Consider the following 133,069-nt stretch of genomic DNA (forward strand, 5'->3'; position numbering starts at 1 on the left):
ATCGGAGGCACACAACCCCCAACCCATAGGTCACAGCGGCAAAACGCATGGGATACAGCCTGGTGGAATGTCATTTATACAGGTTGTGTCCTCTGAGCACAGAGACACCTTCAGACCGCATCGCGCATCATCCCGTGTCAAAACACGGAGGAGGCCCACATATTCCTTTAGTGCTCCGTTCGGAGGGAAACATATATCGACCTCGGCTTGTTCCGGTGCGAGATCTATTTCTGGTCCGACTATGACTATCGTCTGGCCAAGCACCGCGTCAATTTTCCAGAGGGTGAAATAAAACACAGAAACACGTCTATTAAGATCCAACTGCTTGTATTTGCTCTTTGGACTTTTGCTGCAATTCATCTCGGGCGTCATGTTCGTTCAAAGGCGGGGGTGGGAGAGGAGGGGGGGGGGGGGGCGTTCAGCGAGATTTGACCTGATTTGATTCCTTAAAAACACACCACGAGCGGATCGATTCCTTCGGCTCATCCGGCCCCGTTTTACTTTCTCCCATTTTATTTCATCAGATTCTCCTCCGACCCGTCTTCACGTGTGTGCGGCCACGACACGACGCTCGTGCAAACTGTGCTCATATGCTCCGCAAAGCGCAGTTTGCCACGTGCGCGCGTACATTAAAACTGTTGAAGCAGAGTCGCTCGGACAAGGCATCGTGCCCGGTTTGGCTCCCAGCAATGACACAACCTTGAGTGAATAATGCAGTCCTAATCAGCAGATGAGCTGGGGCTAAAAACCCCGAGGGGTGAATCGGAAGCCTTTTAATGTAACAATTACTTGTTTGCGCGGGGCTAATGTGTAATTGCCTATATCTAAGGAAATGTGTGATATGTACATATATATAAAACCACAAAAAGGCATTTAATAAAAACCATTTTGCAGCTTAATCTATATGCACTGCGATAAAAGCAAAGTGCAAACAGAGAGAAGCCGTTGCTATTTCATTATGTTTGGATGCAGGAATTGCCAGGAAACGGGGGAAATATGAAGAGCTAAATCTGAAAATGAAGAAGCTGTCATTCATCAAATAAAAAAAGATCTGGGGTAATGATACTTAAGTTACGAGACCTGTGCAAATAGAACATGTTTTTCACCGGTGCATTGTGACCTAAATGGAGGATTAAACTGTGTAAAGCAGAGCCTTTAACTGCCTGCGCCGGAGCTGTGACAGGTCCTTGGGAGATACACAGAGACTGCTTGCAACACATGTCATATATCATAGCTTCAATCTGTACCCCAACCACTACCTGCGAGCTACAAATGTGCACTTCTCCTGTCATTTCTGCAGAGGCAGATGAGGAGGGTAGGGTGGGAGGGGAGTTGGGAGGGGGGGCGGCGGGTGGGTTTTTTGTCTGTAGCTAGAAAACCAAATGGCTTTTGCATTGTTTTGTTTTTGTCTACCCCTCACGTCGTTTGAATCCGGGAGAAAAAGGGGAAATGCTGTGATTTGGAAACACAACCCTCCATTTATGTTCTCCTACGCCAGAATGACGCCCCCAGACAACATTTTTCCGCCGCGATCCCCCGGAAAAGTGTTACGCCAATACGGTTGTGAGGAAAATCGCGCCTTTCACGTCCCCGTGTCGAAAGGAGCGCCAGTGGGGTTTGAAATCTGGAAAGGCTGCGGGGGCTCTGACCTCTGTGCCGCGCAAATGAGTGCAAAGGTTGACCCAGGGACACGCACACGTCTCGGAGAAACGTCGCAAGTCGAGGCCACATTAATTATGTCCATGAATGATGTTAGCCTCTGCTTTCACAGGGAAGTGAATATGTTTTTGGAAAAAAAAAAGAAAAAAGCCCATATACATGAGCCGGCAGATTATCACACTTGAATATTAAATGGATTCTGGTATTTTATCATCTGCGTGTTGCAAAAAACAACAACAGGGATTTCTCATTAAGTATATATATGTAAGCATATATTTTGAAATAAAACTTAATTCATAAATATTTACATTCAATCTCTTAAAGCAACTGTTGCCAATGCTCTCTCAGACATGGAGCTTATGCATCACTTTATCTGTGTGCTGTTTGGCTCAAGGGAAACAGCATAAATTGTTTCTTTCTGATGTAATTTATTGTACTGCTGTCCTAACTATTGTGATGCATGATAAACACATCCATATGCACATCAGTGATACTACAGTTTTTATGCTACAAAAGGCTGAAACTACAAGAAAACATCAATTGTGATTATTTCCGTTCTACACTCAGATTATTAGGTACGAGGAATGAAATGCAAAGCTACTACCATGTCTGTTGAGGTCATCTGAGGTTTCTGTATTTGGAATTGTACCTGAGCTGAAAGAGCCAACACTGGAATTTGTCAAAGTTGTTAATATTGCTTTGTTTTATATTGTTTCCTACGCATTGTGTGTATATAAATAACCTTCTAAAACATCATATATTTTAACCTAAATTTTAAAAAAATTAGGGTCAAAATAATCTTTAACAGTTTCTTTGTAAACTAAAAAAACTAAGACAAAGCTATTTGCAAAACAACTGATTTAGAAACATTGCATTATTATATAAAAGGAGATGATCTTCGTAGTCCACGAACTATTTGACGACAACCTGAAAAAGCTCTGCGTGCACTTTTGAGGTTCTCTCTAACTTCCAGCTTGTCAGTTTTCTGCCAACTGTCAAATCACCAAGGTGCCACGCTTCAGTTTCAGATCCTGTGGTGAATATGACAAAGTAGTAAAAGCAGGACTGCTAGTAAATCTAGTAAGCAACCTAACAAAACAACCCAGCAGTAAATTCTACTTTCACGAAGGATATAAGGTTATTGCTTCAAATATGTGCTGTATTGTGTAATATCAGCAGGTGTATCTGATATTTTGTCCACCTCATTTATATCAATGACTACAGTAGATTATTATAAATTAGTTGTTCAAGCATTAGCTGTTCAGAGTCTGTGTCTAAGTACTTATATTTCAGATTTGTCATATTTTTAAATGACGCAAAAATAAATCTTCCTCACAATTACACAAAAAGGTCTCAGGTCAGTTTGTGTTATTGCCCGACAGTGTGATATTCACTGCTGCCGAGCAGATTGGACGCCAACTGTGCCTGCAAATTAAATCATTCACCAGCCAATCGTACCACTCGAGCTTTCGAGTGCGATATAAGTCGCGGTGAAAATCTAAATAGTTTTTGGTAGTCGCGGCGCCAGTGGATAAACAATTTTTTTCTCATTCAGTTTGCAATCACCATATACGACGCAGCGGCAAATCAAATCTTGTTTTTTTTTGCAGAGGAGCCTTGGCCAGGATGAACAGGTGTTATGGCTGAATACCAATGCGCCACGGAAGTGCAGAAAGGAAACGCGGCACGTCTAAATCCTACATTGCAATGATAATTATCTTTTGAAATAAGCATTTAAACTAAATGGGAGAAGAACAGAATCAAACAAATGTGGTATTTGTAAGAACAAGAAGCCTCTCGTTATGTCGTGTCGAATCAGTTTTTTTCTGCTCTCTTGGATTAAACAGAAATGAAGGGTCCAGGTGGTGAATTTCATGCAGGTATTTTCACTCGGCTTTAATGTTTAAATTTTCATGGCATGATTTTAAAATTATGATTCTGTCTATATAGAGTGTTGCACCTACTTAGAGCACCTTAATGAACGTTTCTTCACAGTAATTTGATGATGACTATCATGTTTTTTTGTTTTCAGTGTGGTCTCACAATCAGCCAACATCAGTTCCATTGTTATATAAAACACAGACATTAAACACATTACAGAATTCTAACAGCAAAATAAATGATGGTTATTAAACCTCATAGAAACTTTGAGCATATTTTACATTTAACATAAAATAAATACAAAGAAATTAATATAAATATATACATTATGTGTTAATGATTTAGTAAACAGGTTTAACCAGAATTTGTACAATTAAAAAATTCTGCACTTTTTTGTAGTGAATTCACATAGGAAAATCCTAAAGTTTATCAAATGCTAATACTCTATATGCAAATGACACCATTTCATTATTAGAGAGAAATGATAAATGTTTTCATCATTGTTCAAAAAGATGTTTAACTTTAAATGTACAAATGTCCGACTAATTATCATACTCATTATATAACCCAATAATAAATCAGATTTTTACTGCTGCAGTCTTGCTTGGTCTGCTCCGAACACTAGCTCATGCTGACTAATTGGCTAGTTGGCAAACTTATAGACGGTATATTATTGTGTTACGAATATTACCAAGTGCATTAAGGTTATATCCAAATTCACTTTTGCCAGTTTAACAGCACGAAAAGGACCAATGTGCTTAGTGCACGGTTCAAATGTGTTGTATTTACTCACTTTATGAATACATGCAATGACCCACTCAGAGAGCCATCTCCCCTTCTCTTTAAAAGCCAGGTGTGCTTGCTAAATGGTGGACTAGTAAAAGAGGACGCTTCTCTGCGGAGGACACAGTTTCACTTTATGCACGAGCAGGATCATCTGTGCATCCTACACCCGACTATACAAGTCTATACTTCTATGTTCATAATGCATCCCTAACAGTGAAATACCTGACTCCAGACCAGGTTTTTGTTGGTCACACGTGCATTTTCCTTCCAACTGCCTCAACATAATGCAATAACAATGCACCTGACCACACCTCTTTTTAAGACCAACATGGGTACTTAGATTGGCCTATGCTGATAGGAACTTATAAAGTTACATAGATTACTACACTGAAGGATCCACAATATAAGCCACATTTCAGGTTTTGGTGGTCTCTAAATATACCCAAAATAGTTATTCTACAGTATTTTGTAACCCTGCTTTTACTTAGATTTGGCATTTATCCATCCATCCATCCATTATCTATACCATTTCGTGGGGCACATATTTATCTCTGTGTTTCATAAAGAAACCTGCGTGGATTTGTCATGCAAGCTGCAAGATATGAAGAACTGAGATGTAAAATGTAACAACACCAAAATAGATCTGTATATGGAAGAATGTATTGTTGCCACAGCTGAAACAGCCATTTGTATCAGAAACCGATAGGTCATAATTCCGCTCGTAATCCATTGTAAAATACAAAATTTGTCAGCAAATGTATCAAGAACAACTAGACTGAGATAGCATCACACTCCTGTTGGGAAGTTTTGACATTTCTGACACAACACTCATCATTCCAGCGTTGATTGTCTACCACACGCCACACTTCAGAGGGGGGAAAAGGGCAGGTAGGTAGATAGGTTGTCGCACTAAACATCATACGGTATAACAACAATTTGCTGGCTTGAACCATCTGGCTAACTGTATTCTAGTTCTTGTACAGCTTTGTCATACTCCATCATTACCAAGTCAAAGAACACTTCAGAGAAAAGGACAGTGCCCTACAATTTGTTATTCTTTAAAAGATTTTTTACAAAAGACTTACTTTCATAAAGAGGTTGTACAAAGCCTGAAAACTCTACTTCCTGCACACAGGCAGATCATTTCAGTGTCATAGATTTTACTCAGCTCTCAGATACTTAATATCTTCAGGGGTATGATAGGTTATGTACTTTTCAGCTTTAAGATAACTGTGCTTTAGATGTCTGTAGCAAAAGGCAAAATGTCTGTATTAAAAGGCAAAACCCCTCATAGGTCCGAGACAGATGACAGCAGGCGCGCCATAGGTTATCAAGCTGCAAATACATTATAATTTGAAGGCCATTGTGAGTGGTTGAAAGTTGTCTTGAAGTTGCCCACCATGCTCCGCACTATCTAACATGCAGGAAATACAAGACCAACCTGAGTTACTCTATTTACTCGGATTAAATTCTGGTTTGATAAGAATGCCACACAACCATACCAGTCTCAGCGACGACCAAGAACAGCGAGATTGGTAACTCACCGGTTTTTCCTTTTCTTATAAGAAAAATAAATATCACACACTGTAGAATATACTATTTTTTAAAAAATTTAATTAAAGGTTTGAGTGACACCACGATCATCTCGCGCCAGAAAACTTTCATTTCGTGAATTCTAATCTGATCCCTGCCGCTGAGGAACGAGCGGGCTCATGCTGGCTCCTTAACTGCTGACACCGCCGGTCAACGAGACGATCCCCCCCCCCCCCCTCGCCACGGGTGTTTCTCAACTTGAAGTGGAGAGCATTGGCAGGATTTAAATTGGTGGCATTTTGTGGTCTTTAAAGAAAGGGGACTCATTAAAGCCAACCCAGACAAGCCTTCAAGTTTCCTCCATCATTAGCCAATGTAACGGCAGATAAGAGAAGTATAATTATAGATCTGGGTAACTTGTGTTGTCAATTTAAAAGTGATGGAGCTGCATAATCGCCGACCTTGTAATATGACCCTCCACCCTGCGGCGTCATGACTGTTTTTAATGAGTGTTAGCCTGAGCAGAGGAATGGTCACTGGTGATATAGTACACACGATACCGCTTCCGTTGTAAATCACCCACTGCTCGTCTTGTCACGTTCACGTCTCGCTACCTGCAAGTCATCTGTTTAATATGACTTACATTGTACTGTAAATGCATTTGAATGAGAAAGTATAATTGTGTATTAGTATTGTGCAAGTATGCAGGTAACCACTAAAAGCAATTTCAAAAATGTCTTACTTGTTCTCTTTTATTGCATTACGTCAAATCAAAAGAAGAACACTTTTAATAACATTGGATTTCATAAAATGAATCTTAAATCATGACGTTATTAAGGTATATTGGAATATTTCCGTGATTGACAGGTGTCTCGAATGAAACTTTGACTAGTTTCACTCAGGCTTTGTATGAGTGATATCTTCTATTTGAGTTAGATATTTGAGTTTTCTTATACAAACGTATAAGTTATGCGCATACCAGTGGCAAAACACTGGAAGTTATATTTATATTTATTAATTTGTTTTGGGGGGGGGGGTTCCATTGTCATATGTGCCCAGCATTTCATGCAATGAAATCTCCACCAGCAGCTCCTCGGAACAGTGACCACTATTCATAATAAGGAATTATAGAGTTGTGATTTAGAATAGCTACAGTTTTTCAAATTCAGTGTGGCTGTCAACATGGCTGAAAGCTGAAGCCAATATAAATATTTATTTATTTTTTACCCTACAACGCAGTCAGATCGTAACGGTTGACCGCACTTTTTTAATGTTCGGTCATATGGTAACCTGGAGAGTCATTGTTCCATTACAGAGTTGTGAAGGTGGAAACATGGAATATTTTGCTCGATTGGCGACAAAAGCTCTCGGGGTAGGCATGGGGACATTTTGAATAAAGTAAACACATTGTGTTTCATGCTTCTTCGTCACAGTTCACTTTTTAAAAATATCCAATCCGGGAACAAGAGTCTTTCCTTAAGCCTAAGTTTTGCGGTAGTTATCTTTTGCAGGTGGCCTGTATCGTCGGAGCGCCACGGACACATGACATCGCACAAGAAGCCACAAAAATACTGAAAATACCTTTTAAGCAAGTGCTCGATTCTTAGGAAGATGACGATATACTACAGATGATTAAAAATAAATAAACGTGAGAGTATATTTGTTGAGGGAAAACTGAGCTCACCGTGCACCAAATCTAAATACGCCAATAGCCAACTTTTATTTTGGCCCGTTGACCTGACCTGGCCATGGGGATTAAATATAATAGAATAATCTCTGCGCCAGAAGATCCTTTAATTACAGCCAATCTTCACATAATTTAGGAAACACCAAGCGTGATTAAACATTAGCGGATAGGGCTCAAGTAGGCATTTTACCCTAAAATTGCAGTCCCCCCCCCCCCCCCCCCCCCCCCCCCCCTGAAAACACATCAAAAAGAGAGGAGAAAGGGAGCGACACAGCAGTGCCACACATGTGGTCAAGGGTTTAAAAAATTAGCAATGCTCAACTGGAACGGAAGTAGCTTGCCGTGACTGCCACAGCAGAGTTCCCCTAATCATATGTAACATCTACCTTTGGAACGTAGCGGAGGGAGTTTACAATGAGCTTAACCCCTACTTTTATATTGCACTCAGCGGGTCCCCCCCTCCATGTTGGGCACTTTGAACACTATTTTGTTATTCTGACTTCACTTGGTTTAATAACCCGCAGTTTTTCTTCTTCTGTTTCTTCCCGGCTAAAAACTCCAGCTCAACAGGTCTTTGATGTTTCGCGGAATACACGCCGACCGCTTCAGTCGGACGCGGTTAACTGCGAAAAAACACTTCATCACAGCAACACAACACTTTGATGAGGACTTTGAGTTTCCCTCCACTGCTAACCATCGCGAAAAATATAAGTGGAAGGACATAGGTGTGGAAACTACAGGTTTTTTTTGGGGGGGGGGGGGGGTTGTAAGGTCACGGAGGGTAAATTGTTGACGGTGAGAGAGTAGGGGAACGAGGAGAGCCCCCTCCCACTGACCCATTTGATGTCGCACAACAGAGGCGGATCTGAGAATTTTGGCAGCCGCCCGCGATTGCGGGCGCATTTAGCGAAGGTCGAACTTTTTTCGAGGAGGACGGGCCCGCGGGAAGAAAAGGAACGTGGGAAGAGGGAGCTGGGAGGAAGGTGGACGTGAATTTTTTATTGAACTCTGCACATAACTCTGCGTCAATGGCCCCCCTCTGTCCCCTGCACCGAGGGCTGGGAAAGAGACAGGGTTTTGATTGCTCAATATTCATCTGCATTTTTTTCCCTCTCCCCTGGATGGGCACAATATGGCGGGCTTAATTAACTCCTCTCAAAGGTGAAGCAGTGCGCACCATCTGCCGTGAGACAATCACATTTGTATGCTCCCCCCCACCCCCCTCCCCGAATAATCCTGTTACTCTATTAAAGCAAAGCAGTACGCGAGTGAAGGCAAGTCTGGGTGGAAAATACAAAATATATCATTTTGAAAACCTAAACAGTCTTTTAATTCGCTGAATGTGTGTGGGGGGGTTTTTTTATAGTCCACACATTGCACCTTTATCCTTTTTTTTTTCTTCTCGCAAGGACAGAGAAGCTGGTCCGGACAGTAGTCCACGTCCGCCCGGGCCCTTCCAGACATATTTTCTCCGATAATACACACATGTTGTGGCGAGACAATTTAAATTCTTTAATATATCTGAAGGACCACACATCGCAATCAAGGGCCTGCTGAACTTGCCCCGAAAGCCGGGTCATTATTTGATCTTTGTGCATCTTAATCTGATTATCTCATTGTGGAGGTAAACTTCAGACCCAATCTTGTTAGCAGCTGGCCAAGATGGATTACGACGGCCAGTGAGGTGGAAAATGAACTGAGCAGCTCAGCTTTGGCCTTGCTCTCTTTCAAGATACTCACCACCACTACTTCAGCTCCTTCTGCTTTTCTTTCTGCTGGCCCTTCAAACGAGATATTATCCTCAGGAGAAGCATTGGCACCACCAGCCCCCGCCCCACACCCCCTTTCTTTATCTCTGATGCTTTAACTAAGTGAGGACAATGGCGGAAAACCCCCCCAAAACAACCTGACCTCTCTTATGCATTCAGATTTTTGCAGACACACCGCGTTATGAGAAGACGGCGAAGTGGCTCAAGAACCTCAACTCCACAAAAAGACGAATCTGGCTCCGTGAAAGGCTCGAGTTTTCGAAGGACTTTGTGTTTCAGCCGTTGTCGGGCCGTTTTGACCGAGACGCCATTAACCCGACAGGTCGAGAGAAGTATGCGTCGCCTGGATTCTCATCTTAAATGAAGAGGGTTGGTTTTTTGCCTTTTTCTTTTTTTTCTCCCCTCCTTAAATTATGCAAATGCCTTAGATGTGTGGTCCCTCTTAAGACACTCAGTTTTGCTTGTGGTCTTATTGCGGTATTGAGTGCCTTTACAGTGAATGCACACCACAGTCCGCGGCACAAAAAGTCCCCCTAAAGGCTGAAAGGAGTTCAAAGCATTCAAGAGACAAAAAGGACTAAGCTGGGATTTTTTTATGTACACTGAAAAGAAGAATAAAATATAAGTTCCCCTTTTTTGGGTGCCTGTTATGGCTGTGGCACCCATATTAAAGCATTATGTTACGACATAAAGGCTGCCTGAAATTTTTTCTTGCGCGCCATATGCAGAAAAAAAAAGAGGAAAGAGGAAAGGAGAATAACTCAGAGAGGCACGAACACGAACCGCTGAATGCTCTTTTTGACGCACTATTGAGGGGAACAAGGAATTCAAAAGGGGTTATATTCGATCAGGTTTTTCTGCCTCAATAGGTTATAATCACTCCTAAAGTATTGAGCACTACACAGAGAAGAGAGCTTCTAAGGAGGCTAATCAGCAGGTTTTCTCCCTATTATCGTTTCCCATCTGAGGGTAACAGCGCACAGAAGTACCCCCTTCTATTGATTATCTGGACTGGAATTTAAATATTAATACACTGCCTGGCCCAGCTTGGCACTCTCTCCAGAGCTGGGCTGCATGGCAAAGCACTCATTCCCCAGATTAAAAACCCCTTCGTTTTTTTTTAAAGCACAGTCCTGCTCTCTTTTCAGCTATAAGAGAAGGGGGGGGGGGGGGGAGAAACTTCAAGGGGGAAGTTGAGAGGAGAAAAGGGCCAGAGCTCTGTGTCTCTGCAGCGAATTCAAAAGACGCCACTTTTCCTTCAGGCCCGGCGTTGGGTGTGCTGAAGACGCCGGAATCGCGCGGCAGACACCCTCCCCGCCGCTGTCGCGCCGCCGGAGGAGACTGAAGTCCTCCGTTCGGCTGGCCACGTGGGGAAAAAAGCGGCGATCGGTCCAGAGCCGTTGTGCCCAATTTAGCACGTGACCCGCGTTAAAGAAAATGAGGCGAAGCGTTTTCCAAAATCGCAGATTCGGAGCAGAAGCCGGCGATGTAAACACGGTCAACCACGAGACAATGGTCGCAGGAGAAGAGAGGCCAACACACCGACACAAAGTGATGCATGTTCTGTCCATCGCATCCACGAGCCCACAGAGCGTCGTCCCCTCGACCCTGCGAATGAGCACGTTCGCCTTCGGGGGGCCTTGGGTTTTGCACAGAATGGGGACGACGCGCGTTGACACCGGTATCGGCGGGGGCAACGCGAACGCACAAGTTAGGGCCCCCACTTGACACGGGGGTTGGCGAGTCGCGACGGAGCAAAATCATGTGCGACTGAATACGAGCAGAGAGGTCGTGTCGTCAGTGAGATAAACGGATGCAAAATGTCACGTGCAAGTTTTAAAGATCTTCCTCCCGGACACAACTTTGAACATCACAAAGACGGGTAATACGCGTATTTGACTTTTAAAAAAATCCCAGTTATTTAATATCACCCCCCCCCGGATTCATTTCCCCATATGCCGCCTCAATATACGTATACCTCAGTGTTATTTTCAGCGTTCACATTATGAGTCGGAGGAATCGCCCAAATCCTGTAATCCTCCGAGAGCCTTCTAATGAAGAGCTCAGCCCCGAGCACAAGACAAACAATTTAGCATGACGTTAAGTCCCCGCCTCATACAGTGGGAGAGATGTCCATTAATACACCTACCCTGATTTGCATTCGCTCTGGCCGAGGTTCACTGAAAGAGAAAGAAAAAAATAATAATAATAAAAAAAGTTGGGCCCCCCTCGGTCAATAGATACGTAAGGCTTTGCATCACTGTGCGAGATGTATTTTATTCTTTTTTGTTAAGTATTAGATTACATGGGACTGCAGAGCCATGATGATTCTCTGTTCCCGAAGCCCACGTTGCCAAAGTAGCATTGGCGGGCGGGTTCGAGTGAGTGTGCAACAACAACGGTGAGCGCGGGTTTTGCAAAATGCATGATAACAGCAAACATGGCAACCTTGCTAAACGGACAAGTTGCCTACAGTCACAGCACCACGTCATTTACCCTACAAAGTGTTATTTGAATATATTGCTTCATGAACAATCGAGATGCAGGCAAGTTTTTCCTCCTGTTTCCGTTTCCTGCAGTCATGAGACTGCCATTGATATCAAGCATATTTCCCCAAAAAATGTAATGCATCATAGGGTATCATAGGAATAATCTGCCTTTTCTCTGCGCTCCCCGGAGCGTCGCACAAAACACCTCTGCAAGTTTTCTCATCCGACACCACCAAAGTTTCTCGTCCCGGCGCGTCCTAAACGTCAAACCGTACTCCGAGTATTAGCCGAGCCCTTTTCTGATTAAACTGTCGCCACAAGGTTAGGACCTCTTCGTACACCTCTGCCACATGATAATGTGACAGCATCTACATTTTTTCTTTTTCTTTTTTAAGGCCATTAATGCAAGAGCACAGAGGTCATTAGCATCGCTCCATGGTGTAGCACAAAGTAATCACCTCCCGAGATCTGTCTTCTGTGACTGCCCCACTGTCTGTCCTCCCCCTGTGGTTATTCCCTACACGTGTAAGGTCAGTTAATGATGGTGGACAGAGATATCTGACCAGGGGAGCCGCTCTGGCAGCTGATTATGCTCCGCTCCCCGCGCTTGTTAATCAGCCTGGAGATGACAAGGCCGACACTGTTAAGGATTTTAAACCTTCCCCGCTGCTCACCGAAGATTCCGCAATGGGCGCCGGCCGGCCATAAATTGGGATTGAGCGGGTAGGTGTGAAAAATCCGGTTCCCCTGCAACAGTTTTGCCTTCCAGAGGTCTTAATGAACGATGCCAGAACTCGAAAGCAGCACTTCCTCTTATGCAAAACTGTGGCTGTTCATTTTTATCCCAAATGATTGATCTGATACTGGTCCTATTAAATGACATAACACAGCACCGAGGCGATCGAACTGCCCGGTCTCCAGAGGAACGGCATCTGCGTGGGGCGATTCCACACCCTGACGACTTATGTCCAACATTTAAGTGCCAGTGCAGAAAAATTGTGGACCCGACATGTAGCGAGATGGCATAGCCAGTAGCACGGTACGTAGGTGCGAGCCCGATGGACATTCAGAAACAAATCTCACAGACTAAGCACAGCTTTGTATTAACCACAACCACGATGTGTGCCTCGGCTTAGAGTATTTTTGTCCAACCTTTTGACGCCCAGCTATTCTATTGAGGTGGAGAAAGACAAGTTCTGCCATTCTGCATCGGCACTGTGACATGGACACTCGTGGAGAAACCAACTTTTTCCAAACAACTCTGTTTTAATGTGATTGACGGCAGAAAACCCCTGCACTCACACAGATGTATCAATGTGATTACCCTCGCCTCCCCCCCCCCCCCCCCCCCCAAATAAATTTAAATGCCATTTCAGAATTTAAAAGGGTGAGAAAGCTGGACCCACCTCATCGTCGCACCGCCTGAGATGTGACTCGGGCTGATGCGGACGTAAGTGGCTCGTTGTGAATGGAGGAACGGGCAGCTTTGGTGTCTTGTCATTCATATTTTCTAGTGCGTGGTCTTGAGCATCAAGGGTGCGATCGGATCAAAGCGGACGAATTCGCCAGATCTGAAAACCCAAGTTTCTTTAAGCACCTTCAAGACGCCCAAGAGTGGCGTGTTAACATTCCTGTTGCTGTGAGGAGACCAAACAAAAGGAGACGGCGGTGACAGTTTAAGCGCGGATGACAAACAAAGATACAAAGGAGAACATCACACCAGAACAATATATCACTAGAGCTGATGTTTCTCCTTCACACAAATGGCATCCTAGTCATTTTTCTTTGAGACGTGTGAATGATGTTTGCCACCATCCATCATAACAGGACATAATGGAGGTTGTGGGAGTCGGCGAGACTTGGACACTCCAGGGAGCTCATTACTGGACCTATTAATCTGTTATTTGACCCCTGCGAGAGCACTCCCCAATCTAAAAAAGGACCTATGCTTCCTTAATCCACAGATAAAAAAAACAAAACCTCCACTGCGTCTCGGGGAGCAGCACTCCAATTCAGACAACAAAGCAGAGAAATAAAACACCGATGCCTTAGATTGGTTTGCTCTCGCCGTTAGATAAAAGCGGGTTGATACCGTTTTTTCCTTTCTTTCCTTCATCTGACTGAGGGCTTTGAAAATGAACTCCGAGGCAAAAGCTCAATTATTGATATTCAAGAGAAATCTCAATGTGGATGTCGATGCCGGGGCCGTGGTGCAAACAGAACGTACGGCGCGCGGGGAAGCGGACTGAAACCTGCCGTCCGGCCGAAACCTTTGTTACGACCGAGGAGCAAACCGCGGGAGAATCAGACATGTGGGCGCTGACCACTTTCCCTTTAAAGAAGAGTCCTCCTGCCATTCCCTGTAAGCATCCTCCCTTCAGGGGTGATTGTCTCCTTGTTAGTGGTCGGCTGTTGAGCTCAGCACTTTGCCAAGTCAAAAACAATGTCATGCCTTCGAGGGCTGTGTGTGTCTCTGTCTCTCTCTCTCGCTGTCCGTTTGTAAGGCTTCTGCACTACTCAATTAAATTCCCTACTTGCAGCCGACAATAGACACAGGTATTAACCTGACAATCCTTACTCTCCGTCATCATCTTCTTCTTCTTCTTTCCAGAGAGACAGTTTTACATAGACTAAGTGACGCACATTCTTAAAAAGCTTATGATGCCACTTTAATCACATTATTGTTTTCACATTGAGGTTTTCTGTTTAGCCGTTGGCGTAAGAGGGCTGGGCCACTACTACTCTTGCCACGTATACACTAGCTACACACTACTTTGGATAAAGAGGCTGACGATGGGGAAAAAGATTATTAAGTATGGACAATATGTCTACACCTATGATGTGCGCGGGTTTAGTAGTGGCTCGTTTCAGAGGTTCATACATTAGTCAACTACAACTGACCGCATGATCAAATGTTCGATGGGAATGCGTGAAGAGCTCGGTCTGGCTAAGTATTGCCAGACGATAGCGCGGATGCCGTAGGTTGTAATTAGCTTGACATTAAAAATGTAAATGAACAAAAGTAGTTGAATGACTTAATTTATTGACCTGTGCTAGCCCTGGGAACATCCAGATGAAAAATGGGAAGTGTAGGCAGAGGTCAAGCTCATCCAACGTCTGCTATGTACACTGTCCTCGTTTAACAGGCTGCGTTTGTAACGACTCTTTGGTAAATGCCGGATGATGAAGAGAGACATGTTATTTTCTGGCCTTTTCATACTCGGCATTAGCTGGGTAGAAGAAAAACAAAATATTGAATTCACTGTGCCAATCAAAGGCTACCGGCAGCTACCGACAACCTCTAAGGCGCAACGGGTTTTTTTCTTGTGTGTTGCTCAATGTTGGAGTTGCGAGTCAATCAATACACCTTGAATGAGAACTTTGACCACCTTTTTTATGTTTGAATTGGCTCTGTTGCATGACACAGTGATGATGGGATCTTCGTGAAAATGAAACAGGATTATGTCGATGCTAAATGTCATATTTGCTCAGTTTGGGGGGGGGGGGGGGGGTGGGGGTGGGTGGTGGAGATCGTATTCATGTAAAGGCCCAGAGTCGTTGAATTTATAGGTTAGAGAGATGTTATATTAATTCTAACTAAATAGTAGGTTGCTTTTAAGCAGTGAGCGTTTCCCATGGTTGAAGTGCAAGGTTGGGTGTGGCGTAGTTCGATTGGGGGGGGCGGCGGCGGCAGAGTGCGATACCTCCACTACAACCAGATACATCCCATGCTGACGTCCTTCTGACGCATGCCATCTACCTACTCTCATCCCTGCATCGTATAGCCGACGTGATGAGATTAGTGTGATGACAGTGGAAATCGCGGAGTTGATGGCGGCAACTGCCCGCTATCTGAAAGTACCTTGAGGGTCTTGTGCTCCTTGCTTGCTGCAGCGGCTCACCCCTAATTAACAATTTGATATTGGCCGACAGAATGTGAGCTGTCCGGTTCCAGTCATTCTTTTTAAAGGACTGCAACATACAGTACACTGCAATTTTACCTCTACATGTCAAGTTTCCTTCATTTGTTGATAGTTGATTATTATTATCGGTGGCCGTTGGTAATTTCTGTACAATTTAAATGTATGAATTCAATATACATACATTTTGGAATCAAAGTATATATTTATTAGGTTTGTAGCTGTTTATCAATAAACACACAGGGAACTTTTAATTGGTTGATTTAGGTTATCTAAATGACAATAAGGTAATGTAGTTGAATCATGAAGTTGCGTGTGACAGTGCTTCACATGAATATAATGTTTGCTAAAACCAGGATGTTAACACAAATGCCACAACTAGCCCTCCTGCTTTACCTGAAAATATCCACAACTACCAATCTTTTTTTTTTTAAATTATTGTTGATATTTTCCTTGTGATCAGTGATGCTGGGGCGAAGCCTGTAGTGGATGTTCATGTAGTGGAGGTCATGAAGGGATCCGTGCGAGGTAGGTAGGCAGGTTAAGAAATGATGACACTGTATGGACACTCCATTTCAAACTGGTTCTCGCTGAATCTGCTGCCTTTGATTTCCCCCCCTCAGATGGCTGGAATGAAAAGGACAGTTATACATATTTCAAGGCGCAAGGATCCACAAAGGGACTTAGGAATAAAGAGGAACGAACCTTTGAACTAAACAAAGGTCCATCACCCATATTTCATATCAGATGTTCTGTGTAGCCCTTGTAAAGACGTGGATGTGGAAGGATGGGGGAGAGGAACCAGCATGCCCTTGCAGACAGGTTGTCTGAGTGTTGTCTGCATGTCCCATGACCCCCATCCTATCTGTGCCTCTCCCGCTAACCCGCACAGCACTCGGTGGCCACAGAGGTCCGCGGAAAAAGCCTCCACAGTGTCGTCCGTGTGTGGGCTTTCTTTGAATTGGACCCGGGGCTCATGACAACAGCCAGGATCAGTTGCATTAAGTTGATTAAAGTGGTCGGTGGACACAGGCACTTGTGCTCCCCGAATGCGAGATGAAAGAGCAGCATGGCAGCGGCCCCTCTCCCGGTTGTCAGAGAATCCGCCTTTGCTCTCAGCAGAGGTCAACAAAAGACCAAATAACACAGAGAGTGAAAGCAATCGAAAGCTATTTTGCCAAATGATCTCTAATTGGCCCTTTCTTCCTTGCGGATCAGTCGTATGATTTTGGTGGTCGACCTACCCACAATTCTACCTTTAAAAGCTTCCATTGAAAGTGGACTACTTGAAAGAAGTGACTATTACCTACAAGTACAATTGTGAATAAAAAAGCCTAACCTCGAGTCACAAAATAAATGTCTCCTGGCGGAATTACATCTCTCAACTGAATTGCATTTATCAAATAAGTAAAATTATTGTATTCAAAAGGAAGCAAATAACATATAATTCAAGCTTCTGAGAATTGCGGTTGTATCTCAAAAGGGCTTGTGCATATAAAAAAACCCAAACTGAATCTGATCAAGATCTGAGAGCACTTTGGTTTCATTTATCAGTGCTCCACGGTAATTTATTCAAATAATTATAATGCCAGATGCCATCCCCTCTTTAACCATCAAAACAAACTACAAGCTTTGTCCCTCCCATGCAGCTGAAGAGGTGTCATGTGAGGCGAGGTTTTTTCCTTTTCATTACAGATATGATTTGAGGAACATGCCATATTCCACTTTTGGAAAGGAGTCAAGACAGAAACTGACAGTATTGTTCTAGTATCAGCGTGGGGAGAAGAAAAAAAAAAACTGCAGGGAAAACAAACAAAAGCTTTGCTACTAAGGAGCTGTTCCGGGGATGATAACTACAAAAAAAAAAGAAAAGAAAAGAAAAGAAGGCGAGGTGATCAGTGCCGTTCTGGATTTTGGTAACACATTGCTCATGCCGGAGACAAATGATGGAAATTCTTAAAGAGAGAGAGGCCTGCGATATGCCAAATGTGCTCCAAATTAGCCTTCAAGAGCAACTCTCGGTGTGTGCATGGAAGCCGCGAGTAAATAAAGGGCCGGCATAAATTACCTTTGGATGTCAATCGTGATAGCGCACCCTGTTTTCTTTTTGTTATCGTGTCGCCTATTCGTCTCGCTGGCGGATGACATGAAATGAAAGTATATCTCCCTCTCTCTCGCTCTCTCTCTCCACAGCACCACCATCAGCACTCGGAGTGCTTTCTCTGACACTTGAAAACGCTGCGGGTTCGTGGAAACCACAGCTGGGCCCCGGCTGATTGGCTCGCGCGCAGGCTGCCACTAAACTTTCGCTGCTTGAGGAGTTGTCTGTGCCGGGACAGGTGGTGTTTATGCAGATGAATGAACACATTACTGTGTGCTCTTCCTTTTGGTTTAAACATTAGCGTTTCAAATGTGACAAATCAGATGTTCATCTCCCGCCATACGGCGGCGTTGGTGCGCGGCTGCTCGGAGACCCCTGTATGCGAATTTCTTCCCTAGGTGTTGATGTGCACATCCAGAGAGCGTGGACAACATATATATGTGATATACATTCAGGGATATTCTCTTTGAATGTCTGCATCCAGGCGTCGAAGTAATACTTAGGGTGCTCTTAGTTCATACTTCATACACACCTGAAATCATGGTTGCCGTATATTGTAACGGTAACCAGAGGCTGGCTTTGCATTATTTGTGGGCTCAAAATGTATTTTTCATACAGCAGCCGAGCGGAGACTTAGCTGCCGGGGACTTGAAATGGGCATTGTGAACACCCTGCAATTATCTCCCCATTATCGCACATATGTTCTGTTATAATTGGGCCTCTACCCAGCGGATCACTGACAGTGAGTGGCTAACCTCTAATGATATTACATATTGTGCTGAGAAAAACCCAAAGGTCATACGATAGAACACTATTTCTGTCTGTGCAGGTTAGAGAACTCAGGACAATTACCCTCTTCGGGGCAGAAATTAATTACTATTTTCATCATCCTCATCATTTGCTGGAGAAAAAAGATCCTCGGTTAACTGACGCTGCAAACGGCTTAAGAGGCCGATCACTTTTTCGGAGTCATACGTCTTCATGTCGCTGGTTAGAAAACAAAGAAAAACTTGAAAATATTGACATTTGAGAAGCTTGACTTGGAGAGTTCTCGAAATCAATTGTCTGCAATTACTTTTTCATCAATCAATGAATCCACTGACTGATTAGCTGGCTGGTCATTTCATCTCCAATCCTGTTTGCATCCATGTACATAGATTAATACTGCTTAAAACTTAAATAACTTATTTTATTCATTTTCAATTACAATGTGCTTTTAGTCTTCAATTTGGTCAAATGAATAAAAGAAATATTATAATATGAATGAAACTATACTATACAGCCTATATTTTAAATTGTAATGCACACTACAATAAGACCTGGCGCTTTGTATAAATATGTAAAAAATAGAATAAACCGACTTGAAAATACATTGTTACTTCGGTAATGTGTATCAAAATACAACACATCAACAATCTTCTAGGGAATAATATGGTGCAATATTTTGCCAAATATAGATTTATTTCCTTCTTTTTCCCAAGCAATGTCCCAACCAAAAAAGACCCTGGATGAAAGCTCTGCTTGATGTGAAATAACAGATTAGAGGGGACATTTATAGACTGGGGGCCACGACTTTATGAAATGTTTGCTCCACTTGCAGCGGGCTGCTTTGTTTCTGCAACACTCTGGGCTGTGGGTGAGACACTAAAGTCCCCATTGTCTGAGTCAACTTGACCTGACCTAGCTGGTTAAGCTGAGGCATTGTGCACAGCAAATTGCTTCAACTAGGGGGGTAGCTGCTTTGTGCGGCTATGGGGAGAATAACCTCATAAAAAGCCCATACCCATAGTTAATGCGGAGAAAAGGCCAGTTTTGTCCTTCGGAATGAAAAAAAAGCTCTGTTTATTCCCAACCGCCACTGAAAAAACAAAAAAAAACACAACTATTGTTTCAACGAGCCAGCCCGACTCCCCTGGCGATCGGCTCCTTTCCTTGTCCATTTAGCAGCACTTTGAGCGATCCTCGCTGTTTATGCACACGCGCACGCCGAAGCTTTCTCACCGCCCGACGTGTACGAGAGGCAGACATATGTCCGCGTGTGCACGTGTCAGAAGCAGCCTCATGCGGGAGACGGCGGCTGTGAAAATATCAAGGGGAAAAAAATTGCACGCGCCAATCAACAACTTGCCAATTTGTGGCCCGGAGCCCGCCGCAGTCGAAGCAAGGGCCAGACGGCGCTTAGCGCGAGCTCCTAATCACATTTTACCACTCGGCAGGTCTGTGCTTGCACGTCGCAGGTACTTGTAGACTCCTATCAGTCCTTCTCTGTTCGCACCCGCGAGGCGCTCTTCGCCGAGTTGATCCGGAGAACGCCATCATTTGGAAAAAGGAAAGAAAGTAATTAACTGCGCCATATAACACCTCCAGCGAGGTTCTCGCTGCTTATTCTTGCGATTCAAAACAAAAGCAAACAATCCGAGGAGAGTGAGGCGAGCGTTGCCGCGTTGTTCAAATCGAATCCGGCCCGCGCCGACAACATCATGCGGCAGATCACTGCAGAGCGGTCGCTCTGCCATCTTCAGCTTCATTACATGTGAAACATGGTCGACAGATGCGTGTTGTCTTACCCCAAATAATGACAACAAACGCTTGCTTTATGAAAGACCAAATCTCAGCCAACACCACTCACAGCTGTGTCTTTGCACACAGGATGACACGCACACGCACACACACACACACACACACACACACACACACACACACACACACCCACACGACGGATCAACCGTGAAAACGATCGAAAGCAGAATTAGTGGCGGTTTGGTCCGGACCAGTCCGAACTTGTGTGATTGTCTGAACTGGGCACAGCTCGTGTTTGTGGTCTCCCACTGACTACTGAGTGGGCACAGACGGGGGGGGGGGACAGCCTCTTTCTCCCCGTAGGCCCAGCGCCACTCCATCGTTTCCTGCCGGACCTCGCCACCAGACACTTCCCTGACTCGGATTACCGTGGCAACCTCATCCCCGCGATGAACCGCGCCGCTAATTGTTCCGTCTCGTCAACAATAACGCATCTTAGGGAGGATGAAAAAATAGGAAAGAAAGAAAAACAGGGGTAGGGACCCGACTCGACATGCTAATTTCAATTAACCCTGATCTTGCCGTTCTTTCATCATCCGCCCTCCTCCCCGACAACTCGCTCGGGCAGGGCGGCGGAGCGCTCGAATTATCCACAAGCATATAGCACAGCTATCACTAATTATCCAAAGAGTTCCTCATTAGGCCATTTCACATCCAACCTTAGATCAACACTCACTCAGACCTCGGGGATTCTTCGATTCCCCGGCAGCAGTTAAACAAACAATCGGTTCAAAGAATCAGGTATTCTTCTTTCATAAGGCGGAGAAGAAGAAGAAGAAGAAGAAGAAGAAGAAGAAGAAGAACTGCTCATTGGAAGAGAAACGGCTCGGGCAGTTCGCTGGCACGGACGCCCACCGATCTATAATTAATTTTGCTCAAACACATTCGATTTTCTCCCTTAAATTGGGTCGTTGCGTTATGAAAAGGTCTAAATACGAGCGTGCTAGCCTAGCCCGGACTAAAAGCTGCAGCTCTCCGCTGCCTTGGCTCCCTGTTGTCTTGAAGCTGCTGTGATCAACACGTCATGTCAGCAGCGGATCCGATTATACTTCTTCATACATGTGAACAGGGTTGCTGGTAGCTCTACAGCATTTTATTGGGACTCTCCGCTCATTGTTTTGATTGTCGCGCCAGCTATTCTTTACCGTGTTGGTTTTTATCTTTTAGCTCTAAAAAACAAACAAACTGTACGCTAGCTGCAGCGCACCCAAAGATTAGCACTTTTCATTGCTTTTAGCAAATTGCTCTACAAATGAAATGTATTATTATTAATATTATTAAATGACCAATGAGCCAGTAGCCCGACAAAGCTAGCGGCTAGCTGGTGAAGCATTTGGCGCCTAGAGAGGGAGATAGATCCCCGTAGGAGTCGGCAGAGGCCAGAGGCAGACGGCCCCAATGTCTGCTGGGTATTTAGATACAGTGGGCGACCGTGTGCTAACTTGTTGGCCGCATCAAGGTAACAGCTCACATTATGTCAGTGTTTTGTTTGCAACTCATTTCCACTGTGTCCAAGTGGCCAAAACATCAGTTATTGCAGGTGCACACACACAGGTGTGCGGCGCACCAGGTGTTCCTAAGCTGTGGGTCACGACCCCTACAGGTGGTCGCGGGACGGGTCCATAGCGGGATGCGAGGTGATTGGCCAAATGGTAATAAAGAAAATCTGAGTTGAACTTTTCCTTGTGCCGTTTGCTTCTTTCTTGTGAAGTTTAAACATTTCAGTACCTGTGAAAAAATATTGTAATGACACGACACTATGGACGTGCAACCTATAACAAGTGTTTGCAAGCAGATATGGCTTCATATGACGGGTGTTGTGTACGTAGCTCTCCGTGATATGACGTCCCATTAGTTTTCCATATCCCACTCAGTACTTAACAGGCACAAGGGCCAGGGCACAATCCGAGAAGGGAGAACTCGACAGGATGTTTGCAAAGTGCATGTTACATTGTCCTTTGTTTCCCCCTTACACAGGTAGACCCTTACACCAGTGCCTATATGCGTATGTTCCTTAGAGAGTTACTGCTAGTCCAACCGATCACAGTCCTAATGTGCAGATATTTCAATTGCTCATCAGCCCACAACCCCCCATCCTCCCGAGCACGCCGCCTTAATGTCAGCGCCATGCTCTGTGAAACACCACCAGAATTTGAGCCTGTCACTTAAAATATAATGCCGTCAGATCTGTTACTTTAACCTTGAAGCAATTAGCCGTTGCCGAGCCATAATGAATCCTGACATCACTCCGCTGTGATGAAACCCCTAATTGCTCTGTAAAAACTGAAGCTTTTGACATCACTGCTGACAGACTCTTTTTTTTTTCTTCTTCTTCTCATCGGTTGTGCGGTCGCATGTGACGGCGCCTGGCTGAAACTTGAAAGGTAGCGGAGCTTCTCTGCCATCAGCTGTCCTGTCACTTGACAAAAATGGAGAGGGGGGCGGGTGGAACTGGCTGGATTTGCTGAAATGATGAGGCCATTTAAACTATGATATGTCGCAGCGATGCGGCATCATTCAGCGGGGACTGTTGCAGATGTCCGCGGCCTATGGTCCAGGCCCAGCCGTGAGGTGGGCGTTCATCAGACGACGAGCGGGGCGGCGTACAGCCTTCGTGTCATCAAGTCCGTGCAGTGGTTACTGGCTGCTCTCAACCACCAGGCTTTAGGGGCACTTTTTGTTTGGTTAGAGCTATAAAGCATTTTATATAATCACGAATACATGCCAGCCACTAATTCGTTAGTCTACGTCAGCACCGAGGGGGATAGAGGTGACGTGTTGCCAGGTCAAAGAGAATGACAACTCGTGCACTGAAGTGAAAAACTGCGATTGACAGTATTTGATAGTCGTTTCAACGTACATTCCCCTTTTCATTTCAAAGATGACAAAATAACTGTGGATAAACAGTTTCCTAACACACTATGGCTAGAATATGCTGATAATAGCAGTGATACCATGAATGGAAAATGATGTTAAGGCAACTTGTTAGATTGTGTAATATGGACAGATGAAGATACCTGTAAAATGAAAACTCAATTCCTCGCAATAACTGCTAAAAAGCTGCTAGGTACGTTATGTATTTCAATGGGTTCTAGCAAGTCTAGTTTTAATAAGTTGAGAAATAAAACCATATAAGCAGTTCAATATTTAATACGTGTAATATTGACGCAGTCTTAACCTAAAATGAATTTATCTTATGACCCATAACGCCTCTGGGAGCAAGCGTATGATTGCATCACACCTGTAAATGTTTTAGCATCTATAAATACCTAAATAAGGGCTAATTGATGTTAAAAGATTCTCCCAATTTAAAAGTTAATAACTTTTAGGAGGTTGTGCCTGAAGATGTCCAGGCTACTTTGTCCGACACTGAAACAATGTGTCTTGTGTTTACTGCCACCCACTATGTCTCAGATGTGTGAGGAGACTGCACCTCTATGCATCATCTTACAGCTGGAGGTTACTGTGTATTTAGGTTTGAAAAATTGAAGGTTTCTCCATGCAGAGCTGATGATTAGAAAACTACTAGTACCAACTGAGGGGGGATTAGGCTGAACATCTATCTGTACTTAGGTTGTCTTTTAGGTGTTTGGGACCGACATGAATCTGTAATAACCCCACGCATGTGTCTTTGGTGCCAAAAATCCCCCAACGTGTCCATCTGATGTATATTTCAAATGCACAATTTTGATCACAATGTGATCTTGGCGAATAGAACGCTGCCGGTCAAAACCCCTTCATTATGCAGAGCTTTAAATTCTCCTGCAGGGCTCTGTGATGGAGCGTTTCAAGACGCAGGGGCGGAACGACGAGGTGATGTATAGGAGAAGTTATAGAGCCAAGACTTTTGTTCTTTTTTTTTGTTGGTGGTGGTGGTGGTGGGGGGGGGTGTATAGTAGGTGGGGTTAAACTTGGTGTTTAGTGACTGATGCCGCAGACGCGATAATGAGAGGCCAAGGAGAGCAAGTGTTACCTCATTATTGTAATGAAAAAGATATCCCACCATTACATCAGTTGAGGAGAGAGAGAGAGGGGGGGGGGGGGGGGGGAGAAAAAGTGGCAATTAAAAGGGCCCAACAAGGTTCCTTGAGGCAAGGAGACGACGAAAACGACTCTCTAAAGCCCATCTGTTCTGGATAATGTGCGCCATGTAAAAGAGAGGCCTAATCCTCTTTATTCAAGTCTGCTGCCCTTTTTTTTTTTTTTTTACACCGGCGATTGTGTTTCCCCGAGAAACGGCTCATCTTCACCCAAAAGAAGCCTCAGCAGCGAATTAGCAGAGGGTCGGAGTCCAAACAACAACGACAACAACAACAACAACAACAACAACACTCGCAATAATACTAATACTACTGCTACTACTACTAGAGCAGCAACAGTAAGAATAATATCACATTCAATCTCCTGGGATTTTAGAGAATAGAAGACAATAAATTCTCGATTTTTGACCTCCTCAAAAATTAATTTGAAATATTGATGATAAATAATCATAATAATTGTACATTTATATGACCGAATCCACAACAAGTGTAAATCCTGCACCCACGCTCACTCGTGGCCCATGTTCAAACTGACATAGCGTCATAATGTTTGTGCCACAAAATCTAAAATAAATAAATAATACAAATAATAATGATAATAACAAAGCGACGCCCCCCCCCCAAAAAAAGAAATTAGCAGGTACACATAGCGTGAGGTGGCAGCAGCCGATTAATTCAGCGCTGCTGTATATGGCTTATAGGCTATATTATTAATGAATTGGAAAACAGCCCGCACAGCCGCCGACGACACCCCCCAGCACACACCCCCCACCCCCTCCCCACCCCACCCGCAGAGTGCAATAAATAAATAATGGCGCAGAAGTCATGCATATGAACAACACGCGCGTCGGGCACTATACACGCTGCCGTAATGGCCATGAAGCTGCAGGGTTCAATATGGCAGGCTAATATTTCCCAACATTGTGCGATATATATGCCAGGGCTGTTTATTGTGGGGGGTTTTTTTTTTGTTTTTGTTTTGCGCCATCATCTCCCGCTGCTCACCAGAAGGCCAAGAAGCGGCCGGTTTGTCCTCCCCGACCAACCGACCGAGCGCCGGCCTCCTGCGCGCGCCTCCTTCTGCGCTCCCGTTATCCACGTGTAACCCCCGAGATCTAATGAGAACGGATACTGTATTTAGTGTAATCACTCGGAGCCGTCGTTAGTGTAAGAGGGGCGCGCAATAACTCTGCCGCTGTCCAAGCGTTAAATGGCGCTTTTTTGGGGGGGGGGGGGGTCCATGAAGCAAGGTGCAGACAGTGGGAACCAGCGGGGCTGTAATGCACTAAGTGTCCATGCAGTGACTGACAAGCATGGGCGGCTTTTGGAAACACAGGCGACTCCCTCACGTGTGCTCACAGTATTAAGACGCACATGAACTTAAGCCTGCGCGTGTTTTTTTTTTTTTACTGTCTCCACTGGCACGTGACACTGTGTGTCCGCTTTGCTCAGAAGGCCCATTAAAAAAAACAAATGCATCCAGATGTAATTTCTCAAATATGACCCGGATGGAAATATCTGCAACAACCGCATCAACAACAAAACAGAGCAAAAACAATGGCGCATGGAATGTGCACCATTTTAAGCCTGTGTCTCCACACACATGGACAGGTGGAATTAAATATGCAGCGCTGCCAAAGGGTTTGCATGCATTCCTTTTCTTTTCTTTTTTTTGTTCTTTTTTTTGATACACCAGCAAAAGGTCAATTTAGCTGAAAGGAGAAAAAAAAAGAAAAGCCCAAACAAACGAGCCCCGAGGCGCTAATTCACACAGAGCGCACTCTCCCGGGTGCGCGCTTATAGGAGGCTAAATAAAAAATCAAAAGCATTTTGATAATATTTCATTTTCAGTCCGGGGCCCTATGTGTGTTTGTTCAGTTTTTTTTTTGGTTTGTTTGTTTTTTTTGCTCCTGACTTCTCCAGCAGCATCTTGCCGCAGTGCAGAGAGGAAGCGCGCATACAGGATCATCCAGATTTGACCATAAAACATATAAAGGATTTGATCTTTAGAAAGGTGCCAAATGCAAAATGGTGTGAAAAAAAAAAAAAAATAAATTAAAAAAAGTAAATGAGGAGCAGAACGTGCACTGAGGAGATTCTGAGAACTTCCTGGAACAAGTTCACTAACAGCTACTGGTTCCAGAGAATGAGCAGATTATCGCTTTTTCCTTTTCTTTTCTTTTCTTTCTTTTTTCGGTTTTGTTTTCTTGGAGGCTTCTTCTTGCTGATCCATGCGCCTCGCTCGCTCACGCTGAGAAAATTCAGGCTTATTGTCTGCTGCGCTCCCGGGGAACAGCTGCTAAGCCAAGGCCACATTCCCACTGCATACCCCGGCCCACCGACACCATTCATCCCTCGCCACCGCCACCGCCGCCACCAATCAGCTGCTGCGCATCCATATGTATATGTGCTCCACGTACAAAATATGAAGGCGTGGAGGGCTGACCTCCAAGTGCGCGACCACTACTCTTGAAACCAAAATTAAAATTGTCCCCTCCGTTTACGCACCATATGCTCCTGCGGACTAATTATTTACGTTGATCCATTTGTGTCATGAGAAATTATGTCAACCTAAGAAAAAAAGAAGAGGGACCGAGATGATTATTCTTCTACTATTATTTTTAGCCACCACTGAAAATCTTGGTGTGTTAAAAATGAAAAAAAGTTGTGGTTTAATAATGATATCACTAAATGAAAAGCCATTGAATAAATGTTAACTTTTTTTTTTTTTATAATTTGGAAATAAGATTTGATTCATACGGCTCGATTTATGTGCTAATCTGATATTTATCCAGAAGTGGCATCGATAAATTCATTTGACTGAAATATCTTCTGTAGATTTTCGAATTTTCTTCCTGTTGCATGATTGTGTTTCAGAAGCACCAATAGAATTCGTATTAGTATCATTACTTCTTTATTCATTCAGTTCTTTCTCCATCTAATAAACTTTATAAGTTTATTCGCTAACGTAAGTGTATTTGTACAAAAGACAAACAAACAAACAATCAGACGTGAGCAGTCCTCCGTGGTCCGGACGGGGGAGTCCGTGGGACTGCGTGGGTTCAGGCTATCTGGGCCTATATTAAATACCTCCTCTGTAAAATGTCTTTTTAAATGTGTCTTTCTTTCTGGGGGGGGGGGGGGATAGTCCTGCCATGTGGTTCCGATGCAGTTACTCACATCACGCGTCCAACCAGGTTTTTCTGGACATCGTCCTTTTTTTGTGTGTCTTTGTTGTTTTTAGTTTTGTTGTCTTTACCGCGGATGCGGTGTGCCGGACATGGGGTTGGACAGGGGGTTCAGCGCGGGCTGCCCCCCCGGCCCGAGGCCGTGAATGAGCACCCGCGGGACCAGAGGTCTCTGGAGGCCGGGGTGCGGCGCGGCAGGAGTCCGGTACATGCTGCTGTACATGGCCGCGGCGGCCGCGGCCGCCGTCGTGCTGTCCACGGTGCCGAGCAGACTCGGGTGGTAGAAGTACGGCGACGGGAACATTCTCTGCAGGGCCGAGTAGTTCCCCGCCTCGGCCAGCAGCTCCAGGCCGACCGCCGTTTGCCTCTTCCACTTCGTCCTGGAATCAGATCAGAATACAGCGGATGAATTATTGAATCCCTCTCTCTCTCTCTCTCTCTCTCGTTAACTCCCCGGACGACCCGTTAATTGGCGCACAGAGGCCTAATTATTGCAGGCAGGAGTTTATGACTGAGGTTTAATTGGGGGGAAAAAAAGAAAGAAAAAGAATAATACGAAGAAGAAAATATCAAGACACTATATGAGGTCACCGTGATGACATGAGATTCAGTCCGAACCTGTCAGAATCCATTTCTCACATCCACACAAGGCCGGGTGAGATTTGTGCACATAAAGCCATATTTTATTTTATTTTTGAAAAGTGGTGTTGTTAAATTTTTAAAGGTTACAGGAAAGTTAAGAATACTAGTTTTTTTTTTACTATTATACATAAAGGAAATTCCAGCAGTTATAGCAAGGAGGCAAGAGCAACAAATACCTCAACAACAACAAAAAGTGGTCCTATACTTGCAAAATTGAGATATATGTATTATATAAATATAAGGTGAGCAGCAGGCCTTGGTGTGGCTGTACACCTAAATGTACAAGCAAGAAAAAAAACTTTATTTTTTACCCCGAAATTTTATAAAATAATTTATCTTTCCCCCAGAAGAATATCCATCTTAGACATGACACAGGACTGTGGATTTGTGTTCCTATTAATTATTTTGTCAGGTGCTTCATTTATCAGCAAATAAAATAGAATGTATTATTTCATTTATAGTTAACCTTTATTTATACAGGTAATCTCATTCTCAAGAGAGACCTGTCTGTTGTTGTTGTTGTTTTTTTGTTGAGAAATCTGTGAATTGTGAAACGGCTGAAAAATTATTATTCAGCAACTCCAACGAGCTAAAACAAAAATTTCCCTGGCGAGTGTGACAGTAGTAGTAACTCCCCCACATGTCAAAAAATATTTTTGAAATCATTAAATATCCCAGTGATCCTGTCTTAATATTTTCCTCTTCTTCTGATTTTTCTCAGGAGGTTTATGTGTTGTGGCACCAACTGGACTGTGTGTGCGTGTGTTTTGGATTTGTGCCTGTGTCTGCAGATGATGATGATGATGATGCTGATGCTGATGCTGATGATGATGATGACGGTGGCGGTGGTGGCTGAGTGCTTACCGTCTGTTTTGGTACCAGGTCTTGACCTGCGTGTCGGTCAGGTTGAGGGCCGCGGCCAGGTCCATGCGGTCCTGCACGCTGAGGTATTTCTGTCGCTCGAAGCTCCTCTCCAGCTGGTTGAGCTGGTGGTCGGTGAAGGCGGTGCGCGCCTTGCGCGGCTTTTTCGTGCGCGCCGGCGGACTGTCTCTGCTACTGGAGATTTCCCGGTCTCCATCTTCTGTACAGTCCCCCGAAAGCACCGGGTAACGAAGGTGGTGGTGGTGGTGGAAGAGGAGGGGGGTGGGGGTAGATAAACATGCACAGGGTTAGGCCTGCTCGGAAAAATGATTTGCACTGTCCAAAAATATTTTTCAATTTCAGCCCCGTGCACGCGCCCGTTCATTCAAACAGCCGAATCATAACAGTGTATTAAGCTTCCAGTCAAACTTTCACCAACTTGTTCAAAGTGCTGCACACACACTCTCGCACACACACTCTCTCTCACACACACACACACACACACGTGTGTCGGAGAAGCAAAAAAGCACGAAAAAAAGGAAAAGGAAAAAAGAAAATTTGTCTGAATTTGTCACCTGAAGTTTTTTTTCCCTTTTTTTTTTTCCTTCACAAGAAATCAATATGTCAATCCGTGTCTATTTGTAGCCGGCTCTCGGTGCACCGTGATCCCCCCCCCCAACCACCCCCTCCAGGAAGAACAATAATCTCTCTAATTGACCCACTAGGGAGGGCCCCCCGCGCGAGGGGAACGTCGCGGAGCTTACATCTGTTTCCACATCTATTAGACTAATAAAGGAGGCTGGAAACTACACACAAGGAGCCAGACTGGAAAATATTATTATATATACATATATATATCATTTTAATAATATGAATTATTATTGTTGGCCCATCTGCTCTATATGTTGTGTGCGTTGGCTACATGGTGTAGCCCACACTCTCCCTCATCTCAGCTGAATTTAATTCAATTCGACGTCCGTTGTTAATTATAAAAAAAAAATAAAATAAGATAAAAATAAAAGCACCAGCACGAATGAGGACCTGTACGAATCCGATCTCCCTGCCTCTTACCGTTGCATTTCATGTCGCTCTGGATGTCGTCCCGTCGGTCCAGCTTGCCCCTGCCCTCGTCCTGCTCCAGCTTGGGCCTGAAGCCGTCCGGAGCCGAGGCACTTTCGGGTTTGGGCGTGTGGTGGGGCGAGGACACGCTGGTGCTGTAAGGTGCGCAGGCGGCCAGCGGCTTGCTGTCGCCCAGAATGTCTTTGATTAGGAACGAGGAGGTGGCGGTCCTCGGCGCGCAGCCGGCGCCGGCCCCGGCCCCGGCGAGCGGCTGCAGCTGCTGCGGCGACAGCGGCTGGTTGCTGCTGCCGTGGTGGTGCTGGTGGTGGTGGTGGTGGTGGTGGTGCTGGAGGCTGTCCGGCGCCAGGTGCGCCTCGGCGCCGTGCTCCATGGTGACCGAGACGGGGGACGAGGGGCCCGTCCCCACGGTGTCTATCTCCGAGCATGGCGAGGGGGTCGCCTGGCTCCGGAAGTCCGCCGTCCGGCCGTCGCCCAGGCGGAAGTCTCCGCTCATCAGCGCCGGGTTGCCAGAGTTCGAGGCGCCGGACAAAATAGTGTCGATCCCGAAACTCGACCCGCTGGATCCTTCCATGTTAAGAGAGCAGTGACGGCGTCTTCATAACAACGGCGAATGGGGGGGGTGGGGGGGGCGGGCGGGGGGGGGGGGGGGGATGCGTCTCCTCCGGCGCGAATCGGAAAGGAAATTAAGTAGTAAAATAATAATATTAAAAATAATAAAAAATAAGGAAAAAAAAGGATATCTTTTTTTTTTTGAAATGAAATAGTTGAGAAATAAGACCCCCCCCCAAAAAATCCACACGTTTACACCGGCGGCTCGCGCGCAGCCCGTACTGGTCCAAGGAGGTTACATTCAGTGGGAAGAGAAGCTGGAGAGAAGAGGAGGCGAAAAAAAGAAGCAGCAAAGTGCGGCTCTGGTCCGTGCACGTCCCTTTTCCCTGTTTGGATGCTGAACTTTGTGTTCAAAGTTGAGGCGTATAGAGAGATATACGCGCTGCGCGGCGGCGGACTCCACTCCACTTCAGGCTCCCCCTTTTTTTTTTCTGGGCTGCTAATCGCTCCAGTGTTGCTCTACAATGACTTCCTACGCTGACGTCACGGCCCACGGCGAGGGGGAATTAATATTTTCTCCTTTATAATAAACACACGACGCCTTTTCGCCCCCCCACCCCCCCCAAACACCACCACCATCTCCCTGCGCTGCCATTGGCCTGCGTCCTGACCGGCTCCGGCACCTCACCAATCAGGGAGTTGTTTCTTCATCGAGACACTTCAAGTCCAACCATTGAATTGAGTTTAATTCTTGTATTGCTCTTTAAAAAAAAAGAAAAACAGAAAAAACCATGCGTGCGTGCTTTAAGGCCATGCTTGTAAAACAGTGTGTGCATGTGATACTCGCATATGGCTGTGACAGAGAAGAGAATGGGAAGTGGGAAATAAAATTAAAAAAGGAGAAGGAAAAAATTAGAAATAATTTCAGGGCTCTGAAAGTATTTGATGGAGTTCTTTTTCACCACAAAGGCAAAAAAAACAAAAACAACAAACAACAACAACAGCTCCAGCACCACGGTAGGATGAATTATACACCTTTTTATTTTCTTTACACACACATCACTGGGGTTTATTAATATTTTCCTAAACTTTTCAGAAGCCTCTAAAGCTGTGAGTAATAGTTCGAATGGCTCAACTGTTGCTTTGGTTTTAACGTTGTCAAAATGTCAGACCTGAATTGAATTGGTGGAAAAAACAACAACTATATATATATATATATATATATTGGTTTTAAATCACAAATCGTCTATATCCAAAGAAAAAAGCTGGAGATCGGGCCCTGATGGAGCGGCTTGCGGTGTCACGGGTGGCGGCATCTTCCCGTTATGGCTATAATCTCTGAGAGAGGAGAGAGAGAGAGAGAGAGAGAGAGAGAGAGAGAGAGGGGGGACGGGGAGGAGTGCCGGTGACTGTCGTGACGGCGCGTCGCCCGTTAATAACCGTGTCATCCCAATTAGTAAAGTCATTATGAGGCGCTAATGAGCGTTCAGAGGTATAGTGGGGCTGCGGATTCGGTTCACTTTCCCCCCGCGACGCGCACGACTTGAAGGATATGGAGGAGAGAGGGAGGAAAGAAAAAAAAGTGCGGTGTGTGTGGGTGTGGGCGTGTGCGCGCGCGCCGGATGATGTCTGCTCATGGGAAATGCCACTTCTCATAGAAGGTGAATGTGTGCTCATGTGTCCCTTGTTTATTTTTTTATTCATCTTTTTTTTTTTTGTCGGACTTCTTTCACATGGATTTTTCGTTTTTTTTTTAATTATTTAGATTTTTGACGGAATTCGGGGGATGAAGCATCGCGCGGGTTTTCGTTTCTCGCTGTGATTTTCTTTATCTTCTTCTTCTTCTTCTCCAGCAGGTTGATGCTGAGCGCGGTGCTGATGCTGATCACTGCTGAGGGACGGATGGAGATTTTTGATCGCTGCTGCTGCTTCTTGCAGGTTTGATCTCGATTGCATTTTTATTTTAATTGCAGGAATTGTGTGTTCATTCAGTTGTATATTCTGTTAAACGCCACTCACCGTGAAATGTAATTTAGCTTTTTTTTTTTAAATCCTTCATTACAATTTTTTTCACGTCCGTATATTAACATTTTGTTCAAACTTGATTATTTTTATTTAAGTCTATAAACTCGTTCAGGGCTGCACTAGAAATGAAACCGTTTAACTTTTAATAATGAAATTTTTTTTGCTTAAATCTACAACTTAAAAATTATTCAATGAAAATGAATTTGGACTCGTCACACGTGCTCAAACATTTAATGTGCATTGTATATTACAGCAGATTGTCGAGTCAAATACTTAACACAGTAATATGAGGAATGCTTTTTTTAACCCCCCCAAAAAACATTGGCCTGGTCTGTTTTTTTTATCAGGGATTAATTTGTTATATATTAATTAAATTATTATTATTTATTTTTTGTATTTTGTTTTTGTTTTTCTGTCAATGTCTCATGTGACGGCTGCAGACTGGCTCCTCTCAGTGGATGTGATGCAGGCGCTGTCTGAGCGCCAGGCGGCGACAAAGCGAGTGTGTGTGTGTGTGTGTGTGTGTGTGTGTGTGTGTGTGTGTGTGTGTGTGTGTGTGTGAGAGAGAGAGAGAGAGCTCAGGGGCGACGCGAGGCCTCGGCTGCTCTTCTCCTCCCGTCGGAGCGACAGAGTCTGACATCACGTGAACGCGCCCGTTAAAACCCCATCAACCAGCCAGGCGCCTAATGAAGCGGCATACGAAACAAAGTGACATCCACACACACACACACACACACGGAGCAGCATCATGCCACAAAAAAGAAATACAAAAAAAGGCATCATCATCATCTTCACGGTGGAGACTGGAGAGCCTAATTGGAATATCCGGTCCACGTGCAGCCTTGTAAACCAGGCCTCCTCTGAACCGGATCAGAGCGATGCTCTAGACACGTCGGTCGACGTGCCCGCGCGTCCCGCGTGCGCGCGTCCGCGGCGAGCGGGGACAATCGATCGCCTTATTGGGTTTTAAAGGCGCCGCGGGAGGCAACATTGAACGCGACCAGTTAGGGTATCGTCTTGTCGGCCTCGGCTGATGACGGTCGATGATGGGCCAGTGTCACAGTGCATGGCCGCGTGCGTGGCCACCGGATCGATCCCGCGGGGCGGCGTCGCGTGTGAAGAGCTGTCACCGCACCGCTGACGACCTCTGGGCCGCACAGCCAACAGACAGGCAGCCAGTGGGTGCGGGTTGAAAAATTGATAAGAACTAAAATAATAGTAATAATAGTAATAATAGCAATGTAATAATAATGAGTGGTGCGTTCACTGCCTACCTCAGGTCTCGTTCTTTTTAATTAGACTGCATCGTGACCAGCCAACGTCATGAAAAGCAGCATCCAATTAGGAGAGAAGAAATTGAACTGGGCCAAAAATTGCATGAAATAAAAAGAACAAATATATAGTTATAAACAATTTGATACAATTTAATTTAGTAATTTTCACACGTCACAAGTGAAACTGTAACCCTGTATCTCAACTTGTCCATATTAGTCTTTCCTGCCCTTAAGTTATAATTATATATAATGTAGGAATAAAGTGTTATGAAAAGTGACATGTTATTAAACAAGGCAGTTTTACAGTTAGTAAAAAAAAAAAGAGGCCCCAGTCACATGGTGATTAATGAACTGACGTGACTTTTAGGAAAAAATTTAACATTTTTGGAATGATACTTATGGTCAAGTTCAGATTTATACATATATATATAAAACTTCAGATTTATATATATATATATATATATATATATATATAAATTAATTTCTTCCACAACTGAGCGACAAAATAGGTAAAGTACCAGTTGATATTGTTATAATATGCACCAGCAGCATGCAGTGAAGACTGTTACTGTGCATCTCACCCCAGCGTCATCGCTGTCCCTGACAGACGATCAGGGGGTTCCATTGATTCACGACTAACTGTACGTGGGGGTTGTTCCAGTTTAAAAAGTCACAAGATCACTGGGACCAATCAAACCTTCGTCGCCCAGATGTCACTTCTGTCGATAGATGCGATGCAGGAGGAACATGTTCATCAGAGGCTAAACATGGCTAAACGCTTCACGAGCCCCGTGCAGGAGACTGGCTGGAGCTGTCAAAACCCTCCGGCAGCCAACATTGCACACAGCCCGCTGGATTCTTCACAGAGACAACAAAACTCAAATCCTCTCAAATCCTCTGCAACCATGTTGGAGGAAATCGGCCTGTTGCAATGACGACTTACTTCTGGTGAGATAGAAAAAGAAAAGAAAAGGTTGAGCTCTTGTGAAATTTCTTCCCAGACCTCAAGACCATTTTAACTAACTGCATGCACATGAACGTCTTCTGTGTGTCTGTTAGTTGTTTGGTTAGTTGTTGTTCTTTTTTCTGCGTGTATCACATTCTCCAGAGGTCTTGATAAGCCAACAGAGAATGTGCTGTATTGTTTGGAGGAGATCAGGTAAAAAACAGAGGCGGTAACTGGGTGGCACAGGCATGTACTGCTCCAAAGTGTCAGGTGATCATTTTCTTTTAGATGTTCTGCTCAGAGAATCAGGTGCATAGTTTCAGGTCTTACCCGGAAAAAAAAAACCTTTCCTCTTTAGTCTCACATTGTAAAAGTGTTGATCCTTGGCTTCTTCTCTAGAACGTCAACCCGTGAACTAATTGAACTGTTTTGCACTTTGCACAAATGTCATTTCCATATTTTCACATTATTATTCATTCATCCAAATAAGTCCCAGGTCAAAGTGACTCTTTCTACCGTCCATGCATTTTCTAATTTTCGCTGCCCATACAGTGCTGTGAGGCGATGGGTATGGAAATGATTGGTGCAGCAGCTGAGTGAATAACTTCCCAAAAACTTGAACTTGACTCGCAAAACTGCTTAGGTTTTGTTACAACTCATGTTGCTCAACTCCGACCTCTGAAGCTCTGGTTGCAGCCGACAGTCAGGGAACAGCAACATGACTTACATCCCTTCACAACTAAAAGGGCCAGTCCACACCAACAACAATAACTATGACAACGACTTCAAAAAAAATACATTGTTTTAAACCTCGTTCTAATTGAGTCCAAACCAATATTTGAAAGGAGAATAATAAGAAACACTGACAGCCAATCAAAATACATCTGGATTTGCAGGGTGGTCACGTTCAACGTGTCATCAGATGACACTGAAGAGGCTCATCATTGGAGGTACCAAAAAACCACAACACACAACTAAAAACATATCACATTCAATATTTTTTTACACCATCGTTTTTCTTTCCAAAATGTAACTCTAATTGACTCCATCAAGGATCATATGACATTTCAATAGCACATTGTGCAAACTTTATCAATGGCTCATAATTGTTTAATGATATATTTGTTATCGGTAAGCGTTTTTACGGATGTGTCTGGAAGGAGTTTCGTCTTCTATGAAGCATCTTTTACTGCTGTACGAACAGTTAACGAATGGCTGATAACTAGGGATGTCCCGATCTGATATTCCATATTGGTATCCGATATTCCATATCGGTATCGGGGCAATAGTGGCCAAAATGACTGGATCGGATATCTGAAGAAATAAGAAGTAAAATCCGATCCGATACATTACAGTAAACATGCCAAATAAATGCCTATTTACGTCTCTACTAAGTCTTGAACGACATTCGGGCATCATATTTTAATAATAAATGTAAATTTATTATTATTTAATCATCAGCATACAGTTACATTTGTTTTTTGCTTGTTTGAATGGGGAAAAAATATTCTGCCAAAAGTTCTGTGAGAAATAAAACAGCAGTATTCCATAACTCAGTCATGTTGCCGGCTATGTATGTCTTCCTTTAGGGGAGTTGATTATTTGTTTGACAGTTGAGTATGAGGTTTTAGACGGCTAGGTTAAGAAAAGTGCATCCTGAACAATGCATTTTAAATATTTTAAATTTTACTCAAGGTTGCAGGATCGATACCGGATCAGACATGAAAAAGTGGTATCGTCCCATCCCTACTGATAACGCGGTTTAACAAACCTGTAATGATCTCTCTCACACACAAACACACACACACACACACACACACACACACACACACACACGTCTGTTGAGTGTTGAGTCTATTCTCGACTTCCAAAAAAAGAGTCCATCATAAAACATTCAATGCTGCGGGGTCGACCTTATGGATTTATTCAGAGGCTTTCGGCAGCTTCTCATGGCCTTCATCAGCAGACGGAGCTCTGTCGGCGCGAGGAGTGGAGAAGTAATTATACATATAAATATGGTAATCATAAACATATCGGATAACCGTGACATGTTCATTTATATGAAATGAGGGCATGTATGTTATCACGGTAGAGTAATATCATATTGTCACAGTCCTCACATGAGATACAGCTGTTGCGAGACACGTTAATAAACCTTTAAAATGTTCTAATATGTGATTAGAGCTGCACCAGAGTGTGTTTTTAAACACCGTCAGAGTCATTCAGACTCTCAAACAACTAAATTATGGCACATAAATAGATGTCTGACATGGATTAAAGTCAACGGTGAACTTGATTAACACCGCATCAGTCGACGTTGGACACCTGTTAATGACTTGGGGTGGGGGGGGGGACGACATTCGGGCCTATTAGCGATCAGATTCCACACAACCTGCATTTCCTCTGGCAAACAGGTAACTTTTTTTCTTTCATTTCAGCGTGATGGGGAAGAAGGGCTAAGGACGATGGTGATGGGAATCAAAATTTCAACGCAAAAAAATTACGTCCCGGGAGCTTTTGGAATTAAAGGTTGCGGCGTGAGAGCAATCTGACATTTTGGGGGACGGAGGCGCCGTAGATCATTCCAACCTCTCAAAACGTCATTTCCACTCGTGCGGCATAATGAAACATGTGACATTCAAGTTCAATTTAAAGTGCAGGTTAGAATTATTCCAATGCCATACAGTTCAAAATAGGATAAAACACCAGGGGGAGAGTCAGTAGTAGGGATCTACTTTAATTCATTTGGGTTATGCACACTGGGCATTAATATTTCTGGTCTGTTATGAGAATAAAATATCCTTAAAAAAAAATCATGCACCGCTGTGTAAGTGTTTTCTTTATTGAAGCTGCCCAATGGCGAATGTTGCAGCAGAGGATTCTGTGTTTTCCCTTCCTCCTCCTCTCTGAGGTACATGATCAGAGATGCTCAGGGAGTGGGGAGCACATTGATTCGAGAGTGTGTTTCCAAACGCAGACTGGCCGTGACAAGGTTGTTATAACAGTCGAAGGGGGTCTATACAATCGCTTAATTACCAAAGCTGTCAGTCAAAGAGGGGTCGCTGCTGGCTCCGTCCATGGCTGCGAGCGGCGTTCCACAAGCCGCCTACCCTGAGTGATTGATCCGTGCTGATGGCATCGCAGAAATAATTACGGCTCGTCCCCTGATGTGTGATTCCGAACCACATTCACGCTTCGCGAAGGTAATCGGGGGGATCAGGAGGGGTCAGTGCCATTTCCTATTACCTGAGGTCCGAGCGAAAGGGTGAAAAAACAATGCAGGCGGCGCGAGGCGAGGAGAAAAGACGGACGAGGGAGGGGAGGAGGGGGGCAGGTTGAGGAGGGGGGTAGTGCGGCGGCCCGATGGACATTACGGATAGCCGAGGACGCTCGTGTGCGCTTTGTCAAACTGTGCCGTGTCTCTCTCTCTCTCTCTTTGTCTCTTTCTTTTCTCCCCAGAGCCATAAACAGCACATTCTCCAACAGATTGACGGTGTCCAACACGTGGTCATGGAAATCCGAGACAATCGGCCGGGTCATTAAGTTGATTGGCGTCGCTATTGTGGAGCTGTTGGAGGCTAAATGGGGGGGGCGGGGCCAGGGCGGGGTGGGGTGGGGCTGTAGCTCATTCACACAAGTCCAGCTTTCATCAGACACAGCAGAAGTCAGCGGCCAAGTTTGGCTACAGTTGCGTGTAGCTGTACCGGCGTCCCCCCCTCTGCTGTGTAGGGAAAAAAAAACTGATGCCTGATAACTATCTGAACATAATCACAAGCACAAAGAGCTTTAAGTGGAACATGGAATTCTGCTCTCCTGAAGCATCTTTAAAAAAATATAAGAAAAATATAGTGTCCGCTACACTGGAGTCTAAATACAACCTAGAATCTAGGGCCGCAACTAACGATTACTTTCATTATCGAATCATCTGTCGATCATCTTTTTAAACGATTAGTTGTGTGCTCCGAAACATTTCATAAAAATGGTGAAAAATGTCGATCGTGTTTCCCCGAACCCCCAAGACGATGTTTTGTTTTGTCCACACACCAAAGATATTTTGTTTTACCGTCACAGAGGAGCAAAGACACCAGAAACATAGTCACATCCACGAAGCTGAAATGAGAGACTTCTACTTGAACCGATTAATCGATTTTGAAAATAGTTGGCGATTAATTTAATAGTCGGTTACTAATCGATTAGCTGTTGCAGCTCTACTAGAACCGTTTCCTATTCACCAGCAGAACTTCTTGACAAAATGACAACATAGGGAATATATCATTTTGGTTAGGCACCTCCTTTGCATGACTACGTGGCTCTACCTTTTCCCCCTTATAGATATTGAATTAAATATCAGTAGCTCCACAGTAAGTGGCAGGCAAATGGAGGCCCAATCACCGAGTGGAGTCAACCACACGGTTTGAGATGCACTTTGTGCATCGCGGTGAAAGCTCTGAAACGTCATTAACCGTCTCCCTGGTCTTGACACAGAACTGCAGCGAAGACATTACCCGTCTTTCGATTCCCTGACAGAGCGCTCGCTCCCCGCACTCATTCGGAAAACCACAAACAACGGTGTAAATTGCGAGTCAAAGCGAGTAAACAATGTACATATGGAATCGGCACCTGAAGGGTCCCTGTGTTATTGTGAGCAGGCAACGCGGGCGCATGATGTCACTAATGATCCCCCCCGCCCCCCGCAAAACGCGGCCGGTGAATAATGAAACGCAACACTGCATTTTGCAACAGAAAGAATTAAAGGTGAAATCACCGGCGAGCAAAGGGGGGAAAAGCGCGAAACGAAAGCAAGCAATGATTAAATGATCAAAAGCCGGCAGAGCGAGGCTCCGTGTCACTGCGAGGCACACTCATCTACCCACAAGTGAAAGTTAGGTTTCAAGCACAGTGTAATTATAGCTGGGGATGTCAGTTTGACATTAATGCAGCCAGCAGAAATTCCCTAATTGGCCTCAGAGGAGAAAGTGAACCAGAAAATATATTAACATTTTAAAAAAGCATATTTTGCCTAATCCGTTCACTTTCCAACAATATTTGAAGACCAAAATGGCCCCGGGCATGAGAATTTAAATGAGCAATTTTGTTTTTGAAGGAAACGGCCAATGAGACAGAAAATAGACTAAAGGGAAATCATTAGTGTATGAGAGATCCTGACAGGCTCGCCTTGCTGACTGGCTGGCCTGTCACTAGGAGTCTGTGTTCTTCAGCTCCACGCTATGAGCTAAGCTGATAACATGAAAAGACCCATAAACGTGCAGCCAGAAGTCAAAGCCTATTATCTAGAAATTCAAATGTGAGGGTTAGGATGGAAAGAAAAACTGGGAGGGAGGGAGGGAGGGCGGTGGGGGCTTAGCGCTCTCTGTCTCCTGTAGGGGAAAACTGGCCAGATCGAGAGATCTTGTAATAGGCCCCCGTTAGCCGACACAGACGCGGGCGGCAGCGGCGCTGCCAGGAAATATTGCAGCGAATCACAACATCACTCAAAAACGTCGGGGAAAGATGAGAGCGGAAAGACAATGGATGGCAACAAACTGCTCAAAGTTAGGGGAAGAGACGCAATGTCACAGTGTGCCCGCGCTGATGCGACGTGACCGTATCAGAGAAACACAGCTAAGTGCAGTCAGGAGACGTTAGCCCGGTCCCCCGGTGACGAAGCAGCTGAGGCAAGCGTCGCCCCCGGGCGCGGGGCTGCGGGGCAAACCGCTCGGGCTCGCCGAGCCTTGCCCTTTTGAAGCAAAACAGAGATGGGAATGGCCAGGGGAAGCGATGGGCGGCCTCGGCGAAAGGAAAAAAAAAAGGGGGCCAGGTTTATTTCCTCCAGCAATAAAGAGAGAGAGGGGGGGGGGGGGGGGGGTGATTGAGAAGACGGAGAAAGTGAGAACAACAACAGATCGCAGAGCTCGCGTCTCTTTTTGTGCGACAACAAAGGGCATATGATATTCCAGCCTCCTTTACAGCTGACTGGTCAAGGTTTCTTTTGGCACCACAACACCCCCCCCCGCTTCACTCTGCTCACAATGACACACACACACACACTGCTTGCCAAGGTATAGGGATTATTCTTTTTTTTTTATATATCTATGAGGCTGTTACCCCGAACACAGCAATTTAATCAGGCCCTTTGATAAACATTTGACACAAAGCAGTGGGCTTCTGTCTCGGCTGCCTACAGCCCAGGGCGAGAGATTTGAGACTGACAAATTTCCATCCACAATTTTCTCTATTTTAACTCCACCTGTCAAAGAGTATACGCCAGTTAGTGTGACACAAAGATGGGGTGGGGGGAATCAAAGCCTCTCTCATCTTGAAGGAGCGCCGGGGCGCGCGGAGGGCTACGAGTTCAGCGGGGATCACAACGGCGCGCAGACAACGAGCGGGCGAAAGATGCATGTGGTATTTTCTGCATGCATCTGACAATGTCGATCACCAATCGTCGGCCAGCTCGGACGGTACTCAAACGAAACACTCCTGAAAAAACGGGAAGCACAATCACCTCCTCTAAGCAAAAACGCCCAACAACACATCCCAGACCCCTCCCTGCCGGAGGTACCTATACTCTGCTATCACCCCCCGGCCCCCCTCCTCCCTCCAAACCCTCCCAGTTCTCAGCAGTCATTTGCAACAACTGTCTAACTAGAGGAAACTACAAACTACAAACCATTTGACCCTGCAGCACCGAGTATGGAGCAGCCATTCCTCACCCAATGGAAGCCGGCATAGGTCACCAGGGTCAGCACCTTCCTCGCTGAGCCTACAGCGGGGTGGAAGCCTCGGACCGGTGGAAACATCCGGGGGGGGCGGGGGGCTCAGCATGGCCTGAGAGCTTTGTGGACCCGCAATGATGCTCCCCGGAGACCGTGGGAGGGATGATGTGCGCTACAGTAACACCACACAAGCATCAAATCTAAATGCACAACCTGATTATCTCTTCATTAACTCCCTTAATGGAGGCGAGCAGCGCCGGTTACCACGCTGTCGTCGAGGCCGCTCTTGCTTTTTGCCCCCCTCTGGTACCAGCCGGCTACACGCAAACACAGAAAGCGAAACACAAGCAGGCGCAGTATTCCAGCGGCGTCGATTGCTTAGAATAAATGATATGACCTCTGGCTATAGCATGGCCTTCAAATCTAAATCCCTACCTGACCGGGGCGAGAATCATCCTTCCTTTATTGATTCCGGCCGCGTACGAAACGTACCCCGGCGCCTGAGTCGCGTTTCTCCGCGAATCTTTTGATTCCTTTCAATCAGTTTTCAAGGACCGTAAACAATGGGGCCGTGAATATGATAGGGGGGAAAGGAAATCTACCTCGACTCAATTAAGGAGCTGCCCCTCGCAGCCTCCCGCAGCCCTGAGAGATGGGAGCTATAATTAGAAGAGGGGCAGTAAACTCGCAGACATTATTGATGATCCGCTGCTGACACCCTCCCTCGCGGTAGCATTAGCATATTTCCCCGAGCCGGGGCTCATATCGGGAGAGGCCGGTCCTCTCGGAGTCGGTGGCAGCGGGGGGGCTGTAGATGAGCTACGCGGCGAGGCCACATTATGGCTGCAGAGAGGGGAAAGCTCTCCTCCAGGCCCCTCTAGGTGCTCGTCCACCTGATGGGAACACGGAGACTGGGCTGTTCTCCCCGTCATCAATACAGCAGGGCTCTTTGTCAGTAATTTGCAATAAGTGTCCGCGCCACATCTTCGGGGACCTGGAAATCATTACCGGCCGAGGCCCTGCTCCGCTACTAATTGGCTGCGTTGGGCCTTATCAACCGAGGATTTTCCGAGACCTTTGACAGATACCAATTCGAAAATCATTGTTCAGTTGTCAATTTAAGAGACCGTTAAAAGAGCTTGTTTTAATTTTAATTGGAACTTCCTCCTGCCTTCACAGTGAGCTGTGGAGGATTAAAAATGAGCTCAGGACACGTGTGTGTAACGTATGCATGCGTGTGTGTGTGTGTGTGTGTGTTCATACTCCCTGAGAAGAGGGGAGGGTCTCGGCAGGTTAAATTGATGGGCAACACTTCTGACCAGCATGCGAATGAAGACGACAAACATGCACATTTAGTTTACAAGAATCTTCGCCCGCTTCCCTGGGACTTCCTCATCAACATCAAATAAGTTGGGAATCTGAGCTGCAAAGCTCCCAATTAAGCAAAAAAAAACCTGCATCCGCTTAAGATGTTTGTCGGGCCCCGAGCGTACTGGGACCGCCATAGATCACCCCCCTCCCAGTAAACTGACCGGCTGATGGCGCTATACCCCGAACATATTTATGTTCCACACTCAAATGTCCATGAGCGGTAGCACCCTCCCGGCTTTAATCAGGCCCGGGAAGCCTCGGCACCGACTCCGCATGCGGCTGCGAATGCTGGCAGACGCGGCCAAAAGAAGCTAACATGCGTAAACGGGCGGCAAGGGGCTCGCGAAGCGCCGCGACGCTGACGCGGCCTCGCAGGGGCTGCCGGCGAGGGGGACGGGGCCTGGCAACGAGAGGGAACTGAATTGTTTTGACACCGCTGACGATTTACACAAGCCAGTGATCCCGTTCTGCACCATGGTGCGTCGCTTCGAGTGACGCCAAAGTATTGGCACAGCACACGACCGCCGCGTGCAAGGGGAAGTTGTATGAAAGCGTGTAATGTTTGATTAAAACAAAAATAAAAGGGCCGGGTTTTTATTTTATTTTATTTTTTGAGTAAATAGAGCTGTCATCAGATAATAAACCCGGCATTAATGTTAATTCTACCTCCCGGTATTTGCAGTATTAGGGGGCTTAGAGCGATCGAGCAACACTGTTCCGAGGGTAATAAGTGTCTAATTAAGGACCAGACAGGAGGGAAATTGCCAAGGTGGAGGAGTTTTGTTTTTTCTCGCCCCCCCCCCCACACTCTCTCTCCTGCTTTTTCACGACCGTGTCTCTGGGAGCCAGCGTCGTGTTCGCCGGCTGTTTTTACTCGCTGTCAGAAAGGATTTCAGGCGAGGAGCCATCTAAGCATGCGTACGAGGGGATTCATTTGACCTCATTATACATCAATAAAGAAGGGAGCCGGTTTACTAAATATCACCATGCTGCCCCGCACTCCTTGTCAGATCACGCAGGAGTGTGTTAAAAAAGGCGATTCCAGAAACGTCTGGTGAGCATGGGAGGGAAGAGGAGAGAGAGGGAGGGAGGGGAGAGGGAGGGAGGGATGATGAGGGGAAGATGGGGGGAGGGCGGGGGTTGGGGTGGGGGGGGGGGGGGGGGGGGGGGGGGGGGGGGGGGGGGGGTTGGGGGGTTGACTAGCCAGGAGGGATTCTGACAAGCACAGGGAGAGAGAAAAAAAAGCAGCTACGCAAAGCCCTGTTTAAGAGCAGAGCAACTGAAGAAAAAAAAGATTTATGCTTTTAATTAATGGCAATTAAACCATGCCTGTTGGGCTGGCCTATGGCAATTGTTCTCAGTAAAAAGGAGGCCGAGCTGGTGACAAGCATTTGAATCCACTAAGTTCTACCAGGGGAGTTGACACTGCAGGCGTCAAACCTAAACTAAATCAATAAAAGAATTAAACTTTCATAAATTGCAATTTTGACAAGTATCAGATATAGCGCTTACGCTTTGATATCTTTTTTTTTTTTTCACGAATTCCTCCGAGGTGACGCAAACAAGGAGAGGCACACTTAGAGATCCAAACAATCAAAGGGGCTCTCGTTAGCATGTGCTGTCAGACGCGGCGGTGCTATTAATTATGACAAATTAATGTGACTCCCTCCACCTCGGCTGATTGGAATGGTAATCAAGCGCGGCTCTGCGCGGGGGAACATATGCAACCCTGCCAAAGATAATAAGGACGGAAACCGACAGACGCTCCTCGATGGTTGTGTTTACAAGCCCCAAAATGCTTGTTGCTTATTTTTTATCCCGCAGCAGCGCACGCACACACACACACACACACACACACACACACACACACACACAGACGCATGCAAATGCAAACCTGTGCTGCTTTTGCTGATTTGCTATGTATGTACATAAATGTACACAATGTGTTCCTTCATTTGTTTTTTCAATCAGCCCCTACACCAAATCCAACACATACCCAGACTTCAAGGTTGCTGATCACTTACTGCACCCCCCCCCTCCCCACACACACACACACACACACATACATACACACACACATTTCTAAGAAGAAAAAAATTGCAGCTAAACTGAGCAATATGTATTCAGACAAAAGTAGGCGTGACACTGTCTAGAAGAGGAGCAAAAGAAGAAGAAGAGGGGTGGGGTGGGGTGTGGGGAGGGTGGGAAGTGTTCAAAGCTGGCATGACAGCTCAAACGTCCTGTCACTTCGATCGCTGTTCATATCTGCACATCACGGATCCGGAAACGCATTCGGCATCGCAGTGACATCATGCTCCAGAGCGCCAAACAAGCTTTTTTTTTCTAAATGAGACTGAAAGCAAGTAATTACTCCACGCCCCCCCCGCCCCCTAAATTGTTTACCACAAGAGTGATACAGCTTCGCTCGCCTTGCTTACTCACCCAACATTTTTTTCATCCTAGAATATCCAGATCCTTAATGGCATTCAGCGAACGACTCGAAACAAGCGCGCCGGAGCTCAGACCCCCGTCTAATTTGTTCAGCGGCCATGTATTATTCATTACCATTCAGTGCATTTTCAGAGATGATTTGCAAATTCTATCGGTACACTTAAGTTTACACACATAATACAAAATGTACGATTTTTTTTTTTTTTATGTTTCCCAACCCCGACAAGACACAATCGCTTTAAGGGAAATACGTTTGAGCAAGAAGTGTGGAAATGTAAATTTAATGGCACAGATAAATGGATACTCGTTTTTCTGTGTGGAGATCATTTTAATAGCTGCAGACGGTACGGTGGATGCCCGCGCAGCAAAAGCCTTTTTGGAAGGGAAGGGCACCCAGGAAGCGAGGCCCGCGCAAATGAAGCGCGGTGGAAACATCTCCCCCCCCCCGCACAAATGAAGCGCGGTGGAAACATCTTCATCCCCCCCTTGTTGGCAGGTGAGTGTTGTCGGCGCGACGGAGCACCAGCTGGCCTGCATGCGTTTGCCCTTGTTGACGCGACTTTTATTTTTTGTGAAGTGTAGCCTGCATGATCTTGTTTCCCTTGATAAATTTGTCCTAGACTCCACCTGGCTTTTGGCAACCCCCCGTGACCCCGCTGGATCTGCGCAGCCCCCCCGAGACCCCTAATCGTGACCTAATGGTGACTTAGAGAGTGTTATTAGCTGCTGTTACTGTGTGTGTGTGTGTGTGTGTGTGTGTGTGTGTGTGTGTGTGTGTGTTTGTGTGTGCAGGGCTATGGGGGGGGGGGGGGGGGGTCCTGCTCGAAGGTCCCAGCGGCCGAGGGATGATAACCTCTCCTCTCCCGTCTCTTTAACGAAGGACCTTATAGGAGGAGAGATGGAGGCTCCGGCTACAGACTCATTTCCATGCAATTCTCACTCTCTGATCTCCAAGTTAAAAGACAACGTCAACACTCTTAAGAGCGCGCCTCGACTCCTTTGTGCATAATGCGCCCAAAAATTTAGGTCATCCGTTGTATTTTTTAATTTTTAGTACTCCACCTTTGTGAGGAGATATGTAAAAAAACAAGCGGCGAGCGTGCATGCCCGTACCTGCTCCCGCTTTGTCACCGAGGCGATTTAGCATCAGTGAAATGTGCCGCGATGCAAATTAATGCTCCTTTTTCTTTTTTGAAGCAAGGAAACCTGTGCAGATGGGCGCTTACACAGAGGCATTGTGCGGGCGTGTAATAAAGAATGTATCGCATTATGTGTAACCTCCCTCTCCGATTTTTTTTTTTAATTCTCGGCATTTATATGCAGTTAGACCTCATTATGATAATTTGATGTTTTTGACTGAATGGCTAGAGGCAGGATTATGAGAGAAGTCGGTTTTAGAATGTTAATGTCCGCCTTTGAAAACTAGTGCATGTATTTATTGATTTTTCACTCCTAAATCTATCCTCCTTAAGTTGTCATGGTTTAGTTGGGGGGGGGGGGGGGGGGGGGGGGGGGGGGGGGGCATGGTGGTGGGGAGGGGCGGTGGTGTCTTTCTTTTTTTCTTCTTTACAAAGTGGTCAGGGCCTGAACTGGGGAATGCAAGCGGTGCATAATTGCTAACACGGAATCCTACAACGGCGCGTTACGCCTCGTCTCTCCTCTCCTCTCCGGTGTCACATTTCACAGACGCAGTATTACCTATACCAGACACGAGCAGAGGCAGGGACGAGGGAGGAGAAGGCGGAGAGAGGGAGAGAAGGAGAATCTGAGAGACGGATTAATGCCGTGCTGGTACTTCAGTGTATCAGGACAAGGATTACCGCGGTAACAGCTGTGCCCATGAGTCCCCTGACTGAGAAGAATTACAAGTATTATCACCTACATCATTAAAGTAGGGTTCATAGACGTGGAATGGCTTCAATCAATTCATCCCCAGATAACACCGAGCCAGCTGGACCCCCTGCGTGAGAACTTGACTTAATTGGCCAATAAGTGGTGGGGAAGGGTGCACGCTATTTGATCAAATTACAGGGCCCCGGCGAAGGGATTACAGTTTTTCGGATGAGCACTGCGGAGCGAGTGCTGGGCGGCGCGGGCGGAGGCCGACCGCGGGGTCGGGGCTACACCGTTAGCTACTTGGGCCCCCCGAATGAGCCCGTCCGCGGCTAAGTGTGAGGCCGGTGAAAAATGGTGGCCCACTTGGCACCGGGGGAAGCAGAGGAAGGAGGCGGTATCCAGGTCAGCCTTTTGCTTGGGGGAAATATACTCATTCATCATCCTCCCCCCTTGGCCTCATTTTCTGGCTGGTGATAGTTGTAAACTAATAAGTTCCTTGTGCTATTTAGTGGGCGTCATTATGCTACAAATTCTGTAACTTTTTGACTCCCATTCATACAGTGAGGGGACGAGCAGACACGAGGGACGTGCTTCAATAATCAAAACTGTCTCTTAACCCTGAGATATTACACAAAAAAGATGTCTTTGTCTTGGAAATCAGGCATCGGATGCTTCCAGAGTAGCATTGCCCGCGTCGAGCTACTATTTTCAGCTGATTATTCAAATGTTTAATTAGCAGTCAGACGTATGGTTAGGCTCTCATGACCAGAACGCGCACACAAATGAATCTGCTCCAGTAACCACAAAAAAAAACAAAAAAACTGGAGAGATAACAGGAATTTAAATTAGTTAAAATGCCAACGCCTCGCTGAAATTACCTCGTTGCAATATTCATGGGTGAAATGGCTTGGCTGAGAGGCATTCCCATTATCATTATTCCTAAGTAGAGTACGATTTAGTCATCAGCGGCCGACTCGCTTCTTCTTTTTTTTTTTAATCGGAGGTGGGAAGGAAATCCACCTCTATGGGACATCAGGGTAAAGAGGCTCTAATTAGCGCCGGGGCCCTGAAAGGCAATAGAATACCTAAACACGAGTTGGACCGGACTCTTGTTTACAAAATGGGGGATTCATGATGCAAATTTCAGCGCGTGTACGCAAATGTGTGTTTGTCTGTGTGTGTGTGTGCGTGTCGAGGGGAAAGAGAGGGAGAGCAGAGAGTCTCCGCAGCCATTATTCTCAAGATGCTGGAGAGCATGTTTGTCATCTCCGCTACAGTGCGGCGCACATTCATTCTCGGGGTTTCGCCGTGGCGTAATTCTGGCAAAGTGAGCGGCCCTCCAGGGGGCCCCTGCGTGTAGACTAACTACTGGACAGAATTAGACTCCGCCGCCCCCGCTACTCACAATGCCATTAATATAAAGGCAATTAAATGAGTTTTTAACCTCCAACCTCTTATCATTATTAATGAAACAGGCGGACGCAACAGAAAAACCCACCCCGAGACGAGGCCGGTAATTATCTTTGTGTGTAGGCCTTTGAATATACGGGGGTTTTGAAAATTAAAGCTTTGGCAAAATGAATTGTTGGGGGGGGGGGGGGTGTTTCCAGGGTAAAAACCCAGAGGGAGCTGATGTGTTTTAATTTCATCACATGGTGTCATACCAGGAAGGTTAATTAGATGGCTTTTTATACTGTCGCAGCCCGACACGCTGGCATCTTCAAACAACACACAGCATTCCCCCCCCCCCGCTGTCAAACTGTCAGAATGGTCGTTAGTATCTCATACTCCTTCACAGTAAAGAACACTTGTGAGAGAGAGAGATATAGAGAAAAAATCTGCATGATCAGGATGATTTAATTTAATTTAAAAAAGAGAAAAAAAAGAAAAAAGGACAGAGATAGAGTGCCTGAAGGTCAGGTCTTTGAATATGCTCATTATGTTTCTTCCTTTTTGACAATAGTAATTACGTAACTGACTCCGCAGCTATCAAACACCGCGGGTCAACTTCACACAGTGGAGGCGGAAGAGGAAATGTGGCACTTGCAGCCGTGGTGATGGACTTGAAGAAAAGGCGCTGCAGGACGGCGTCTTCGCAAAAGAAAACCTCGTTTGACCAGGAGCAGGGAGCGAAGAGGCAGCACAGATAGGGCAGGTTTTCCTCCTCCAACCCTCCCCACCACCACCACCGCCCCCAGACGGTGTGGGGGAAGGTCAGGGGTCACTGTCACTGTGTACCCAGTTCTGCAAACAGCTCATTAGTGAGTCGGCGGGCTCACCGCAAGACAGCACTCCTGGGAGCGGGGTCGCGCTGGTACCTGCTCCACGCCCCGTTTGTTTAGAGGTCTCTTCGGGGACCCGCTCCGCGCTTCCCTCTCCTCTGCTTCATGTTTAATTAATAATTAACTCATGTCAACTGCTTGTTTACCCACATGGGGTAACACGGAGAGAGACGAAAACGCTGCGGTGCCAGGACAACGATAATTCACATTTTTATTCTTTGCTGGGTAGAGCCGAGTCCCCCTGGGGTTTTTTTTTTAGGTGTAATTACTGCACTCTGGCTTGTTTCGTAACAAAAACGTAGAATTCATGGCGCGTATAGAAAATACTTAAGTGTTTTTATTGACGTCAATAAATGGGGGGGGGGGGGACACATCAAAACTTTTTTATTCAAGGTCACAATTCTTTATTATTGTGAAAAAAACACATGACACCTGCCCAGTGGGCACTGCAGCTGGAGGTTGGAGCGCGGTTTATTTTCTCACAATTGCCAGTCACACGTTCCCTGCATGGCTCTCAAATTGGGAAAAAATAGTGAAGTGTGATATTTCACAAGTCCTTGGACTGCTAACTAAGCTGTCGAACGGGTAAACTGCGCTCCATCGCGCTTGACAACAATCTGCAAATGAGCTATAAGTAATTTACTGTGATTACACTGGCAAATCAGTCGTGTTGTTTTTTGTTTCTTCCCTCCTCCCCCCCCAAACAGTTTGTCTCTGACAAGAGGACAGAAAGGCTCTAGCCGTCAAAGTCCACCACCTCACCTCATTTGTCTAATGCGTGTTGTTCGAAAAATTGGAGTTCCTCATTCGCCGATCGTGACAATTACCGGGCGAAATGAAGAGTGACAGGGGGGTCAACGCCTGTTGTCTTTATTACGGTTGTCTGCGGTGGGAGCGCGGCGGGCTCGCGCCCAGACTTGACAGTGTATAAATCTGTCCGTCTGAGGGTCAACAGAAGTGAAGAGGTTCCGCGACCCCGTGACCCCCGCAGGTCCGATTTGACAACTCTATCTATAGCCCGTGTCCATGACCAAGGCCCTGCTGACAGATAGAGGGAGAGAATAAAAGAGCAGGCTGCACTCCTGATGACCTGGGAGGTATCTCTCCTCGGAGGATAACTGCACGGTTAAATGTCACTCTTATAGTCTTTAAAAAAATATATGTTTATGGTGTTTGAATCACATATGTGAATGGAGGCTACATTTTAAATTGGACATTAAACAAAGCACAGACCAATGGTAGAATGTTACTCAGTCCATTGAATATTGTACACCTGTGCTTGTTGTTCACTTGAATATTTCCATTTTACGCCGCCTTGGTTACTTTTACGATTTTACACACAAAACACACATGATCAGTTTATTAAACATGATGCATTGTGATAGGTTCAGATACTCTACATCCAAAACGTCAGAAAAGATTTGTCTCCTCTTGACTGACTACAACATAAATATTCTTACTGCATCAGTAATTAATGCATCAGCAATAACAATAAAATGTTGGTGTTGTTGTTTTTTTTTTAAAGTGACCAGAAAAATCCTGCTAAAGAAAGAGACATTTTGCTCTTGACACTTTAGGTACATTTTGCTGGTAATACCTTCATACTTTTATGAAAGTAACATTTTGAATGTAGGGCAATGACGTGCAATATTGTATTTTTGTACTTTTTGGCCAAAGTAAACAGCCTGAACTCCACTGACAAAGACTGGGCAATATACGTCAAGTCCTTATAATGATATATGCATGATATAGATACACATTTCAGTGATCACTTTATTAGGTACAACTGCACAGTCTAGTGAAGTCCTTCTTTTCGGATGCCTACAAGGTTCAGTTGACGTTGTCAGAAAGGGATTCATTCAGTCACTCATTCATTCATAGCACTACATATCATAGTGATCTCTGGTGGCGGATTATATTGTATCCACAGGTGATTGTCACTATGATTCTCATTCTGCACCTAATACATTTAGATATAGGGAGGGAAAAAAATTCTTAAAACATCTCCCGGCGTAGTCCATTTGTTCATCATTGAGGTGGCAGTTCAATAGGGGGGATATTGAACTGCCGCCTCAATGATAAAAATAAATAATTGAATTTACACATTTCCAACTATGCGACCAACTTCTGAACGTCACAAACTGTGTACAGATACGGTGCATGGCAGAGTTGTTGTGTTGAGCCACACTATGTTTTACCGGTGAACCCGTCTCCTGTAATAAAGTGGTCACTGAGTGTTAATCACAATTTCGGAAATGTATGTATCACTTTTCTTTTTTTTTAATCAAACTAGTCTAGTGTTAAACATTATATTATCATTACAATCTTTTCACGTGTATGTAACGCAAAGTAAACTACTCTTAGCTTTTTTATGAAAGTTTACTTTGTGCAACAGACATTTGTAGGCTGATACCACGTTAAGATATTACTATCATCACGCAGCCCTTAGCATGAAAAACATTTCACTTGACTGTACTTAGTCAAGCACTTTGGAACTCAAAATCTTAGTAATACACAAAAGAGGCATGTCGACAGACATAAGAAGGGCCTGGTGAGCAGTCCTTCGTCCACTGGACAACATCCTCATCCTCGACAGCCATAAATCGAGGATTAACTGCAGCCACACTAAAAGCAGAGAGTGTCTTCTGATCTGTCTGCGCGTTATTTGCCGGCACACGCTCCTGGCTCAGGCCCCCGTCGGCTCTGATGGCTTTAATTGACTGTCTTCGCTGTGATTAATGGTCACATGTTAAACATGCACATTGTGGACATTCTTACACAGATGTGGAAGGCAATTTGAGGCGGAGGGGCCAATCTCTGGAGAAGCACTTATCTCTGACTGTGCTCAGCATTTGGGACGGGACGGGATGGGAGAGGGGAGCACTGCCCCGGTCCGCAGGCCCCAGAGCCGACCTGCACTCCACTGCGGTGACATTGAGGATATTTAAAGATGTGGCCTCCTCTCCCACTGGGTCTCAGACAATGGGCTCCGCTATAGTGAAGAAATTCGTGGTGGAGGGATGATAAAAGGTTGGAAAACAGACACGTCAGGTTTTTTTCATCCTTTTTTTTTTTCATCCTTTGAATCTCTAACAGATAGAGTAATGTTTATTTTATTTATTTATTAAATTGTTTTTTTAGTTTTTTTTTCTTGGAGGCGGGTCATTATCAAACCCTTATCGTAAAGAAATGTCATTGAGGTTTGATGTCTTACAGTTTAACCATAAACTTTATGATGAACTGCTATAAATAAATAGACAACAAAATATATAGAACTTGAATTAAGAAAATAAACACAATTGTTTATGGGGAGAAGTAAACATAAATGCACATCTTTTCATGCATTTTTTTCCCTGTAAAATAAAAATTTCCATATCAGCAAACACACTGATATGTCTGTGGAAGGCTCATGTTGGCCAACTGATAAATCGGTCAGGTTCTAGTTAACACTAAACTTACATATAAGTATTTTGACTTGGATTTATTGTCCATGAAAACCCCTTGAACGCTGTCAGGTCATGTATGTGATCACAGTCCCGTGATCCCCCCGACACGCCTCCTCTGGTCAACGCTGCAGATTACAGAGCTTACCACTGATCTCGGCTCGAAGCGACCGAGAGCTTCACCGCGGTGACAGTGTTTACACAGTGGGGTCCGTGTGGCAGGGCTCCGCGTGGAAGCGCAGGCCAGCATCAATCAACCATAGCACCAGGCAGCCACCAGCCGTCAGGACCAACCACTGTTCAGACTGATTATCAGGGTTGCCTTTACATCATTAGCCCAACCCCCTTGGCCCCTTTACCCCCCCTCCCCCCAGATGACCAGCCGGGCTTGGCAGTGCTGAAATGTCTTGGGCAACATAACCAAGGACCCACCATTACCAGTAACCGCACAAACACCAAACAATTTGACCCTGCGTGCCGAAGGTTGCAGTGGAGGCGATGTGCCGAGAGGACACAACGCGACCAAAGACAAAGCCCTTGAATTGGAGAGGTCAGTATTGGAGCATGTGATTGAGCTAATTGAAATCAACATCCATGATTGGACATGCGGGCCGGGGCACTTGGCAGCGGTCTCATGCCAACATCAGTCACCGTTAGACACTGCGCTGGCGGCGGTGAGGGCGGCCTGCTGAGGAGTGGCAGGGGTCGCATGCCTGTCATTGGATTTTTCGCAGAGCGAGGGATCACAGAAGAGCCGCCTGCGACGTCACTGGCGCTCGGTTTGTGCCCAGCACCAGCGCTCCTTCCCAAGGACATTGGGAAGATATGGATCAGAGGGAGCTCTGAGCCTTCGACCCCCCGAGTCTGGAGCTGGACTGGGTCTAGAGCACTCTCACCTCCCAGCGCACTTCCTGTGGGCCAGTGTTAATGGTGGCTGCTCCGCAGAGCCATGCTGCCCGACCCCCCCACCCCCAGCGACTCTGGCACCACACTGGCCCAGGGCTGCGCACATTAACGCCACGCTAATTAGCAAAGGAGCTGACCGACCAATTATGCACAGTTCAGTCGAGATTCAGAAGTTAAAGGGTATTCTAATGCGGCGCCACCCACTTTGAAACTATCTAAATGTACAGTACAAATGAGTCAGCGGTTGGAGGTCGCACGCTGGTCCCCAGACCCGCCATCCGCACAGATGCACTGCAATACAACACTGCAATTAAGTGAGGTGTATTTTACCCTCACTAATCCAAACTCACACCTACTTCTCTACAAGATAAACAAGTAGCATCAGAGACCGAAGGAGCTCAGTGTTTTATGTATCGGATGAGGTCGCACACAACAGTATGACCTGCTTATGCTGAATCGATAGCGTGTTTTGCTGCGTAAATTATACGGCGAGAGCCAAGTTTGTCGACAGCAGCCTCCTGACAGGAGAAACTAGTTGAAATATTAACACACTGTGACTGTTACACGCCAGATTAATTGAGCTGTTGTCTGTTTTCCGCATACAATGCAAATTATTCATCGTAAAACAAACTGATATTAATCTAAACGAGAAATCCTATTAGTGAGATGTGATGATCACATTTCCTCCTCAGGAGACAGGATATACAGGTTACTGTATATATATATATAGAGAGAGAGAGATATAGATATATGGGGTTATTATGTTGTGGTGTTTCCAAAGCAACCTATTTATTGGTCATTGCTTTATTAAAGACAATAAAATACGGTGACCCATTTCTGCCACTTGCTTTTGTCAAGGGTTGTTACACATCAACACTGAGAGCGCTCAATCACACCAGGGATATTACATGTGCTATTGTTTGAATTTGAGCTATACACACATCTATATATTTATATATAAATATAGTGTGTGTGTGTGTGTGTATACAGACATACATACATTTGTATGTGATGAAAATCTGACGGATAAAAGTAGGTAATAAAACAAAAAAGCGAGGACAGTCGATGCCGACATTTAATCACACATGCTTGTCGTCGTGTGTAAAGATAATGTGCCGGTTAAAGGATATTTTTCTGTAACGCTCCGTCTGCCACTGGTAACCAGGGGAAAGCTGGTCTCCAGAACAGTCTCTGAAATCTACCCACAGCCCAATTAGCAGGGATGTTTAAAAGAGCAGACTTGTGACCAGAAGGTTGGAATCCCAGCTGGGACGCTTCTGTGTATCTAAGGTACTTAACCCGAATTGCCTCAGTAAATATCCAGCTGTATTAACAGATATAGGACATACAATGGGAACACACTTACCCCTTTCATATGGGATTTAATGGGCAGCGTGAGCAGTGTCAGGTTTTTTTTTTCAGCTTTCTGCAAATAACTCCAATAACTTTGCACAAATGAAAAGTTTGCAGCCATAAAAGTGGCGACAGCAGAAGTCTATGTATTATCCCGGAGGCGGCCATTACTGTGCCTTTGTCCTGGCGGCATCCACAGTTCACTACTGTTGGACTGTGGTCATTTGTATTCCGTTCACACAGCGCTGATCATCTGCCACCATCTGCATAGTTTTACTGCCTGTGATCATGGCGCTGTTCTGAGGGGCTGTCATAATGCTTTACAGCGTTGTTACAGCCTGCGCCGGGTGCAGCATCAGAAGAAATGGCCCGTTCAAAAACGTGGCTCTCCCCTCTGCTTCGCCCCGGACGTCTGGATCAAGGGTGACAAAACACACCTCTTCCACACACACACACACACACACACACGAGTGCCCGAAGATGAATCTGACCTGCACTTTGCGAAAGTGATACACAAGGCCATCGAGGCGCGGCTGGATTTAAAAGGTCCACATTTTTTTCAGAGCTGTGAGCAACGGAGACTTTATATTCTTCATTAGACAGCCACGATAGTCACATACACATAAAACTTCCCCTCGTAGAGCTACAATACAGTCAGTCAGCTACATATGTGTATAATAAATTGCTTCAATATGAAATGCAACAAGCCTTGGGTTATGATATGCAACGCCACATTGCCTATTCGATGGTAAATCATGTATTTTAGTATGGTATGAAAACCCCAAATATCTTTGAATAATGACTTTCCAGTGATTTAATGTTCAAGTCTACTTCCTTTTGAGAGTCCCAGGTGATGGTACTTTGCATATTGTTGTGAATAACATCCGTTGTGTGACGGGGGGAAACCTAGCATTGCCCCCTTGGCAATGTAAAGCAGTCCTTTAGTGCGAATCACATAGCCGCAGGTTACCGCTTCTTATTCTTAAATCGGAGTCAAATCAAAGGAGAGTGTAATTATTCAAAAAGGCAGTCAGCCACATTGTGTGAAGCGTGTGTCATTCGAGCAAAACATTTCAAATAAGCAGCAGCGCTTTTTAATAGTTTGCCATTAGTAGGTCGTTAGTTATGAAACGCGTATCGCTGATGTGCAAGGTTCTGGAGACTAAGAGGTGCTGTGCAAGTGAACTCTGTGAACAAGATGGATTTTCTTCATTAAAATTCGGAGTGGCTGTTTTTTGTTCCAGGAAAAATAAATGCTTAGTTCTCATATCAGCAGAAAGAAGATTAAAAAGGCCTGTGCCTGTTGTTTAATAATCACCATCTGCTTCTTAAGGGAACTCAGTTCAGTGTCAGTTTGTTTTTTTCTTGGCTATGACGCAATATGGAGAAAACTAGCGAGTCATGCTGAACGGACAATTGATCACGATTGGACCAGTCACATGACACATGAAGTTGGAAGACAATGAAAAGGTGTAGTGAATAACATTTATAAATTATTCAGCTTCACCAAACTTCAAAATAGATGAAAATAAATGAAATGAAAAATTAGTTTTATTACATTAACGAAGTAACGAGAGCTTAGCAGGCAGCAGCGACGGCAGTGCGTTGGGGTTAACGCTGTTCTGTCGTCCTCTATCAAGACTGTGGAAGCCTTTGTATCGCCGTTTCTGTCTCAGTTTCAGAATCGGTACAGCCCGGATTTTGTATTCAACCCCGTGGATAAAGGTTACAATCTTTGATCACTTTTTGAACTGCAACAGAATCAGTAACTTCGCTCAAGTGAGGCAGCAGATGTTCCAGAGACCACATAAGTTCCACGGTGAAGTTCACGTTGTCTGTATTTGTATTAATTCAAATGAATATATACCAACTACGCAAACAGCCGTTGAGGTTGACCAAATATACTTAGTGTATGTAACTACTAAAAGAAGAAAATTGAAACCTTCTACAGCCTTCCTTGGTCTCATATGACCAGAAGCTTATGAAACTAACTGTACCAATCACCCAGTGTTACACCTAAACATAATACCCAATCCTGGGTTTCATAATCTTTTCTGGGCCATGATGACATTTTTACATCTCAATTATTATCATAAAACTTGTCAATCTTTCACTTGAATATGGCATATCATATCATGTTTACATAGAGAGCATTTCAATAGTTATTATAGAAATTATTATATATTGCATAACGAAACATTCAATATGTCTCTTAAAGCAATTCAATCTGTATATCAAGTAACCCAGACATATGAATGTTAAATAGCTTGCAAGTTTCTGATAATTTGACTGGAAATGTGAATGAATTTGATTTTCCAAGCCAAAAAAAGGTGAAATGCAGTGAGACTGTGAAGGAATCCGTAACAGGTTGACAGAATGTAAAAAAGCTAAGAAAAAAAGGAGGAGGTGGGCTCGGGAAGGCCTATTGATTTCTGAAATCCATTCTAAAAGGTCCCATGCCTAACTTTAGTGTGACAGCGGAATCTGTGATGACTTTTGAATGACTACACAAGGGTGCTGCGGTAACTCCTCACAAGGCTGTGCTGGTGTGGACTGGGCTAAGGGGGCCTTGAGGAGACAGTCAGAAACAGTTGAAGACCAAATCAGCATGAAGGGGGCCAACCGTGGGCCACAGCCATTAATGGTATGGGAGGATGCTGGAAAAACGCTTGGCCCAAATTTGCATGCAAGAAATGCCAGTGGCACATTCGGATAACAAGACAACAGAGGAGGAGGAGGAGGAGGAAAAGGCAGGGTGGGAAGAGTCAGCAGCATCTTTAATAATATCAGGGAGAAGTCAGAAAATGGAAACTCTGCCTATAGGTATGGGGCTAATTAACAAAGTTTTGTCTAAGAGAGGAATCCGGGGCAAAAGAGAATGGTTAGATTCAATATTCCCCAAAGATTGTCTTCAAAGCCTAAACCGAGGATATTAAATGCATCTGAAATAATAATAATGCGAGCGTGTGTGTGTGTCACTGCTGGCGGCTTCCGTCTCTCTCTCTGAGTAGGCAAGATGTGTTTGTGTGTGTGTGTGTGTGTGTGTGTGTGTGTGTGTGTGTGTGTGTTAGCATCCAATGTGCAGGAAGAATGCACTAAACTCATGAAATACTCATAATCAGCAAACATCAGTTGCTAAAGTAGAATATGTTCATACATGCAGATATGTTAACAGACAGCACACACATACATACATTCCCCCCTCGTCCATGTCATCCATCCCCTGTAGACCTCCCATTACTAATTAAAAATCTCAACAAACCATCTGTCAGTCCGGGACATGGTCACCATAGGACCCCTGCGTGTTGATGAGATGATGAACACAGATGAGCAAATTTATTTTTCTCCTATATGCAGATGACAGCTACATTTATCTACATAATAACTGAACCTGCTATCAGTTTTTTTTCTGTTCTGTATCATTCCACAAAGGGGAGGCCTAAAAAAAGTAATGTGAGATTTGGATGAAAGCTACTAAGTGAACCATGAGGAGGTTGGTAATATTCTACATTTCTCTTATTATCAACCAATCCTATAAAAAGTCCAACACCAACAAAAAGTTGTTTGTGTAGACCTGATATTCCTCCGTGGTTGCCAACAAACTATTAGAAGGACATAAATGAATGGGTGACATGTTCCTGCATTACAAAAAACTTCAGAAGCCAATTGGCTCTGGGCTGATGGTGAATCTGTTTTCTATTGATGATAATAAATCCCATAAGGTACACTGCACCCAAATACCATCAATGTCAGGGGAATCTTGTTAGTGGTGCTCACAGTGTGGTACTATTTGGATGGAGGCAGGAATCTCTCCAAGTCAGGGTTAAAAAAGAGTATCTGAGTAGATATACCACTAAAGGCAAGTCAGAAAATATGCTTTTCATATTTTTGGTTGAACCAAACCTTTAAGACCCCTTGCAGTGATAGGCAGCTATTCCAAGTTCAGACTGCTTTATAATTTCTGTGACTGTTGCTGTAGCTGCAGCAACAAAAAAAAAGTGGTTACAAGAGTTTCTCCTTTGAGGCAGCGCTCAAATATCTGAGGCCAATTCAGCATGGCAAGAAGTGATGAATTACCATGGAAGCTCTCCCGATCCCAGCCCCTTTAGCTTTCTTACAGCAGCTTGTTTGCGGCTGGCCTCGCCAAAGGTTGATCCCGGCTCTTGTCAACCTTGAGCAGGTCTCTGACTCCAGGCCTGTCCCGTCCAACGCCTCCGTCCATGTGTGGCTCTTGGAGGGCTGAGGGGTCAGCTCCGTTCTTACACCATCAAGCCCCTTTTGCCTGGATCCTCACTCTGCCAACTCCACTTACCATCTCCCGCCACATCTCCTGCTCTCTCTCCAATCCGCGCTACCTCCGACCAACCCTGGTACATGGCAGAGCACTACGAGACATGTTTCCTGCTCAGCCGGCGAGGAGGGCTGTGTGTTGAGTTATCTTTCACTATCTGTGCCGTTCTCCAATTTTTTTCCCCCCCGCTAACTGTCGGCTCACATTGCATTACAGCGGTGTGCTATAAGACTCCAAGCCATTGCGAAGGATCAGCTTCTATTAGGGCGCCTATTATCATCCCAAATCAGTCGCATTTTAGCATTTAAGTGTCGAAAGTTCATGCTGGATTTTCCAGCACCGTGCCTCAAGGTATAGAAGGCACGTCAGGCAGCCACTGATAACATGCTCTCTCTCTCGCTCTTTCTCTCTCTTTTCCCCCCCTACTTCTCTTACATACTGACTGTTTGTAAAATTACATGGGATTTCACAGGGCCAGAGTTGGGTGTGATGAAATGCTTGCTGAAAGTGCCTGGCACAGGCAATAAATGTTCACAATGTTCAGCCAGTGTTGCATTGTGCAACAAATATTAAGCTAATCATCAGTCACTTTTGTCTTCTAGGCAACACTGGAGCCCTCTTTATAATCCTATTTACCATTTCCAGTGAAGCCACCCCCTCCCATACCCACTACCCACCCCCTGAATCCACAAACACTCCCTGCCTCGCCCCCCACCACCACCACCACCACCACCAATCCAACCCGAGGCTGTTCATCTCTAATGAAAGAGAAGATAACGCACAGACAGTCGGGATCACACACCAAGATGCCTGCCCTACATAGTGCCTTTTCTTCCACCAAATACTTCACAAGATGTCACTGACATTATTTAAAGTGATTACACTTAGCAGAAGTGAATGTCATGGAACAGCGCAATTACTCTCATGGCAAATTTAGCCCTTTTGACAATCTCCCCTCCAGGTTAGCCCCAGCCCCAGCACCCCCCCCCCCCCCCCCACACACACACACACACACACACACACACACACACACACACACACACACACACACACACACACACACACACACACACACACACACACACACACACACACACACACACACACACACACACACACACACACACACACAAAATGTCCCGTCATCCATACCCTGAAAACTATACATCAGAAAACAAAAGAAAATGCTGGCTTATGTTTCAATCCAAGAGGAAACATTTGCTGTCAGGCAAGCTCATTTCAATAAACAACATGAGGTGGCTGGTGCTGGCTCTGCTGCAGCGTGTCTACAGCACATTCTCGCTTTCAGCAGCATCATTGGCATAAATAAGAAAAAAGAAAAACAACTTCTTTTTTAAATGTTACTAAGTAGACGTTATTTCCTTGCATTTAAAAAACACCGCTTCCTGCCAAACTGTCTTTACGGCTTTTTGATTGGTGTTATTATTTACCAACAACATAATACATCTGGGCAAATTTAATAAAATGCATTCATGTAACATAAGTCAATATGCATGATATTATAAGTGTGCGACAGCAAATGCGACGTGGTGGATGAAATGAAAATTTTAACATGAATGTAGAAAATCTATCTGGAGCGCGAGCAGACATACACAACACACAAATAATTGAGATTTTTTTTTTCTCTCTCACAAGGACACGCAGAGCCTGCAGCCAGTGCTTAATTGCACGAGCTATCATTACACGGAAAAATCAACAATTTTAAAAATACGCCGAACACCTTTCATCTTCACCCTCCTCTAATCGCACCAGTAAGAGCCGTCTGGAAGGGAGCTTGATGTAGTCAAACTATCTAAACAGCGCCAGCGGGTGCCTCACAATCAGCAACTGACGCAGATACTTTTGGACACGGGCGGAGTGCCGCAACGCCGCCTCACACTGCTGCCATCCTCTCGCCATCTCGTCTCCGATGGGGAATCAGATGTGACCCGAGTGCCATGTTTGCCTGTTTCGCCCATGGTGAGCAGCAGACAAATGAACCAGAATCGCAGGCGCCGACACAAATCTCTCCCCGCTGCGCTGGTCTCCGGTCGCTTTTCTTTTCTTCTCTTTTTTTGAAAAGCCATTTGGAGATGGGTGCTGAGCCCAAACTGTTTCTCGTCTCGTCTTTGTGGAAACGGCGAGGATTTGCACCGCGTCGCCCTCGCTCCCAACTGGAGCGCTGCCCGCGGCCCTTGGGGAAACGATATAATGAGGATATCTATGCCTACATTCTGCCTCATTTCAATTGTGAACGCCGCGCACCCTGCACTTTGGACCAGTGATGGTTGCATTATGGGCCGCGCTCGGAATATGACAGTCCATCATATCCGTGCGACGCGCCACTTCACTTTTCACTGCCATCTCGTGCGATTAATCTCACACGGACTCAGATGCTGCTTCAGGAAAAATGTAGGGATTCGACTGCTATCAGTGATTGCTAATTGCTATCATGATCACAATAATTCATTTTGTGTTTTGCAATCACAAATGAACTAAATCTAAGCTATCTGTGAAGGTTTTAGCATAGTTGAGAGCTATGTCACAATTTTTCTGTGTTTCTGGTATAATGATATAATTGAAAAGCACTGGCTAGGCTGAACTCAGCAATTAGCAGAAACAAGGTTAGCGAGTGAGTGACACGCCGGGTCAAAGGTCAACTCACATTCGAGAAGCACAATGGCGGCAAACTCCCAATTTACACACACTGGCCCAACCTCTTAGCCTTAATATTGACAAATGCATAACAGCAGTGTCAAGTGCTCAAGGGTGATCTACTTTTCTCCTGATGTGGGGCTCCCTGGAGTACGCTGCAGAAACATATTCTCTTCAAACAATCCCGATGACAGCCAAATAGCCTGCTTGTCGCTTGTAAAAAACCTTCTAATGATGCGTGTCGAGGGAGCGCCCTGCCTTCTTGTAGCAGACGACTCCCCTGTGTACGAGGGGAAAGCAGAGGGGAAGAAATAATCATGTTTCCCCCAAATCATTCCTCCTCATGAAACCCAGCGACACCCGAGCATCTAAACAAACCTCTCCTTCTCGCAGGATCTCTCGCATTTCTCCTCTCCTCCCGTTTTCTGATCTGCTAAGTCAACATTCATTACAATAACCATTAAATTTTCCATTCACAGACAGCATTTGCACATGTGCGAAAGACTGGAGCATCTACCGGCGAAGAAATTGGACATGATAGGTACATGAGCGGAGGCACAAGGGTCTTCGTGTTGCCGTTGCATCAATGTAACACAGACACAGAAGCGACTGTTCAATCCCTGTGCATACACCCACCCCCCATTACCCTTCATATTATAATTAGAACAAAAAAGATGGGAAGTTGGATGTTTGCTGTCTGGGGCTTAATGTTCCCTCATGAAATATTGGTGAAAAGAATATTTCACACATTTGTGTACTTCTGCTGCAATTTCTAGTTAAAGATTGTCTGTAACACGGTAAGACTGATATGCTGTCAACTACTCTTGGATAGCATGTCATTTTGTACTATTATTCTAATTTACCATAAAGAATGATTTTACTGTCTAGTAGTAATAAACTATTGTTACTTAATATATATATATATATATTTATTTTTTTAATGTTATTTAAAAAAAAAAAAAAATTTGGCCTGTCTACATGATAGAAATTAGTATCAAAATACCAATCACTAGTTCTCAGAGCCTCAAATGGCATCGTCAGATTTCATGTTTAGTTCAGAATCTAAATTCAGTTTACCGTAACACATACAAAATAAGATCCTCACTAGTAGCATACCAACACTAGACAAGGTTTTGGAATCAGTTTCCTGTTGACTGATATTATTATTTCAGCTCTGTGATCATCACATCTTTTATTTTTTTATTCTTTTATTTCCTTTATTTATTTTATTGTTTTTGGGGGGTGGGGCATTTCTTGCCTCCTTTATTGGATGGCGACAGGAGGGACGGACAGGAAATGTGAGTGTAGGGGAATTATATCCAGCAGTTTTTTTATGCACCTATGCTAACCCAAATTAGACAATCCGCAACTATCATGATGGTTATTTGAGAGGGGAGAGCCGCACATTCTCTAAAACAATCATTAAGCAAGAAATTCAGCGCTTAATAAGATCATTAGGGAAGCGATAGAATAGCATTTTGATCTTGAGGGAGCAGGCTGGTTCCCTGTCAAGATCACAGAGCCCTCTATTATAAACATATCTTTCTCATGTTCACAGAACAGACGACACGGTGGCCAATGAGCGAGCGCGATGTCGGCTCGGCGTCTTAATGCCAAGGAAGTGGGAGTGCTAACGGGCTCTGATTAGCTCCGTTTATCTCTAATTAATTACCTTTACCTAATTAGACGCTCTGTTTCAGCTAGACACGGAGTCAAGTAGACCAGATTATTAGCGCGCTCATCGGGCCTTTAGAAACGGGCTGAAATTAATGTTACGTGCAAAAGAATCTGCTGCTTTAATTGCACAGGTGTTGCCTTATGGCAACACTTCATCATCCACCAGCTCCCCAAGATTATTAGCGGGGAGTCATACAAAGGGACTATTCTGTGCACCGCGCCGTCGCAACAGCTCATTAGTTAGGCTTGTTATTGTATTATTTATTACATTTGGCCTTCCCCCATTGCCCATATTGATTCATAGACCCCATTTTTTTTCTTCCTGTACCCTCTCTTCTCCTTGGCTGTCTGTTATTTCATGGCCAGTTAGTGAGCCTAATTTCAAAGGCAGTGTTCACAGAACACCGGAAGCCATAAAGATGGGAAGAAGTCGAAGAGTGTTTTTCTCACTTGTTTCTCTTTTATGAATAGAGGGCCCCGGTGCGTTTTCAAATGTTCCTTGATAAACAATAAGAAAAAGACATGACGCAAAGACTTCAGAAGGGGGTGGCAAAATGAATTTGATGATAACCGACTTAAAAATCGTTATTAATTCCCCAGTGTGTGTTGTGGAGTGTGTTGTGAGAGTACGCAGATTTGTGAAGAGTTAGGCAAACATGCTCTTTGCATTTCCTTTCATTACGACTCCAAAGGAACAATCTGCTTTATCTACAGAATATATTAAACATAAACGTACCATTAACTGCTGCTAAATGTGTCTCCGTTTCTGTTCCCCCTCCAACTATTTCATTATTTTTCTCAAGTCAAAATCGGCGATTAACAAACTGAGACATATTTGCACTTTAAACAAATCGGAGTTTCATACAAAAAGCAAGAACCACTGAAAATGCTACAGTGCAAACAACGTACAATCACTTTTGAGAAAAATTGGCTTGCCGTGGCCTCCATACGCAGAGGGTGCGATTAAAAGTTCAATATGTTTGTCTGTCAAAATGATGCTTTAACCAGCTGAGCTGCTATGCATGCGGTTCAGTGGAACGACAGCTATTCAGAACAAATTCCAACGTTCGCACAAAGCTATCCACAAAATTTTAAATTGTGACCTACATTATCGAGCAGTTAGCCCGTTTTCGTTCACTGCTCATGTAACAGTACGTCACGTGACTGTAAACAACTGGGGATATCGTGACTCATGGTTTCCGACATCTTTAAGATTAGGCCTACAAGGCAAGAAGGTAACAGACATCCAAACTGGAAATGGCTCCGACTCCTACACTGTGCCGGGCACAGTGGAGGTAAAATAAGGTGTGTGACATATTGGTCCGTGACAACCACAAAAGAAGAAAAAATGCCTTTAATTGGCAGCGGCAGGGGCTGCGGCTAAAAACAGACCAGGCCGTCTTTATTTCTTTTTCCCGACCCGATTGCGAGGATACCTTCACTCGTTGCTCTGCAGCTCCCTCCTCCGATCTCGCGTCGTGCGGTTCGGGGGGGCAAAAGCGAGGCTGACAGCTCGAGGAAGTCTGATGTCCTGGCACTTATAGCCCTGGCAAAGGAGTGGATAATGCAGTGAAGTGAAGGATGTGGAGAGAGAGGGAGACAGAGAGAGAGAGCCTGAGGGTAGCAGTCTACTGGACATGCATATGGTCCTCTCTCTTGGTTTGCTTCTCCACCGCTTCCTCCTCACCACTTACGGGCCCCTCGCCAACCCCCCCCCCCCGTCTTATGGCACCTTTGCCAATAAGAATGGGCACGGCAGCTGTAACCAAGCATGCTCAAGGCCACTGACCTGGAAACGTGGCTCAACCTTGCAAGCCCACTCACTAGCCCCGACTGGAATTTGTATGGCCGGGAAGAATGTGAAGCCCCCCCCCCTCCCACTTCATATCTCACTGCCCATAACACTCAGCTTACTGGCAGTGTTATTATTGTCCTACGAGACATGTGGAAATGCTCAGTCTAAATATGTATAGGAGCATGACAAGGCATATTAGGATGTCAATATCCTCCCAACAAAATTTTGTCACGTTAGCGTCAAGCATTCGAATTAAGCGAAAGCGAACGCTTGAAAAGCTCAGCGAGTCAAGAGTCTATGTTTGAGGGTTTTCTTTAAAGTGCTCGACTATAATTGTCTCTAGTTGGCCGTGATGGATAGATTAAGATGAAATTCTGACTGCACGTCTTAACTTTACCATTTCGTCGTGTCTTTGAGATATCACACGGTGTGACAATTTCTCAACAAGGCCCACTTCAAATTTGTTCGACAATAGCCCATCACTTCAGAAATTTCTCTCGGCAGGAAGAAGAGAGAACAAAAAAAAAACGGGCACGCCGTGTTTGTTCAATGGCCTTGGAATGAGTGAAATTAACAAAGACGATGTGACACTATCTGTCATCAGCCATTACAAATCAATGGGCTCTCCACCCGCTCGGGCATATTCCCAGCGGTTCTACTTCCTTAAAAGTACAGCAGGTATTTAAATGTGTGATGAAAGCTCCCCCCCCCCCCCCCCCCGTTTCATAGGCGAGCATGAAATATGAGGGACATGTGACGACTGGGACGCAACCTCCCCGTCTCAGAAGCCGCTCGCCGAGACGAGACGAGGGGGAATCGAGCGTCACTTTTGAGATGTGACGGCGGGCTTGAAAAACTGAAGTATCTTAACTCGTGTCACGTTTAGAAACAATTAGAGCCCCACTGATGTCTGATGGCGGAGTGCGGGGGACCGCTCAATTCTTTAGACGTTTAGCATTTCAAGTCGACTGACATACCGCGACGCCAGACAAAAGGCTGTAATTCTACTGATAGTGTAATGACAGACATTGCTTTAGCTTGTCTTACACCTGCGTCGTAATCAACCTACTTCACCATAAAACAAGCCGCGGTGACCCATATTTGCTCCATATCTCCCACTGATGTTACTGCTTTCATTCTATTATGATACCTATACGTATGACGACGTGGCACTGACTTGAAGTGGGATTGTTCGCCGCCCCCGTAGCTGGCTTGATGGTTATTTTCGGAACTTCTTTTTTAAAAAAGCGGTGAAAAGTTGGGCGAAGGCCCTCTCTGCCAGTCAAAGGTCACTCAAGGCCAAGAGCACGGAGAACATTCTCCCACTTCCCATCCCGTTTCTTTGGAAGTGTGGGTGGAGCGCAGGGGTGTCTCTCACACCCTCTCTCCCTGACACACTCCCGCCGCACTGCTGTCCTCAGCATCTCCGTGGGGCGGTGACTAATTGCCCCCGTAAATCACTGCACGGGCCGAGCGATCCTCCGTTTATTTTTCCTGACAGTAATTTAGTGCTTGCTCTTTTACACACTTGTCACGGCGTGTTTTTCCTCACATTAGAGGCTGGTGGAAAAAGGACGGTAATTAACGGCGCGACGCGCGCTCGCCACGGCTCCTTCATCATAGTGTGATAATTGTGCTCCTTGTCTGTCACGGTAACCTCTCTCAGTTTCCCCTGGAACTTCCCCGGTGCCATTTGTCAACCCTGAGAAATAGGGAAGATTCTCCGGGGCCCGAGCTGCAATCCGGCTCGCCTTTTTCGCTACCGGTTTTTCCTATTTGTATCGTGACTGGGTCATTTATATTTCACACAAAACTTGTCAAAAATATTAGCCTCATCCTACACAGCAAGATGAAAGATGCATGGTAAAAACGCACCTGAGTGGTTGATGGCTGAGGAGTTCCACACCCCGTCCTATGCTTTTTATTCCCATAGTCGTTCTCATTCCTGAAAGGAGGGGAGGTCGCCGAGGAGTTGGCAAGGACTGCTAATAAACAGCCACTCCATTCATAATGCTGAGATGCAAAAGCCAGGGCAGTGGGAACGCGCGGAACAGCTGAGACCGTAGAAAGCCACGTTCAATGAACTAATCTATTTGCAGGGGAACTCGGCTCACTCATCTTTTTTAGGGAATTTTACAGCGGAATAATGCAGTGCACGCGCTGCGGAACATGTCATGTTCTATTTTTATCAGCTGCGGGCAAGTGATTCACTGTCTACCTTGTTATCCTCTGCTGTTCCATGCTGGAGATGCACAGTATCCATCACCCATAACCTGCACCCCCAGAGGTTAAGTCATCAATAACTTTGCCGCCGAAAATATTGCAGGGGACTTGGAGGTTTTGCGTAAAGGTCCTTTGACTGACTGTCCACGTCCCGCGCCGCGCCGCCACCCCCCCCCCGCCCCCCCCAATGCACCCTCGTCTCCCAATTTCTCCCGGATTTTAAAAAAAATATATCTTTATTCTCCTGTCACAGACAGGGGCTAATGGGATGTGTGGTCAAGATTTCAGGATCCATCACTGGCTTGCTGAAGAATTAGCATGGGCCCCATGCATCACCTGCCAAAGCTGTCAGGCCCCGCTGTCTACCGTGCTTCATTATAGCGCTGGCACTGTGCTGCCTGTCTCCCCTCTGCGCTCGCTTCTCCCCGGCCAGGAACCACGGCCTCAGGTGGGGGGGGGGGGGGGGGGGGGGGCTACCTACCACGCCCCTCAATGTCAGCCCTGGTCACCAGCGGCTAAATTAGGATACACTGTCGCGCTTTTAGAAATTAGGAAGAGGAGCGGACAGAGCCTCCGTCTGCCGAGGATGCTCTCGGAGACAAGCGGTTCTCCCTCCCTCCTCTTGTCCTTTCACTCTTACTTCTCACCGTGACATAGGTCCAAGTGTTTGTTTTTTTTCGCCCTCTTTTTATCAGGAGTAAAAAAAAGTCTTCAACAACTATTAGGGTAATTAAGCAGCATTTGGCCCCTGTCGCGCCAAAGTAACCGTTTGATTACTCATGTCCCTCCGGTTGGGAGTCGAAGGGGTACGGGCTCTCGGTTTTTTGTTTTTGGTGGCTAACCCCCTCGTGTCTCATTCAGAGCCCGGACCCAGAAAAAGCCCCCCGAGAGCCATCCTTTATGTCTCCTCCGCAGTGCAGATTAGACCGGCAGTGCTAAGAAGGTCACGGTGAAAATGAAGAGAGCAAAGCAGGACTACAGCTGGGGACCCTGCCCCGGTCCTCTCCCTCTCCCTCTTATTAGCAAATCAAAGCTGCCTCCAGAAAAGATTCACACTCCTCACCTGATTTTGTCCTTTCCCGGCTAATCACATAGCCACTTTGCCTTGACTGACAGTTTTCTTTATAATTGGCCCATGATCTGGCAAGGATCTAATAACCAGAAAATCCCCTCTGAGGGTCCGCCGGGCTTGGGCGACCTGTCTACACACACACACACACACACGCGCGCGCGCGCGCACTGCCTCCACCATCCCCCTAACACCATCTGCAAAAGGGCCGTTGCCATGCCACACTGTTTGTGCACGACAGCGGCGAGCTAATCTTATCGTTCAATAATGGTGTGAATATTCAATGAGCAGCCCGGGCAGAGGATCCGCAGTAGCACACTCTAATTACTGTTCATTTGCCAGAGTATCAAAGCCTAATTACTGTTCACTTTAATGCTCCAGAGAAAAGGGAGGAGAGTCAAGGCAGGGTTAGAGGAAGATGCCCTCGAGAGATCAGTCAGTCTTTATCCGTCTCTTTGGCTGTCTCTCTCTCTCTCTCCCCGCTCGCAGCCTAGCCCATTGTCTTTGTGCAGTGCGAGCGCTCGTGTTCTGTGTACATCCGGCGTGCATTCCGCGCGTCTGTGTGTTCTATTGTGCAAGCAAACGTTCAGAATTCCTCTTCAAACAAACACGTTAATCAATCACAGCGACAGCTTAGAGAGGAGAGGGAAAGAGGGAGAGGGGGAGAAGACGCGAGAGCACGAGACCGAAGGCAAGAGACAGGGTCCGTAATCCCGAGCTTATTGTTTCTTTTCTCTTCTTTATCTGTTTAATGTGTTTTGGGTAAATATCAGACAAGGGAAGGGGAGGGGACCGCCGTCACATTGTCTTCGCCTTCATCAGAAGAAAGCTCGCTTTTTTTTTCTCCCTTTCCCGTTTCCCTCCCTTCCCTCTCACCTAATCCTGACAGAAGCCACCACCATCACTATCTGCCACCCGTTTGACAGTTTCTGTCACCAATTAGCGGCTAAATCTGCATCTCTCCAAACAAGGAAACGGAGCAAATTATATGTCTATTATTTAGCGCTCGTGTAAGTGGGGGTTTTCCTCTCTTCTCGTTCACACTCTCACTCCCTCACAATAGGGAAACAGACGACTGCAATGCAGTTGTGGCGGCTCGCCGGTCCTCTCAGATCTGCGGGCTCCCCTGCCCCGGCGCAGGAGGCCCCTATGGGCGGGGGAAGTAAACCCCGTCTCCCCCTATCAGGAGGTTTGTCTTGTGAATCTTCTGCCCCTTGCCCCGCAAAATGTACACGGCAGCGACAAAACACCCTTTTAATGAGGCACACCAAGCTGTTTGCCGGCTTTCCCCCATGATAGGATGTTAAATTGAAAAGCTGTGTGCAACATGCGCGGTTTGTTATCATTCAATCTGCTTGAGACCGCAAACCGGTCATTATCCAGCCATTATTTCCCCTTGATTTACAATCGGCGGGCGGGGGAGCCGATTGCCGCGGCTTGTTTCTCCCCTCGGTGGGACAGGATGGGAGCCAGCTTGGAAATTTGCATTTACATGATCCGGCTGAGCAGCTTATTAGATCTGGATATTTATTTTCCACTTAAAGGGATGTTTGATTACACTTTAATAAAGAACAGGAGAAAAAAAACACTGAGCTGGCTGGGACTAAGTGATCCTGCCCAGTTGTTTCTGTGGGATTTTTGTGTAATGAAATGAGAAGGGACAGAAGCTTAAAAAAAAAGAAGAAAAAAGCTGAGTAGTAGTTTACAGAAACATAGGCGAAGATGATTTGCAGGACAAGAGTGTGGGGGGATGCGGGGGGAAGACCCAGTAATAAAAAACATATCAATCCTCCCAGTGCAGCTAAACTGTTATTGTCACAGAAAAGGTAATCATAAGGGATAACAAAGAGATTGGGAAAAACAACTTTGAGATCAGAGAAAGGTACTTCAGGCTGTTAAGGAAAAAAAAAAGATGTCAAACATCCACCCTATAAAATGTGTCATGATCTACAAAAAGGGCAACAAAACAACACTGCAGAGGTGAATGCGTGGCACAAAGTGTAACAACACGCAGTCAAATCCGCCCGTCGACACGAGGACCAAAGGAAGGAGAGCACTCACAGGACCAGAGAAAAGGATCTCACCTTAACTGTTTCATTCTGTTCAGATTTTTGGAATGTAGTACAGTAAATGTATTGCATTCTAATTGAATACAATACATTGTGGCAACTCATGCAAAGAGAGTCTAATGTGTAGGGCTGCAAATAATGACTATTTTTTATTATCGATTAATCGGTTGATTATATATCCTCATTAATCAATCTGTTGTTTGGTCCATAAAATGCCATAATTTGCTGAAAAATGTTGACCGTGTTTCCCAAAACTCCAAGATGATGTTTTGTTTCGTCCTCACACCAAAGATTTTTAGTTTACTGTCATAAAGGAGCAAAGAAACCAGAAAATATTCACATTTAAGAAGCTGAAAATATGGAATTTGGCTTTTTTTTTCATAAAAACTACTTAAACCGATTAATCGATTATCAAAATAGTTGCCGATTCATTTAGTTAATCGATTACTAGACAATTAATCGATTAACAGTGGCAGCCCTAATAATGTGCTCTTCGGATGCACAACGTTAATTTCATGATCAATTCACCTGCAGGTTCTTTTTTTCCAAGTAATCTGTAAATCTTTTGCTCTATACAATGTCCACAAAATTGCCCATCACATTATTCTCAAGTCCGATCAAATTTCTTTTTGTCCAACCAATTCCTCCAAAAGATTTTTTGTTTATCGCAGAAGAGAAAGATGAGCAAGTGAGAAGATGGAACCTGACAGTTTTTGCTAAAATAAAATGACCTAAACAATTATCAGAATAGTGGACTTTTTATGGGTTGACCAACTCATTTTGTTTGGACAACCATATACGTGAATAATGTATGACGATAAACCCTTTTCAGCTGCAGTACTGGATTTGGAGGATTGTTGCAGTGATGTGTGATGTAGTACAGTATATGGGGACGTCTTGTTTTAAAGATCTCATCCTGACATATTTTAACACATATAAAACACTATGTGTTTTTTGTATGGGGGGGGGGGGTTCATTAAAAAACTTGTGAAATGACATCTCACTTCTTAAAATTAAAAGAGTAGTATATATTGTTTATTTCTACAAATCTACCTGCCGGACACAAGATGAGTCTTTTCTTAGTGTGTGTGTGCACTGAAGGTCAAAAGTTTCCACATCACCCATTTAAAAGGTGAACGTGAAAACAGCAGCTCTGCACACACATCATCCTGAACAGAATCAAGAATAGGAACAATAAGCAAAACATAAACCATTTCTTGCAAAAAAAAGCAATGTGGCTTATTTTATGTCTTCTCGGTTGAATTAAAAGAAAATTAGTTTATAACATTATATTGATATCAAATTATAAAATTGCATATAAAATGCAATATTTTATTCACATCATCCACCTTCAATGTGTTCACAAAATACCTCGAGAACATTTAGACATAAATCTTTAAGAAAGAAGAGTTTCACTGGAATTTCCAGCATGCACAAAAATATGCATGTTGTGTGCATGTCTTAATCTTCTGAGGTTAAAACTTCAGGGTGCAGATTATCGAATAACTATTGACACCCGACTGTACAAAAACTGAAATCCTGTCCCACCAGACAGGACATATGGGAATATGAAACAAATGAGCTTGTCATCCAAAGCAAAAATGGAAAATACTACGAGAGCACGAGCCGTAATTGCTTATGGACATTTGATTTAGGCCAAGCGACGTTACGCCCGACGTGATCAATATTTGCCTTAAGAAGCCATTCATAACCGAGTCACAGTTGATGAATAAGTCACGGTAGCAGCGTCTATCTCTGGTGTAAAGCGAAAGGTCATGATCCGTGATAAGGGGGGGGGGGGGTGTTTCATGGACGCACAAGCTCAGTTCTGGACTTCAAGATGATGCATGTGATCCAAACAATGGGCTTATTTACACCTCTGAAACCACAGGCGGCGGACGACACAGACTGCCAAGACGAAAACTGTAAGATAACGACATAGAGTTCATATCCAACACTTTTAAAAGTCATCAACTTGAGTCAGAACATTACAATAGACTCACACACGCATATCTTTCCCACACATGAACACAAATATGTAGATAATTCCTGTCTCCCAGTTCCTTGTTGTCCACCGAGCAGCTCAGGCACACGGGGAGGGGGGGTGGGGGGGATGCAGAGGTGAGCCCTTGGCCTGGAGTGCCCCTCATTTAAGACGATCGACAAAATCAATAAAGTGAAGTATGTTTCCTCGCTCTTTTGGCTCCGTTCCTGCTCCCGCAGCATTCCCTCAAGTAACCTACTCCAGCTGAGTTCTATTACTGCGGCTCTTCCCCCCACGTGTATACATCCACAACCAGCCCGTCTCCCCCTCAGCAAATGAAAACTCCACCAGCGCAAAAACTGCAGTATGTGGTGTTTCTCTTAATGGTGAAAAACAAGCCGAGGCTCCACGCAACCGCCACAGAACGAACGGGAAAAAGCTTCTATTTGAGACTGAAACACTATCCCACACACACCGACATGGACGGTGGAAGCGGTTGTTTGTTGCACATCTGCAAGTGGATGAAAAGCCTCATTTTGCGTCAGATAAAGAGATGTGAATAAAAATTGTGATGTATTTCATTTGTTTTTTACCATTATCCCTCTATCGAATGTCTATTGAGGGATCAGGGAGCAGTGGAAAAACTAAATTGCTTTGTAATTTGAACAAAAAAAACAGTTTTACAGTCAAACATACCGAAACCAATATCCAACAAATGACGCTAAAATAAATACAATTAAAGGAAAGGTTTAACATTTGGGAATAAACACTACACTTTATTCATGAGATGGATGCCACATGATTTCTGTGTGCTAAATTAAGCAACAACCAGTAGCTTAGCATAAGGGCTGTACAGACATAGCACAATTTACATAGCCATACCTAACGTGCCACATTCGCAGAGCGTCGGCAGAAAGTGAGGAACACAAAAAAAAACTCTTGTTATGTGTTCACATGTTATCACATCATTAACCGCCTTGGATTCATCTGCTACCCTTGTGATCACAACCTAAATCATCTATGTTTGTGTGTTAGGAATTTCAACAAGTGAAACCTGATAGAAAATAACATTGTAGGTCATTTTATTAGTGTTATTCAGATGTAATTGCCTGCCTTCGGTGTGTGGGTTTGCAACCATGTTGGCGATGGTAAAAGCCGCAAGTTGTCCTCTTTTTTTTCTTTTTTAACACTTCAGCTTTTGTGCATATTAAAAAAAAAATGACATGTGTTAATTAGTAAGTTTTAAAGGTGCCACAATGGATTTTGCTATTCCACCGTGCAAACTAAAAACACCATGAAACTCAAAAGCAAAGACGCCATGAAAATAATCTTTTAAAACAGATGAAACAGATGATACTTCACTAAAAAAAAAAAATCTCCCCTCACGCACCCCAGAAGAAAGCTTTGTTGTGAACCATCAGCACTTTCAATAAATGTCACATGAGAGAAAAAGATTCTGCTTTTCCTTTTTTTTTTTTTTTTTTTTTTTTTAAACTCACAGTGTGCCCAATTACCTGACGCCTTCTTCGGGGTGCACTCTCTCCATTGGTTGCATCACAAATGGGAGGGGGGCTGAATAAATCTCGGGATTTGAAGTCTGTGATTGACACGGCGACGTCCCGGGGCTGTTTACCCGCCAACATAAAAGTAAATCAGGCGTAAAATATACAAAACACAAAAAAATGCTCGTCAGTTTTGATAATTTTTTTGATCACATTACATATAGAACAGCCATTCATCTCAAACTGGCTTTGTTTTTCTATTAACTATCAAATAAACTGCATATTCATTGTATACAGTACGTACAGTACCAGGGTGGCAGAAGAGCATCGTTCATTCGTGATTTCCAATGACCAGCGCAACCTGACAAAAGAAAAGCACCTGTGATTTGCTACTTTCATATAAGGGGAAAATGTCCATATTCGCTCCCTTGACAAAAGTCTTATGCTAGAATCGACACGCGATCATCTTCGCTTAGCACACAGAACAGACGCAAGGAGTGAACGGCTAGCTTAATGCGCTGCAAAATTCGTTAGCACCTAGCAAAAAGTCTGAGGCGCACGCAAGTCCTCAAACCTGAACGACCATATAGACCATAGGTCGCTTGTCTCTCGCAAAATAGTGCCCGTATGGACCTTCATCGCCAGGGTTACTCTAATAAATGGGCAGTTAAGGTTGTGAATAAAAGAAACAACAATGATTATCATTTTCACGCCGGAAAAAATGGCAGTTAGCATTTCGTAAAGACTGGAAACAGCTAGTCTCTGTCCAAAGTGGACAACTATTATATTTTTTTAAATCCATACAGAAACAGAGATGTAAGAACAACTAATTTGTGGTTTTATGAATTACACAAAAAGATTTGGCTACTTTTGGACAGAGCCATACTAAGGTTATTTCCCTACGCTGGCCGGTTTTTAAGCTAAGCTAACTTCGGCTAAGGGTTCGTATTTAGCATGCAAAAGGCGGAAGAGCTCAATGAAACCAATGTCACTGTGGCAGCCTATCGCTCCATGTCAGAAAACAAAAAGTGGAAATTGTGGTTTCATTTACCAAACGAATCCGGGTGGTTTTGGCCACGGAAACACTTGACTACAGCTGCTCTTTGTGTATAAGAAAAAAACAAAAACCAAGACCTCAAAATGCCTCTTCCTCTGCGTTCTAATAAGTGCTCTTTGAGGTGTGAGAGATGAGGGGGGGAAACAAAGCTCAAGTCTGCAAGGTCAAATCTTTGGGTTCATAGACCCCGAGGAGGTAAATTGATTGTTGAGTGTTAGGGGAGGAGTAGGAGGTAAGCATTTAACTGCTGACAGACAAACTCTGGCCCTGCAGGGGAGAGCAGGCAGCACATTGCTTGACATCGTTTTCCATCGGGCCTGTGTTCGACAATCCTCTCCTGTTCAACGGGGCAAGACCCTGTGCTTTTGTTACAATTAACCTATTAGGAGAAAGTCTTTTTATTCGCAAGTGATTCCACGCTCCCCAGCGCGCCTCAATAACACTATTTTGATCTAGGGGACTGGGGCCTGCGGACGTTTGCGGGATGAATTCCGTTAAAAAAGGGGAAGACGTTTCATCAAAAGCGATGGGTCAGCGCTCGCGCTGCTCCATCAAATCTTGACCACATTTTGTTGAAATAAGGAACATTAAACACACTTTATATCCCTTGTTTGGAATAAATTTGTTGTTTTTTTTGCAGCGTATGTGTAGTATACGGCCTACAATAAAAACAAATGACTCTTACCCTCGGTGAAAGACATAAAAGTATTTAAAAATTGACCCCAAGGGTCTGCTTTGTCCGTGGCTGGAGGCATTATTATACCCTGGTTGTCACAAAGTACCCCCTCAGGTCATTACTCCCGGGCAGCAATGGACCCTTTGGCAGACAGAAGCTGAGCTCCATTATCTGGGACGCAGAGAGGGGCTGAGCGGAGCGCACGGGAGAGGGGAACAAGGGGGACACACTGGCCATGGATCTGAGGAAAAGGAGATGCAGCGGGAGACGGCACCATTCTGATGTGACGTTTCCTGGCGCCTCACCCAGGCCTGGAAGCCGCCCATTTGGGGCAGGTTCTAGTGGTTGCTGGCATGCGCTGGCAGAGAAATACTTAACCCAATCAGGAACATAATTGCATATTTTTTCATCTGCTTTTCATTTGATGCATATATTCTCTTTAGTTAAATTGTTTCCTTCTCGCCAGTTCCAGCCCATTGGAGTGCAGATGAGAGTGATATGCTTTTTGGTGTTTTAAATCAAAGCGAGAGCCCATTGTGAAATGCGTTACCATTCTGAGGCCAAACAAAGGAATGTGTGTCAAGCCACACAGCCATCACAATGCTCAGTGCATAATGTATACTAAAACAATACATTAACTCTTTAAAATCAAAGACAGGGTATTCATCAAAGTGCTGCCCATGCGTATTTGGACAGTGAGAGGCTGTTGTGTTGGAATCATATTCCTGCACAATGCCAACGATTTTTGACACAGAACAGCGAGTATAGAGTGCAATTGTTGAGTTTCAGGTTAAAGGAGCTGTATTTCATCAACATAAAGCTCATGGCATTTAGGGCATGTCCAAACTCACTTTTGCTAGTTTAGCAGCAGAAGAGTAGTCTTCTTGTGTTCAACATGCAATAAACCAATCAGAGCGCCATCACCCATTTCCTTAAAAAGCCAGGTATGCTTGCACTTTAGCAGAATGCTATTATTAAAGGTGGACCTGCCAGGTAGTTGGGTATGTGCTGCCTCAAGATAACAATGTGCCAAAAATGCGTCCAACATGCCCATGGTAGCTTAGATGGATGCAAGTGCATTGGCTACTTAAATAACATGGGTGTCAAACTTGGGGCAACTTAGCCCAAAGTGTGGCTGAAGGCGTGAAAGTGAGTGGTGATAGGACTCAGAGCCCTTTTTAAACACAGGCTCCCAACTTTAGAGTAATATGCAGCACGACAAAGATCCTGAACCCACAGTAAGGACCAGGGACCCAGCTGACATTGGGCGAGAGGCGGGGTACACCCAGGACAGGTCAACCCAAATTACCATGGATTTAACCTGAAAACTAGATAAAAGGCAAAAAGCCTGCAATATATAATATTTGAAGATAGTTCAAGGTTTCGCACAACGAGCACAACTAACTTTCATTTGGAGTCTGACAAACAAAAAATACAATATTCAAACTAACATCCACTCCGCTTTCATCGACACCAATTCCTGGAGGAAATGTCCTATTTCGCTCTTCTGCTGCTAAATGCTCCACTATGTTCACCAGCTATCGTTGCTAATTTTGCCGATTTGCCGTCTGGTGCATGGCAGATATACACAGCTTTTTGGTTGAAAACCGCGAGTAAACATTCTTGATATTACAGTGCACATATCACAGTGGGCGATCCTGATAAGTGGCTATGTTTAATCGTTCTCCAGAGGCAGTGCAGGCTGAGACATGTTCAGAAGTTCCAAAAATAGATCCAAAAAAGTGACAGTATGATACAGTATGTATTGTGCAGGTGTGTTTTCAAAAAAGCAAAGCAATGCTGTTCTGTTTTATGTGACTATGTGTTGAACATGAAGAACGTTTTTTAAATTAGTCTGTTTAGGAACAATAAAATGCTTAAGATTTCTATCAAGATTTAAACCTAATAATGTGGATCCCCTTTTTCTTGAGTGTAAGCTGTTGTGCAATTTGTTCAAATTTCCCTGTTTGAAGTGTGAGAAATTTCACCTGAGGAAATTAAGATATGTTTTTATGTGTGTAATTACTCATTCATTACACATCTTTGGTTTAAAGACAGCAGAGGCATTGTGTGCCGTGTTCTCACTCTCTCTTCCCCTCTTGCAGAGCATCACATGTGCACGTCAGACCGTCAATCAAACATGACGGGTATTTATACTCACTGGGTGAGTTGAAAGGTTCTGGGTCTATCACTCAGGCCTCGTTCACCTAAGAGAATGGGAAAGGAGACAGACAAAGCAAGGAAAAAGGCCTGTAAATTTTTATATTCTGGGCTGTCTCGGATGCTTCCTGATGTGCACGCAAACCCCCAGCATCTACGCAGATGTGTGTGAGCGTTTGCAGATTTACAGCAGACACACACACACACACACACACACACACACACACACACACACACACACACACACACACACACACACACACACACACACACACACACACACACACACACACACACACACACACACACACACACACACACAGTTCCTAATACTGCAGCGCAGGTCTTTGATGTTCAAGGTGCTGTATCTGTTGTGCATGTCTGTCCTCTCAAATCATTTCCAGCACCGAGAGTAAAAACATGGAAACAAAGGCAAACAACATATTCAAAAGTATCAAACGACACATCTGGTGTTTCATGTTAGCTGGATGATGGTGACACGGAGGCAGCTTCAGTCAGTTAAGATGCAGGACGGGCTAATTGACATTGGCTGCTGCAGGAGGTGAGAGCTTAGGGAGGCACGGAGTATCCGTCTCCGTCGCGAACCGTCCTGCAGCATAACTAACTCTAATTAGACTGTGGATAAATATTTAGAGGCTTCAAACTCACGATTAAAGGAGGACAAAGACTGCCTTGACTGCACATTTACAATATTGTTAATATTGCATTCAATTATTGTGAAAGAATTTTTTTTGGTGGGGGGTCATCAAGAGGCACCAGAACAAGATGTAAAAACAATAGGGGTTGACCGATATGGCTTTTTCCGGGCTGATACCGACACCGATCGTTACTAATGTAAGAGATCGATAACCAATATTTGAAAGTGATATTTGTCTGCGGTACAATACAAACTCTTAAAGCCCCAGTGTGTGTAATTTTAGTAATTTTCTGGCGGCATCTGGTGGTAAATTTGCAAACCGGAACCAACTGGGTATCCGACAGGGGACGTTTTATAGTTGGGCAACGCAGGAAATTCAACGCGAATGCGCGTATTCTGGAACGCTTTCTGCAACCATATTTAATGCTGCTATCCATTATGCCTTGGAACTCGGACCCCAGAAGTTGGGGTTCATTTTTTAAATGAAATCATCTTATGGGCAAATCAGTTTCAAAAATGGTAGGTAATCATAAAAATGTTGTTGAGACATTAAAGATGAAGTATGTAGAAGCATACACATCCTGCATACGTTATGACCTTGTTAAGCTGATTTTGTAATCACTTACATATCCAACAGCATCCAACATTATATCTTATCACAGATATACTGGAACTGGCATATATGTAAGGTATTAATTGCAGAAATGCCAATGGTATACTTGAGGTCATTTTAAAACAGTGTCACCATTACACCAAAAAACTTGCTCCGTAAATATCTTGGTAATTATTTTCAATAGCCGACACATTATTATTCCTTTGTATTGTCAAAAATCATTATCAGTCTCAAACCTGTCAGTCACTTGCTGGTGCTTCACAAAAATTAAAAACGTCGGTTGGTTTAAGTGATGTGATGATTTTCCGGAACTAGTGGTTGAAGCTACTGGATTGTGCAGACAGTGTTTAACAAGGGGCTGCTGAAAGATGTGAAGATATTTTCACCCAACACCCTGCATGGCCAACGCATTGTTTCATACAGATTCCGTACAGCTCCACAGCCCTTCTGTGGCGATGACGTCGAGATGACATACTAATCAGCACTTAATCTGCAGGTAATGGCTGCTCCCTGACACGCGGCACATTCATCGCTTCAATGGCGAATACACCGTAAAGGGCAGCGCTGGTGTTTTACATGTTTTAGCCAATTAACCACAAATCTGTTGAAGGTAAAGTACGAGCTGCAATACCAAAGAATCATAATGGAAACTCTAATGTAACCAGAATATAGGCAGACAAGTGATGGCCTGTGCATTTTCAAGTCTTTTTTCATACCTTATTACTTTTATGTTACTAGCTTAAATCTTGAGTATTGCTACAATATAACCAGAGGTCACCAGTGGCAGAAAAGGAGGATAGTAACTGAGCATCACTTGAGCTGGTGAGGGAGAAAGGAGCCCCGCCATCTTTATTTACCTCCCCCAAGGAAGTTATGTTTTCGCCCCGTCTGTTTCAAGTTGATTTTCTTCCACGATACTCAGAGGAAGGATGGGACATGGGCCAAGAAAGAAGGGATCGCATTTCGGTGTAGATCCACAAAAGGGGGCGGATCTGGGATATTTTTGGTCACTTTATTTAATGTTGCCAGAAATGGCATTTTTAATTTTAACATTTTCACCAATTTCACTAAGAATAATGCATTGATCTTGATGAAAAAAAGATCTGGCCTGCTGTATCAGAGAACTGATATCTACTTTATAAGTCTGCTCTACTGAGTGCCATTCTTATTTTTTCAAATATATAATTTTTTGGCCTCAATAGATTTCACTTAAAGAGGCTTTCTCTTTCAGAATAAAATCATGTTTTCGTTGATATTGAAAAGGATGTCTGCTCATTTGGTATGTTTCTTTCAGAAAGGAAATGTTAATGATTGGAACAGTGACTAACACGCTTAAGTTCTCTTTACAGTTCAGATGAATACGGGGCCCTGCCTACTATTTCAGAATTCATCATTTGTTCAAAAATGTCCTATAGTGCACTATATGGACAGCAAAGGCCAGCCTGCAGTTTTTTCTTGGTTCTACCACCAAGGATGATATTTCTTCTCTTTAATTACTGTGGGTTTAAATTAAATAACAAATGTGTGATGGAAAAACACCACCAAAGACTCCATCGGCACGTGACTCATAGGAGATAGAGTCGATGGTGGAGTCTTTGCTAGGTGACAGCTGCGACTTTAAGCTCCAGTAATAAATGCTCAGTTCCGTGTGAAACAACACAAAGGCATCCATCTCACACCATGTGCCAACACTGGCCTCAGAAATGATAATGAAATGACTGTGAAAGGTGTGCAGCAAAACAACTCGGCGCGTTTTCATAAATCACTTCAGAGAATAATAATAATAGATGCTGAAATAAATTGACAATTATTGGCTGAGGGGGAAACTTTTCAAATAAACAGGTTTATGGTAAGTCATATCACTTGGCAGTTGATCATCGTGATCACTCCTGGATTGTCCCAGAAGGTGGCATATTTATTAGTATGCAACAGATGGGGAGCATGCGTTTTCTTTGCTAAGGCTTGCGAAATTGGTCTTTTGGTAGCAGTATAAATATGATGAACTGGAGCCTATAACAGGCGCCGAATCCCACACAAGGACAAAACGTCCAAATGAGCAGCAAAAGTCGTGCTGCGGCTGCTTTACTGCGGTGACATCAGTGATTGATCTACACCCCGCTGAGCCACTACAGGAAACAAACCATAGAGCCAATAATTTAGCAGGGAAAAACAATGCATGAGACCGTCAGGCTTGGGCATCCATTTCGGCACAAGCATTCCCCAGTGCAGATAGATCATTAAACTACCAGGCGCTTTTGCAATATGGTGTAGTCAATGTCACTGAAAAGATGGGACAATAAAGTGAGGCAGGGGGTTGCAACAGCAGGGCGAGAGCATGGAGATGTATTAATGTCACATAGGCTTTAGCCTGCCTCCTTAAGCCCCGCAAAGAGTCACCAAGCCAATTTCCATTATCATATTGATTGAAATAGTTCATCATAGTGTAATTTTAGGTTTATCGCCACCCGGTTGGGAATAAGACCAAAGCATTATCCGACAAAAGCTATTGTTCCAGGGGACGTTTCGCTGTTCCAGTTCATTGATGGAGTTGATTAAGTTTAAATGAAGCAGACACTGGATAAAAGTGAGGGTATTGACCAGCGAGCGGTGTGCCGCGCTTGAGAAAGCCTGGTACACGCGGAAGAGCAAGATTTGCTAAATGCTCTAATCTTCAATCAAATCTAACATCAATACAGACAAAGTTTGGTAATGAGAGATTCAATGAAGCATGCAGTGGAGAGAATTAATCCCCCCTCGCCTAAACTGAGTTCAACTTTGAAGCCTGCTCCTCAGGATAGATAGTTATCTAAATGCTAAATAAGAAACGTATTGTACTTTTCACAGCATACTAATCATTTGTTCATTTTGTCTCCATTATTTGTTCGCTCACACATTCGCCGTTGTTGATCTGGCGATTAAGATCAACCTTGGCTGGTGGAGGAGAATGGAATAATGAGGCTGCCGGGGAGAATTGATGCACGGCGGGCCCCGTAATGTTAGGGCCTGTGGGGGACGCCGACACAATGTACTGTTACAGTTCACAGAGCAGGAAATTGCCCCCCCCCCCCCCTCCAAAAAACCAAAACAAGCAGCATTTTAAAGTGCAGTATAAAGATTATTATTTCACACTGGCCCACAGGTCATGACAAAATTATTCTGAAATATTCAAAGTGCTTCATTAGCGGTTTACTGGGGTGCAAGAAGAAGAAAAAATATGTTAACTGAGAAAAGCTCATATTCTTACTCGGAGAAATCCACAACTATGTGTGCCTGTTATTTATTTTTAATTATGTGCCACAGCTCATTGTCACGCGGCAGGACTTGGCTTGTGCCCACTGACGGGTCCCCGCAGACGAGTATGTACACATTTTCTAAATATTATTTCTGCCCTACAACGTGCAGCACAGAGGTGGAGGTGAGAGGGTTGTAAGGTTCTAGGCAGGACAACAAACGGATGATTTAAACCAAATGAATCACTGAATCATTAAACTGAAAAAAATAAACCTTCTTCAGCTAACTAGTTAGCTTTAGCTTGATAATTACTTACAGTCCATTAGCCAAGGAATCATGTGTTTCTGTGTTTCGCTTTTAAAAAAAATATAAATCTGAGTAATATTAATATCGACATTGAAATCAAAACAATACCTTCATTTATGATTCAATACATTTGAGCATGCGAGACCAACTAGCCAAGGTTAGCCTCCGCTATTGCGCAAGCTAGCTCTCACTCGATATCTGTCTGTGGTGCCGTCTTATAGTTTAAAAAAAAAATGCAAATTAAAGATACTGCTTTGTGGAAATCACACACTAATAAGACATAAGGACGGCAGGTGTCGTGAAGTCAGATACTGTACGTGGCTATGAGTCCATTTTGACCGGATGTGTAGCGTCACAACAACTAGCAGCTAGCAACTAGCTTAAAAAGAAGCAGTGATGACAGGAGGGCGAGCCGCTGTACCTTGAGCAGATCACACGTCTTCCTTCATCCAGTCAGTCTCAGGTTTCCATCGCAACATCCACGTGAGGAGGAAAAAAAACAAAACAATGGTCCATCAAATGCTGGGGCGCTTCTTTACAACAGTTTTCAGTAAAGATTTCATTCGGACCAAGTGGCCTAACTTCTTCTTCTGCGGTGGGTTGTGTGCGATGCCGTCTGAGCCGACGGATGGGAGGATCTCTGAGGGTTTTCCGCGTTGTACAAAAATAAAACGCGGAAAAATCAATGTGGTCATTTAAAACTATGATTGCGTTTGAGTTTTAATTGAGTTATTTTTTAGTGTTTTATTAATTTATTAATTCAATGCCCGCGTTACAGATGTAGTAGGCAAGATCACGCACGTGACACCTATATATATATATATATATATATATATATATATATATATATATATATATATACACAACGTCGTGAAAGTCGTGATGACTGACACACACACACACACACACGGTACAAACAAACACAAATACACACACAGCCCACTAAATAACGAACTTCTGTGATGTGTTCAGAGCCCACGCGGAATCCTCAGCTTCCCTCATTAACACGTATACAGTACCACCGTGTTCATTTTGGGGCCACAGTGGTGACTCTTCAGTCAGTATGGCTGTGTGTGTGTGTGTGTGTGTGTGTGTGCGTGCGTGCGTGCGTGTGTATTTGTGCGCGTATGTGTGTGTACAGAGCTCAATGGGGCTGCGTTCAGGGCCTGTGAGTGAGTGAGTGAGAGTGTGTGTTACAGGTGACAACTCCCTGCACTTGAAGTAAATGTTACACTTGTCTTGTGAGGACATATTTTTTCTTCTTCTTCTTCTTCTTCTTCTTCTTCTTTAGATGAATGGCCTCCTACTGGCTACGCCCAAATCTGTCAGTGTGCAAAGTATAGCAGTGACATTAGTTCCAGGATTTAATTTCTAATCTCCGCGCGCGCACACACACACACACACACACACACACACACACACAAACCATTCGGGTCTGAAGCGGACCAGAGTATAGTTGTCAGTCTGTCTTAAGTTTCCACTGTTTTATTTCCAGATGCCGCCTCATTATTTGCATTTACCGCCTCTCGGAGTGACGGTAAGCGTTGTCAACCGCGCTGAGTGGATTTTTCAACCCTCGGTTATTTTATTTTTTTTCTGTTTATTTTTTTTTATTTTCATGTGTGAATGTGTGTGTCTGTTTTCCTTCATTGTTGAGATATGAGCTGTGGGACATGAAGCCTGAGCCGCGCGCGCGTTGTCAGAATCCCATCTAATCTGCATGTTTGTTTCTTAAACAGGGCATGTTCGCTTACCCCCCCCCCCCCCCCCTTTTTTTTGTCTCTTCTCCCTTTTCCTGCAAAAATCGACAGGAGATGCAACCCGGGAGAAGTGCAATAAAACAAACTCGTGCTCTCAAAGGTGCGCGCGTCTTTGTGCGGGCGCGTTTTGCCTGTTAGCGGCACATCCTCTCGTCTTTTCATCTGTCAGTTATTCCCCCTCATGTTTTGTCACTTTGCTCTGTATATTCATTTGTCGTCTGGTATCTTTTTGTTTTCTCTCTCTCCCTTTCTTTCTCCTATGCTTTCTTGCACACACACACACACACACACACACACACCGGCGGTTTTAATTAAAGTTCTTCCTCAAATGCTACAAAAGCAAAGAAGACTCTTTTTTTTCTTCTTTTTTTTCTTTTCTTTTTTGTTCTGAGATGTGTCGACTGCAGATGTGATGTCGACAGGATCTGTGCAGCTCCTGCAGACCTCCGAGGGGCAAGGCGGGGATGGGAGCTTTTAGTGGAGCCATACAGCAGATTGATATTTTAAAAAAAAAGATCATATTAATAAATAGAAGAAGAAATGAAAGTGGAATCACATGCAACAAAAAAAGGGGAGGTCTGCTGCATCACTGTCCCTTCTCCCTGCAAAATAGTAAAAGGCATCCATCCAGGCTGCCGCAGGCCCGTGAAGAATATTCAAGGATAATTCAGGCCATTTTATATAATATCATAGATATCTATTGTTTTCAAAAAATACAAACAAAAAAACTGAACAGGAAATGTTCTGAGAGTTTGAAGAGAAAATATAATGTAACATTCCGCAGCGTTTGTTTTCTTAATGCTCCACTTCATTTCCGATGTCTGCTTTCCTTCATTTCTAACACTGCTGTTTGTTTTCTAGTTTCAATCGAACCCCCGACGCGTCTGCTCTCCTCTCAGGGTGAAATGAGCAGCGACCCCTAACGTCCGACGGTGGAACTGCGCAGTGGCACCCAGCACATGGAACACATGGTTAGTAAACACTTTTTCGGAAGTCCCACGATTTGCCTTTTCACACCCACTCTATATGTGATCAACTGGGACACAATCACACGCGCGCATCTCCTCATTCCGTGTGAATGACTGCGGGATTTCAGAGCACATGTTCTTTTCTGTTTTTTGTTGGAGTGGGCCACAAAGATGGACGAGATGTGACTGAGTCAGTGTGGATGGAAGCAGTCCGAGTGTAACGTGACGGATCGCTCCAGACACGTCCGCCCCCAAAAAACAGAGACGTTAAGGTCTTAAGGTTGTTGTTTTTTTCTTCTCTCCACAATTTAATCTTCGGCGATCACGTCTGACTCGTCATTTCTGGCTCATATTCTACATTTCTCCCCTCATCCGAATCAAAACCACTCCTCCGTGCAGCCTGTCAAGCCTCCAGTTTAGTGATGTAAAAGATTAAAAAAAAAAAGAAAAAAAAAAAGGAGGTCAGCCTGAGCCCGGCGGGATAGAGGGCAGCTGCTCCCTGACCGGTCCCCCTCCCCAGCCCCCCCATCACACCTACTGCTGCCCCCGCTTCTGAAGGCATTTTGGTTGGCGAGTAATTAATAGGAAATAATGATGTTTCCCATAATGTCGCCATACCCAGGACCTACTGTTTATGCTGCTTTAATAATCCCCTTACTGTAAATGACACATTGAGGATGATGCTGATGCTGACGCCCAGACTGTTATCACAGAATGCAACGACGTTTTCTCATATGAATGAAAAAAATAAAACAAGTCACTGCATTTTTTTGACAATTTCATTGATTCAAAAAAAAATATATATATGCATATTCTTTTTCACTATGTGTTTTATTCTGGCGTCAAAAAAATTAACAACAAAAAACTACACAAACAATGATTCATTCATTCATTCGTTTGTACGGTTAGGGTTAGGGAGAGAAATTAAGAAAAATAAACTTTTAGCAAAATCGAGACGCCAACTGTCACTTCTGAAATATAATATTCTTTCCCACGTCCTCCCAGAGAGAGAGAGAGAGAGAGACCCTCAGGTTTATATATATATGCATGCGCATGCGCACAGTCCAAATCGCGCCACACTTGCACTCGTCTGCCCAATTAGCCGAAACAATTATTGCAACTTTGACTTTAATTACGCCTCGATTTGAGGCCGCGCGGTCTGTGTAATATACGGTGATTAAAACCCCCGGTGCCCTCGGTGCCTTCTGGGGGGGGGGGGGTGATTAGGACCTGTCAGCTGCCGCCGCGGAGAACGGAGCCAGCCATGCGTGTCGTGCAACATGACCCGCATGTTGTTAGGCCTTGTCAACATATTAACCTGATATTCCCCAGTCATCGTGGGGCTGAGCTGAATATACATACAAAGTTAAAAAAAAAAAAAAAAAAAAGTACACATGGATGTGTAATTGATATATATAAAAAAGAAAAGAATAAAAGTAGGGTGGTTTCTGACGTCACAATGTCCCAAGGCCCGCACGGTTTTAGACAATAACAGCTTGAATGGAAACGATTATGTGCCAACATGTTGAAATGTGTCTGTTTTTTTGTTTTTTATAATACACAAGTTAAAAGGTGTTAAATATTAAATTGTGTTTGCTAAAAGTGACCTCGAAGGTCAGGAGGAGTCGTGCTGGTTACGTGTATGTAGAGAAACAAAAATGAAGAGGTTTGACAAGCAAGGGGGGGGGATTGTTTTGGGAGCGCCAAAAGGTTCATCTGAAGCACATTTTTGATCCTTGCCAAAATATATCGATCCGTGTTCCTTTCATGGAGACAGTTGATGTCTTCCTTAATTTCGGACGGGGCCATCTGGACTGACTGATGACTGATGAGGGGGCACGCTCCTGTGAACCGCTTAATATGTCAGAGAACCCTATTAAGTCTGTTAGTGGCCATTAAAGTGACCATTTCCCATTAAAAAAAAAAATAATAATAAAAATAATTGACCGGAAAATGCCATTTATGACCATTTGCAGCAGAGAATGTCAGTGATATCACAGTGTAATATATATTTATATATTCACATGCATGCTACACGTCCATTTTTTTTTGGGGGGGGGGGGTACTCCTGCACAAATTTTGCAGGAGTGGCCCGAGCAGGCCGGGCCATAGGTTTGAAGAATTTCCCCTCAGCCACAATCAGTGCAAGCAGACTTTTCCTTTGGTGTAACCAGAGGTGAATAATTTATAGGAGGATAAAAGCATTTGTGGTAGAGAGCTAGACAATCAGACAGTAAGGAGGAGGCTGGCTGGGAATCCCCCCCCCCACCCACCAACTCCCTCTCACACACACACACACTCAGCCCCTATAAGCACCCCACCCCAGCCGAGCTGGCCCCCCTCGCCGCGCGGTGGCCTTGCGCGATGCCTCCTCGGACGGCCGCTTGAAGTGCAAATCTGTGTTCCAACTTGTTCCCGGTGCCTGTCAGCATGTTTTCCCTCTTGTCAGCAGCAGGTCGAGTGTGGGCCCCGTGTCACCCCTCGTACCGCCGCTGTAACAGGATCATTGACAGGCCAGTGACACTGCCCAACCAGATAATAGAAATCTATTGATTTTTCTTCTTCTTCTTCTTCTACTCCCCCCCCCACACCTCTCTTTCACACAGGCAGTCTGTGGGACTTCTGAATCACTGGCCAAAGGACAGGTCATGATCAATGGTCCTGATCTCTGGATCACTGCTGCTGCAGACAATGAATGTGTGTAAGGGGGAGGGGGGGGGGGACAAGACAAACTGACAAAAAAGTCCTATTAGTTAATGCACTATCTGTCTAAAAGCAAACAGTTTCTGCTTTCATTGCATAACCCAAAGTTCTTAATATACTTAAACAGGCTAATGAACCAAAAACACTAAATAGTGTTTCCCTCAAATTTAAATTTCCTAAAATCAATAGGAATCAAAAGAGTTACTTCTGAATTAGACGCAGGTTTTCTGTTTGGAGCGTGCAGGGGGGTTTGCAGTTTTAATGGCGCGGTCTCCAGAGAGGAGGCCCCCTTTGATACCCGTGGCAATGATAAGCATGCATTGGCTGCCTACCATTGGACCCCCGTGGCAGATGGCGAGTGTGGGTCCTGCGACAACACATTTCTTTATGTCAGCCTTGTGTCTCTCCCTCTCTCTCTCTCTCCCTCTCCAGCCAATGGAATAATGAAAAGCCCAATCCTGGTCATGGCTAACTCAATCTCATTATAATCTCTCCCCTTTTTCTTTTCTTTTTTTTTATTCATTCGGCCCCTTGGGACGCTGTCTGCCAGCGATGTGGCTTTCAACCTCCAGAGAGAACATCTTTTGAAACAGCCAGGAGACCTAATGAAGTCACAGAGTGGCACAATTATTTCCCAAAGAAGGAGCATTAATGTACTTCAGAATTCCCTCCGGAGGCGCATGACGACAATTGGTTTGTACAGCTTTGATCGCTGCTTTAAATACTGCCCAGGATAAACTGCAGGGTTAGACCCCTTTGCCACTGGTAAGTAGGAAACCCAGAAATGGCTATCAAGCACGGGGGGGAGACACGCCAGACACGCAGCCCTCACCCGCTGCAAACTGATGTTTAGAAATAGCACAAAGCCCCGACAGGACAGTCAGATTGGAACAAATGGTGCAAAAGTAGCACATTAATACTGTCTCTTACCCAAAAGGTTTGCAACAAAATTTTTCAGAAACATAACAAATACAACTCGATTGTGCGCCGGGGGCAGAGGGAATTGTTCGTTATCACACTACTACAAGTTCAGCAGCTGCAGGAAACACGTGTCTGCTCTGCAATTAAGACTTTATCAGATACTCTCTGATAAACATGAAATATTACACTGTGCCCTGTGAGTGTTGCTCATGCCACGGCTAACACGGCCACCGTCAGTCAAGTACAGCGAGCACAGATTGCACGATGAACATTCGGCAGCATTCAATTGTCTTCCCTAAAGTTTGGCAGAAAATATTTTTTATTATTTAAGTGTACATCCCACTTTACTTTGTTACATAAATGCTCAAACCAGCGTTCACATTTTCTCTGTTTGATACTATAGTGCTTTACAGACACAGGTGAAGCACTGGTGGGACAAAGGGGACACACTACCCCGGGGTCGGGGGGTCCTGGAAAGCCTGGATAAGTTTTTGGGGTTTGTAATTAGTGTTTTGTAAGTAATTAGTGGCATAACACGAATAAAAAATTGGATGAATACACAGGTTGAGAGACTGACCTATGTATTTCAAAAAATTGTGGAGGATCTCACCCCTTACGATCACCACCTGACCCATCTGTCAGCCAATCTACTGACCGGTGACATTGTAATGTCTTCCCTCGAGAAAGTAAAGTCTACGTCCCAGAAGAGAAAAAAGATAAAAATAGATTTATTAATTTCTTTCAAAAGAGGGGGGCTGACAGAGACTGCTTATGTATAGGGCCCCCTAATTTGGTGCTACACCCCTGGCTACAGATACAGCAAAAGCATGGATAAACCCTGGCAATACAATGGAATAATTGCAGACATAAGACACTTTATTTATTCATTCATTTATTCCAATCTTTTGTTTTTGTTTCCTTTAAAGGTTTGGACAAACGCCTTCAAAGTTTTGTCCCTCCCCATGTTTTTGCTCTTCTTCCCAGAGATGTGTCTTGTTTGTCTATCAGACTCTCGTCTGAACAATAAAGCAATTTGTCTCCTATGGTGACAGCACCCTCATGTGATCAACAAACTTTCTTTTACAAACAATGTCTTCTGTTCAATCTCAGACGGCTCGCCCAACCGTCCACACACTTGTCAAACCGTTTGTCCACTTCTCAGCACAATGACCAACTAGACGGACGTGACCACTGTCCATTTTCTCTACATGGTCAGGAGCAACCACAAATATCCACCCCCAAATGTTTCTTCATTTAAACATATCTGACTGTGGTATTAGTATAATTCCCTCAAAATACATAGTAGTAACACTTTTGTTTCATGCAAGTTGTTTATTAACAACAGTCACTGATTTCTGAAGAAAAAAAACATTTACCATTTATATTTACCTTACAAAAATGAATTTATCTGGTCAGTACTAAAACATGATCAAAACTGAGTAGAGAGGTAAGATTAACTGTTTATTATATATATAATTTAACAACGTTTAATATTAAAAATAATAAGAAGAATGTGAACAGTAGTGTATATAAGGGAGTGCTAAATATCTACAGCTTTCAAAACTCAAGTGTAACAAGCTGGACATTTTCAAGAAACAACAGTTAGATAGTTAAATTCCAAACTTTTGATAACTAAGAAATATTTCTTTAAATTAAATTAAATTTTGTTGCAGTTCGACTATTTTTCTTACATTATATCGGCTTTTGCAGTGTGCAAAAATATTATAGGACAGGCATTACTGAAAGCAGCGCATATATATATATATATATATATATATATATATATATATATAGTATTTTTTTAACGGTGCTACACTATTAACTCTAATGAACAGTCCTGAAATAAATCATCCTCCATGAATGTTGTAATGTTCAGTTTGTGTTGGTGTTGATCCAAGTGAACAGTATGTTCATTTTGCAGGATGAACAGTAGTCTGAGGTTCTGCTGAACTGTATTGCATAATACTTATGTGAGGTGTGTCCCAACGATTTTAATGTGGTGGACGTAAATAACAGGAGAACCTGTCAACGTGCAGTTCAACAGCAGCTTTTTTTCTGAGAGTACATCTCTGAGATAAAAACGTAACATAATAACCCGCACATACGTTGTACTAGACTGGAATAAAAGTAGCTATGATGGTGAGCCCAGATTTCAGATATTACACCAATGGTTGAAGGTTAAGCAGTAGAACAAACATTGACAGGATAAACTGTCCCGACAAAATGCAGCCACTTGAATGTCACATTGATTAAGAGAGATTCTTTCGGATATGGGCTCGGAGAGGTGAAATCCTGCAGAGCGTCGGTGCACTAATGACGGCTCATTGTTCATTTTATGTTTGGCCTAAAAAACAGCGAGACATGGACTTCATTCAAATGCTCAGTTTATGGATTTTGTCAATATAGCAGTGGTGATGCTCCTGTTAATTTTTTGACCTTATGTCATAAAAGTTTACTATAACAACTAAGATATTTAGGCTGAAAAATACTTTTTTATCTGGCCTAAAAAGTTACAAGAAAAGGTATTCATTTTATCATTTTATAACGATTATATCTTCCCATTTTAACGAAATGGTTTGTCATAATAACAAGGCACTTTTTTATCATGACAAATACAATGTTTTTTTTAACAATGGGCACTGGCAGACCAGCTAATGTTGAAGAAAGATGTTTGAGTTTTCTTCTCATATTGCCTCTGTGGTTTGTGCCACTGTTGTGTCCGACTTAAGCAGCACTCAGCAAAGATAAATCCTATAAATTGTATAAGCTAAGTGGATAAGGCAAAAATACTGCATTAAAATATCCTATTATAAAGTTTTTGCAAATACGTACGGTATTATTAATATAACCCTTTATTAGGTAGTCTGGATTAACTATCATATACTTTAAATAAACAGTTGCAGGTTAATGTAAAATAGTGAGTTGTATAAATACTGTGCAAAATCAAGAGACAATATGACGTTCCAGTCAATCTTTTTAACAATGTCTGGATGCTCATAAGACGTGCTTATTAAATCTTTTGTTACCAAGACCCCAAGACCTCCACCATCCCCATCCCTGAGCAGGGCACACTGGTGTGCACAAGGTGCCTCTGTAAATGCTTGATCCAGTCCTCCTGGATAGACAGGGGACCTTGGAAGACCAGGTCACAGAACCTGCAAAAGTAAAGGAAGAGAAGAAAAAAAACTCTTTTCTAGACGTAATGCACAATTACGCATTTTTTTACATTGATATTTTGTTCTTTATCGAGATCTCACACCACCCAGTTACATATTCCATATGTGCAGGGACTGACCCAGGTCAGGTGAAGTGCCTATTCCTGTTTGGCTGGTGAAGGCAAACCTTCAATATATGACTCGGAAAAGGGGTTCATTGGCATCATCCAAATTTGGCGCATCAATGTAATCTGAAGAAGAGAAGCTGTTGTCTACGGACTACACTGTTTTAAAAGTGTCTCTCCTATTTCACTCCTAATCCAACTACTACTACATTTTCGTTTTCAAACGTCATTTTCAAACGGAAACAATCTCTGTGCAGACAAGCATTTTAGCTCTGTATCAGTATAAATCTCCGTCCATTCGAACACACCTGAAAAAGTATGTCATGTGACCTTTCATGTAAATGGGGCACGTGCGTGCCGGTGTAAACAGGAAGCAGATTTCAGAGTTGCTTACTTGCAGAAAATACTACGAATGAGAAGCAGCATCAATGAAAAATGGGAGCAGGGATTTCTTCTCTTGGACCGACAAAGAGGTGGAACTTAGAGGCCTTTACCGTTAGTAGTAAAGTCATGACTGATTAGAACCAATCAGGAAGAGACTGTGGGTGACTGGGTCATGGTTTCCAAAGGTCTCAGTTTTTGCCCGTCTGGATTACGACGCATCCCCAGTTTTCTCAAACTAAAAATGGGACGAGTAGCGCTCCCAAACTGCTCTGTTTTAGGCCGTTTGAAAATGGAATGGTGTGGACAACAGGCATAAACCTAGCAACAGCGATGTGTGTTTAAACGAAAACATAGTAATGTGGATGTAGCCCCAACAAGACTAACTACACTGACAAACACAGGAAAAAAATAATACTCCTCACACATTAGCACTCCTGAAGGCGTTTAGGATATTGCATGTGATGTGGCACATATTAGAGGTGAATATGACGTGAAAAATTTGGGATAGGATCAATACAATCCTCTCCCAAGACACCCAAGACAAACGGGGGAAGCCACGACCACAGCTACTTTTTTTTCTAGGTCGCCAATGACATGGTTAGCGACTGATCCAGAGATCAATGCAAAACGTGTTGGAAAAAGCAGTCCATCATATGGCTACCACATGATTTCAAAACAACTGACACAACAGCCACATGTGCCCTGTCAGAGCGCCACAGCTGTGCTCATCTGTGTCGGCTTACTGGCAAAAGGTGCTAAAAGAAGGTGGACTCCCTCACAGAGGCCACAGGTCCTGGAGCACGTGGGTCCCAAACTGTGCCGTGTCACTTCGAAACACTTCTCACATTTCACATTGTGCGTCATAGTGAAAGGCACTTGCTGTCCCAGACACGGCGCGGCTTCCTTCTCCCCCAGACGCTCTGGGCCAAGCTGTTGGCCACGGGGCTACCATGAAGTGGAGGAGACACTTCACAGTCACCTGCAACAGTGTCCATCTACTCAACCCATTGGAGTGGTGGCTGTGGTTAAAGTGTCAAACGTGTCGCAACATTGGTTGTCAGCTGGAGCTGCCATTATCAAAGGCGAGGAGTTTGGGTCTGTGTTTCCCGATTAATGAAGCTTTGGAGAGCAGCAGACAGTGAAGTAAGCTCAAAGCACACAGCCACACGTGTCTGGGGTTTCCACAATGCTTGTATCACCCTTACGAGCTCCACTCAACCAACTCAAGCAAAAACAGGGCTCTGTCTGGTCGCTGCTCCCCTCGTAACTAAGCTACACAGTATGTCTTACAGGTGACATATGCAAAAATCACTTTTCAGTGTTTGTGCACATAAATGTGTGCATCTGCGGAGCCTGCCGGCCCACAAACTGTAAAAACTCTTTTTGTGTGAGCTGGCTAAACCCTACAGCCTGGCTCTGAACCACGGGTTCAGATTTCTCTCCCAGTGTGATGTCACAGTTGGACTCTTTTGGGGGGTAGCCCCGACTGCAATCTGAGAATCTCCAGATATTTCCTACACATTTTGCAATTGGTAGATCAATCACAACAGACTGGGCCAGCTGGCCAATCAGAGCAGACTGGGGTCTGCATACACAGGCACTGTGCGTGCATGCACAGTACACAACCTGATGGGGACCCCAAGACAGTAAGAACAAGAGCTCATCTGTTTGTGGTATTTCAGTGAAAACAGTGAGTGTCGCCACATGATGAGAATATGACCGAGGTTTTGGAATGTGGAGTGCTGACTGGCTTTTATACATCTTATACACTAACCTATGTGTCTGTCATGGATGGTGAGCTATTGGTCCCGTACATATGTATGAAATCAACTTGGGATAGATACATTTCTCAGTTTACTCTTTGGTCAGAGAACCATGCTTACATGTAAAACTCCACTCGATGTACCTGCAGGTGAGTGTGTATATCTGAGCATTCAAGGAGGGTAAAATCTTCTTTTTTAGTCCAGGCCTTGGTCTCGGCTTCTTCTGTTTATAATCACAGCCTGAAATACAAACCAGGACATTGTTTTCTCAATTATTAAGTTGTTACTGTCACGAAAAATAGATACATAATCCCAAAGCAAAAAACAATATTTTGGTCAACATCTGTTTGTTAATTAGTTAAGTGACAGACTAATACATCCAATGTCCACCTTATAGTAAATATTCGATACAGATGAGCACTTGATCTATGTTAGTCTTACATTTTTCTACACTTTTACAACTAGTTTTTGTGCGTGTGGATTACAGAACACTCGAAAGTTAGCTTTTGTCAGAAGTTTACCTGGTTCTTCAAAAACAGCAATCCTCTTCCTGCATGCATAGGCTTGAAGATGATCGGACAGACTGACAGAGGTGGGGAAGTTGCTGTTACACTGAATACGAATCTTATTTGAATCACATTTCCCTGAAAGACAGAACATGGAAAAGGTAAATTAAACTCAAAGAAATAGGGCAGGTGGATCAAACATCTTAAAATAAAATAGTCTGACTATAGTTTCCATTTGCTTAAAGCCTCAGTGTGTAATTTTCTGGCAGCATCTGGTGGTAAAATTGCAAACCGTAACCAACCGAGCAACCGACAGGGACAGCGCTGAAAAATCTACGCAAATGCGATGTACTCTGGACCATTTTGTAGAAGCATATTCAACCATCGTAGCAAACATGGCAACTTACACTGAGGGCGGTCCACCTCAAGTAACTGTATTTAACTCGTTCAAAGTTGACGAAAAAACATTGGTTCTTTGTTGCAGGTGATTATACATATATGAACAAAGAGTTATGTACAATATATTACATTTTTATGAATAAGTTATTCTAAATATTACACACTGTAGCTTTAATCTTTTATATGGAAACTTTGATTGGATGACGTTTATGTGATACTTGTCCCTCATGGTTTAGAATGATCAAAAGTTACAGCAGACAGCATTTAAGGAGAACAGCACTGTAGGATAGTGTTTGAGTTCATGCAGTAATTTCTTTATTAAGAAAACTGTTAGTCCCAGTGTGATGCAAAGTCTTCTTCACCTGGTTTCATTCCAAATATCTTGTTTGCACTTTCCTGTTTGTAAAGTGTAACACAATCTTGTGTCTTCAGGGGGGCTTTTTTCACATACACCTCCTCATGAGAGGCACACACAAACACACACTAACACAAAATCTGTTGGTCCTTTGTCAGAAAACGGATACTGCTGTGTCAGAACTGGTGGTTTAAAGCCCCCAAAATCTTTCAAAATGATAAAATAACCTGATTTAACATTTAATTTAGCATATATATAGCATTAATTCTCTTAATAGCAAAAAAAATAAATGTTGATCAAAACATAGTTTTCATATGAAGCAGATTTAGTCAGTTGATATGAACTTGAGGTGATGATACAACGTGAACAACTCAATAATGAAAATTTATTGTCATAAACACTCTAATGTGAGACCACATGTTATATTCAAAAATCCGTTTTCCCCCTTCTCAGTACCTGAGTGAAAGTTTCATTTGGATAAACATGAATCAAAATTGTGCAAACTTTGATGACGGGCTTCCAACTCAACATCAAGAGGATCCTCATGACTTTTTAATATGAACTTGAAAAAAAATTTGGTGACATTCCATCTACAATATCTGTTGTTTTTTCCCCACAAATCAAATAATTGTGACCTATTCTCGCATATTTGACCGGCTTCTGCCTGCATTGTTCAGGTACCTGTACTGAGATACTGTAAATTGGTGATAAAATATTGATTAAACAAAGGCTATTCCCTTTGCAATACATAGCGCCCACCTCCACAATCAAACAAAACTCAAAATGTCCCCCTACTGTTAAATAGGGAAATAAAATTAAACACACAAACACACAAATAGTCATTCAACAAGCCTAACCTTTGCATCGTCAAGATTTGGCACTGCCAAATCTGCTAGTTTAGATTCAAAATAGTGTTTTCAAGCTAAACACATAACATATGCTAGATAGAGTTAAATAACTCCAATCTAAATGTTGTAAATACAAATATAATGTCACATCAATCAAATGTGCAGAGCTACCTAAATGAAAATGGTAATGGGTAATTGTTGGGTAATCGTTTATCCTACCCGCCCACTCAGCTCCCCCCTCTGTCACTTGTCAACTGCATGAATGAAATAAAAACGTGGATGTCATCTAACCTCCTCAAGCTCAACAGAGCACATGGTCGTGGCTCCCAAGCCACTGCTCCTCCAGAGGGTCGGCGATCTACTCCTCAATGTGGATGGCTGCTCCATCTCAATATCCCCAGAAGTCTGCAAGTCCTGGGTGTCATTCTGGACACCACCCTCTCATTCCAGTCACATGTCAAACTCATCACCAAATCTGCCTTCTACCACCTCAGGAGCATCTCCAGACTGCCTTCATTACCTCCTGCTTGGACTATTGCAATGGTGTCCCATTCGGGGAGCCCAGCAAGGCCCTGGACAGGCTCCAACATGTGCAGCTGCCAGGGTTCTCACTCACACCAGGCCCTGGCAGCACATCACCCCCACCCTTACTCGCCTTCACGGGCTCCCGGTCAAGTACCGCAGCACCTACAAAATCCTCCTCCTCACCTATCCAAATCCCTCCATGCCCTTGCCCCCCCGGTACCTTACTGGACCTTACCCATCCCGGAATCTGCAGTCCACGGAAAACGGTTTGCCTTCCATCCTCCAAACCAGACAGCTGATTTTGGGGACAGTGCATTTAGCATCGCAGCCCCCACCCTCTGGAACGCCATCTCTTTAGAGTTCCACAACGCTCCCTTCTCTGGACATTTAAAAAAAAAAAACTGCTAAAAAGCCCATCTGGCAAGGCCTACAATCAGTTTAAGTGTGAAGTGTAAAGCATCCTTGGGTCCCCTGAAAGGCGCTATAAAAATATAAGTCATTATCATCATTATTATTATAATTATTAAGACTATAATGAGAGAAAGGGGATAAATGAAGATGCTATTCTACTGATAATAATGTGACAAAAAAGAGAGGATGTGACTATAACCAAAGTCCAAATCATTTGTGGGATATGGATGAAAAACTGACAATAACAAAGGAGCAAGCACAAAACTACTGCAATGTTCTATAAAAAAAAACATGATTCAACTCTGTCTTATAACATGGAAAACCAGCCATGAAATTGCTATCATATTCAAATCTTAGAACTTCATACCGTGATTCCAGCTTGGTTCCAACCCCGTCATCTCTGTCTCCTCCTTGTAATCTTTGGTCCTGGCAGTACAGACATCATGGTTCCTCTCTGTAAGCTCCATACTCTCCTGTCTTTTCTTGAGTAGTTCAACTAAAGTGCTTGAGGCTTTCATGCCTCTTTGTGCTTCTGCGTGTGGCCTAATCCTCTCCGAGAAGGCCTGTGCTTCTTCTTTTGGTACAAATCTATCCCCTATGGCATGTGGACTCTTCACCTCATACTGGATCTTCACTGGTACTGCAGGGTGCATCAAGACCAGGCCACCGCTGTCGATGAACTTCGGAGAGACAGAGGGTCGTTGTGGAACCTGGCCCTTGTTGACGACCCGGAGAATGTTCTCGTGTTGCTTTGTGTCCCGTAGCAGTTCGTTCAGAACCCCCAGCGGGGACTTACTGGTGCTGCTAATACTTCGGCCTATTCGTTTCAGGTGTCCCCGCACATGGTTGGAGAGGCCAGTCTTGCTATCAAACCAACTGCAGCACAGGGGGCATTTGTGCTCTCCTTGGGTTTCTGCCTTAACAGCTGTATCAGAAGATATAGTTTGTCACAATAATTCAAATGCAAGGATTAAAATACCAAGCTAGTGTGTATAGCAGTGCATACTTTATTTGTATTTCGTTTTATTGCACAAGCTATCTGTTACCGCATCCCATACATGCATTAGCAAATAAATTACAGCAGCCATGCAATAATAAACAATACTGCATAGCCAACTGCCCTTCACCAAGCCTCAAGCAGGCAACAAACAGAGTTGCAAACATAAGTCTATAATTCTGATATAATAAAATTCGAGCATGCTCCTATATATTGTTGAAATAATTCACAGTGAATATCATAAAAAATCTAAGATCAAATGCTCCTTGGCCTTGGACATCCTAGACGTATGCTCGCTTGCTGTCTTAGGGGGTAGGGGTCGACTGATTATCGGCACAGATATTCACTTTCACATTCATTTTTATGATTATCGGTAAGCCGATTTGCTGATAATAATAGTAATAATAATAATAATAATAATAAATTTCATTTAAAGAGCACTTTTCAAGGATTTCATTATAAAATGCGCTACTTTGGCTCTGATGCAGCCGCAGTCACTACTCTCTTGACTTTAGCAATGTAGCAATGCATCCATGTTTGTTTGTTTGTTCAACTTCATAATAACGCTGATGATAGCTCCCTGCACTTTTTGTGTTAAGGTCATGTTGAAAGGTTCTGTGATTATGCCTCAAGGCATTTCAACAAAGTGTTGACACCTTTGGACACTTGTTTACTGCAGAAAAATTATGGTTACAAATATTGGTTATCAGCCTCTTAGATTACTAATAATCTATATCGGTATCTGCCCTGAAAAAGTCATATCTGTTGACCCCTACTTGGTAGTATGCTAGGTAGATGCACAGACTTCTGTTGAAGCATTCAAACACACTGTTTAATCTTATGTTTTCCTTAAATGTATGTATTTTTGGCCCTGAAACGGGAAGTTTCAACCTACAGCCGTATGCAAATCACTTTTGCTCAGGAAGAAATCCAGGCTTTTAAGGGCCTATCATGCTTAGTTACGTTGCTATGTTATGACTGGACATTTGCGTTTTCAGGGATAACAGTCCATTCATATCTCCATTGTTAAAAAAAAATTATTGTGGTAGTTGTAAGCACTTGATTTTCTGATATAAACTCATACCTCTCCTTATTTTCCTTGCGCCCGTCGATATCCTTCTGCGTGTTCGCGGCGGCTGGTCCCGCAGCGCCACTTGCTCTGGCGGAACCATGTGCCGAGCGTTATAGCTCAGGCCGACTCGATGAAGGTGCCCTCGCACGTGATTGGACAGACCCACACCAGACTCAAACACAGCAGGGCAGTAAGGACAGGGCTTGTGTTCCACCACTTGTGATGGGAAAACATCAAAGCTGTCACTTTTAACCACACAAGGCGACGCTGGGGAATCATCGCACACTGTAGTTTCGATATACTCCTCCTTGATTATGAGTTGCTCGACATCACTGCAGTCTTCATCTCCGTCACCTTCATCCTTGGGTATATGGGGGCTTTGGTCTTTGGCTGAAAACCTCTGTCTCTTTTTGAAATACTTCCGAGCATACGGGTTCCTTTCATTCTCACTGCTTTCCAAGAAGCTGCCTGTAGCTTTCCTGCTGTCATCACTGAAGTTATGGCCGCCCTCACAGCCTCTCTCCAACTCCCTAACTGCAGAATGTTTCGTATGCCTCTGGCTAAGCCTTGGCAATATAGTACCATTCATTTTGTCAATAGTGCAACGCAGGGGTGTTGACATGTTTCTCATTGATGGAGAATTTTGGTTTGCCTGCTTGCCTGGTAAACTCCTGCTTTCCGGGTCGTTCTCGCTACCCTCGCAGAACATCTGGTCTAATTTAAGATTTCTTGCTGACAGTAAAAAATCAGCAGTTGCAGGACAGTTTGCCTGCTTTGAGCTGCCAAATGCCTTGTGGTCATGTTTCTCAGCGTCTTCTTCCACACAGGTGAGATCAGTTGCCACGTCTAATCTTCCTCCTGGCTGCAGGAGTAATTTTCCCCGCTTGCTGATCCTCCACAAAGACGGTGACAGTGTGTTTTTGGTGTGGCCAACGTGGCGCTTGAACTGAGGGGGATTTAAGGTTTTGTCAATAGACTTCTGAATGACTTCTTTTCCAAAAGGATGGTGGGTGAAACGGGCCTTTTCTCCAAAAGCAGATTTATACAGACTTGGTTTACACCCAGCAATTTTAGGCTGGTCAGCAAAAAATGTACAGTGTGATCGCTGATTCTCCAGCTCAGAACGTCTTTCCAACACTAATTTGTCACTTCTGGTGAAAAAACCCATTTTACACTGAAAGTGAACATGGCCTGCTTCCTCTGCATCATTAGTACGAGTCATTTTCCCTTGCTGAGGCTGGTGTGTGTTAAGGTGTGCGACGCGTAAATGCAGTTCGAGTGCCTGCTGTGTTAGTGTAATGAAGTTACACTCCTCACAGAAGTAGTAGTGCTTCAGATTGTCGTCGGTTTTGGCGCGCTGGACGAAGATCTTCGGGCAATTACAACCAAATACACAACGAGGACACTGCACGGCGGTGCCCCTGTCTTCGAAATCGGTATTTTTGAGACCTTTGATTTCCTCCATAAGTTTTTCCAGCCTGTCTTGGTGAATAATGATGTGCCTCATGAGGGAATTCCTATCACAGAACAAACGCCCACACTCCCTGCATATAAAGGCCTGTGAAACATTCTCACTGTTCACCTGATTATGCCTACCTAAATGATACATCATATGCCTATGGAAATGTCTTTTTTCCTCCAAATTAACATTGCATATTGTGCGTGAAAAGAAAGATGGGTCTTGTTCGAGTTGCTCTGCCTTCAACTGTTCTACTTTTTGACTAAAACAGTCTTCATCTTCAGGGTCATTTTCCTCATTACTGCCTTCCTGAGAAATACGCTGCTCAGAGTCTAACGCTCTGTTCCTTGGCAGATCTTTGAATGGCAGGACAGAATATTTCATACCAGATTGTGTATCCAAAGCATCGTCTTTGTTGGCAATGTCAACATTTTCAACATCATTACCACCGCGGTAACATCTGCATGTGTGATTTAAACTGTCGTTGACCTTTCCTTGAGAGCCTGACATGCTTCTTACATGTGTATTGTGCTGCCTTTCTCTTTGGTGCATCACTCTGGTCTCCTGCCTTCTGCCACTGTGCAAGAAGCTCTCGCTTGTTGAATCCCACCTGACTACTTCGACATCACCATAATCATCAGAGGAGCCTTGTGACCATTCAACGCTGTGGCGAGATCCCGCTTCTATTGTCTGCTTTTGCAGAGTTTTGCTAATGTGCATTTGCTCCGCACCGTCACCTGACAGTGTGCAACAGGCCAGTTTAGACTCATTCCCCTCCAAGTGAGACAGTGGCGCGTTGACACCTGGCTGTGTGGCCGGTGTTTTTACAGCGGGCGCCGCTGTGTTCTTCCAAGCGTCTGATTGAAGCTCACTAGGTGGTGGCAACACCTCGGGGCTCGTGTCCTTCTCCGCTCGCCACGCGGCATCCAGGACATTGTTGGATAAAACAGTGCCTTTGTTCAGGACACAGTGTACCTCTGAGGTGGGGTGTGAACCAGGTCCATTAACAAGTGCTCCTGAAGGCAATGAATTGCCTGCATGGGGAACAGCAGGGACACTGCTGTATACAAATGGATTCGGCTGGGTTCCATTTAAAGGCTTTTCGTGTTCCTCGGAGGACAGACCTGCAGCATTGTTTCTCGGACAGAATGTGTGACTCGGTAATGGCTCCAGAGTATGACCCGGGCTGGCAGACACTCTTTCCACGTCTTTGTCCTCTTGAACATTTGGCTTCATACCGGACATAGTAGCAATACTTTCTGAAATATGAGAGGAAATATCACAAAATTATCATCAGTGCTCTATTCAAGTAATCATTTCAAGGCAACCCAAGCATGCTTTGACACACATTGTGCAGTATTCAATCATCTTATAGGTAAATGTATGTAGATGTGAATTCCAAAATAAAAAACATTGATGCACAATAGCTATAACACATTCTAGTGCTTTTTTCCCCCCTCATTCACACTAAATACATGGTACTGTTATAAAAAATTGTTTTTGGGGGCTATTCCCACTGCACAGTAAAATGAGAGTGCTATTATTCTGCGCCGCATTATGATTTTCCAACACCCTCTTTCGCCACCACTATTCACAACAAACCCTGCTGTTAGCCCCAAATACCCTGGCGAGGATGCTTAATTATGTGAGCGTACCTCTGGGACGCAACCTTCCTGCCTCTGCACCTAAAGTTCTCAGTTGTCTGCTAAAATTGACCAATTTCCATGGGAACAAAGTACACCTCCAATGAGATCACGTCGCGTCTTATCACTCCGTGATGGTGCCAACACAGATCCCAGCATGGGACTGTTGTTACTCTGAATCCTGACAAATTGGCAGGCACACAATCTGTCTAAAACACAAACACAGACCTACACAAAGAAAACATACACCTTTACGCACACACAGTGGCAGGCATTATAATTGTTTAGTCTATTTATTTTTCATTGTATATACATTTGGACAAAAATAATACATTTATGGGAGGGTGCACCATGTGCATGCTACATCTTATTACAGATTGCATGACGCTCTCCAAAGCTTTTCTGGTTTCAAAATGTTCGCTCAGTGGATTTGACATCAAGGGCTGGTCGCTCTCTACAGGAAGTTGCGTTGCTAACGAAGTGTTAAATTCAGCGTTAATGAGTGGCCTCATTGTTACCACCTCAGAGGTAAAACCTTCCAAGCTCCATATTCTCCCCCATCTGTTGTGGTGTGAGAGGTTGGAAGGGGGGAACAGACGCTCTATATTTAAAACGAGCTTCGCTGTTGCCCCAAAACGGCAGGGTGGCAAAACCATCAAAATATCTTGGTTCAAAACGCGCAAGCCTCATTAGCAGCCGACTCACACCACTCGCTTCTATATATATAATCAACAGAGGCTCAATGGAAATGCAATTATTCAAAAAAAAATAATGAATTGGCCTCGTTTTTTCTTCATTTAGTCAATGCTAAAAGCCTGACTTTACCTTACCTGGAGATATTTACAGGGATTATGAGCTTTAATGCAGTTAAGCTGTATGCACAGATCAATCTACTGTGTGCTTTTGCTAACCCTGTCTCGTGTTTTACCCAAGACGATCGCCTCGTTTTTCAGTTTGGTAAAAGAGATTTAGGTGGCACACCATCAATGATGTGTGTTGGACTAAAAGAAAATAAATTAAAAAACATTTCCGCTATGTGCATGTTCAGGTTGTGATGTCTCTACTTTTTAGGAAAAAGGTGAATTGTAATATTGTACTTGGCAGTCTATCGGGTAAATCTGTCCGACGTGATGTAACCCAATACAACACCTAAAACACAAATCTCTCTCTATCTTTTTTTTTTAAACCTATAGTATCATAGTTAAAGGTTTTTCTAATAATCTTACCTCGGTGGACATAATATTAGAAACAACCAGCAACACTTGGCCATATTCTTACTCTTGAATATTTTTGAAAAGACATGACCAAGTAACAATTAATTCAACTATTATATGATTGATGAGTATTATGATGGCAATTAATCATTATCAAGGACAAGGTTAGCGCCATGATGAATTGCATTATATAGAGAGACGTTTCTTATTTTCTGCCAACCATGTAAATGTTTGATGATGAACAAAAAAATGTCAATAAAGAGCAATGCAGCCCAGTGCATTACTGTGTGGAGTTATTGCAAGGTTGTTGTGTTGGGTGGTATTAGATTGTAGAGGTGTAGCCGATAAACTGGAAACGCGGTCATCAATAAAAGCTGTAATTTTGTGCTTTACTTACAGGAGAGAAAAAATGAAATCCACTCAAGCTAAGGAGTAAAAATTGATCTCCTGCAGCAGGCTGTGTGATAGGTGGTGGGTTGGGAAGCATGCCATGTACTCACATCAGTATGGCTGGGAGACTGACTCACCACCTCAGCACATGTCATGCCCTATTCTCTTTCATCTCCCTGTTATTTCTCCACTGTGCAAAATCTAATTTCATGAAAATGCCTGATTTATTTATTTTTTTGCCACAGTTTTTTCTATTTCCTTGGTCTAGATAACGGTGTAAGCTGTGATTTAAATATTACATTTGAGTATTATTGTACATTCGGTTTACAATGTCTTCTGAGTTGGATCTCTTTTGGATACAAGACTTTCACGTTGAGCTCTGGATAATATTTGATATGAGGATTTTTTCTCTCGATAATATCATTAACTGGAAATAATCTACACCGTGATCAAGACTGGACGTATTTTCTTGATTGCAAATCTCATAGTAGACAAAGTCCTGTTGGCCATTACAACAGACAAAACTATATTTGATTCATTGTGATATTACAGTTATCTAATGTCACATAGAAAACTTTAAGTCGAGCAGGACAACAAACCGACTGAGCGGGAAGAGTTTGGAGCTGTAGGCTTTGTGAGGCTGCGAGTGTCTAAGCAAATGCCTCCTTCCTGTTCAACTGCAGACCCAGGCTGGCAGCACAGTGGAGACGGCGCTGAAGACCAACTGGGACCAGTCAGCCAAACCATTTCAACTGCTGGAGCTGTCTGTATGGATCAGCAGCCAACCTCGTATTCCTCTGCCATCGCCTTTGCTGAAGAAATGTCTAAACAGGGAGTGGGGGTGCAGGGTTCCCTCAAGTACTGCACTACACAACTTCCTCAGCTAATGGGATCTATTGATTTATTTGACACAATGTGAATTTATGAAGCTGCCTCTTTAGTGTGAGAGTATCAAAGCGTGGCTCAAAACAAACAGACAGAGATTCTGCTTGACACTCCGGTAATCCCAGGGTGAGTGTGTTCTCTCAGCAAAGGTGCCACAGCGGAAAAAACACACAAACAAAAAACTCTCACTGTTAAGTTCTTCTTGTGCTTTCTCAGCCCTGCAGTTACCCGCAGTATGAAAAAGAAAGAAAAGCAGGAAGAAATGACTAATTTCTTCCTGCTTCTTCCTAAATTACAAAACACACTTTCCTTAATGTGACTAGCGCGTCTTTTTCAGCGAAAAAAAACAACAACACTAAAAGACCCTAAATTTTCTTCGATTTACACAGGAGCAAATAAAGAGAATGGCTTCACACAGTGTCTTTGTCTGGATTACATACTCTTTTATCCCACTGAATTCTTGTCACCCAAAGGTCATTTCCATAATAATGGCCTCCATTCTCCCAAATGGGATTTTGGCTGTGATTATGTATGCCAGCGCCTTGTGCAGACACTATCAGCCCTGTCATCCTGAATTGCGCAAATGTAATTACACAAAGCCTTTGATAACTAAACAATGTAATTTCATGCTCGAGTGAAAAATAGATGCCGGAGTTATACGACTCAAATTACACACTAAAGGACAATCTATGAGGGCCATAGGTGGTGTGTTGCAGAGATAAGGTGATTTTTTTATACTGGGAGCCATTGAAACACGAGTGCGTGTTTCAACGACAAGGACGTCAGTGTGCATTCGAGTGATTTCAGAAAAGATTCACAGGTCGGAGATCTCTTTTAAGTGGAAACTTAAAGCAGTAGTTTGACATTTTGGGGAAATACTCAGATGTGAAGATCTGTTAAATATGAAGCTACAGCCAGCAGCCAGTTAGCTTAGTTTAGCATAATCAGAATCAGCTTTATTGCCAGGAAGGATTTTACGCCAACAAGGAATTTGTTGTGATGTGGAAGGTGCATTAACAATAAACAAACAGTGGCTATAATAACATATACAATGTAAACAACAGAGACATAAAGTGCGAGATGAGAAATGTGCAAAAAAGATTTATAAAATAGACTATAATATCAATAATAAATAAATAATGATAGAAATAAAATAAAACGACTGCAAACTGGAGGAAATAGCAAACCAGGCTTATTTCTACAATTAAAAAAACTCCACATTAAAAGCACTACTTTGGATGTTACCATAGAAAATAATGTATTAGAACATCTCTTAAGTTGCGCCATGCACACATAATAGTGAAATTAATGATAATAATATTAATAAGTAAACTGGAACATCTAGGTTCAGTTCCAAAAGTAATACAATTGTACACCACCCTACTCAACGGATGTTGTGGGGATCAGTCCATAAACATGTCCAGAAAAATATTATTTAAAAAAATTCCTAATATTGTAATAGTAACCTGAAGCGAGTATCATAGAAATGGGCAAAACTAAGTTTCAGTGCTGCTGTGCTCGTTAGATTGAGAAGGGATTCACAAAGCAGCTGTTGTTTAACTCTGGTTAGACCACGGATCTTTTGATTTACCGATATGGCTTTTTGGGGGCAGATGCCGATATTGATATTAGGGAACTAGATTTCCGCCCGGTTAATGTTTTTCTTTGTGCTAAGCTGCTGGCTGAAAGTTCATATTTAGTGGACTCATATGAGACTGTTATCAATGAAAAAATAATGTACCAAAAAAAATCCGATGAGGGAGAGACAGGACATGTAGAGACAGAGGCAAGGGTCACACCGTCGGAATCTCACAAACCCAAAAGCCATCGTCTTCTTTGGCCAAGGTATAACAGTATAGCAGCCGAGACAGAAAATACCCACCACAAACTTCTCCCCCCCCCCCCCCCCGCCGAAAAAGGGGAGCGAGTGAAATGGCTGTGAAGGGAGATTTACTGATGAAAAAAGGTGAAGCGAGAACATTCGGAGTGATAAAAGGGGACAGGGAGCGAGTGACAGTCGGGTTAAGACAGAAGTCATGTTCAATAGCAGGTAGAAACATCAAACGGCGAGTTCACAGGGAACCCATGCAACCTTGTCTTGAAGGAGGATTTTCTGTTGTGCGGAGTAGATTATATCTGTTCAAGCTGCTGACACGGCCTCATTTGCTGCCCGTAGTGTTGGGAGGGGGATTAAACGATATAAACTTTAAAGCTTTAAACAATACCTTTCAAAATTAAATGGATTAAGGGAGGGATGTCTGATAGGGATTTCCCAGGGCTTTGTTAGTTTTAAACTCTACTCCTTTTAAAGGAGAGAAGGGGAGAAAAAAGAAGAAAAAAAAACAGCAGTTGGAAATTTCTCAGGCATGTGACCGCTTTAATGAGGCTGCTCTCACATTTGAGGAGGGCAGTGGGCACAAGAGGGCTGCCGAGCAGATGGCTCTCATAAACATCATACCGGCTCTGTTTAGATACATGACTTCTCGTCCCCCAAACACTGAGAGGAAAACAAACCCCGACCATCACCACGAGCACTACCCACTTGCCCGCTTTTTGGCAAGCTGTGCCGGCTCGTTGAAATGGCACATTTCCATTTCCTGCAATTTCCACCTTCATAACAATATGCATGAGCCGGCGCAATTGATATACACGACCTCTAATCTGTTATAAGTATGCAGAGGAGATGCGGCTGGGGTTGCGGCGGCGGTTGGTATTTTTGCTTAGCGGCAGTTAGGATGTTGACTTTTTATTAAATGTTATTATTACCATATAACCGAAAGCAGTATATATACTAAGCAAGACAGAAGTTGTTGCTATGATCAGGCGTGCTCCAGATGCTTTCCACTTCAGTTGAGATGGGGGGGGGGGGATCTAATATATAAATATATAACAAACTTTGCCGCAGACATGTGACCATTCAGATGAAAGGAGTCTGTGTCAAACTGCTCTCCAAATTGAGGACAGGCTCCACATTGCAGAGAAGACATCAGTGAGCTTAGATACAGAGGCATGTCAAGCATTGCAGGTATTAGGATGAAATCTCTCATTATGCTTCTTTAGAACATAATATGAGTGCACCGCTGCAGGAACCGGGGAGGGGGGGGGGGGGCTATAAAGGAACAGGGGCCTCGTAGTCACTAATGGCAACCAAAGTGAGTCCTCGGTAGTCACCTTGAATTCTATTATTAGACCGGGACAAACAGCTCCAGGCAGAAACTGGATCAAGTGCGTTGTAGGCAGCATCTGATTGGGTTTGGAGACCTGGAAGTGCCTAAATTAAGCGGGACTTTATGATCGCACGGGGTCAAAGAGATGGCATGAACCGCAGAGCAGAGCAGCGAACGAGGAAACGAGCCTCTCAAGAGAGAAACGCCAAAACTCTGGCTGTCGAAAAAGTCAGGAGGAATTCTGAGGCCAACAAAAGCCTATTTATCTAAGTCTATCAGAAGAAAAAAAAAGTGGACAGCTTGAGCGCAGTAGCCTTGACAGCAGTGGGAATCCCTTGTCATTTCCCAAGGTCCACACGAGCGCACGCACACACTTACACACAAAGGCACATGTAAGACAATTATTCAGCGCTGCTCGTCAATTGTACCTTTTCAACCCGGATCAATGAGTCGTCTTGCACCAGGGGCCGGTATCAGCGCCAGTCATTAACATGTGAGTGCCACTCTATCAGTCCCAGCTCCAAATAAATCAAAGGGTCGGCCACAGAAGAAAAGGGGCTAATATTTCCTCAATAACCCCATAGAGACACCATGGGGAGATGCAAATTGCCTCCCAGGAGAGCCCGGGGAATGTGAAGGGGAAACTCGCTGGGAGGCAACGGGAAGCTAATGAGTATAATGGTAAATGTATACAAGGAGAGGGAGGAAACCCTCTCTATTCATACCAATTAATACAATCTTATCAATGGAGGTGTACTGTAAAATGGAGGGCCCCGTGTCTAACCCCCCAGCCCTCCTCCCCGTCTCCACCTCGCGAGCGTCTGTATTATTCAACGCGGGCCCGGGCCACGGTCATTAGGCCTGTGGGAGGCTGGGCCGAGCCTGGGGAGCTAAGGAGATTTTAAAAACCACTCACTCCTCACATCAAAACAAATTGGGCCAAATCAAAGGGGCTCAAAAAATGTCCCTTCTTTGAGGGGCTGAGGGAGGGGAACTGTCGGCGCTGCAAAAACCTGCTTTCTGCAGCGTCAATGTGCAAAACGCACGGATAATATAAGATAGCAGGGGTAAGAAGGAGCTTGGTCATGAAGTCATGCTGCATTTGTAGAAAAAGGGATGATTATATGATTATAATGATGTGACGTGTTAAATACATATGTACTTAATTACCTGTAAAATTACGTCATCAATAACTTGAATTATGGTGCTTAGCAGCTATAAACTTTGAGAGGTTTTTTTATATATAAGTCAATTAACAGGATTCTTTTCTGCTTCTTGTTAGAAAGGAATATTCACCTCAATGAAAATGATGACAAAGTAATTCATTGCTGCTGCTGACCAACCTTATACCTAACAATGAATACATTGATATCATTTGGGGTTCTTTTTTTGGGGGGGGGGATCATAAATATACTAAATATATTTATGTTTCTTTTAATTCGCCATTTTTTCAGTCATCACATTTTGTTTCATGAAAAATCTGTGCAACCAAATGTCTACCTGCAGGGATGAAAGATAAGATAAAGATAAACCGATGATAGACATAAGATAAACATGATCTATCGTTTCCCATCACTTCCTACGGTGACTTTTACCTCAACGTGACATGTGGTGACAGGTGTATTAATTTAATGTAAAGAAAAGAACACAGTTAAAGGTGATCTGTGGCGTTTTCTTGCAAACAAAGTTATGCCTGCAATAAGTGTGCACAACAAGATCAAAAACGTGGATCACATATAATAAAAACTCTCCACAGCGCTATTAGTGGTAAAAATGGCAACAATGTCCCTTTAAGTTACTTCTGAATCCGTAATGCCTAATGCTGCGTTCCATAATACCTCGGAACTCGGAACCCGGAAGTAGGGGTGGTGATTTTTTTCAGACTCGGAGGGGCCTTCCAGTTGCAATTTCTGACTCGGAGGTCAGAATTCCGAGTTCAGAGATTATACTGGAGCGATAAACCCGAGTTCCCAGTTCCGGAGTAAAATGGAACACAGGGTTACTACTGAAAGGAAAGAACTGAGCAGGATGTAGTTTAGGGAAGCATTTGAACTACCTGGAAGGGGTAGTTCAAACCTGAAAGGGTAGTTCAAATGCTGTTCCTTCTTCATACGTTCAAAAAAGCCCAAGAAAAAGACGAAATGCCTCAAAGTATCATTTTGAAGGTCAGTTATCGGGGGCGGAGGAAATACACCTGACAGCAGCTGACTGGAGGAGGATTTGCCTCTCAGAGATCACCGAGGGGACCGAAATGAAGGTTAATCACCATATAACTTTCTACACGTATAATCCTATACTCCAGGTTTCATTGAGCATGTCTGTAAAAAGAACCTCCGTCAGCATAATTGCGCCTAACCTGTGCCCCGCATGCTCAAATCTCTAAAATATCACATCCAACTCGGAGAATAAATGGGAAATTAATGAGGAAAAGTGCTGAGCTCAACCTCAGGCAGGTATCACCGAGAGGGGGTTTCGCCGTCTCACAGCTCTTGTACAATAGAAGCGCGCTATAATCCGAAACCCCTCCAAGATAGAGGTTGTTTGGACTTGCTGAAATGTTCACAGGGATAAATACGAGACCATGTTAATTTGACACTCTCGCAGACTTGGGGCACCTCTGGATCAGACCTGAAGTACACCCATAAGACATATATCTTTTAGGTTGCCTGGTAAATTAGATTTGATTATGCTGCATAGAAATAATAAAATATAAAATAAAACCACCACTAACTCAAATGTATTATCATTCTCCAAAAAGATGCACTAACATGTACTATAATATCGTTATTTCACATCTATACATTCTCTAACTCCATTTATTTGTGGACCTTTTTTTTTTTTACATTTGTACATTTACTATTATGACATCCCTGCATATGAATGTTTTTAAATTGTGAGCGATTCTTTGTGTCCTTCATTCATCCCCGTCTTTTATCATCTGTTCAACGCAATGTGCTTGCACAGGCCACATTAGCTTTGCAATGTATCATCCACACACTTGAGTGAGGAGCCTGTGTATCAGTGATCATATTCTGCCCCTTAGTGGAGGAAAGGATCCATAGCCCGAGTGAGGCGGGATAACAAGAAGGCTTGATCTGCAGAGAGAGGGAGCAGCAGGCTGGATCGTGAAACATCTGCAGCCTCATCTCGTGCTTTATCCAGCCTTTGATGGACCAAAGACTTCCAGTCGTATAAGCCTGCTCTTCCACTGAAACAATTTCCTCGCCGGGAATTAACGTGGCTGCCACTGAACTCGCACATGATCCCGTAGCCACAGGAAATTCACGTCTGTGAACGGGAGCGATTTCCGAAATCCAAGTGTTTGTGTTGTAAAGCGCTCCAACGTATTTAAAAGATGAATAATTAAAAGCTTTTCAGGCGGCGTCACGTGTCATAGGATCAGAATCCCCCAAAAATACAACCAAAATATGTTTCTTAAAAACCTTCTCGGTAGAGCTGCCATCTCAAATCACGAAAGCAAAGGCTTTCTCACATCTGTTTACTACAGCAGCAGCAGCAGTGAATGTTCACTTACATGAGGTCAAACCAGGAAAAGAAGACAAACCAATATGAGAGATTAAATCACTGCAATGAGCGTTGAAAATAAGGAAGTGCATACATAATAAATGTATTCAATCTAATGACAAAAAAATATTGTTTTCTATATAATGTATTTGTACAAATCGTACTAGTGGCCGTCAGTAAGCCGATGACAATAAAAAGCCTGAACCTACCTCATAAAAAATATGAACATGTATGGGAGCTTTAAGAAATGGAACAAATAAGATATGTGCAGGTGAAGTGGCCCTGTTAGTCAACTAATTCATCTTTTCTTTGCAGTCTTAAACTACACGGCATACATTACATATTCAATTTCACTACATACGTGGCATGTTAAAAATGGAGAATGTATTAAAACTGGAATATAAAAGGCTGACATCAAATTAATAATAATTTTCATCATCAATGAAAATAGTGTTACAAAATAGGTCATATATTCGAACTGCTCGTCTTCACCAACCCACCATTCAAAACAACAAATATCATAAATGCATCAAATCTTCACAACTGAGCATTTGGAACTGGGAAATGTTTGGCAGTTGTGTTTTCAAATAACAAACTGATTATTTAAGTGCCTATTAATGTTCTGTAATATCTGCAGGGTAGTGTAGATCCTGTGCTCAGTAAATGGGGTGGAATCTCCAACAAAGATCCTCATTTAATGGGCCAACATCATCATCACTACAAAATAAACCTTAAAAGGTGGAAGTTAACTCCTAGAAAGAAACACAGCTTCTTGAGTAAGCAAAGTCTGTGTGCTGGTGGTTATTTAGAGAGAAGGACGACTACGGGGTTGTCACGGAAGTTGGAGACAATAAAGCAGACTTAAAGAACAAAAAAATCTTACCATGACGGTACAATTTAAACGTGCCGACAATTTCAAAATTAAAACCCTTAAGAGTTTAAGAATATTTAACAAAGACCGCTTCACTGTAAACATTGGTTGCGTGTCGGTGATTCCGTTTCGCGCTGGAAAATAATCAACAGCCAGCATGTCACTCGCTACAACCTGCCAGGCGTAGGAGTGGAGGCACTGACACATGTAACTGACATCTCAGATTTAATTTGACTGGTAATCACACCCAGCTGTAGTTTCAGAGCATTTCACACATCTGAGCTGCAGTTTCAGGTGTGAAGTCGGCGAGGAGACGCACAACTGTGCCTCTGAACGATAACACCTCCTCAGAGGCGGTCACATTTTAGTGCTTTATGCTCCTGCCATTATGATTATGATAACGATGATACCAACGTGGTTATTAGACTCCACATAACACACATTTCAATTAAAACACAACCGACTCATTTTGAGCTCAGTTAGTTTTGTTCCAGTTCAGTGGATATTTGAATCAAGTCATAAACGTGCTCATCACTTCACGGCATGTCACCCTCTCGTCTAAAAGCAGAAACCCTATGCTGATAATATCACCTCTGATAAGAGACAATATTCCACAAATACCACCTTCATTTGACAAAGTTGATAGTGTGTCAGAACGATCATGCAGTATATGTTGAATAAGATACAACAAGGAAAATAATCACTGCTTCACGGTTGTGCGCCCACAGGCCAACCTGTCAACTTGTAGTTTACATCCGTGTCTGTCCAGACACATTTATTTCGATATAATTAGATTTGACTTTGTTAAACGTTGTTGTTCTTGCATTTCTATTGTTTTAGTCTGCAAGTTCGCTGAGTGGGACAGAAAAAAAGTCAGAAAAACAGTCAAATGTGTTCACATGTTTAGCATAAAGCTGATGACTCACGCTGTGGCCGTGACAGGAGACAGTGCTTCAAATATAGATATCGCTGCAAAGACGCTACACATTCTACAACATGGCTGCTTTACACATGTATTCAACCCAGCAGCACAGAATATCTACACAGTCATCACAGTTTCAATGAGGCCATCTTAGATTAGTGTCACCAATTCTGTATCCAGGAAAAAAAAATTGGTGAAATGTGGCCCCAATCTCTTCATCTGTTCCTGGGTTATGGAGGAAATATGGTGTTTTTTCAGAATGTTATGATGTTGCAGTGACGTTGACCTCTGACCATTTGGATATGAAATGTCAGCTGATTGTCTATGCGTCTGAATTTTCTCACTTAGCTTATGAATTATTTAGGTGTGGCTCACAAAATCTTTGACCTTTCACCACCAAATTCTGATCAGTTCATCCTTGAATCCAAGTGGACGTTTGTGTCAAAAGTGAAAACAGTTTTACCTCTGTTCAGGGGAAAGGAACATACAGACAAACTCAAAACATCACGCCTGGCCACATACAAAGAACCAGTAAATATGTACTTACCAGTGTGCGTTGCAGCACTGATTCCACCACATGGCTCTTAGATCACACCTGTAACAGAGACATGTAGTAAGCAAACAATGTTCTGAAACTTTGTTAATAGAGCTGACAAGCAGAACACTACACAGATCACATGGGAAAAAACACTCCCAATAAAACATTGCGGTAAGATGCTGTGAATCCGTCCGCCACAGCCTGCCTCAGGGAATCTGTCCCTCCAATGTCAACCTTTGCTTTCTGATTCATGACTGAAAGCCGTTGACAAACAACACGCCCACACGAGGACTCAGGGAAACACAGTTTTAGCAGGGTCGGATTAAGTGCTGGAATGATTGACACCGCCATATCCCGTGTGTTTCACTGGCATTGGCTTTACCTCCTAATTGTTTGTGTGCTGCATGTGTGCAAATAATAATGGTAACAACAAGTGCAGAAAACAATTTACTTTCTTTCCAGGTTTATTTTAACCTGATATAGATAAGTACAGAAAGTGACAGAATGTGGAACCGTGAAGCATTGTTAGTACACCAGATGTTTTATATGCTATGCATCAACACATGCTTTACAGTGTAAATTTGCATTTGTTATCGTACATGGTGAAGTTACTTAGTTACTGGACTCCCTGTTATCTAATTTCCGTACAAAACGAGAATAATGTTATTATAAGTGGTCGTGGAAACATGTCATAAGTTTAAAAACCTGTTTTTGAACAGTTCTCATAAAGTGAGAAAACATCAATGAGTATAAAGGTGATTAACCAATGGTATGTTTTTTGAGCTGTTGCAGCTGGTGTCTCCAGGATACCAAACAATACGTGAGGGTAAACAGACAACAATTTCAATAATCGCTTAATCATTTGGCACAAATGTCAAAAATTTGCTGGTAAATAAGCAATGAAAGGAGTAGCAGTGAAGTAGTGCCTTAAATATTAATAATGACAACACTATATATACTTGAACTCAAACTATTTTGTGTCTCTATGCCCTTTCTCCCCCTAGTATTTATGACATATTTTAAAGCTTTATGGGTATGAATGTGTATGTGATCATGGGCATGGGTAATGGTGAGATGTGCTTGGGCTTGTGTGTGTGTGTGTGTGTACTGGTGTATGTTTACATATTTTATATCCTATTTATTTGTATTTATATTTTGATGCTGCATAGTGGATTGCTCCAATTGAGTTTGGTTGTATAATATGCAATGACAAGATCTATCTATCTAATAACTTATTAAATCAGCTAGTAAATCAACAGAAGTTTATTTTGTTTATTGTAAAAGTCTTTTTAAAAGACAAACTGTCGGATGTGGGGATTTGCTGCTTTTCTCAATCCTGTGCAACAATATTTAGGTTTTGGACCCCAAAAAAAAGCATTTACTGACGTCATCTTGGCCTCTGGGGAAATTTGTGACAATGGGTCTTTTCTGACCGCTTAACACATTGATGTTTGCAGCTGGCCTAATGGGAACTGCCATTTGATATTCGCATTACATGACGTAGAGCAGAAAAACTGAACAGCTTCATACGTTAATCACCGCGAGAATATTACCGCGATAGCTATTCATTTCATGTTGATGTGATTCAACGAAAAAACACGCCGCCCTTATTTCCCCTCACCTGATAAATCTGTGCAGACCTCGGCGTTCTTGGTGGATCCACCTGATTACTAAAATATCTCGTCTCTGCAGCTGCTCCTCAGCTGGGTTGCTAATTCAGGCCAGTTCCCCCATTTAAGTAGTCCCAGGTGGCTCCATTTATAGCTGTGTAAGCAGCCGGCCCGGCCAAAAGAGAACACATAACTGTTTGCTATGCCGAGCATTCAGGGACTTCAGGCATCTTGGTTAAAATATTTGACCTTGTCAAGTGACACATAATCAATTTGTGGATAACATGCCTCAACCATCTGATTTATTTAGCCGGGCGGTTGACTCCTTTCCTCTCGGTGGTACACTGATGCAGCAAGACCTACTTGGCTATTAAGCTGTCGCTGACTTCCTTACTATGGCCATGTAAGCTCGTCCTTACACACCTGCAGGGAGTGAAGGACTCGCCTGTGAAGGTCTACACTTTGATTTTCACCATACCTCGAGTCCTGGGCTGAGAGCAGGGATTTCGTACGCACTCGCTGTTCTGCAGTGCAGCATCCTAATTGTGCCACATGCAACATTTGTTATCTCTGCTGTCAATTCTCTGGTTTAATGACTGATAATTGTCTCAGGAAATCAGATGTGCCTTATTTTGTATTGGTTGTTGATATAATCATTCTGAGGTCACCGGGTATGAATTATGAATGAATGTACAGTTTACCATTATTTACTAGCAGTTATGATGAAAATGTTTCCTCTTCGCGATGAATACTGCTCGTGAAGCAGGGTGGAAGGCAAAGCCACAGTTGCATTAAACTATCGGGGTACATCGAGTGGAGTCCTTATTTTGATTTTAATTTGGGTTCATTTTTTACATACAGTAACTACATGTTTGTGTTTAGAAATTATAAAATAATAAAGGTAACCTAAAATGTTTCCGACAGCCAAACAACAACTGGAGCTACAAGCTGAAATGACCAACGTTCAAGCAGCTTGCAAGCATTTGGACACCACATGCAAGAAATGCTAATTTGTTGGCAAGCAGGACTTGGCCACCGGGAGATCCGAACATGCAAACTCCACACAGAAAGAACCTAGAACCTTCTTGCTGTGGTGCTAATTTGAAGAGACCCTTGAAACCGACTACGGGATATACCCATTTTCTTTTGTGAAGGCCCCCCCAAGGGGCTGAAGATCCCAAACTTTAGAACGTCAGGGCATTTATATGAAATTGAACATAAAGACCTGTGTCTACAAATGTAAGTTTTGTGGCGTTTGAGACCCGCACTGTTAGAGGACATGTTGAAAGTAGGTTAATGAAATAACGTAGGAATGTGACATTTTCAGAGAAGGAGACCAATGGAGAAAAGATGTAGAACAATTGCGATAACAATGATGAAGTATTTTTGACTCTAGACTCTGCCGTTAAGAGACAATTGTTAAAATGTAATGTTGATTATTTCAGTGCCACCTTGAGGAAAATTAGTGGATGGATATATCAGTTAACTCCATCAATGTACATCTAATGTTATGGAAATCCTTTAATTACAAAACTACTGAGCCAGCACAAATGTATCACCGAATTCTCACACCACCCAGAAATGGAGTGATTTAGCAATTCCAAGAGTTAATGCAAGTACAAGTGGTCCCTGCATTATCTGCTTTTATTTTTATTCAATACCCAGAATATTTTTCCCAGACTAATATTCAAATGAAGAATTATATCTGTTACTGAGCACCACCCTCTGCCTCAGTTCAGGACCACTACAAGCCCGAGGGAGAGTCAACCCAAAACAACTAACCTCCTAAAGACATAATGTATTTGGGACTTTCTGTCAATCATCAAATGCTTCTTCATCAATGTTAATTCCCAGGATATGCATCCAACAGCTCAGCCATTAAAATCTTAAAATTTCTACATTATACTAAAACCCTCAACCTTCCCTTTTGTGCCTGCCGTAGTTGTTATAAACAAACCTGATCACAATTTGAAGATTAATATAAAAGTATTTTTCATGTAAGTGGCAATATTGTAATCATCAGTTCCAATGTTGTAACACTCCCAAAAACTTTTGATATTAATGGGTAAATGATATTTACAAAACAAAATCGACTTTTTAAAATATTATGGTGAGCTCACACTGGACGCGACGCAACTCGCGCAAGTTTAGTTGCACAATTAGGCTAACTGAGTTTGGTCGCTGGAACATCTGTCCTTATTTGCGTCATTAGCGAGAATAACACAAACACACACACGTAAACATGAACTGTTGAATGAAAAAAGGCAGGAAGGAATGCCGATAGAAAGCGGTGTCCAATTTGGGGCTAAAGCTAGTGTCCAACTTCCTCGCACACTTTCTGCCAAACCCTCTCCCTAATCACCCAATTATGATTCAAATAGCAACATGTGTCGGGGTGCTCACACACAAGCAACAGTAGTGATCCTCCATTTGTGATACAACAACAGGATGTCTGACGACAGTGCCGTGGGCAGGCTCTCATGCCAATTGGCTATCGCATCAACGCGTCATGCGAATATTTAGTGTATATATATATATATATATATAAATATATATATATATACTAAATAAATATAATTTCGCTTCACATTATGTAATCTACTCATGCGGATAATTTCCTTCAAGTAAGGTGTGAACGCACCATTACTGTAATTTCAATTTTGAAAAACAACAGAAATGGCTGGAAAATGCATGAAATCTTTTAGAAAAGCTGCTGCAAATTCAGTCATTTTAAACTGAAACATGTTTCAACTTACTTAGATACAGCGGCCAGCAGCGGCTTATTTGCTGCCAAATGCCAATAGTATGTTTACATATTCATAGGTGATATCACCCATGTCACAACAACAAACACACAAAAGTTTACTTTATTAGAAATATCACCATATCATTACTAATAAATTATATAATGTATTAAAACGTATTGTAGTACTGCATACCCTTAACAGGTGAAGAAGACCTGGCCACAGAGTGAGGAGGATATTGATCAACCACAGTTTGTACTCACCCAAGCATTGCTGGGAGCGGGTGTCATCAGGCAACCCATGCAAAAACGAAGGTGGAGCAAAGACGTGCAGTTCTACAAAAATAGACAATATATCATATCTCTTATTGGGACGGCCATAGATCACATCTCATTCAAAATCAGAACTTTGACTGTGTTTAATATGTTGCTTGCGTGTCATGTTTTGCTGTCCTTGTTCTACCTCGTGAAATAAGTTTTAGTTTGGATATTCGACAGACACTTAGTATGCAGTGTTTGCAGTAAGATGATGTTTGTCTCACCGATGAGCCCTCGCCACAGTACTTTCACTTAGGGACCATCAATACATTCCTGTTAAAGATAACTGAATTGTTTTCAATAACCTCAGCAAATAGGACACACATCTTTCTATTTGATTTTAGTATATTGTGATATTGTGATTTAGGGATTTTAGTGAATATTAGTATGTTCAATAACTATTTTTAATAGATTCCATGTCTTGTGACCCACTGACTCCTAATCATACCAGATATTCCTACAATACATTTTTTTATGGATTTTAGTGCTTATATACTATATAAATATTAATATTGAAACATGTTTTTTTTTCTTCTTATACTTTATATGAAGACTATATGTGAAGAAACTACTTTTGTCAATAGTTCCATGTCATGTGACCCAGTGACCAGCAGATTGACTGCAGATCAGCTTTGTATTAGGCACTAGCCAATGCACTTGGCGTTTTACAGGGATAGTTCAAGTGATTTTGAAATGGGGTTGTGTGAGTCACTTATGCATAGTTGATATGTTACCTTATGGAGATGGTGATCAGCGATGTCATTTAACGGAGCTTGGAGGAGAAGTGGAAGTAGCGTAAGTCTGCGTCCCACTGTAGCAGAGGGGACCACTGAAAAACGTCCTTTTTTGCCACATTTTAAAACGTTAGCTAAAAAAAAAGATAGCCATTCAATTGTACGCTAAAGGATGTATTTTGTTTCACTGCTTTAGTTTACGGCCATGTATTTACTGCGCCAACTCGCCGTGGTAGCTTTGAGTCGAACAGCTGATTCGCGGAGTGGAACTGCACCGGGGCGAGTTGCCGCAGTAAATACATGGCCGAAGCACGCTTGAAAAAAAAGTGCAAACTTAAACGCCGGTCTGGCGGAAAACTGAAGCAGTGAAAAAATACACCCCTTGGCGTACAATTGAACGGATTATTATATATTTTTTTTTAAAGTAACGTGGCGGGAAAAAAGACGTTTTTTTCCGGCGGTCCCCGCTGCAACAGTGGGACTCGGACTCACCCTGCTTCCACTTCTCCTCCGAACCGCGTCAAATGACGTCGCCGATCCCCATCTCCACCAGGTGACCAACTAACTATGCACAAGTGACTCGCACGACCCCACTTCGAAAAGTCACCGAACTATCCCTTTAAACAGCCTCCCTCCAACCCAAGCGCCGCACTCTTCAGCTCCCTGTCACTGTTTCTACTGGGCCGTCCACAGTCAGCGACACCGGGTTCACCGTGCGCACTACAGTGGCCCTGCATCAAACAAACACTAAAACTAAAACCCCATTCCCCTGGCGACTTCAAACTATAAAACACCTCTCCTCCGAGTTTGCCACCACGGTATAGCGCACACATTCGAGCAGTTTAGCTAGTTGGGCGGAGGCGCTACCTCCACCGGCTGCGGCTGTCAGCGGCTCTGACTGGGCCAGATTTGGAACGTAGTGACGGGGAGGTGCACCTTCCGCCGCGCCGCGCTGATGACCGCGCCTGCCTGGCCGCGCCGACCGTATCCCTGCGCCATATTTCAAAAGAGCTCCGCCGCAGACCGACAACACCTACCTGGGGACGGCGACCGCCTCGGGTCCTGCGACATTTTGTCATTTTGCGCCGCTCTCTCGCAACTGCACTCTCTCTCTCTCTCTCTGTGTGTGTCTTAGACTGTCGCCATTTTGCTTTTTAAAAAAAAAAGCCGGGGCAGGTTGCACTCTGGACAGCGAGGGGAGAGGGAGAGAGGGATGCTCACGGCGGAGGGAGACAGACGAGCGTCACCCCCAAACTGCTCCCCCCCCCCCTAAAAAAAAACAAAAAAACATTATAGTTCCGCACATTAGGACCAGCTCAGCTCAGCAACTAACACATCATATTAAAGTTGTGACATTGGTGGATTTGAACAGCAGTCATTTTAAGTTTCCATTTGAGGCACGTGACTTTGAACTGCACGATGTAGTTCAATGTGTGACTTGTCATCGTCAGAGATAAGGTAGATAGACGGTTACTTTATTTAACTGGGAACTTCCGGTGTAACAGAAGCACGTTTCACAGTAGCACACTTTAAACATATTCAATATCTACAGGAATGAATGTAAAATGTACGAATTGCAAAAAAAAATAGAGAGAGATACAATAATAAATGGAAGGAATTTTCATAAAATATTAACAGTGGAAATAGTGCAGTAGTACGCTCAGTTACCGGCTGTGTGCAGAGGCACGTGGTGACATGAAGGCGCAAATGTGCCGGGATTTATGTTTTATGTTTTCGCTTAAACAGGGTCCAGGGTCTTTCTGTCAGCCAGAGGTGAGGGTGTTGTAAAGTCTTATGGCATGTGTGGCAGGAAAGATTTCCTGTAGCGGTCCTTGTGACAGCGAAGCTGAATCAGTCTATTGGAGAGGGAGCTCCGCTGTCCGTCCGGGGTGAGAGGATGGTCCAGGTTATCCATGATGGATAACAGTTTGTTCATTGTCCTCCTCTCCACCACAGGTGGGTGAAAGTGAGTAAAGTGAGTATGCCAAACATCACTGCAAAATATCTTATGTTTACTAACCACACCACTAACTGTAAAGAAAAAGGTAAGAGTAGCTAGCGCACCGCATTGTACTGAGTGTACTGTCCCTCTCTTCTGCGTTTAGCAAACCACGACAGTGTGATCAGACCCGGCCCGAGCCTTTATGGGGGCCTAAGCAGAATTTGATTTGGCCACTAATGCCGAGTTCAAACTACACAATTTGAAGCCCGATCCTGGTGTTGCAGCAAGTCGGAGGGAAAATCAGCGTGAAATCGGGCCGCGCAAATCGGCACAGAGAGTGTCCGCTCAAAATACTTCCTGTTTCTGACCTGTCAACACAAGAGTATCCTGCAATATGCTGAACACAGCTTCTTTTTTTACGTCCGTCGTGAAAGTGACAAACAAATTCCTGTTACGCGAATGTATTGCGTTTTTCCCCGTGTCAATTGCGATTTTGTGCCCTGGAGACATTTGTGCTGGTGAAGGATCGCGTAGTGTGTGTGACCCTGCCCCCCTCTCAGGTGAGTCACGTAGTGTGAACAGCGACTGAAAGCCTGTGATTGCAAGAGAGCACGTCATGTAGCATGAACGGCACAGAGATCTTACCACTTTGAAAATCATGCAGTTCGCCCGAGGCATAATAGTATTGTCAATGCTTGATCGTTCGCACAATTTCTGTAAACATAACACACACATTATCAATTTAATTAGTTGGAGCTGTGATGCTTACATTATACCAATGTCAGCCTTCTATGGTTTTTAATCTTAAAAGAAGCCAACATACAATAGTGGTCCGGTGTGAATTTGCACGTTAATATTCAAAGTGATACTGTAGTGAGTGGAATCTAGCTGTCATTATATTCTCTTAGCCAATGGTTTGCTAGCTAACATTAGCTGAAGATACCTTGACTGAACCGAACGCTTGTTTAATGAATGTTAATTCATTATATTCATTAAATGTCTTTTTTTGTGACATTGTCTTTATCTTTAACTTCATACACTACTGCCTTTTCCATCAACTGACTGACTATGGTTATATTGTGCATATAGTTACATTGGGCCAGGGGGGCCCTAAGCAGCCGCTTAGTTGGCTTATGTCTTGGGCCGGCCCTGAGTGCGATTCACATTGTGACAGGAAGTTGGGCAAGTCAGGACTGGATTTGTCTTATGTGACCATGAACTGAATTTCATTATGGTTCCAATGTGAGATTCACTGGCAAAAAAAATAATAAAATGTGACTGTTGTATATTTAATGTGCAATTGCTCTTGTACAAGTGAAGCAGTGAGCTTTAACCCCCATTTAAATTGTAGAATAATGATGCAGCTTGCATGTTGAAAATGCATTATTAATGCTGCTGCATGGTTTTTCTTGCCCTAGTGTGATATCCATGTTTCCACATGGAAACCTCAGGAGTCAAGGGAAGCTGTATCATGCCATCATCATCGGCGTCTTGTGGAAAAGGTGTTATTTAACACAATGATCATTTTCTCGTGGTTGGTATTTTCTACTTTCAAGCATGGTTAACTTCATTTCTGACTGTCACAGTGACAGATTAATATGTTTAGATTATCTCCTGTCCCTTCCATAGTAGGCTATAAAAAGACATCAAAAAATGTCTGGATCATGTTTAGCTTATTTTTCTTATCAAAAGTTAAACTAACTGCGAACTGGAAGCTTAGTTCATTGAGTTACAGTAGCTTCAGAGAGTGTTACGACACCCGTCACTCAATCCACACTCAACAAACCATAGTGTCACAGTGAAAACGTGTTTTTTGAAATCTAATTCGGTACTTTGCAATCATTGTCCTGGTGACAGCTTCTCTCTTTTCTGCAGAGGACCTCCGAAGCTCTGATAGAGTCACTGATGGTTTCTTGGCTATTAAAGTCCTTCTTGACTGCTCAGATTGACTGGAGGGCCAACTCTACAGTGGCCTGGTGGTTCCAAATTGAGCAATTGAGGCCCCTGTATATTACAACAGAAACGTTGCAGTAATTTCACTTTAAGTTCCCCTATATTCTTCTATTATTCTATGAAGAACACAGAGAGGTTAAGGCAAATATTCCAAACCATGATTTACTTGTGTTATGTGTAACATTAGTATGTCTTTGGCCAGTGCATGAGGAAAACATGGTGTGTGCAGTGTGTGATTGGAGTGGTAATTCTCACATTCATAAACATATGAAATATTGATTGGATTAAAGCAAACGACTAAGAAATCTTTGAATATACATTGGTATTATCCACAGAAAACGGTCTGCAGACAACTAAAATTTATCCAAACCTGTTTAATATTTATAGAGTGGGCAAAATATGACTTATTTATTTTTGCTAAATTATTAAATGTGCGGAATGCGGATCATTAATCATTAATATTGATATATTGAGAAACTGTATGACATAAATATTTGTGCATAAATATTTATCTGCTCCATGCCAGTGTGCATTAGCTCTTGGTTTAGCGCCGTATTCAACGGAGATGTGTTTTTCTTTTTAAGTGATTTCCGAGTCACTTACTGTATTTGTGCTCGTGCTCACTGTGATCCGACGTCGTACCCACCTCGATGGCAGAAAACACAAAACAATCCCGAGGAGTGTGTTGTCTTTTTGCCACGCGATATCGGGATTGACACGAGCCCTCTGTTTTCAGAGCATGAAGTAATTCTTTTAATGGCCTGCCAACTGTGCACTCCAAAGTTTGATTTTGCTCTGCAAAATGGGAGCGAAAAATCTCCAACAATTTATTATGCTGTTTGTGCCTCGCTTCGCTAGTTATCGTCTGCAATTTATTTCCTACCTTGGGGTACTGCGAGACGTTTTTCTCCATTTTCAGTGGCTCACTTTTTCTTTTTTTTTTCTTTTTCGGCTCCTGCACACTGCTGACTAAACTCAAGCCTCCAGCCATGGTGTTGGAACATCACAGAAAACTACATCATTATACTGAAGCTAGTTAACAAAGAGAGGCAGAGAACCAGTTTAAAATCGCCGGGCACAAGGCAGTGTGTGAATTACTGAGTTCACTCACTAACATGCAGCGTTTCATTGCCTGTCTCTCTCTCTCAGGTGCACCGGTGAACTCACTCACTAATGCAGGTTGCTTCAGAAATCCAAGGTCAGCGCTCTGACCTCTCCTCAATATTTTAAATAGATTTTTTCAATAGTATAAATTAAACTTTAGTGTCCGGCGTGATTCCCATGTCTGCATCAGCTGAGCGCAAGTGATTAACTTTATTCTAACCAGATGTTTATCAATACTTTATTTTCAATTGTCATGCTTAACATGTCATAGGGAAATGTCTGAAACATTCTGCAAAAACATGTAAAAGACGACAGACACAATGCCAAAGAATATGCAGTCTCCTGTGGTTATAGATTTCAGAATCAGCACAATTCCAGTGCCAAATATTCAAATTAAAACTGAAATAAACATATAGAATCTTGAAGTCCCTTGACCCCAGGTCATTATTGTGCGTTCATCAGAGAAGCAGCAAAGCTCTAAATATCCTGATATTTTGGTTCCTTGTATATGTCTCACATCCTTGGTTAAATCCTCACACTTCTCTAACTCCACACCCAGTGTGTAACTGTCTTTCACAAATCTGTGGCCTCCAAGCCCAGACTGAAATAACCATGAAGAAACCGTCGCAGTGGTTTTGTCCTCAGTACTTCACAAAGCTCCAAAAACAATATACGTGAAACACGTGTGAAATCTGTGGCTTGCACCTTTAATTTTCACCTTTACCAACAACTTTAGACTTTGCACAAGTGTACCTCACATGAATCGTGTAGTGAGATATCGATCAGGGTAGTGAACTTCATCCCTGCAGTAGGATCCACTGACCACAGGGTGGCAGAGGGAAGCCTGCTGTGCCCATTCCGAGTATGACTTTTCAAATGAGCGTTATTAACCGCCATGGAATCACTGCTCACAAATTGTATTTTGATATGCAAAACGATTTTTAAATGCATATTATATGCTGTTTTAATCCTTAATATCAGTAAATATGGCATATTAGGCCTTTTAATGTTCTTAAGAGATTACCAGGCACGCATTGCCTGTGTGCTTATGCGGGGATTTCAGCACTATCAAATATTAATTCTTCTAAACTTGCTCTTTTAAGAGGGCCTCTTTGATGTTGGTGTAATTTTTTCATCGGCTAAGCAGATCTCACACACAGTGGTATCTTTTGGAAAGCAGTGGGCCCATAATTCATTGATGAGCCATGTGGAGCGCAGATATGCACATCCTAATGCCGACGCAAGATCTTAAACAGTTCTCGGCGGTGGAATGGATATAAAAGAGCGCCACGCTGCAGAGCAGCTTGGACTTAATGGTGCCTCAGACTGATTTAAAAGGCTAAGCAGAGGGCATGGAAAACTAATCGGGGTGAACTTTGTATTCGTTTAATATGCCAAAAAGCATCAGCTCGCAGAGTCATTTGAAAACTATGTAGACATTAGGAGGAATTAGAGGACATCAGGGCCTCGCAGACAAAGGCTTAGCAAGCCTCTTTTTCAAAATCTGCGAACAAGCGAAGGTCAAAGTCATTAAAAAAACATTCATACTTTTTGCCACTGCTATGTGAAATAAACAAGCAGCACCACTTTGATTCTAGTCATGTCTATTTGGCGCAGGGAGAGAAAAAAAAAAGAACCCAGGAAGAATATTACACAGGCAATTATAGAAAAACAGAAAGTTTAAGGTTATCATTATTAAATTATTAATTTTTGACAATGTTGGCCCTCGGAGTTGGGGAATTGATCTCTCTGTAAACACGCCGAGGCAAGCGAGATTGACACAAATTGCGGAGACGAAGCCATCTTTTGAGCGGGCCCGCCGTCCCTTTCATGTTGCCTCACTTCGGGGGCCGGAGCGCTGCTGATGAAAAAAAAAAAACCGGGAAGACCTTGGGCGAGTAACACAGGCTTTCGGAGTCTGCCGATGGTATTTGTTTTCTCCTCACAACGTATCTGAGGAAGAGAAATAAAGGGAATGCTTAAAAGTTCCACCGACGTGTTTGTTCTCCATCAAAGCGCGGAGGAATCTTGCGGGGTCCGTGTCAGATGTTGTGTGTGCATGCTCATTATTTCAATAAGCCCATTTTGCCTCCTGTGATTGCTGTATAAAGAGAATAGAGGATGACCCTGGCTCTGTTGTTAAGTTAATGCTTTTTGCACAAAAGAATAACAGATGCTGGCTCGGGTAGCAGTGAGGTCACGGTGGGACCCCCGCCCCACCCACGCCCCCGCCCCTGCCTCCCCGTCTGCCTTGTTATCAGAGCCACTGCCTCAAATGGACTAGATGAGTCGCCCTCAGACTGTGGCCCCCTTTGGAGGACGCCAGTCTGCTTGAGTTTATAATCACTCAAGACAAACAGGGTCTGTTTGGGCTCTTCAGTAAAGTTTTTTCCACTAATGGGATAACTGATTGACAGTCTTTGAGCTTTGAGCGCGGTTGTATTATTATTTGCTGTTGCACTTGCGTCGCTGCAACGCTTTCAATTTTAATTGAGAACCAGTTGGATGTTAGGGCAACGCTGCCACCGGGGGAAATCAAGCAATGGGACTGTTTTAATGATCCCCCCCCCCCCCACCCCCCACGCCCGCCAGAGAAGTTAGATCCACAGTGAACTCTCTCTTTGCACCCTGATCTCACAACGGCAGAGCACCGCGAGTGATTTTATTGTTCGCAGCCATCGTCTTCTCTGTGAAATCCCATCCCAGTTGGATATGTGTGCTGTCATCCATCTGGCCGTGCCATGTCAATTTCAATATCACAGATTAATTCTTTTGTTTCCCAGACAGTAGTGTTGCAGGAGTTTTTACTCATTTTTTTTTTTTTTTTTTTTTAGTGGGAGTGTGGCAGCATATGATGGACTGTTTTCAAATCAGCAGCCTATAAGCCAAGTTATCCCCAACACTTTGGCATGATGCACACTCTCAACCAGCCAAGCAGCTTCCTGTACATCCAGCTGCTGTAATGAATGTACTGTAGGGCTGTGGAATGCAGACTTTGGCTAAGGGGTCGCAGTCTGCACTCCTTCTACACTCTCTCACTGTCTGTCTGTCTGTCTGTCTGTCTATCTGTCTGTCTGTCTGTCTGTCTGCGCTGGAGGTTCAGTCAAGTTCAGATGCATCTTAAAGTATACTGCACCACTCTGGGTCTTTTTCTTCTTCTTCTCCTCCTTTGCATTTCAGACAGAGAGGGCTTGGTGCACCGTGTGCACGAATTCGAAGAATGCAGGCGATGAGTTCAGCCCCCATTTTGCCGCTCTTCCCTCCCGATCCGTCTCGTCTTTGGCATTAAACGGTGAAATGACGGTGAATTCATCTTGAGCTGTGTCAGTGCAATCCCGAATGGATGGCACCGAAGGCAACATCTGGAAAGATGAGAGACAAGATTTATGGTTAGACTTATTAAAACCTGATGATGTCAGTGGCATAGGCATGCTGACTAGTGCAGTGGAGAGGAGGAATCGAACTGTGTTGACTGTGGTCTTGAAATCATCACAGTGCCCCCACATACATTTCACAAGTGTTTGGATCACACGAGGTCCCAGAGACACCAGATCCACGTTTCCTGGACATCCCCGCAGCCAAAGATGCTGCTCTCAGCCTTGCATTATTATGATGCCACTTTGTGAAATCAGCTGTACAGTACATGTTGACATGGAGGCTTCTCGAACGGAACCTGAGCTCTGGACACCAGAGCGCTTGATCACTAGAGATTAATCACGTTATTGTCTTTAATATACAGTACATATTGTCTATCCAGGAGTCAATATTGACCATGGGGGGAATTATCCTTGGGAAATTAAATAAGCCCGATTGAAAGTGAGAGACTCTGTATTTCACTTTTATGATGCGGTGTTTACCTTCCTCGTGAAATCTTCGATTCAACAGTTTACACTCTTTGTTTGGTAAATTCTTGACTTATGTTCAGTACTGTATCATTTTTGATGGATAGGCACAAAGTAGGGAGAGGATAAAAAATTATAACCAGCAACAATAAGAGCAAAAGAGCCGTCCCTTGAACAAATTATGCTGCTGCACAAAGTCCTAATTGACCTTCCTAACTCGTTACTGTAAATTCTTTGTGATTATCTGGAACACACAGATGTATATGATATGTGTATAGCAGGCTCATTCACATATACACCAATACAAGTTGTACGCACACTTTCTTACTTCTCCTTTTATCAGTGAAACTAATCCTTAGTGATGTAATGATATGGCTGGGGAAAATTACACTGATCATTACAATAATTTTGAAGATGCTTTCTCTTAGCCTATATTATTAATCACTGAATTAGGCAGCTGAGGCATTTTCCATTATTATCCTGTTCCAATACTACTACTATCCCAATGGCATTTTGTGTCCACTAGAGGGCGGTGCAGATGAGCAAATTCTTAGTGACTTCACTCTAAATGCAGCAGTTAAACACAACATATGTTTTTCTGTCTTTACTGATGCTGCATCGACTTTGTATAGAATATATCATATGTTTGAAGGGAACAATATGCAATAACTTTCTGCATTTCTGAATTGTGCCTGTGCAAACTTGCATTGTACCTGTACTGTGTGCAAGTGTGTTGGTTCAATTTAGTGTAACATATGCTTTATAGTGAACTGTGCGTGCATCTTGCAGACATGTGCATATGCAGCTACAAAGAATCAGGGGCTACTTCCAGTGTGTGTGTGTGTCTGTGTGTGTGTGCGTGCGCGCGCACGCTGAATGTTGCGGAGATGACACAGCTGCACACTGTACCTACACTGACCTCGGTACATCAACCTCAAAGAGAAGTACGATGTTGTGTGTTATCTCTTCGTACAGTTTGTCCTGACTGTGCTGAACATGAGCTCACTGTTACAGTTGTTCACCTCCTGACCAGAGCTCCCTTCTTCTCTCCCACACGGCGACTTGTGTACACACACTTGGAGTCCCGGTTTTCGGCCTATTCTGACAAAGTCTCTTTGACAAAGTCTGAGTTACGTTCCACTCATCACCTTTTATTAGAGGAGGATTTGGACCAGCTGTCCCCTTGGACCAGCTTGGCTCCCCTCCGCCTCCCTTTCTCTGTGAGCTTCGGTCTGAAGGCTTGTCTTCTGCCTCCGTCCCTCCCTGTCCAAGATATTGCGCAAAATGAGCTCAGCCTAATATTGCGCAACCCTCTGTGCTGGTTTTCATCCAACACAAACCTCTTCTGCCTGTGCAGCGTGTTACCGAAGCCTTCCGCAGTGCCAACGAACACATCTCAGGCAGCGGCCGGAACTGGTCTTTATGCCATCTGTAGTCTCGGGTAGGTTTCGATGAGCGAGCGGAAACAAACAATGGCTTCGCGGCCCCCTCGCAGATTCAAATGATCAATAAACAGGACTGATTGTTTGTGTTGGAACCCGAGCCGTGCTCCTCCTCGACCCCTCATCCCGCTGCTGAGTAGAGAGCTCCAGCTGTAGCCTCACTAAAGACTCATTAGCTCATTTGAGGTGTTAAATGATGCCACTCCTCTTTTTTTTTGGGGGGGGGGGGGGGGGTGTACACAACCGACTGGATGGAAACCTTGGTTCTAGGGCTAAGTGGGAGGACTGCATCTCCCAGAAGGCCCCAGGAAGAGCCGGAGGAAGCAGCAGGAAAGATACTGTCATGCCCGAGCTGCTCTTTTTCGCCAACTGCAACCCCGGCCGGCCTCAGCGGATGTGGACCGTTGCTATAAAGCTGTCATTGGGCGTCTATTTCAGGCGGCTTTCTCCTCCCCTTCCGCTTCGGGGCCTGACTGTTACTGTTTTCAAAATCCCCAGTGCTGTACGGAAAACAACAAGAGGGAAACCTCCGAGCTTGAAAACCTACAAGGATTTGACAAAGGTTTGATTCTCCAAGTTAGGAACCTAAGGGGATGAAGAACTGACTCTTAGCGAGCCTGCTGGGCCAGAGAGCTTCATTTTTTTCCTTCTGAATATTTAGCAATTTCTCCCTCCAAAATCAGATTGATGTTGGGTAAGGTCATGCGTTCTAAGGTCAGACCACTGTGCTGATGGATGGAGTCTGCTGCGACCCTGACCTAGATGGGTCTTGTTGGGTGTTTCTGATACCGTGTCACATCAGGTCCTCCATTAGAGTATCAACGCTTCCTGATGATGATGAATGCTGCAAATCATTTTGCTCAATTACTCTGCTCCCTTCTCATCTCGGGTCCTCTTTGCTATCGGCCTGCGTTCTTGCGTAGTAGCCCACGACGCAATCCACAGCGACGCCGGCCGATTTACCACTTTAACATCCCTTAGTGACGTTGATTTAGTCTCCTGCTGACTCTTTGTTGTTTTCAGTGCAAAACTGGCAAAAGACTTATTAAATATGTGCTCTGTGCATTATATTGTTTTAAAAGACACCACCAAATGGCAAACGTCCACAGCCCCATGTAACACGTGCCACTTCAATGTGGGGAAACGTAAAGGGTTGACGGGCGTCAGCGCCTTCAGGTGTAGCGTGACTAATGTATGTGTGCGATCATTTTGTCCTTCATTCAACCAAGAACTCCAATAACCCCTGATTGTTGGACGATTTGGCTTCCTAGTCGGTCAACTAGTACGATGAACCATGGGACAGATTTTTGAACGTAAAATAGTTTCCCATGTCATGTGGTGATTCTTGAGTCTTTGTCTACGATTGTTTGGTTTTTGGCTCTGGCAACTCTGACTCGTGCCTCGCCACGGGGGATAAGCTGTAAAATAGCAAGAAGACTTTACGTCACGTTCATACGTCAGCAGGCCACGCAGAGAGCCCTGGTGCCCCCTGCCCTCGCCTCTTCAGGGTTGTCCTGGCGGAGGGGACCGCTGTAGGTTCATGCTGCTCACCAGACAGCCACTGTGAGCCTGCAGCGTTCAGGTCCGGGATGAACTATGGCTCCCCCGTCCCGTCTAGAAGAGACACCACTCTCCTCTGCCAGGAGTATCCCCCCAGGGAGTTGCTTCCTCCACACATCTGGAGCACTGAGTTGTGTCGTCCCCCCCCCCACACACACACACACACACACACACTCTCCTTACGCACATCATAAGTATTAATCTGCATTGCAACATCTGCGAGTCTCCCCCTCAATGATTTGCTGTCTTCTCGGCGAGCCAGCTCTCCGGGCGGCAGATGTTTTTCTGCTGCTCTGTGGGCAGGAGCAGGTGGCTGCCGGACAGAAGGTGCGAGTGCGCCGGCGCTTCCAGAACAGGAGCGGTCCGGGAAAAATGTCGCGTACTCCCTTCGAAGTCGTTAAAGACGTCAACAGGTAACAGTCGCCTCATTCACAAGTGTAATCGTATACCCAGAAAGGCTTTTTGCAATAAATTTTCTTTTCTTCTAGACATTTTCTTTTCCAGTTGGCGGCGGAAAAACAAAAAATCTTTGTTGGGTTTTTCTGCTTTTCAGCTCAGGGAGTTTGATTTAGAAATATCTGTCGCCCTCCGAACGCCACTTTCCTGTTTACTGGTATGAAATTTAGGATACGCGTGACAGTAGTGTGTCATGGAGTTGAAGCAATTGAATTTAACTTAACACCCTTCAAGTCACGCACAGCGAAATGGCCTCAGGCTGGAAACATCTGGCTCGCTGCAAGATGGACTACACATGCACATTCGAATCAAGGCACACAAAGAAAAACTCAAAAAAGGAATGACTGCGTGTGTAATTCCCTGAGAGGATCGCCAACGAATCAACACTTTACTTCCAACAGCAATGAAAGCGTTTGATAAGGAAGCCCCCTTCCCTGCTCCGTGCAAAGATTGCGTTTTTAACACTGGAATCGGGCTCAGGCACGCGTGCGTCAGGGAGCCAGCCGGAAAAAACCTAATTGTCAG

The 133,069-nt window shown here is 43.8% G+C and overlaps 2 protein-coding genes and 2 long non-coding RNA genes across 8 annotated transcripts; 1 reads left to right on the forward strand and 3 right to left on the reverse strand.

The window, feature by feature from the left end:
- Window positions 1–27,342: 27,342 nt before the first annotated feature.
- barhl2 (BarH-like homeobox 2) lies at window positions 27,343–30,843 on the reverse strand. Its single transcript, XM_035646855.2, has 3 exons — window positions 30,208–30,843; window positions 29,140–29,356; window positions 27,343–28,013 (listed from the first exon to the last, which is right to left on the reverse strand). The coding sequence occupies exons 1-3, from the start codon at window positions 30,785–30,787 to the stop codon at window positions 27,701–27,703; spliced, it is 1,110 nt and encodes a 369-aa protein (XP_035502748.2). The 5' UTR covers window positions 30,788–30,843; the 3' UTR covers window positions 27,343–27,700.
- A 2,936-nt stretch (window positions 30,844–33,779) lies between these two features.
- LOC124850931 lies at window positions 33,780–84,153 on the reverse strand. Of its 3 annotated transcripts, XR_007032032.1 has the most exons (7): window positions 83,756–84,153; window positions 78,528–78,573; window positions 74,938–74,994; window positions 74,646–74,756; window positions 34,646–35,009; window positions 34,065–34,151; window positions 33,781–33,937 (listed from the first exon to the last, which is right to left on the reverse strand). It is a non-coding gene; the product is annotated as an uncharacterized LOC124850931 (long non-coding RNA). The 3 variants fall into 3 exon arrangements; XR_007032030.1 differs by having other exon boundaries at window positions 33,780–33,937; window positions 34,065–35,009; window positions 83,756–83,892; XR_007032031.1 differs by lacking the exon at window positions 33,781–33,937 and having other exon boundaries at window positions 33,952–34,151; window positions 83,756–84,152.
- Window positions 83,792–106,212, forward strand: LOC118317828. The gene is made up of 3 exons (XR_004795540.2): window positions 83,792–83,929; window positions 85,956–86,065; window positions 105,616–106,212. It is a non-coding gene; the product is annotated as an uncharacterized LOC118317828 (long non-coding RNA).
- On the reverse strand, window positions 88,784–121,471 carry znf644b (zinc finger protein 644b). Of its 3 annotated transcripts, none has more exons than XM_035646846.2 (8): window positions 121,283–121,471; window positions 119,458–119,529; window positions 114,850–114,897; window positions 100,239–102,944; window positions 98,525–99,082; window positions 95,635–95,757; window positions 95,257–95,353; window positions 88,784–92,841 (listed from the first exon to the last, which is right to left on the reverse strand). In XM_035646846.2, exons 4-8 carry the CDS (start codon window positions 102,928–102,930, stop codon window positions 92,709–92,711), a joined length of 3,603 nt encoding a protein of 1,200 aa, XP_035502739.1. In that variant the 5' UTR covers window positions 102,931–102,944; window positions 114,850–114,897; window positions 119,458–119,529; window positions 121,283–121,471; the 3' UTR covers window positions 88,784–92,708. The 3 variants fall into 3 exon arrangements, with proteins under 3 accessions (XP_035502739.1, XP_035502737.1, XP_035502738.1); XM_035646844.2 differs by having other exon boundaries at window positions 95,234–95,353; XM_035646845.2 differs by lacking the exon at window positions 119,458–119,529 and having other exon boundaries at window positions 95,234–95,353.
- Window positions 121,472–133,069: the final 11,598 nt, after the last annotated feature.

Source organism: Scophthalmus maximus, chromosome 13 (assembly GCF_022379125.1).
Source record: "Scophthalmus maximus strain ysfricsl-2021 chromosome 13, ASM2237912v1, whole genome shotgun sequence".
NCBI classification, from domain to species: Eukaryota; Metazoa; Chordata; class Actinopteri; order Pleuronectiformes; family Scophthalmidae; genus Scophthalmus; species Scophthalmus maximus.

Excerpts from the sequence above, each read along its gene's own strand:
- barhl2 (XM_035646855.2), bottom strand. The coding sequence starts at position 30,787 with ATGGAAGGATCCAGCGGGTCGAGTTTCGGGATCGACACTATTTTGTCC. Across the intron at positions 29,357-30,207 it reads GAGCGACATGAAATGCAACG|AAGATGGAGACCGGGAAATC; the intron begins GTAAGAGGCAGG and ends GGGACTGTACAG. Across the intron at positions 28,014-29,139 it reads ACCTGGTACCAAAACAGACG|GACGAAGTGGAAGAGGCAAA; the intron begins GTAAGCACTCAG and ends ATCTGATTCCAG.
- znf644b (XM_035646845.2), bottom strand. The coding sequence starts at position 102,930 with ATGTCCGGTATGAAGCCAAATGTTCAAGAGGACAAAGACGTGGAAAGA. Across the intron at positions 99,083-100,238 it reads CGCAAGGAAAATAAGGAGAG|CTGTTAAGGCAGAAACCCAA; the intron begins GTATGAGTTTAT and ends CTTCTGATACAG. Across the intron at positions 95,758-98,524 it reads GGAACCAAGCTGGAATCACG|GGAAATGTGATTCAAATAAG; the intron begins GTATGAAGTTCT and ends TCTGTCTTTCAG.